Source organism: Vidua chalybeata, chromosome 25, assembly GCF_026979565.1.
Source record: "Vidua chalybeata isolate OUT-0048 chromosome 25, bVidCha1 merged haplotype, whole genome shotgun sequence".
Classification (NCBI taxonomy): domain Eukaryota; kingdom Metazoa; phylum Chordata; class Aves; order Passeriformes; family Viduidae; genus Vidua; species Vidua chalybeata.
The window spans coordinates 5,781,376-5,883,370 of record NC_071554.1 but is presented as its reverse complement, the minus strand read 5'-3'; the positions used below and the strand labels follow the sequence as shown (position 1 = coordinate 5,883,370).

The 101,995-nt window shown below is 58.7% G+C and overlaps 5 protein-coding genes across 9 annotated transcripts; 1 reads left to right on the top strand and 4 right to left on the bottom strand.

The window, feature by feature from the left end:
• Nucleotides 1-1,952: 1,952 nt before the first annotated feature.
• NKAIN1 (sodium/potassium transporting ATPase interacting 1) lies at nucleotides 1,953-36,093 on the bottom strand. Its single transcript, XM_053964824.1, has 7 exons — nucleotides 35,769-36,093; nucleotides 13,388-13,525; nucleotides 12,381-12,461; nucleotides 10,497-10,694; nucleotides 9,805-9,865; nucleotides 8,040-8,121; nucleotides 1,953-3,727 (listed from the first exon to the last, which is right to left on the bottom strand). The coding sequence occupies exons 1-7, from the start codon at nucleotides 35,820-35,822 to the stop codon at nucleotides 3,718-3,720; spliced, it is 624 nt and encodes a 207-aa protein (XP_053820799.1). The 5' UTR covers nucleotides 35,823-36,093; the 3' UTR covers nucleotides 1,953-3,717.
• A 9,104-nt stretch (nucleotides 36,094-45,197) lies between these two features.
• Nucleotides 45,198-59,920, bottom strand: SNRNP40 (small nuclear ribonucleoprotein U5 subunit 40). Its single transcript, XM_053964808.1, has 10 exons — nucleotides 59,699-59,920; nucleotides 58,495-58,624; nucleotides 57,900-57,993; nucleotides 56,892-57,057; nucleotides 56,021-56,143; nucleotides 53,390-53,510; nucleotides 51,754-51,836; nucleotides 51,297-51,358; nucleotides 49,156-49,259; nucleotides 45,198-45,575 (listed from the first exon to the last, which is right to left on the bottom strand). Exons 1-10 carry the CDS (start codon nucleotides 59,918-59,920, stop codon nucleotides 45,526-45,528), a joined length of 1,155 nt encoding a protein of 384 aa, XP_053820783.1. The 3' UTR covers nucleotides 45,198-45,525.
• A 259-nt stretch (nucleotides 59,921-60,179) lies between these two features.
• Nucleotides 60,180-78,246, top strand: ZCCHC17 (zinc finger CCHC-type containing 17). Of its 4 annotated transcripts, none has more exons than XM_053964809.1 (8): nucleotides 60,180-60,326; nucleotides 60,459-60,567; nucleotides 61,953-62,010; nucleotides 64,512-64,612; nucleotides 66,480-66,571; nucleotides 67,700-67,800; nucleotides 70,184-70,335; nucleotides 77,560-78,246. In XM_053964809.1, the coding sequence occupies exons 2-8, from the start codon at nucleotides 60,526-60,528 to the stop codon at nucleotides 77,731-77,733; spliced, it is 720 nt and encodes a 239-aa protein (XP_053820784.1). In that variant the 5' UTR covers nucleotides 60,180-60,326; nucleotides 60,459-60,525; the 3' UTR covers nucleotides 77,734-78,246. The 4 variants fall into 4 exon arrangements, with proteins under 4 accessions (XP_053820784.1, XP_053820785.1, XP_053820787.1 ...); XM_053964810.1 differs by lacking the exon at nucleotides 77,560-78,246 and adding an exon at nucleotides 77,365-77,552; XM_053964812.1 differs by lacking the exon at nucleotides 77,560-78,246 and adding an exon at nucleotides 71,534-72,157.
• A 679-nt stretch (nucleotides 78,247-78,925) lies between these two features.
• On the bottom strand, nucleotides 78,926-82,505 carry FABP3 (fatty acid binding protein 3). Its single transcript, XM_053964813.1, has 4 exons — nucleotides 82,341-82,505; nucleotides 81,473-81,645; nucleotides 79,360-79,461; nucleotides 78,926-79,220 (listed from the first exon to the last, which is right to left on the bottom strand). The coding sequence occupies exons 1-4, from the start codon at nucleotides 82,411-82,413 to the stop codon at nucleotides 79,167-79,169; spliced, it is 402 nt and encodes a 133-aa protein (XP_053820788.1). The 5' UTR covers nucleotides 82,414-82,505; the 3' UTR covers nucleotides 78,926-79,166.
• Nucleotides 82,506-85,878: 3,373 nt separating this feature from the next.
• On the bottom strand, nucleotides 85,879-98,549 carry LOC128799942 (cAMP-dependent protein kinase inhibitor beta-like). 2 transcript variants are annotated; one of them, XM_053964814.1, is made up of 5 exons: nucleotides 98,212-98,549; nucleotides 89,771-89,944; nucleotides 87,217-87,325; nucleotides 86,808-86,959; nucleotides 85,879-86,279 (listed from the first exon to the last, which is right to left on the bottom strand). In XM_053964814.1, exons 4-5 carry the CDS (start codon nucleotides 86,950-86,952, stop codon nucleotides 86,197-86,199), a joined length of 228 nt encoding a protein of 75 aa, XP_053820789.1. In that variant the 5' UTR covers nucleotides 86,953-86,959; nucleotides 87,217-87,325; nucleotides 89,771-89,944; nucleotides 98,212-98,549; the 3' UTR covers nucleotides 85,879-86,196. The 2 variants fall into 2 exon arrangements, with proteins under 2 accessions (XP_053820789.1, XP_053820790.1); XM_053964815.1 differs by lacking the exon at nucleotides 87,217-87,325.
• Between the last annotated feature and the right edge of the window lie 3,446 nt (nucleotides 98,550-101,995).

Genomic DNA, 101,995 nt, shown 5'->3' with positions numbered 1-101,995 from the left:
GACAGGGTTTGGAGAGGGGACAGGGGATGTGTGAGGGGACAGGGGCTGCGGAGGGGACAGGGTTTGGAGAGGGGACAGGGGATGTGTGAGGGGACAGGGGCTGCGGAGGGGACAGGGGATGCAGGGAAGGGGACCGGGGCAGTGGGGACGGGACCTGGCTGTGCAGATGAACCGGCTGGGGCCAGGGTGGGAGGGGTTCAGAGCGGCCCCCCCAGACCCCCCCGTGTCTGTGAGTATCAATGCAATCCCCACACGCACTGGATTTTAAATCTGGGGTGCCCCGATGGTTTTTTGGGATGCTGCACTCGGCTCCAGGCTCGGGTGGGAGCGCGGTGGGGACATCACATGGCACAAGTGACATTTGGGACAGCTTTTGCCTCGTCCCAAGAATTCCCCCTGCTGCTCTCAAAAGACAATTCTGGCTCTAAAACCCGTGCTTATAAACTCAGAGCTGTGTCCCAAAATTAAAGGTTTTAACGGAAAACCACTTTAAGGAGTCTATTCCAGCCTCCACTTGGATGCTCTACCGCCCTTCCCAGGAGGACGAAGCTGCAGCTCCGCCACCTCTGGAGGATTTCCCGGCGAGCCCGGCCCGGCTGCGGGGCTGGGCTGGGCCGGGCTGGGCCGGGCTGGGCCGGGCTGGGCCGGGCTGGGCCGGGCCGGGCCGGGCCGGGCTGGGCTGGGCTGGGCTGGGCTGGGCCGGGCTGGGCTGGGCCGGGCTGGGCTGGGCTGGGCTGGGCCGGGCTGGGCTGGGCTGGGCTGGGCCGGGCTGGGCCGGGCCGGGCTGGGCCGGGCTGGGCTGGGCTGGGCTGGGCCGGGCTGGGCTGGGCCGGGCTGGGCTGGGCCGGGCTGGGCTGGGCTGGGCTGGGCCGGGCTGGGCTGGGCCGGGCTGGGCTGGGCTGGGCCGGGCTGGGCTGGGCCGGGCTGGGCTGGGCTGGGCCGGGCTGGGCCGGGCTGGGCTGGGCCGGGCTGGGCCGGGCCGGGCTGGGCTGGGCTGGGCTGGGCTGGGCCGGGCTGGGCCGGGCTGGGCCGGGCCGGGCTGGGCCGGGCTGGGCTGGGCTGGGCTGGGCTGGGCTGGGCTGGGCTGAGCCGGGCTGGGCTGGGCCGGGCTGGGCTGGGCTGGGCCGGGCTGGGCTGGGAGGTTGTTGGGAAGAGGCAGATCCGTGGGGAGGGCAGGGGAAGGGTTCGCTCCTCCCGCCCGCCTGGGGAGGAGCGCGGCGGGATGGACGCTGCGGCTGGAGGTCTGTGGGATGCTGGAGCGCTGTGGCCATGAGATGAACCCGGCTGAAGAGCTGTCCCCAGCCCTGGAGCCACCGAAATCAAGGATGTGGAGCTGCTGGAAAGGGCCCAGAGGAATCCACGGAGCTGCTCCAGGGCTGGAGCCCCTCTGGAGCCAGGCTGGGAGAGCTGGGGGTGCTCCCCTGGAGAGGAGAAGGCTCCAGGGAGAGCTCAGAGCCCCTGCAGGGCCTGAAGGGGCTCCAGGAGAGCTGCAGAGGGACTGGGGACAAGGCCTGCAGGGACAGGAGCCAGGGAATGGCTCCCAGTGCCAGAGGGCAGGGCTGGATGGGATCTTGGGAATTGGGAATTGTTCCCTGGCAGGGTGGGAGGGGCTGGGCTGGAATTGCCAGAGCAGCTGGGGCTGCCCCTGGATCCCTGGCAGTGCCCAAGGCCAGGCTGGACACTGGGGCTGGGAGCACCTGGCACAGTGGGAGGTGTCCCTGCCATGGCAGGGGTGGCACTGGGTGGGATTTAAGGTCTCTTCCCAATCCAAACCATTCCATGATATAAGATGGGGAAATCTGGGGCATTCAGAGCCCTGAGGAGCGAGGTGGCAGTATTAAGGAAGGGGAAAAAAGGGAAAAAAATTAAAAAAAAAAATTAAAAACCACCCTCACCTTAATCACCTGAACTGCCTGGGGAAGGGAGGTGCCCCAAAGCAGAACAGCACCAGCTGAAACTTTCCTTTGACTTTTATAATTACAGAATAGAAAAGAAATCCTCGATTCACGTTACAAAGACGGGCTCATAGAAAACCAAGCCAACGGAACAGAAACACCCAAGGTCCCGGAGCGCCGTGCCCAGCTCCTGTGGAGCCCAGCGGGGGAGGCTCTTCCCAAGAGCTTTAATGCCAGCGAGCTCTGCCTGCTGCTTCCTGCTGGCTTTGGGAAGGGTTGGGAGCGGGGGAGTGTCTGCCTGTCCATCCCATCCCATCCCAGAGCAGGTCAGTGGAGCATCCTTGGTCCTGGAATGGAAAATAAACCCCAGAGATGCTGCTGGCCCCAGGGCTTGGGGATGGGGATATGTTCTGGAGGATGAGGGGGATCACTGCCTGAAAAAAACCACGATTTTCCATGGAAAAAAGAAGGGCAAAGGGTGGAAAAGTTATTGCCTGTAGAGTTCGCAGCTTGGCTGGAGGTGGCGGGGGGCTGTGGGGGGCTCAGCCCATCCCAGCTCCGGGCCCTGGCACTTCCAGGGCTCCCTCTTGGGAAGGGACAAAAAAACCACCCCAGGGTGTAAAAACTGCCCTGGCACTGGAGGAGAAACAGCTGGGAGTGAAATCCACCCAAACCCCCCAGCTCCCAGGGGTGCAGGGCGGCCTTCGGAGCAGATCCAGGGATCCTGGGGGAGATCCCACGGAAAGGAGAGCGAGGAGCTTCCGGGGAGCTGGGACACTCCAGGAAACTCCTTTTTTTTTCCTTCCAGTTCCTTCCAAGGCTTTTCCTTCCCAGCCGATCCTCCTCCTGCAAAGCAATCCCTGCCCAACCCATCTCCCACCCCCAAAAATCCTTCCCCCCGTGCCGGTGTCCCTGACGGATGAGTTTGGCACCGAGCCCCCCCCGGATGAAGGGACCAGGGAGGGACCCCCGGCCCTGGGCGAGGTTTGGGATGGCCCTGGGGGGGTCCCAGCGATGCTGAAGGCACGGTGTCAGCCTTGGGGGGGGGGCCCGGCTCAGCCAGAGTCTACTCAGGCACTTTAAATTAAATAAAAACCCAAAGAAATGATTGGGGCGGGGGGAAAAAATAAAATCCCAAAGCAACCCAAAACATTCATCAGATCCGTTCGGACGGCTGGGAGGGGGCGGTGCCGCAGCAGCGTCGCTGTTCCCAGCTCGGAGCAAGGCCCCCAAAATGTGGGAGGGTGCAGGGGGATTTCGGGGTCCTGGGTGCCCCCCCATGTCCCCAAATCTGGGCGTCGAGGCGATGCTGATGGGCAGATCCGGCTCCTCGGAGCGTCCCAGAGCGAGCCCCTTCAATGCTGCTTCATCCCAGTGTGGGGGGCTGGAGAATTCCCGCTGGGAGCAAAATCCCCGTTTTTGGGGCCAGTCTGAGCCCAGATGCGGCGTTTTCAGGAAATTGTCCCAAGCCCGCCTGTCCCCAGGGCGGTGCCGGTGCCTGTCCCTGTCCCAAACCCGTCCCGCTCCGCTGCTCCAAGGAAAAGCCAGGCTGGGAGAAACTGAGGCCGGCGGTGTCCTGTGAGCGCTGCCACCTCCCCGCTGTCGCCGTGTCCCCATCGCGGGCAGGCTGCGAGCCCCGGGGGTGGCACAGCCCGGCGGGTTCGGGCTCCGTGGGGCGGACGAGCGGCTCCCGGCGCTGGCTTTGGGATGTCCCGGGGGGGCAGGAGGGGACGGGCGGCTCGCCGTGGTGGCCCCGTCGCACCGGGGGTGGTGGCAGCAGGGGGTGGTGGCTCCGCGGGGTCCTGGCGCCGCTGGCTCCCGGTTATCCCGAGCTGGAAAAGAGGGGACAGGAGGGGTGGGGAGAGAGCCCACGGCGTGTCCCCACGTGGGGACATAGAGGTGCAAAGCGACAAAAAGGGGACAGGAGGGACTGGGAGAGATCCTGTGTCCCCACGTGGGGACATAGAGGCGCAAAGGGACAAAAAGGGGACAGGAGGGGTTGGGAGAGAGCCCGTGACGTGACCCCACGTGGGGACAAAGGGACAAAAAGGGGACAGGAGGGGATGGGAGAGATCCTGTGTCCCCACGTGGGGACAAAGGCACACTAAGTGACAAAAAGGGGACAGGAGGGGATGGGAGAGATCCTGTGTCCCCACGTGGGGACAAAGGCACAAAGGGACAAAAAGGGGACAGGAGGGAGAGATCCTGTGTCCCCACGTGGGCACAAAGGCACACTAAGTGACAAAAAGGGGACAGGAGGGGATGGGAGAGATCCTGTGTCCCCACGTGGGCACAAAGGCACGCAAAGTGACAAAAAGGGGACAGGAGGGAGAGATCCTGTGTCCCCACGTGGGCACAAAGGCACACAAAGTGACAAAAAGGGGACAGGAGGGAGAGATCCTGTGTCCCCACGTGGGCACAAAGGCACACAAAGTGACAAAAAGGGGACAGGAGGGGATGGGAGAGATCCTGTGTCCCCACGTGGGCACAAAGGCACAAAGTGACAAAAAGGGGACAGGAGGGGATGGGAGAGATCCTGTGTCCCCACGTGGGGACAAAGGCACACAAAGTGACAAAAAGGGGACAGGAGGGAGAGATCCTGTGTCCCCACGTGGCGACATAGAGGCACACAAAGTGACAAAGAGGGGACAGTTGGGAGAGATCCTGAGTCCCCACGTGGGGACATAGAGGCACACAAAGGGACAAAAAGGGGACAGGAGGGGATGGGAGAGATCCTGTGTCCCCACGTGGGCACAAAGGCACAAAGGGACAAAAAGGGGACAGTTGGGAGAGATCCTGTGTCCCCACGTGGGCACAAAGGCACAAAGTGACAAAAAGGGGACAGTTGGGAGAGATCCTGTGTCCCCACGTGGGCACAAAGGCACAAAGGGACAAAAAGGGGACAGTTGGGAGAGATCCTGTGTCCCCACGTGGGCACAAAGAGCCGTGGCCAGAGCGGGGCAGGGACCTCTCATGGGGTCACTGCTCTCCTTCCAGCCCCAGAACTGTCAGAGGGCGGCTGGGGAGCGGGGCTGGTGTCCCCTCCCGTGGGGACACGGTTTTTTGGGGTTCATTCCTCTTCTTCTTCTTGTGCCTGTTATAATTTTATTGTTATTTTTGGTTCTTATTTTTATTTTTATTATTGTTGTTATCATAATCAGCATTGTTGTCGTTGTTATTATTAATAATTTTGTTGTTTTTATTATCAATAATAATGACAATACAGTTGCTACTGCTACTATTGCCAGCTATTATTCTTCTTGTTATCTTTTGCTTAATTTCAGTTATTAAACTGTTGTTACCCCACAGATTTTCCCTATTATTGTTATTTTTTTATTAGTAATAATAATAATGCAGCTCCTCATCCTCCTATTATTATTATTATTATTATTATTATTATTATAATATTTTTCTTCATTTCAATTATTAAACAGTTGCTACCCCACAAGTCCTCCCCATTACTGTCGTTTTTATTTTTATTAATAACAATAATACACTTGCTACTACAACTATTACCACTATTACTACTACTATTATTCTTGTTATTATATTTTACTTCATTTCCATTATTAAGCCGTTGTTATATCACAGGTTTTCCTTATTATTGTTGTTGCTTTTGTTATCACCACAATGATAATAATAATAATAATAATAATAATAATAATAATAATAATAATAATAATAATAATGCTATTTCTATTATTCTTGTAATTATTCCCAGACCTCCCCGTGTCGCCGTTAATTCAATCACAGCTAATTAGAAACTGCAAAATGAGCTGTAATTGCTGTGGCTGCAGCCTGGCTGGCCCTGGGGACACGAGTGACACTGGGGACACGAGTGACACTGGGGACACGAGTGATGCTGGGGACATGAGTGACACTGGGGACACGAGTGACACTGGGGACACGAGTGGCCCTGGGGACACGAGTGGCCCTGGGGACACGAGTGACACTGGGGACATGAGTGACACTGGGGACATGAGTGACACTGGGGACACGAGTGACACTGGGGACACGAGTGATCTTGGGGACATGAGTGATCCTGGGAACACGAGTGACACTGGGGACACGAGTGACATTGGGGACACAGCTGGCCCTGGGGACACGAGTGACACTGGGGACACGAGTGGCCCTGGGGACACGAGTGACACTGGGGACACGAGTGGCCCTGGGGACACGAGTGACACTGGGGACATGAGTGACACTGGGGACACGAGTGACACTGGGGACACGAGTGATCTTGGGGACATGAGTGATCCTGGGAACACGAGTGACACTGGGGACACGAGTGACATTGGGGACACAGCTGGCCCTGGGGACACGAGTGACACTGGGGACACGAGTGGCCCTGGGGACACGAGTGACACTGGGGACAAGAGTGATCCTGGGGACACGAGTGACACTGGGGACACGAGTGACCCTGGGGACACGAGTGACACTGGGGACAAGAGTGATCCTGGGGACACGAGTGACATTGGGGACACAGCTGGCCCTGGGGACACGAGTGACACTGGGGACACGAGTGACCCTGGGGACAAGAGTGATCCTGGGGACACGAGTGACACTGGGGACACGAGTGACACTGGGGACACGAGTGACACTGGGGACACAGCTGGCCCCGGGGACACGAGTGACACTGGGGACACGAGTGACACTGGGGACACGAGTGACGCTGGGGACACAGCTGGCCCTGGGGACACGAGTGACACTGGGGACAAGAGTGATCCTGGGGACACGAGTGACACTGGGGACACGAGTGACACTGGGGACACGAGTGACACTGGGGACACGAGTGACCCCCCCCCAGAGCCAGGCCAGCCCTTGTTTGTCCCCTCGCTGCTGAGAGGAGCAGCGGGACCCCGGTGTCCCCTCCCTGTCCCTGTCCCCTCCATGAGCCACCCCGTGTCCCCCACTTTGGGGACAGGGGCGCCCCCGCGTCCCGGAGCAGAGGGGGATGGAGGGGACATGGAAATGACAGCTGCATTAATGAATCAGTGGGTCGTTAATGAGCTGCTGGGGACAGGGGCGAGCTGGCAGGGCGGTGGCAGTGTCCTGGTGTCACCCCACAGCCCAAGCTGGGTCCCCGGCAGTGGGGCAGTGCCAGGGGGACGCTGGATTGGCAGAGGGCACAGGGAGGGTACGATCTCCCGGGATTGGGGACAGGGACCCGCCCGGGACCCGAGGTGTCCCCACCTGGGGACAGCCCCAGCCTCCTCTGCCGGCAGCCTTTGTGTCCCCTGTGTCCCCAAAACTGCTGTTCCCAGCACTTCAAATGGATTTTTCAGCTGATTTCCCCAAATCCTGCAGCTTTCAGCACTGACCCCGCAGCCGCCGGGGCGTGCTGGGCCTGCAGCACCCCCTGGCACCCCCTGTGCCCCTGGGGGGTGACACGGGGGGCAGGGCGGGCTCCCCTGTCCCTCTGCCCGTGGTGGCTTTGCCCAGTGCCACCCAGGCAGGGCTGAAGGGACACAGGGGACGTGTCCCATCCATGGGACAGCACTCCTGGGTCCCCCCAACAGGCAGGAGGACACCCCAGTAACCCCCAGGATGTGGCTGCTGGCACCGGGGGGTGCCAATGCCACCAGCCGTGTCCCCAGCTGTGTCCCACCCACGCCCAGGGGCTGGCGGCTCTCAGGGAAGGACCAGCCCCGTGCGGGGGGGGGGGGCACAGCACCCATGGGTGCTCCCCTCCACCCCATCAGTGTCCCCAGGGAGGGCCCGGCAGTGCCACAGATGGATTTGTCCCCTCCCAGCCCCTCTTTCCCTCCCTAATGGCATCGCCTACCCTTGAATTTGCATACAAGGCTTAAAATATAATTAATTTTTGGCAGCGGGCAGAGCCTGCTCGAGGTTAATCCCTTTAGATTTGCGAGCCTTATCTCGCTGGAGTGTTTATCGAGCTCGGCTTAATGGGGAAGGGAGGGCGAGGAGGAGGAGGAGGAGGAGGCGGCCGCGCTTATCTGGAGAGCCGCTGCTCCCGCGGGCACGGCGAGGGGGGCTCGGCGAGCACAACCCGGCGAGCACAACCCGCGGCCGGGATCCTCCGCAGAGGATGGGGATGGGGATGCACAGCCCCAAAAGTGAGCTGGGACAGCGCCTGGGCTCCCCGAGGGGTCCTGCAGCCCTGAGCACCCCGGGACTCACGTGTAGAGCGGCTGTAGCTGCAGGTGCGACGTCTTCTGGGGCGCCTGGTAGCCGTAGGAGTCAAAGCCGCCGATGAAATCAACTGGGGAGAAGCGGGAGAGCAGCGGGGTGAGCCGGGAGGGGCAGCAGGGAGATTCCCGGCATCGCGTGGGATGGGGAACAGCCCGAGCTGCAGCTGCATCCCAGCAAAATGCGACACCCCAGGGAAATGCGACTTCTCAGTGGGCAATCGGGAGGTCCTCAGAGCCCCTGCAGGGCCTGAAGGGGCTCCAGGAGAGCTGCAGAGGGACTGGGGACAAGGCCTGCAGGGACAGGAGCCAGGGAATGGCTCCCACTGCCAGAGGGCAGGGCTGGATGGGATCTTGGGAATTGGGAATTGTTCCCTGGCAGGGTGGGGAGGGGCTGGGCTGGAATTGCCCGAGCAGCTGGGGCTGCCCCTGGATCCCTGGCAGTGCCCAAGGCCAGGTTGGAGCACCTGGGACAGTGGGAGGTGTCCCTGCCATGGCAAGGGTGGGATGGGATGGAATTTCAGGTCCTTTCCCACCCAAACCATCCCGTGATTCGGTGATCCTGATCCACCACAGCATCCCAGGGAATCCCGGTGCTGCGTCCCCAGGGGAATAAATCAGAACCACAAACTGGATCAGAGCAGAAGGGACCGCTGCTGGTCACCCAGCCCTGGGCGGGTGGCCATGCCCTGGGTGGCTGCGGGTACCCAGCTTCTCCCAGATCACCCCGTGTTTCCCCAGACCTGACCCCTCTCCCCGGCACAGCCAGCACAGGGATGGACTCCGGGTGCAGCCAGGCTGGGAAATCCAACCTTTGCAGGATCCCCAGCGCCCCAAATCCCACATTGGGGTGGGTTATCCATGGCTGTCCAAGAGCTGAGAGCTCCAGGGGAGATCCCCCCCTCTCCCGGAATATTTCCCTTCCTGACTCAATATTCCGCCAGCTCTCGATTTTGACGCCATCCATCCATTTCCAAATCTAATAAGATATTCCATTAAAAAGATGCATTTGCATCCCGGGCTGAGGCAGCATTAATATTAAAATTGTGTTGGATGCGGGAGTTTGTGGGAGAGCAAATGCGCTCCAGAGCCGCCAGCGCCGGATAAATCCTTTTGGAAAGGAGTTGTTCCCGCAGGCAGAGGCCAATTCCCCACGGAGATGTTTTATTTCCATGGGAAAGGAGGGAAAACACGGGGGCTGGGCTGGGACCACCTGTGGGTCCGTGGCATGGGTGGGGTGCTGATCCCGGTGCTGATCCCGGTGCTGATCCCGGTGCTGATCCCGGGAAGGAGCGAATCCGGGTGGTTGTGGCCCAGCCCAGCTGGTGGGAATTAATTAAGGGCAGATGAGCTTTCAATGCACTGGGACAGCCACAGCCCCGAGCACCTGGCTCACCGGGGCCGGGGTGGGAGCAGAAGAGCAGAACAGACTGGATAGAAGTTAGCCTTCCCTTTGCCCAAAGTGCTGTTTTGCCCCTGTTTTGGGGTGAAAGCCTGGCAGTGGGGACACAGCCCAGGGACACAGTGTCCCCAGGTTGCTGTGGCTGTCAAGGGGGGTGACAGCTGCCCTGTCACACCCCAGCAGCTCTGCCTCACCAGGGATGGGAAAATGGGGCAAAAACACAACTAAAGGGAATTCCTCAGCTGCCTGGGACCCGGGCACTGCTTCCCCAGACCCCGCTGGGAGCTGCCATCCTGCTCAGGGTGGCACCAGCCAAGGACACTGTGCCCCTGTCCCCCCCAGCCAAGGCACTTACAGCTGTCCTCCTCCTCCAGGAACACTTTGCTGACGTAGCAGGCGTAGACGAAGCCGAAGAGCTGCGGAAAAACAGGGGGCAGGGAGAGGCTGGTTATGGGGTCATGGGCAGCACAGCGGGCACGGTGCCAGTGGGGGCACAGCTGGCAGTGACCTGGGGGCACTGGGGGTGACCTGGGGGGCACTGGGACCATCCAGAGCCCATCCCGGTGCCGTTTGGGGTGCAGCAGGGTTGGATGGATTCAGCTGCACAAGGAGGGGGCCCCTGAAGGGGCTGGAGCTGGCACCCCACAGAGGGTGCTGAGCCCCCCACAGTGCTGGGAGCCCCTTTGGGGACTCTGCTTCCCCTTCAAGCTCTATTTCAGGGAGCTCTGCCTCCAGGTGCGACCCACTGCCACCTCCCCACAGGGGGTGACAGTCACCGGGAGGGGGGACCCTCCCTCCCAGCAGGCAGCACATTCCAGCAGCTCGTTCCCAGGGAGTGATTCCTCCATCCCTGCAGCATCCAGCCCTCAAGCTGACAAGTTCTGGGCTGGTTCGCACCCCCGGGGTGCTGGCAGGGCTCTGTGTGCTCCTCTCCGGGTGACAGAAATGCGTGATGGGGGCGCCAGGGCGCCTCTGCTCAGCCCAGTGCCATCCTCCCGCCTGCCCCATTCCCGGCTGGGCACGGAGGGTGAGGAGGGGCGCGCTTACCGCCAGGAAGATCTGCGTGGCGCTGCTCACCACCTCGATGTACTGGTAGTCGAGCAGGCAGCCGCTGACGGTGATGACGTGGTGGTCCTCGGGCGCCAGGTTGGAGTTCAGCACCGGCGTCACCAGGCAGCCCGGGCCGTTCTCCATCCACCACGAGCGGTGCAGCGAGGTGTTGAAGGTCATGATGAAGTCTCGGTCCTGCGGGAGGAGGAGGAGGGGCAGGAGGAGGAGGGGAATGGCGGATCCGAGGCTCTTTGCGGGAGGGTTGCACGGGAAATGGGTTTTCCCAAGGCAGGGATGCTCCCTGAGATCAGAGCAGGGCATCTCCCTGACGCCCGGCTCCGGGGCTCGGGGCTTCCTCCGGTGCTGGCACCGTGGACATCTGCCCAGGCAGCACCCGGGTGACGCCCAGGTGACAGGATGGGTGTCACAGGGCGGGCACCAGAGCGGCAGGGAAGGTGTTTGTGATGCTGCCTCCTGCCACCGCAGGGATGGGAGCATGGCAGCGCCCCATCAGCGTGTCCAGGCACTGCTGCTTCCCCCGGGCTTTTGGGGTGCCACGAACTCATCCCACTCCCAGGGAGCCTTGCAGGGTCCCCCTGGAGCATGTCCCCTCCTCGTCAGCCCCTCACAAGCTTTGGGGCTCTGCCTGGGTCCTCTCCAGCAGCTGTGGGGTGGCCTTGGGCGGGCAGCAGCCCCCTGCAAGGGGGAGAATCCTCAGCCCCTGGCTGCCCCTTTCCACCCCATGAGAGACCCCTGGTACCCCTGGGGAGCTCCCATCCCACAGAGAGCCGCCCCAGCCCCTCTCTGCCCCCCCCCCCCAGCTCTCGGCTGTGCTGGGGCTGAGCATCCCCCGCAGGAAATCACCGATCTGGGATTAAAAGGTTTTCGCTGCTGGGGGCGGCAAAAAACCCCGAAAGGGAGCGCGTGGGTTTGGGTTTGCGGAGCTGGAGGATGTGGCTGAGGCGCAGGGAAGCGGGCGAGGGGGAGCTGGGACGGGCACCGGGGATTTCCACAAAAACCCGCGGTGGGAGGGAATGCTCCCGCTCTCCCCATCCTGCTGCGCACCCAGCGCTCCGGGACAGCCTCAAATGCCCTGGAGCTGCTCGGGGAGATGTTCCCAGCCGTGGAACACCCCCAGGAGGCTTCGCCCTGCTTGGGGCAGCACGGAGAGAGCGGAGCTGGCTGTCCCCAGCCCTCCGCGATGTCCCCGCAGCCCCAGAGCCGGGGAGGGACGCACAGGGACCCCCGCCCTGGGGCCAAAGGTTCCCTCAGAGCAGCCGGTGCTGCCCCATCCCCGCGGGAAGTTTTGCTTTTTTTTTTCGTGTAAAAGCGAAATTTAACAGCGCAGGGTGTGGTGAAGGCACAGCCCCGCTCACATCCTCACCCCGTGGCCGAAGGGTGACGTCCCAAAGCCGGGAATGCCGTCCAGCCATGGCTGGGAGCCCCAGAAATCCGGGGAAAATTGGGATTATACAGCAGGGGGGTGTCCTCCTCCCACCCACTGCCCTCCCCATCACTGCCAGAGACTCTGCCCCGAACTTTTCTGCCGCTGCTCATCCCGTTCCTGGTGTTCCGCCTCTCCTTGATCCCCTCAGCGGAGATAAAGGAAATTCAGTTTGGGTTCGGGAACGGCCGCTCTGCCTCTCTGAACTGTCCACTTGTCCATCCCATCCCGTGGGAATTCCGTGCTCCGGGGAGGCGCCCCCGGCATCCGCTGTGCTGCGGGGCTGGGGGCACCCCCGGCTCTGGGGGGGCACTTTTGGGGGAGCAGGAAGGCGAGGAGGAGGAGGAGGAGGAGCGCAAGGGCGGGCCAGCAGGAAGGACGGAAGGACGGGGGGAAGGAGGATGCAGGGAGGAAGAGGAGGAAGGTGCGGGCGTTACCTGTGACAAGCGCCCGACCTCCAGGTAGAAGCAGATGATGAAGGCGTTCCAGCCGACCCACAGCACCAACCACACGGCGTACTGCGGGAGGAGACGGGTCAGGGCACGGGCACCCCTCCGGACCCGCTGTACCCCCTCCGGACCCGCTGCACCCCCTCCAACCCCGCTGTACCCCCTCCAATCCCGCTGTACCCCCTCCAATCCCGCTGCACCCCCTCCGGACCCGCTGTACCCCCTCCAATCCCGCTGTACCCCCTCCAATCCCGCTGTACCCCCTCCGGACCCGCTGTACCCCCTCCAGCCCTGCTGCACCCCCTCCAGCCTCTCTGCACCCCCTCCGGACCCGCTGTACCCCCTCCAATCCCGCTGTACCCCCTCCAACCCCGCTGTACCCCCCATCCGGACCCGCTGTACCCCCCTCCAACCCCGCTGTACCCCCTCCGGACCCGCTGCACCCCCTCCGGACCCGCTGCACCCCCTCCGGACCCGCTGCACCCCCTCCAGCCTCTCTGCACCCCCTCCAGCCCCGCCCCACCCGCTGCATCCACGGGGGTGCGGGTTTGGATCATGGAATCACAAAATCACAGCACGGTTTGGGGTGGAAGGGACCTTAAAGTTCATCAGTTAGGGGAGAAGCCATGGGGGCGCCAGGCATCATCCCAGGCTGACTTAGTGAGTCCTAATTACAGGGGAGAATTAATGAGGTGGGGAAAGTGGGGAGAGTGTTTTTTCCCCGAGGATGTGCATCCGCCAGTTGCGCCTCAGTTTCCCCATCCATAAAACTCCAAATTCTCGTTGAATTTCCTTTGTGAGGGCTCCAGTTCCCACCCCTGCCACGGCAGGGACGCCTCCCAAATCCCACTGTGCCCCTCCAAGCCCTGTCCAGCCTGGCCTTGGACACTTGCAGGGACGGAGCAGCCGCAGCTGCTGTTCCCGGGGGTACAGGAGGGAGCTGGGGCCGAGCCCCCCCGGCGCTGACGCTGCTGCACCCCCAGGGTGGTACCTACCATCATGAGGTATCTGGATCTGTACTGGATGGTCCCAAAAATACCCAAAATCACGGCCATGATGTGTAAGAAGTTCGCCAGGATGGGGGCCCACTGGTATCCCAGGAAATCAAAGATCTGCCGCTCCAGCGCCGCGACCTGCAACAGAGCAGGGGAGGGGGCAGGGGTCAGGGCCGGGCACCCCCGGGGGGCTGGAGGCAAGGAGCGGCTGGGAACGGCTGGGAATTCCCTGGATAACGGGTTGGGGTGGGCTGGAATGTCCGTGTGGGGGCACTGGCCAGTAACCGTGGTTTACTGAGGGTATTTGGAGCCTAAAAAAGGGGAACCCAGGGAGATGCAACCCCACAGCCCCCTCTGTGCCTCACTTTCCCATCACTCAGAGCTTGGGCACTGCTGAAAACCCATCCTGGAGGATGGTTTGTGATGGGAAAAGCCTCCGGGTGCCGTATTTCGTTTCCCAGCCCATCCTCCGTGGCTCCGCCGGGCTCTGATGGCCGTTTCCATCTGTAATCCACAAACGGGGCCGTGCTGCGGGCAGGTAAATCCCCCCGGCAGCCGAGGGGATCCATCCCTGACCCCAGCACTTATTTGTGGCTCCACTGCTCCTAATCACAGGATTAGCTCCAAGGAAGGGCTGAGCAAAGGCGAGGTGGGAGCTCTGGAACGTTCAGCGATGGGTTTAACTCAGAAAATGGGGATTTTGGATGAGGCCATGGTTTTTTAGAGAACTTTGGAGGAAGTTTTAGGGAGCTTGAGGGTGCTGGCACACCACAAGGTGCAGGGACAGGTCGGCAGCAGCCTGGAAAACCCAAATTTTTTTCCATTTGTCTTACTCAGCCCTGTCCTGTCACTCTTTGAGGTGGCCCAGATTCTCCCTGAGAGCTTCAGGGCCCTCCATCCACCCCACAGCACCATTGCCCAGTTTTCTGCCTGAAAAAGGGGCAGTTTATCCTGAAAATCACAGGGAAAACAGGGGTTTGCATCCCCCCTCCATCCCCCAGCAGCTCCCAAAGGGATCTGGAATTAGGGGAGAACCCATGGGGGTCCCAGGCATCATCCCAGCCTGACTTAGCGAGTACTAATTACAGGGGAGAATTAATGAGGTGGGGAAAGTCCTTGCCTGAGTTTTTTCCCGAGGATGTGCACACACCAGCCGTGCCTCAGTTTCCCCATCCATAAAACTCCAAATTCCCTTTGTGAGGGCTCTAACTCCCACCGATTTCAGCCCAGCTCCACCCTAGGGCTGTGATATCCCGTCCCCTACCCTACCCCTGGGATAGGATCTGCCGGATCAGCGCCAGCAGGGCCCTGATTTTAATTAAAGGCGGTGCAAACCCGCGGAGCAGCAGCCCCGGGATCTCTGGGGCCGGGACAAAGCTGTTTGCGCTGAAACTGAATTCACTTCCCTGCTTGTTCAACTCTCCGAGGAAACAGCCTCTGGAAATACTCGCAGCCGGGCTGTAAATCTCCTAAATTGAGGAATGTAAATAATGAATGATGCAGGGAGCGCAGTGCTCGGGGTTTTATGGCCACCCATCCGTCTGGGGGCTGTCGGCAGCGCTGCTTAGCGGGAGCTGGATGGGAGCTTTGGATGCTCCAGGCTGAGGGATGGGGCTGGGAAGAGCCTCTGAGGGCATCCCATGGAGCTGGAGTGAAGGGATCACCCCCGTGTGGCTCCTTCATTCCAGCCGGGATGGCCTGGGAGAGGAGGAGCTGGGAAGACCCTGCTTGAAGCAAACCCTTCTCCACGCCAAAGAGGCAGAATTCGGGATAAACACCCCAGTTTCCCCATGGATGAGCTAATTAGGGGCTGCTAATTGCACCACAAAGCTCTGCTGGAGCCTCCAGCGCTGCTCCCTGGGTGTGCTATTCCAGGTTTTTCCCTCCGTGGGAAGAGCAGATCTCGGTTTTTCCATGGGATGCAGCTTCAGGTTAAGAGGCAGAGACTCACAAAGGCAGCGTGGCTGCAGCTCCCCCGCTCTCACCGCCCGCCGGGGGCATCCCAAGGACATCCCAAGGACATCCCAAGGCCAGCCCCACGTGTTTCATGAGTGGGGAAACTGAGGCACAACCTCCAGCGGGAGAGTCCAGGTTTGGTGCCGCTGCCCGGGGAATTGCGGGGCTGAGCGAGCAGCCCCAGCTCAGAGCTGCTGCTCAGGCTGCTCCAGCCCCCGGAGCATCGTCCCCGATCCTGAGGGGGTAAAATGCCCCTGGGAGGGACCTGCAGGACCCCCAGCCCTGCGCTGACAGCAGCCCTGGCCCCGGGGCTCAGCATCACCCCAAGGAACTTCCCAGCAGCATGCAACACTGCCAAAATTGTTCCGTGGGGCTCAGAGCACCCTCCCTGCCCCTGGAATGGGAATTCCCGCTGCTCCCAGCCCCATTCACACGCCTCTCCCCTCTCCGGAGCCGGGATGCAAACGCCATCACACTGCTAATTAAGATAAACCTGCAGCTGATCGATGCAACGAGTTTTAGGGCTCCCTCTTAATTAAACACTCACGAGTTCATCGATCGGCCCCAAAACTTCGCTCGGCAGCAAATCACAGCAATTAGCTGGGGGCGGGCACCGGGTCCCGCTCATCCCAGCCTGCGAGGGCTTTGTTTGCAGCGGGAAGGACCAAACTCCACCAGTGGGTGAGGGGAGGGCACTGCCGGGAGGGGACACCCGTGGGGAGGGCACTGCCGGGAGGGGACACCCGTGGGGAGGGCACTGCCGGGAGGGGACACCCGTGGGGAGGGCACTGCCGGGAGGGGACACCCGTGGGGACACGAGCTCAGCCGCGGCTCAGGGAGATGGCACCAGGGAGGCAGAGCTGGAGGGAAATGGGATTTTCCCAGCGTGCTGGCACCAAATTTAAGAGGGAAGGAGTTCCTCTCTCCCTGAATCAGCCGTCGGTTTTGGCGCCCTCACCTTTTTCAGACCCATCCCATCACTCCAAGTTTTCCCAGTCCTTAATCCCCACGAGGAGCGTGGGAAACCTGGATCCTGCTCTGGCTGTGCCGGGAGCATTGCAGGGTCACCAGAGAGCCCCTTCCCCACCACAGCTGAGAAACCGAGCTTGGAATCCGAGCTTGGAATCCGACTGCAAGGCGGGGAGTGCTGGGTGAACACCCCAGACCCAGCACCCTTGGAAAGCAGGAGCCTTCCTGCCCAGCGGCTCCTCCTGGAACCAGAGAATCCCAGAATGGTTTGCGTTGGAAAGGACCTTAAATGACCTTAAATCCATCCCATTCCACCCCAGGGACACCTCCCACTGTCCCAGGTGCTCCAGCCTGGCCTTGGGCACTGCCAGGGATCCAGGGGCAGCCCCAGCTGCTCTGGCAATTCCAGCCCAGCCCCTCCCCACCCTGCCAGGGAACAATTCCCAATTCCCAAGATCCCATCCAGCCCTGCCCTCTGGCACTGGGAGCCATTCCCTGGCTCCTGTCCCTGCAGGCCTTGTCCCCAGTCCCTCTGCAGCTCTCCTGGAGCCCCTTCAGGCCCTGCAGGGGCTCTGAGCTCTCCCTGGAGCCTTCTCTCTCTCCCTGGATCCTGGAGCTGGCGCCGGGCCGGATCCCGGAGCAGGCAGGACGCTGCTCCTGGCTACCCGCTGCTCTTCAGCCGCCAGCAGCATCTGCAGCTCGGGCTGAGCTCTGAGCCCCCCTCCCCTCCGGGCAGGGCTGCTGACCCCCCGATGGCTCATTATCCTGCAGCCGGCCGATTTCCTGCCGCACACCATATGCCCGAGGCTCGCCAGGGATTTAACTTTTCATTTCGCCGCCTTTTGAGGGGATTTGGCCGTTTTTGATTCCTCGCGTGCCGCGGCCGAAGGGGCAGCGAGAGCCTCGCTCGCCCCGTCCCTGAGCCGCCGCCACCTCTGGGAGTTTTGGCCCCCCAAAAAAACCCTCGGGGTTTGGAGAGAAACCCCCCGGAGCAGCGTTTGGCGGGACGGCAGGAAGGATGCCCGATCCATCGGGAATGTTCTCCACAGCCCCGGGGCTGATGGAGCATCCCTGGAGCTCCGGCCCGGCCCCAGCCGCCCCCGGTCCCACCCCAAAGGGGCTGCAGGACCCCACATCCCCACCCCGACCCCCTAGCAGGCTCACCCCCTTCCCCAGCCCCTCTTTTTGAGGCATTTTGGCTCTGCCAACGCCCTCCCTTGCCCACGAGGAGCCCCGGGAGCCGTGGCGAGCGGCTCCACCCCGCAGCGCCGGCCCCAGGAAGGGGAAAAGCCGCGATTTAAATGAGAGCAGAGCACGGCTGGTTATTAGGGAGGTGCAAAGAGCGCTGTGAACCCCGGGACTTCATTTAATGACTTGGAAACAAGTTCCTGACCTACTTCCATCTGCAAAAACCTTCATAAAATCGCAGACGGAGAGAAATGAAAGGCGCCGATCGCTCTCCAGCACCGGCTGGGGGTGCGCAGGATGCGGCCCCCACTGGAAAAGAGGCCCCGATGCAGGAGAAAACCACGGCAGGAGCAGGAATTGGGGTGAAAGAGGCACAAATCGGGCTTTTCCCCAGCTGGGACAATCCCTGGTGGATGCCGCAGGTTTTGGGGCCCCTTTGAACCCCCCCTCCCAGATGGGAGCTCCCAACGCCTGGCTGGAGCATCCCTGGTGCCCGGGATGTGGCACTGGGGACACTTGGGGTGCTCAGGGCCCCCCCAGCACCCACCCCCCACCCCACGGCTTCCCCTCCTCTCTCCCATTGGATCCCCCCTCCCCTTTCCCAGTTATTTATTTAATTTCCCCGCATCCGGCGGCGTTGCCATGGGAACGCAGCCCCGGCTGGATGCGCCTGTCTGGACGCTGCAGCCCGGGATCCCGATGGAATCTGCCCCATGGGGTGCACCCCTGGGGGCGTCCCCATCCCTGGGACCCCCCGGGAGCCCGGGGTGCCACCCCTTGGGTGCCCTCCAAGCTCTGCTCCCACGTCCGTGCTCCTGGCTCCATCCATCCCTGAGGGTTCCATCAGGGAGGGTTGGGAAATGCACCCTTGGGCTGGTTAACGCTCATAAATTTATTATTATTATTATTAATAATATTATTATTGTTAATATTATTATTATATTTCCCCTAAATGTAGCAGATCAAACCCGGCCCATCCTGTTCTGGCCCCACCACAGGGGAGGGAAACTGAGGCAGGGCATAGAGAGACATCCCCCGCCCCCCTCCAAAGCCTTCACGGTGCTTGAGAGTCTGGGAACGCTGAAATCCAGGGAATTCGGTGCTCCCACATGGAGAGGGGATGCTCCATGACCACCTCCCGATGATTCTCACCCAGGAGGAAGCTCCTCCTCATTTCCACCCCTAAAACAAAGCCCTGAGCCCCGTCAGCTCCCGATCTGTGGGGTTGGCTCCAATATCCCCGGGAATTTTGATTGTGGCTTTTTTTTTTTTTTTTTTCCCCTGGAAACACCACAAATTCCCGATTTCCCCAGGAGCAGGCTGGTCTAACCAATTTACCTCTGATAAAAAATCTCAGATAAAACATCTGATATAAATCGCATTTATATTTTACCGAGCTTTGACAGGACGCCCCAGCTCCTGCTGGCAGCATCCCACAAACGCTGCCCTGAGATCCCTTTCCCCTCCTGCCTCCCAGCCAGGAAATTCTCCTCGCCGAGGGAAAGCCGAGGCGATCGAAGCGGCTCAATTTCCTGCCCGCCCATCACAGCGCTGCCCTCCCGCGCAGCGGGCCGGATATTCCCGCGGGGAATTGCTCCATCCCCTCGGGAATTGCAGCTGCTCCCGCAGGAGGGAGCCGGGATGATCCCGTTCATCCCGGGCTGGTGCTCAGCATCCCCCCCCCCCCCCCCGCAGCGTCACCTTGCAGCGACCTTGGGTGCCCTGGTGGGGGGGGACACGGGGTGGTGGCACTTGTGGGAGGGGTGACAGGGTGCCAGGAGTGTCCCCAGAGAGGGGAATGCAGTGGGAACAGCCCTAAGGGGAAACTGAGGCACAGGGCTGTGACCACAGCTGGACCCAGCGTTCCAGTGAGGCTGAGGTCACTGGTGGTCAGCCTGCCCTGCTGTGCCTCAGTTTCCCTGGAAAACGGCCTGACTCCTGCTCAGCACCACACCAGGAACATCCACTCTCCTGGCCGGGGGGAGCAGCTCCATCGGAGCAGGTCCTCAGGGAAACTGAGGCACTGCAGAGTGCAAGGAAGTGCCAGCCCTGGAGAAAGGCCGTGCCTTGGGAACACCAAGCTGGGAGCTGCTCCAAACCCGTGGGAGCAGGGCTGGGACCTCGGGGGTGGCCAGAGAGCCTGCTGTCCTCTCAGCCATCCCATCCCATCCCATCCCATCCCATCCCATCCCAAATAAATCCCTGTCCCACCCCAGCTCAGCCTTGCAGGAATTTGTTATCCCCAGGGACATCAGCTCCCAAACCCAAGCCCCATAAAGAAAATCTGGATTAATCCAGGACCTCAATCAGGCATCCCCGTGGAGACTCCAGGCAGAAGCCACTGAGAGGTGGAGCGTTAATTAAAATGGAGGAAAAATCCCAAAAAAGAAGCAAATGGGGAATAACTCAGGGCTGAAACCTGGGGGATCTTGGGTTTTAATCTGTGGGTTCGGGGGTGAAATGTAGGGAACGTGGGTTTAGACCTGGCAGATCTTGGGCCTGGGTCTCAGCAAACTAGGGCTTAAATTTGGGAGGTTTTGGGCTTAAATTTGGGGAATCATTGGCTGAGATCTGGAGGAGCTGGGTCTTAATTTTGGGATCTAAGATTTAGGACAGCCTGTGTTTTAATCTGGGTTTAGGGTTTGGGTTTGGGGATCTTGGTCTTAGATTTGGTGGATTTGGGGGATTTTTTGCTTTAATTTGGGAGATCTTGGGTTTAAATTCGGGGAATTTTGTCCTTAAATTTTGGGGATCTTGGGCTTAAATTTGGGATTCTTGGGTTTAACTTCGGCAGATTTTGGCCTTATATTTGGGTGATTTGGGGCTTACATTTGGAGGATTTGGGGCTTAAATATGGGGGATCTTGGGGTCAAATTTAGGAACCCTGGGTTTAACTTTGGGGGATTTTGTGGTTAAATTTGGGAGATTTAGGGCTTAAATATGGGAGATCTTGGGGTCAAATTAAGGAACCCTGGGTTTAACTTTGGGGAATTTTGTGGTTAAATTTGGGAGATTTGGGGCTTAAATATGGGAGATCTTGGGGTCAAATTTAGGAGCCCTGGGTTTAACTTTGGGGCACTGCACAGCCAGAGTGAATAAGATGGGAAACCAGGAGAGATGTGGGGAGCCTGACTCCCAAAATCACAAATTCCGGGAATGAGACACAGACAAAGGCTGGGGCTGGACGTGGGCGGGGAACGGGCAGGGAAAAGCAAAGGAATGGGACAATCTGCTCCAAGAATTTGCCAGAGCCCAGCAGGGTGGGACAGGATGGATGCCGGAGGAGATGCCCCAGCAGCCCGCGGTGGCCACGGATTAAGCCGCGGGCAATTTCCATGCTAATTCTCCCGGTTCTGTTCTTTATCCTGACATCTGGGAGAAGCCAGAGGTATTTTTCCTCAAATCTCAACCGATGCCTCAAAGACACCGTTAATAAAATCCGATAGAGGAGAGGGAAAAAATGAATATATAATATATATATATATACACACACACAAGAAATCCAATTTACTGACTTATTTAGCGCCACTTTCCGTAATCAATTCTCCCAGGGAAGAGCCCTGATTAAAGCCAAGCGCATCGCTATGGAAACCGGCATTCCCTCCTCCCACGGCCCGCGGGCTGCGAAGGAGAAGCTCGGGTGAGGAAATCTGCCTGGTAACAACCCCGTTAATGAGCCGGGGAGCAAAAATAATCCCTGCGAGCGCTGGCGCCGCCAAAGGAGCAGCCGGCGGCAGCCGGTGGGGAGGCGAAACGGCTCCCAAAATATTGATTTTTCTGGGATTGTTTTGGAGGAGGAGGGGACGCTCCCACGTCCCGGAGGGATGAGCGGACATCTGGAGGTGGTTCCCGTGTGCGCCCGCCCAGCCCGGCAGGTGTGGGTGTTCCTTCCAGCGTTTATCCGATTTTTTAGCTTTAAAACCCCGGATCAAACCACGCAGCTCGGAGGGATTCGCCTGCCCGGCGAGGTGGGAGCTGCCGGCGTAAATGGGATTTATGGGATGAGCCCGGTGGGTTTCCCTCTCCTCGGGGTAATTCCACAACCCACGGGCACACGCGGCTCTGGGTGAGGGGCACCACCCCCCACTGCCCCTCCTATCCTGGCCTTAAATCTTGGGGGGGTTGGGGCTGGAATTTGTGGATTTTGGTGTTGGATCTGGTGGATTTTTGTGCTTAAATTTGGGAGGCTTTGGGCTTACATTTGGGGCTTAAATATGGGAGAGTTTGGACTTAAATATGGGACACCTTTGGTTTAAATTTGGTGGATTTGTATTTTAAGTATGGGGTATTTGGAGCTTAAATATGGGAGAGTTTGGGCTTAAATATGGGGAATTTGTATTTTAAAAATGGGGGATCTTGTGCTTAAATATGGGAGCAACCCCCCCATGGGTGAGAATTTCTTGGAGAACTGGAGATTTATTCTTATTTCTCCACTGAATAATGGGACCTGGAGGGTGCGGGGGTCTCCCCCTGGCTGGATGAGCACGCTGTAAGGAGAAGGTGCTGGGATAGAAATTCCCATGGGCTGTAAGGAAATGACAAGGGCGTGGGAGTGGTGAGTGGCTGGGATGTCCCCTGAGCCCTCAAGGAGCTTTTTGGGGTGCAAAAGTCTGCCCAGGACATCTCAGCATCCATTGAGGAATTCAATAACAATCCCACCAACATTCTTCCTAAAATCCCCCATCGCTGTCACTGCTCCCGGGGGGGGAGTGGAGCCCCTCTGGCCTGGCAGTGGGACTGTGCTCCAGGCTGGATCCCAGAGGAGCGAGCATCCCGGCATTCCCACCACCCCTCCAGCCGCAGCCCAGGGCTCCCGGAGCTGGAGATGCTCCCAACGGGAAGCGCCGTCCTAACAAACCCGGAACATTCGGAGGAACCCCTTTGGCGACGTGGTGCTGATCCCCGTGATCCCTTTGCTGCAGATCCCAGGGATTCCTTCACTGACGACCCCAAGGATCCCTCTGCTGTAGATCCCATCATCCCTTCACTGTGGATCCCAGGATCCCTGTGCTTTGGATCCCAAAGATCCCTGTGCTGTGGATCCCAAGATCCCTGTGCTGCGGATCCCAGGATCCCTGGGCTGTGGATCCCAGGATCTCTCTGCTGTAGATCCCAGGATCCCTGTGCTGTGGATCCCAGGATCTCTCTGCTGTAGATCCCAGGATCCCTGTGCTGTGGATCCCAGGATCTCTCTGCTGTAGATCCCGGGATCCCTGTGCTGTGGATCCCAGGATCTCTCTGCTGTAGATCCCAGGATCCCTCTGCTGTGGATCCCAGGATCTCTCTGCTGTAGATCCCAGGATCCCTGTGCTGTGGATCCCAGGATCTCTCTGCTGTAGATCCCAGGATCCCTCTGCTGTGGATCCCAGGATCTCTCTGCTGTGGATCCCAGGATCCCTGGGATGCGGATCCCAGGATCTCTCTGCTGCAGATCCCAGGATCTCTCTGCTGCAGATCCCAGGATCCCTGTGCTGTGGATCCCAGGATCTCTCTGCTGCGGATCCCAGGATCCCTGTGCTGCGGATCCCAGGATCCCTGGGTTGTAGATCCCAGGATCCCTGGGATGCGGATCCCAGGATCTCTCTGCTGTAGATCCCAGGATCTCTCTGCTGTAGATCCCAGGATCCCTCTGCTGTGGATCCCAGGATCCCTGTGCTGCGGATCCCAGGATCTCTCTGCTATGGATCCCAGGATCCCTGGGATGCGGATCCCAGGATCTCTCTGCTGCGGATCCCAGGATCTCTCTGCTGCAGATCCCAGGATCCCTGTGCTGCGGATCCCAGGATCTCTCTGCTGCGGATCCCAGGATCTCTCTGCTGCAGATCCCAGGATCCCTGTGCTGTGGATCCCAGGATCTCTCTGCTGCGGATCCCAGGATCTCTCTGCTGTAGATCCCAGGATCCCTGTGCTGTAGATCCCAGGATCCCTGTGCTGTGGATCCCAGGATCTCTCTGCTGTAGATCCCAGGATCTCTCTGCTGCAGATCCCAGGATCTCTCTGCTGCAGATCCCAGGATCTCTCTGCTGCGTATCCCAGGATCCCGTTCCCGTTTATCCGGGCAGGACGTGCCGGGCTCGTGCCGTGGGCGCGTCTTTAACCGCAGCCATCGGCAGCTCCGGAGCTCATTAGAGACTCCTCAGACAGCCGGAAAAATTGCTTCCATTAATTGCTTCGCCCTCCTTCCATCCCCCCCCCGCGGGAGGGGTTTTGGGATGGGTTTTTCCAGCCCCTTTCTTGCGTGGGGGTCGTGGATGAGCAGCTCTGGGATCTGGATCCATCCAGGGCTCCGCTGCATCCCTTAAGGACAAGACGTGACAGCGGGATGTCGTGACAGGTGACATCCCTGTGATGTGACAGGGATGTGAGCCCATCCCACACTGGGGAAACGGGGATTTTCCCCCCAGAATTGATTTTCCTGCTGTACCCACGCGGCACAGCTCTGCCAGCTGTCCCACCCCATCCCCCTCACGGACACACCCACGCGAGGGATGAGGTTTTCCCTATGAAAATATTTAGGGAAAACCCAGCCCAGCAGCACCAAGGCCTGGGCCCCGCTAACGAGGGGGCGTTAATTGCGAGCCCTCGCCCCATGTATAATTCAAGGGCCTTTGTTAGGGCCGGGTTTGCTTTGTCTGGGAACCCACGAGACCCGACCCTGACACCACACAGCTCCTTCTGGGGGGGGTGGATCAAAAATAATTAGGGCCTGGGGCTGCTGTGAGGGGGGGATGGGGTCGTTAGCAGGGCTGGGGTCATCAGTGGGGTCAGCACCCCCCTCACGGAGGAGAGGATGGGGCAGGGGGGACATGGGGACAGCCCGGAGCACCGGGGGTGGGAAGGAGCCACAGGGAGACCCCAAAAGCTGGTGGCTGCATCAGTCCAGTGTCCAGGCCGTGGGTGCTGCTGGGCTGGGACTTTCCCCCCCATTTTGTGGTGGAAATCCTCGTTCTTGCTGTGAGTGCACCCAAAAGTTTGGGTTTGGGGCCTGTGGGTACCAAAGCTGGGGGCAGCACCCATGTCCCGGATGGATGATGGAGAGGATCTGCACCAATGGGGCATAAACCAGCGTGGCATTCACAAAGCAGCCCCAAATGGGTGAGGGCGTCCCTAAATAGAGCTCCTGCCACCCACCAGAGCCCCAGGCAGACACGCCACAGTCACCCCAAATACCCTCAGCTGCCGGTGGTGCTGGACCAGGATCAGCCCCAGGATCAGCCCCATCCCCAGCCTGGGGATGCAGCCCTGGGAGGGCTGGAAATGGGACAGGGACATCCTTGTCCCCAGAGGGACTCTCCACAGGCCACCACCCCCCAACTGCTGAGCTTTAGGAGGGGGGGAATATCTAAAAAATAGAAATAAAACTTTTAATAACCCACTCCCTGTGGGTGTTTCTTGGTCACAGCAGCACCAGGCTGTGCTGCTAAATGGAATCCCTGGGGGAGGCAGCAAATCCAAGACACGAGGCAAATTCCCAGGAGGGAACAAAACGGGGAATGAAACACAACCCTGAAATTCCCATCGCTCCAGACTGTGCCCGTGTCCCTCCCAGGGGGATGGGGGGACATCCCAGGAGCACAGGGGGACCACGGGCAGTGGCAGGGCTGGGAGCTGGAGGGGATTGAGGCACAGCCAGGGTGGGCACAGGGACCCCCAGCCCCCGGGGACTCCCACGCCCGCTCCCGACCCCAGCATCGTCCCCTGGATGTCCCCACCCGCGCCTGGCAGTGGCACCCACCACCCCAGGGCTGCCCATCACCCACTCAATCACTCAATGGTCATGGGATGCCACCCTCCAGTGCCACCCCCCAGTGCCACCTCCAGCCCCGGGCACCCTCAGACCCCCCCAGCTGCTCTGTGACCACCCCAGCGGTCCCCACACGGCCACGGGGACTCGGTGCCAGCCCTGTGCCACCCCACGGCCGTGCCAGGGCTCCGACTGTGGCCCCGCTGCCCGGGCCCAGGCAGAGCTGTGCCAGCTGCTGCAGAAAAGGGCCCGGGAAGGACGGGGCTGCCCGAGAGCCCCGGCAGCTGCCGCGGGAATTGGCCGGTGACGGGCTGGAAGTGGCAGCGCAGGAGGGGACGGCAGGGGACAGGAGCTGAGGGGGTCCCGCAGGCACAGATGGAGATGCCAGGTGTCCCCAGGGTGGGTGAGAGGGACGGGGCTGGTTCCTGAGCCAAAACAGGGCAGGGAAAAGCAGAGAAAACACAAAGCTGAGCCTGCAAAGGTTTGTGCAAAGCTGCCGAGCCCGGGCCCGGCGGCTGCACCCACGGGTGGGACCTGGGTCCTTGCCCGGGGGTGGGGGACACAAATCAGGGCGGGGGGACCCAGCTGGACCCCACAGCCACGGCTGTCACCGCTCCTGAGATCCAGTGGGGTGGAGAGGAGGGGGAGAGAGCGCAGGAGGATGGGACAAGGACTCTCAGTGTGACACTGGCAGGCAGAGCCTGAGCACCACCATTAATCCCAGCTGTGCCTGCACGGAATCAGAGCACGGGCAGGGCTTCCCTGGGGCTCCCGTGAGCTTCAGCATTCCAAGAACCCTCCAGTCCCACTCTGAGCATGCCCCGTGCTCACCCGGAGCACCCTCCACTCCTCCCAAGTGCCCTCTGCTCCCACTCCGAGCACCCTCCGTGCTCACCCCAGCACCCTCCACTCTGACCCCGAGCACCCTCCATTCCCACCCCAACCACCTCAAGCACCCTCCACTCCCCGAGCACTCTCCATTCCCACCCCAAGAACCCTCCACTCTGACCCCGAGCACCCTCCATTCCCACCCCAGCCACCTCGGGCACCCTGAGCATCCCTGATTCCCACCTGAGCATCCCTGATTCCCACCTGAGCATCCTCCCCCTGACCCAGCACCCTCCACTCCCACGCTCCCACCCCAGGCACCCCCAGCTCCCACCCTGAGCTTCCTCCCCTCCCCTGGGCCATTTCCCACTTGGGCTTTGTACCTGGGAGTCCCTGTGGGGTGGCACGAGTGTCCCCAGGGGGAGTGGCACCTGCGACATTCCCACAGCTCCCTGCAGCCCCAATTCCCAAACTGGGGCAGCCACTGAGGCCACCCGCGGTGGCCCTTTGCTTTCCCAAATCCCATCCAGCAGAGGTTCCACATCCTCCTGCCCCAGCACGGGGCCAGGGGAGGCACATCCGCCTGCTCGAGCTCCTCCTGGCTCCCCGGTGCCACATTCCCGGGGTTCCCAGGACACACCCCCGCGCTGCGAAAGCGCCTCGCTATCGATCCGGCCCTGGGAAGAGACCGAAGTGCCCCAGGGTGCTAATTAGCCCTAATCAAGGTAATTAGCCTGAGAGCCGAGCAGCGGGGCAGCCCCCCCCGAGCGCGGGGCTGTGTCCCCTGTGTGTGACAGCACAGCTGTGACCCCGGCCAGGCAGGGCCGGTGAGGGCAGGGAGGGTGATGAGGGTGACAGGACGCAGCCAGCGCCGGTGGCTCTGCAGTGTCATTGTCACCGCCAGCCCCTGGGTACCCCCAGGACCTCCCCCAGCACCCCCCAGGGCACAGGTGCCCTCTGCCAGGACAGAGGTGGCACCAGGGGGGTGAGAAATCCCCTCTGGGGGATTCCCAGCCCGTCCTGCCGGCCCAGCTCAGCTCAGGGGTCCCAGCCGGGTACCCCAAACCCCCCCGTGCCCTCCTGCATCCCTCCCTGCCAGCTCCTGCTTCCCAAACCCCTGGAACTGCCGGGATTGCTGAGCCCCCGCTCCCTGCAGGCCCCAGAGCGGATCCCTGAGGGTGAGCGGGGAACCAGCACCCGAGGCAGGTCCCACAGCACCTCCCATCTTCCACACCCATTAAATAATGTGACCCCAGGGCGACAGAGGGGGACACAGCTGTCCTGCTGCTCCCAAGCACCACTCGGGCCATCGTTTCTTCCTCCCCAAAATCTCCTTCCACCACAGGTGAGACCCAAAGGAGGGGGAAATTTCCCCCGAGCACATGGGAGCTGTTATTAATCTTATTAAAAACCTCTCGGGGTTTAATGTCCTGGTTGAACACAGCCTGGGCTGCTCTCTGCCCGCTTTGCATTCCCACTTTTCCAGCCCGTTACGTCCATATTTTGGAAATTGAAATAAATAGCTGCTTTCAAACGGGGGGGAAGGGAAAAAAAAAAAAAAAAAAATCAGCACCAAGGGGGCCATTCTGAGCTGCTCCAAGCATCCCCCAGGATTCGGGAAGAATGTTCTCTCCCTGCTCAACCCCCGGTGTTCATCAGTTCCAGCCACACTGGCCGCGGTGGGGACAGGGACATCCCGGGAATTCCAGGGGGAGGCGGGACGGGGACGCAGCCCGGAGCGCCGGGGTGGGGCTGGGAAGGTGCCCTGGCCAGGCAGTGACGGACACACAGCACCCGCACCCCAGAGCGGGCTGTTAAAGCTGCCGGGGCTGAGGGGTTTGTGGGTTTTGCGTCCCTGGCCCTTTCCCAGAGCACGGGATACCCCCAGGCGGTGGCTGCAGCACGCTGAGGGCTCCCGGCCCAGCGGGGGAGGCGATGCCAGCAGGATCCCGTCCCCGCGGCGGGGTGCAGCGGGATGCAGAGCCTTTCCCAGCCCTGGGAACGGGCACGAGGCTGGGAGGATGTCCTGGCACCCGCCCCCAGCATCCTCCAGAACGCCCAAACCAGCCCGTGCCAAGGTTTGTGGGGGCAGGGCTGGGAGCTCCAAGCCGGGTCTGTATCCAGAGGGGGATGGGGGTTTCCCTTTGGCAACTGAATTCCTCCACAGCGAGGTTTGGACTGGTGGAGCCCCAGACCCTCTTCCAGGGCTTCCCTGGGGTTTCCCTCTGGAGGAACTGAGCAGAGAGGAGCCAAGAGCACCGCTGCAGAGGGGAAAAGTGGCGGGAGCTGATGCCTCAGGTTCAGCTTTTATGTTTTTCAGTTCTGTGCTGCTTTGGTGTGTGGGTCTGGAGCTCTGTGCACAGAGCAGGGAGACAAAACAATTCCTGCTCCAGCTGGGCACCAAGGACAAATGATCCAAAGCTCAGGCCCAGGAGCACAAACAGCGTGGGCTGGAGAGAGAAAAACAAGCAGGATGGGAGTGCCTGGGCTAAAGCTGGAATGGGACAATGAACTGCAAGGTGCAAATGGAGCAGAGCTGATCCCAGTGAGAGCCCCCGGGAGCGCTCGTGCATTTTGGGACCATTTTGGTTCCTCTTGGCTGCAGCCCTGGCTGGGCTCTGGTGCTGCCCAAGGTGGATCCATGGAGGAGATCCTTTAATAAATCCCTGCTTTATTCTTCAGCTCTGTTCTAGGTCAGCCTTCCCAAGGCATCAGAGCCATCAGTGCCTGGGGCAGGGAGAGCATTCTGTGAATAAACAACACCATGAGGAGTTCACCTGGATCCTCCAGCGGCAAATCCCCAAACAAACCCAACCTCTCTGCTGGAATAACAACCCAGAGTGCTCAGCACCCCCCAGAGCTGCCAATGTGTGGGGATGGCCCTGTTGTCCTTCCAAACCGTGGCCCAAGCCTGGGGCAAGCGCTGGCCAAAGGCAGCAGGGAAAGGCCAACACACCCAGAGCTCATTTCTGGCTGTGGTTAATCACCTTCAGGGCTGAAAAAAAACCATTTTCTCCCCAGACCCACTTGCTTTGCCTCATTTTTCCTGCATTAAGGGCTGTTGGGACTGGGAATCTCTTCCACCTCCCCATCTTGGTTGGATATCAGGAAAAAGCTTTTCATGGCAAGAGTGATAAAGTTCTGGAATGGCTGCCCGGGGAGGTGGTGGAGTCCCCATCCCTGGGTGTGTTTAAAACAAGCCTGGATGTGGCACTGGGGGCCAGGGTTGAGTTGAGGGGTTGAAGCTCAGTGTTGAGCTCGATGGTCTGGAAGGTCTCTTCCAACCCAGGGATTCTGTGATTCTGTGAATTTGTGAATTCTGTGAATCTTCAAGGGAGGATGGTTTTAAACTAAAAAAGGAGGGATTGAGATGGGATAATGGGAAGGAATTGTTCCCTGGCAGGGTGGGGAGGGGCTGGGCTGGAATTGCCAGAGCAGCTGGGGCTGCCCCTGGATCCCTGGCAGTGCCCAAGGCCAGGCTGGAGCAGCCTGGGGCAGTGGGAGGTGTCCCTGCCATGGCAGGGGTGGCACTGGGTGGGATTTAAGGTCCTTTTCCATCCAGACCATTTCAGGGTTCTGTGATCTTCCCTCAAAGCAGCCACAGACCCTGAGCCTCTCCAGAGGCTGTTTTGCCACATCTCCCATCCTCTGCTTCCTCTTGCCAGCCCCCTCCCGACGGCTTGGCCATGGATTTTGGGATGGGACACGCCCCTGCCCCATGGGCTGCCCGGGATGCATTTCCAGGGGGATTCTCCCGTGCCAGGCTCTGCTCACCACCATCCCCTCATCCCACACCTTTTCTCCAGTGCTGGTATTGTTCCTTCTCTTCCTCCTGCCTAGTCCTGAAATGAGCACCATTGATTTTTCATAGTGCTAATTTTTTTCCTAGCAGAAGCCACCCGGGATTAAATCAAATTCCTCATCAGCATCCAGACCATTGCTGGGGCAGCTCAGCCCCTTCCAGCAGCCAAAGCTGGGAGCTCAAGAAGAAACAAGAGCCAGGTTTGGCTGGGCAAGACACATTTCCCAGCTCTCCACGAGCCCCCTTGCTTTAGGCTTTTCTGCTCACATCAGCCTTTCCTTCCCGGGCTCTGACGGCTCCGCTGTCGGGCCAGGCTGGTTTCAGCCTCATCCTCTTTATTTTCTCTACAGCCCAGCCCTCTGAGACATTTATTCTCCAGTCCCCCTCGCTCCCAGCTCTGTTAAGAACCGCCATGAATGATTTAGGGAGTTCTCCAGGCGGCCTCGTTAATCCTCTGGGGTGCACATTAGCTGGTCCTGCAAATTTAGACGTACGGCACTTTAATCGCGGTTTTAATTGCGAGCTGTGAGGCTCTGCCTTCCCAAACCCACGTCAATAAACCTTTCCAGCCTGCCTGGAATGTGGATGTGCCGGAGGATGCTCACCCACACGGAGGTCTGGGCTGGCTGATGCCTCTCCGCGGCCACCCACAGCCTCGGTCCCTGCGGGGCTCTCGGAGCGCTCACCCGGGGAGGCGACGGGCTGGGCTGGGCTTTTCAGGCTTTTAAAACACATTTCCCACCTCGGGGCGGCCTCTGGACCCTCTGGATCCCTGGAGGATCCTCATCCCTCCATGCCGGCACCTGTGACCCCACAGAGCCGCAGGTATCAGCGTCCCCATCACCCCCGCCCCACGGAGAGGCGACGTGGGGGAGCGAGGGGGCTCGGGGAAGTGAGGGACTCCCCTCGCCATCCCCGCGCTCCTGCCAGCCCCCCATTTCCATGGCAACCATGCAAATGGGAAAGCTTTCCATAATCATTAGGGAGCGGAGCGGAGCAGTACAAACAGTGGCGGCAGTAGATTACAAGCCCATTATGAACAGTCGCACCTTCTGAGCGCTGGTAATTACACCTAATTGTGCATTTAATTGTGTAATTGAAAACCTCCATCCCGAGTTCAGCCCGGGCTCCTTTCCCCCTTTCCGGGCGGGGGGGATGCGGCCCCGCGGTGCCCGGGCCATCCCCGCGCCGAGCACCCGGAGCCGTGCGAGGACAAAAGACGCCGGCAGACGTGGGAGGAGGGTGGCTCCCACCGGTGGTGGCCAAACCCAGGGAAATCAGAGCAGGAAGAGAGGGCGGGAGGGCACGGAGCCGCCAGGGGTGCAGAGGGGTCCCGCTGTCGCACAGGGGTGACACGCAGGGATGAAGGCTCACCCTCTCCCTTCACCCATCCCTCGTCAAGCCGAACTCCTGATCCTTCTCCAGCCCTGGAGCCGGGCTCACATCCCCGGTGCCCTGCGCAGACCCCCGGCTCGGGGAGAAGATGGGACGGACCCGCGGCCCCGCTCCTGCGCCCCGGCCCCGCAGGGACCGGGGATGCCAGCGCCGCTCTGGCGTGGCATGGCACGGCACGGCACGGCACGGCATGGCATGGCACGGCATGGCATGTCACCGCGTGTCACCGCACCGCACCCCGCCAGCCTGGCAGGCTCCGGCAGGCGGGAGGTGCCAACCCAGCTCTGCTTTTCCAGCCAATTAAAGGAGAAGGAGAGAAACAAAGAAGGAAACGAGAGCCCGGTTGGAAGCGGCTCCCGGCTCTGCCAGGCGGAGGTGGGGCCCGGAGCGTCCCTGTGCCCATCCAGCTGCGGGGCTGAGAAGGGGGCGATGGCATCGCCGCTTTGGGGTGGAGAAGGAGCCAGCTGGAGGAAAACCATCCTGCACCCGCGCCTGAGCGCGGCCGGGGGCACAGAGCGGGGTGGCCAAGGGCCATGCGACAGCAGCTGCACAGACCCGGCCTGACAGCTGCCAGCAGTGCATATCCCGATATCCTGGTGTCCCGATATCCTGGTGTCCCAATATCCCGATGTCCCCATATCCCAAAATCTCAATGTCCCCAATATCCTGATGTCCCAATATCCCAATGTCCAATATCTCGATATCCCGATGTCCTGATATCCTGATGTCCCAATATCCTGATGTTCCGATATCCAAATATCCCAATATCCTGATGTCCTGATGTCCTGATATCCCAATATCCTGATGTTCCGATATCCCAATATCCTGATGTTCCGATATCCAAATATCCCAATATCCTGATGTCCCGATATCCCAATGCCCCAATATCCCAATGTCCTGATGTCCCAATATCCCAATGTCCTGATACCCCAATATCCCAATACCCCAATATCCCAATATCCCAATGTCCCGATGTCCCGATATCCCAATGCCCCAATATCCTGATGTCCCAATATCCCGATGTCCTGATATCCTGATATCCCAATATCCTGATGTTCCGATATCCAAATATCCTGATGTTCCGATATCCCAATATCCCAATATCCTGATGTCCCGATGTCCCAATATCCTGATGTCCCGATGTCCCGATATCCCAATATCCTGATGTCCCGATATCCCAATGCCTCAATATCCCGATGTCCCGATGTCCTGATATCCTGATATCCCAATATCCCAATATCCCAATGTCCCGATGTCCCGATATCCCAATGTCCCGATATCCCGATGTCCTCCCACCCCCACGCCCCAGCAGGGCAGTGCCACCGGCGGTCCCTGCCCCATCCACCCCCCTCAGCAGCTCCCATTTCCCATGAAGAGAGGGTGAATCCCAACAGCGGGGCACAGACACGGCTTGGCGTCTCCCAGCTGGGGGGAAAACCAGCAAAACCCCGGAGTTTTGGTTTTATCCCACCTCATTATCACCAACATCAGCTGGTGGCCCCTCCCGGGGCGGGGCACGGCCAGTGCAGGTTTGGCGAGTGGATTTTTTCAGGGAAAAACCATAAATGGAGGCAAAATCTGGCACGTGGGGCTTGTCCCCAGGACTGGGGTCAGCCAGCACCCGCAGCACGGCCTCGCCAGGGGTGAAGGAGCTTGGGGGATGTTTGAATGCTCCAAAGCAGCTCCTGCGGTGTCGTGGCCCAAAAACCAGGTTCCCAAACTAGTTCAGGTGTGGGTTGGAGCGGGCAGGGCTCTGCAGGGCCCCTCTGGATCAGGCTCCTTGTGCCCAGTGGGTGCCAGCTGCACCTGGGGGCATCCAGAGCATCCCTGGGACCAGGGGGGCAAGGGAGCAGGTCATGAATATTGGGAAAGCAGCTGGGGTGTGAAAGGTGCCCACGAGGTGACAGTGGCACCCTGGGAGCCATGGGAAGGTGCCCACGAGGTGACAGTGGCACCCTGGGAGCCATGGGAAGGTGCCCACGAGGTGACAGTGGCACCCTGGGAGCCATGGGCAGGTGCCCACGAGGTGACAGTGGCACCCTGGGAGCCATGGGAAGGTGCCCACGAGGTGACAGTGGCACCCTGGGAGCCATGGGAAGGTGCCCACGAGGTGACAGTGGCACACAGGGAGCCATGGGAAGGTGCCCACGAGGTGACAGTGGCACCCTGGGAGCCATGGGAAGGTGCCCACGAGGTGACAGTGGCACACAGGGAGCCATGGGAAGGTGCCCACGAGGTGACAGTGGCACACAGGGAGCCATGGGAAGGTGCCCACGAGGTGACAGTGGCACCCTGGGAGCCATGGGCAGGTGCCCACGAGGTGACAGTGGCACCCTGGGAGCCATGGGAAGGTGCCTGGGCTGGGCAGGGAGAACCAGGCAGAAATGGTGGCATCACCTCAGGATGTCACCACGCTGCTGTTTAGGGGACAGCAGGGCCCAGGCTGGCCAGGGGGGCTCGGCTAAGCCGTGCCCTCCCCGGGCAGCCCCGCTCGTGGCACCAGCTGGTCCTGCAGCCCCGGGGCAGCCCCACACACACCAGTGCAACCCCAGCCCCTGACTGGGCACACTGGGAGCACGGCTGCCCCCACCCACAGAACAGAGGGCCCAGGACAGGTGTCAGGGCCACCTGGGTGGGGGGGACATGAGCCTGCCGGTGCCATCCCCACGTCAGGGCTGAAGCAGAGGAGGGGAGCGGGGATGGGGTCGGGGATCATCCCCGCTCCCTGAGGCTCCATCCCAAACCGCAGCTCTGCCATGTCACCTCAGGGTGGCCTTGGTCACCCCAGGGGACATCTGGGTGGCACTGCCACCTCCAGTGTTCTGGGGCTGGCTCAGCACAGGGCCACGGGTGGGCACCCAGACCCCTCACCTCGGCATGAGGAGCTGAGGGCTGGGGGCATCTCCCCATGGCGGGGGGGGGGGGGGTGGAAGCTGCTGCCTCCAAAACCAGGAAGGAGCTCTGGAGAGCATCCCAAAGGATGAGCTGGTTCAGGGTGAGCCTGGAGTGGGAAGGGAAGGGTCCCTGGTAAGGGATTGGAGCCTTTGGGGATGCCAACAGCACCAGGACAGGCGGGGGGAAGGTGGAGGGGACAGCCTGACCCCAATTAGCAGCACAAAGTTCCTCCGGGTGTGAGCAGGAGCTGCTCTCCCAGCCCAGGAGCTCGCACCTATTCAGCCTTCCCCCGAAATTAACAGATTAACATCTCTCAGATCTGGGATATCTCGGGGAATAATCACCAACAAACCTGCCTGGGAGCTGAGTGCTGAAAAGGAATGTGACCAAGAGCCAGGAGACTCCTGCCCACCTGGAAAAGCCCCGCTGGATTTATCCTGGATCAGGTGAGCCAAACACCAAGCGAGACTTCACAGCCCAAAGCGAGGGGACAGCTGGGGACACGGAGGCCATTCCCGCTGGGAATGGGGGGACTCCAGCCCGGGAATGATCCCAGTGTGCCTCTGCTGCCCAGGGCTGAGCACTGGCTTCAAAGCTTCCCCATCCCCCCAGCAACACCTCGTGCACCCCCCACCCAAGAGTGGGGACCCCTCCCCACCCGCTGCCTTCTGGAGGATGAAGAATGAGCAGGAGCTGGGAAGAAAGCGCCTGTCAGCAGGATGCCACCATCATCTCCAGAGGGCTCTGGAGCCCGTTTCCATCGCCGCGTCCATCCATCCATCACCTCCCGTCCCCGGGGACACCACGAGCTGACCCCACAGATTTCAGCGGTCCCTCCCTGCTCTCCTCGCCGTGACGAGCCCGGCACGGCCGCGGGGGCAAGTTGGAGGCTGCTGATTCTCCATTAACGCACCACCCTGCCGGGATAATTAATCGCAACCTCGCCGGCGCTGGTTTGAGCAGAAACCCCCCGGATCCCCCCCGCGCTCCCTTCGCCGGCTCCTCGGGCAGAGCCTGATGAAGATTGATTCGCGGGCGGCGGCAAGCGCGGCACCGAATTGTCACGAAAGCCTACAATTGGAACCCTACAACCCCGTGAAAATCAACCCTCTCCTTTCTCCGTGCCACCACAGCCCGGTGTCCCCCCGCCGCGGGCAGTGGGTCCCGCTCAGGAGCAGGAGAGTTTCCAAAGTGCTGCCAGCGGCTCCAAGTTTCCCTCTCGCCCCGACTCAGGGGACCAGCACCCCGAGACGCATCCGTGGAGTCGCCAGAATGGGAAACCGCGGGCGGGAGTGAACTCGGAGGGAAGAGATTGCAGTTGGGAACAAAGCTCACACCTGCTGGAGACGCAACCTCGGGCACTGACAGCGCAGGGAAGGGGTCCCCATCCACCTCCCCGGCCAGCTCGAGGAAGGAGATGAGGGTGGCATTGCCTGTCTTTTAGATCAGCATTTTTTTTCTTTTCTGTGGCTTTTTTTTTGGGGGGGGTGACGGTGAGGCATCCCCGAGCCGGTCCCAACACAAGGTCACCGCCGAGGCGGCGTGGGGAGCGGTGACAGGCAGCATCTCGCACAAAGCACCCCCGGCATGCCGATGAGCCTTACCAGCTGCAGGCAGCAGAATCCCACCAGCGTGCATCGCCCGTTGCATCTCCCCATGGCTCCCCAGCCGGATCCTCGGGGCTCCCTCACCGTGGCCTCGCTCCGCCGCCGCGCTCCGGCTCCTCACCAGCCGCCCCTTGGCCACCCGGGGAGCGTCACGGGGGGCTCCAGCACCATGTCCCTCTCCCCAGCCTCCGGCCAGCCCCGCCGGCTCAGCACAGCGGCGGGCTGGGCTCGGCGCGGGGCATCGCCCCCCTTCTCCCTCCGCCCCCCGCCCCGCTACAGCCCGCTCGGGCGGCGCGGGGGCCGCGGGGCCGCGCAGCCCTGGCCGCCCATGCCCGGCCCGGCGCGGCGCGGAGCCGTCCGCTCCGCTATTGTCTCCCGCACAGCCGCGCTCCGCGCCCCGGGCGGGCGGGCGGGGCCGGGCTGCGCGGCCGGAACAAGGCGGGACGCGGCAGCCGGCGGGGCGCGGCGGGCGGCGCGGCCGGGCGGGGCGGGGGGCGGGCGGGCACGCCGCGCCGCGCCGAGCCCTTGGCGGCCTCCGGGGGCGCGGGCAGCGCGGCCGCTCCGCCGCACCGCGGCCACTCCGCCGCACCGCGGCTCCCGCCTGGCCTTATCCTTGATCATCAGCGTTTGTCTTTTCAATCGCCGATTTTTTTTTTTTGTTGTTATTCTTTTTTTCGCCTCCGGAGCCAGGTGCGGCTGGGTGAGACCCTGGGGAAGGGCTGCGAGGTGCTCCCCCCCACCCCGTTTCCCACCCGCATCCCCCGCATCCCCCGGCCCTGCGGCCCTTGGGCGGCGCCTGGACCCGCAGCACAGGGTCCCCGCCGCCTCCCCTGGGGTGGCCACGCCAGCGCAGCAGCTGGGCTTGCGGGGAGGACAGATGGCCGGGCCCGGCGGGAGCGCCCCACGTCCCCCCGCAGAGCCCCGCTCCGCAGAGCCCCGCTCGGCACACGCGGCCGGGGCCGGGGGCGAGTGCCGGCCGGGGGCAGGGTCTGGGCAGGGAGGTGGGTGCGGACAGGGCGGACACGGCCCCTCACCGCCACCCACCCGCTCGCCTTTGTTCTGTTTTCACAGCACACCTTCGGGGACACCGCAGAGCGCGAGGAATCGCCGGGATGCTGCTTTTCCAGCGCTTTAGAAACCTCTGGCTGAAATGCCGCGGGGCAGAAGCACTTGGAAACAGTTTGCTGCTTTTAATTCCCATGATTTCTTAATCCTCAGCGCCGATGTTCAGAAGGAAGCATCTCCTAAACCCACCTCACACAGCCTTAGGTGTCAGAGCATCCACACGGCATCCGAGGGATGAAGCTGCGTTTGTGTGTGTGGTCCAAACCATCCAAGCTTGCCAGGGCTCGTCCCTGTGCGCTGCTGGGACCAGCCTGCAGCACCTCCCACACCTGGAGCTTCTCCTTCATCCTCCACGATGGGGATTTCTGTCCCCCCCGGGGCTGTTCCGTGCTGCCGGGAGCATTTGGGGAGGCTCGTGCGTGGCCGAAGGACGGGGCTTTGCAGAAAACGCTGGGCTTTTGTGCATTCAGACACACGCAGTGCAAAGATGCAGCGGGTTCCTCAAGGGATGCTCTGAACCGGGCTCCCGGGAGCAGGAGCAGACTCAGACGTGGTTTGTTCCACCCTGGCCAGGCTGAGTGACCTCCACCAGCCCCGAGTATTCCCAAACCTTGCTCTGCGGGCTGCCAAGGATCCCAGTGTGGGGCTGGGCCATCCCTCCCAGCTCTCCTGGCTCCAGGATCCGCAGGCTTTCACCTGGGACAGGTCCCATCACCTTCATCCCGTTCTGTCCCAGGCTCGTGAGGGTTATCCTGGCACAGCCACAACTCCAGGATTCACCTTTCGGGCTCCTCTGGGATTAAACACAGCAGAAACTTGGAGCAGAGGGCTTGGGATCACCTCACAGGTCAGAAATGGCAAGGACCAAAGCACCCCACAGCATCTCCTTGGCCATGGCCAGGCAAATCTGCCCAGCTCAACCCTCCTGCAGCCCCCAAAAACACCAGGGAAAGGCAAAATGCTCTGATGGAAAATCATAAATTCCCATCCAATGGCGCCGAGACCCCGCCTGGCTCCTGACCAGGTGGAGTTTTGCAAAGAATCAATTTTAGATTAAAAAAAGGTCAATAAACCCTGTCATGGAGCTTCCCTAGAAGGAGAGGAGACAACTTCATCCGGGAGAGGCTGGGGAATGAGCCCAGGGCTTTGTTCTGCTCAGAACCTGCCACTCCACACGCCCCACCCTGCGCTTTATGTGCAAAAAAAAGCCCCAATGGCCAAAATTACAGAGAAAATACAGGGAGGAAATCCAAAAAGGGCCATGTAATTAACTGGGAGATGGGAAACGGGTGGGAGTCATCAGGCTCCGTGCTTTGGTCCCAAACTGTGCTTCCACCAAGCCCTGTTGTGCCTCAGTTTCCCCAACACCCCCGGTGGGTCAGAGCCTCATCCCAAATCTCCCGTGGGATGGAGAAGGGAGAGGAACGACCCCCATCAAGGCTGAGACTTCATTTCTCTGCCACCCCACGTGCCTGGTGGGGTGACAGGGATGTCCCCTGTCCCCCATGGCCACCTGGCTCTGGCAGGGGCTGGATCTGACCCAGCTGAGCTCTCCATCCCCAGGGCAGGAGCAGCCAGATGGGATCTCTTCCCCAGGTACACAAAATCCTCTCTTTCCACTAAACCCGAGTGGTTTAAGTCAAAAACCATCTGCATCTTTATGCCAGAGAGAGCTCTGCCTGCCAGGGGTATAAACAGAACACAGAGAAATCAGGTTTTTTCACTAAACTGATATTTTTACACCAAAGCCAGGTTTTTGTCTCTTTGGGCAGGGCTGGAGCAGCCTGGGGACAGGGACATCCCAGTCCCAGGGCCAGGGATGCTCCGGCTTTGGGTCCAGGGATGGTCCAGCCCTGGGGTAAAGGACACCCCAGCCCTGGGGTGGGGCATGCTCCAGCCCTGGGGGCAGTGACTCTCCAGCCCTGGACACCAGGGATGTCCCAGGTTTGGGATCAAGGGTGTCCCAGTCCTGGGGTCACATTGCTCCAGCCCTGACTCCTGGGATGTTCCACAGCCAGGGTCAGCTCAGGATCACCCCATCCCCAGGGTCACAAATGCCCCAGTCCTGGGGTCAAGGATGCTCCAGACCCGGACCCAGGGATGTCCCAGACCCGGGATCAGGAATTCTCCATCCCCGGGGTCATCGAGGCCGTGGCTGTGGGGCCAAGGACGCCCCATCCCTGGGGTCAGTGACACTCCAGCCGTGGCTACCAGGGATGTCCCGGGCTTGGGATCGAGGATGTCCCGGTCCTGTGGTCAAAGATGCTCCAGCCCTGAGTTCAGGGATGTCCCAGACTCAGGATCAGGAATCCCTGGGGTCATGGATGCCCTGGGGTGAGGGATGTTCCATCCCTGGGGTGTAAAGGCCCTGCTTGTGGGGTCAAGGATGCTCCAGCCCTGGGGTCAGGGACATTCTGGCCCCGGGGTCAAGGATTTTCCATCCCTGGGCTAAGGCTGCTCCAGCCCTGACTCCAGGGATGTCCCAGGCCCAGGATCAGGGCTGCCCCATCCCTGGGCTCAGGTCCAGCCCAGCCCCAGGCTGGACAGGGCTTGGAGCAGCCAGGGATAGTGGGCAGGGGTGAAATGGGGTGAGCTTTACATCCCTACAACCAAACCACTCCGGGATTCCATGATTCTGTGACTTCCCCAGCCACCTCCAGGAAGAAACACATTTATTTAAGCCACCTTTCCCCAATTTGGAGATCATTAGCCCCCAGCTGCCAGTCACCATCAGCTCTGTGGATCCCAGGTAATGGATCCGGCTCAGGCGGCTGCTGGAGAATTGATGGATGAGTTAAAATGAGTCCCCACCATTCCTTCCCTGTTGTCATCTTATCTCTGTGCTGGGGAGAAGGGCAGCACATCACAGGATCCATCACCATCATTTCGCCTTTGTAGCTCGCAAAATTCATAATTAACAAAAAATTTCTATTCACTTGCTCATGTAATTTAATTAGCTTTCCATTAAACGCAGACTAAACAGCATCTATTCCCCACCAGAGCAAATAATTGTTTTCCATTCTTTCAGAAATCATCGTTGGAACTCTCTGAATTCATTAGGGAGCAGCAGTGGGAAAAAGGTGGGGAAAGGAAGGGGAAAGCTGCGGGAAGGACACGCAGGGTTGGGGCAGGGCCGGAGCTGCCTTTGGCCGAGCCGGGATGTCCCGGGATGTCCCGGGATGTCCCGGGGTGTCCCCACTGACCCAGAGGGGGGTGCTGGATCCATCCTGCTGCACCCCCGGAGCTCTGGGTGCTGCCTCCACCTCCCCCCGGGAGCTCTTTGGGCTGCCAAAGCGTCAAGGACCGGGATGGGGACGGGGACAGGGATGGGGAGGCTCCCCAGGGCCACCTCGGGGTCACTTCCAGCCCTCCAGTCCCCACTGGAGGCTGGGGATCAGCCCCCCCCTGCCAGCCCAGCTCCGTGGAACTGGGGCTGTTTATCCGGATCCCAGGAAAGATTTAATTTCCAGTGGAAATCTCTCAAGCAAATACCTCCCTCGGAGGAATAAACCTGTTTAAGGAAACAATTTTCTCTGCGCTCAAATGAAGCTCGAATGCTTTGCTGCAGCCATGGCCCAGGGCTGGCTTGGATCACTGTGGGATGGGAGCCAGGAGAGACCTGGGCTGCCCTGGGTGCATCTGAGAACCAGTGGGAACAGAGGACTGGCCCCAAATCCCCCTTAATGCTATTGAGAACCAGTGGAAATGGGGGAAACTGGCCCCAAATCCCCCTGGGTGCAGCTGGGAACCAGCAGGAATGAGGGGGACTGGCCCCAAATCCCTCTGGATTCTCTGCTGCCCAGCACAGGGCATTGTCCTGACCCCAAGGGGTGGTGGCAGCAGTGGCCATGCTGGCCCTGGCACCTCTGGGGTGGTCACTGCCAGCTCTCCATGGTGGGTTCCAGCTCTCCAAGGCGGGTTCCAGCTCTCCATGGTGGGTTCCAGCCCTCCAAGGTGGGTTCCAGCTCTCCATGGTGGGTTCCAGCTCTCCATGGTGGGTTCCAGCCCTCCAAGGTGGGTTCCAGCTCTCCATGGTGAGTTCCAGCTCTCCAAGGTGGGTTCCAGCTCTCCATGGTGGGTTCCAGCCCTCCAAGTTGGGTTCCAGCCCTCCAAGGCGGGTTCCAGCCCTCCAAGGTGGGTTCCAGCCCTCCAAGGTGGGTTCCAGCCCTCCAAGGTGAGTTCCAGCTCTCCATGGTGGGTTCCAGCTCTCCAAGGTGGGTTCCAGCCCTCCAAGTTGGGTTCCAGCCCTCCAAGGCGGGTTCCAGCTCTCCAAGGCAGGTTCCAGCTCTCCAAGGTGGGTTCCAGCTCTCCATGGTGAGTTCCAGCCCTCCAAGGTGGGTTCCAGCCCTCCATGGTGAGTTCCAGCTCTCCATGGTGGGTTCCAGCTCTCCATGGTGGGTTCCAGCCCTCCAAGTTGGGTTCCAGCCCTCCAAGGTGGGTTCCAGCCCTCCAAGGCAGGTTCCAGCTCTCCAAGGCGGGTTCCAGCTCTCCATGGTGGGTTCCAGCTCTCCATGGCAGGTTCCAGCCCTCCAAGGTGGGTTCCAGCTCTCCAAGGCAGGTTCCAGCCCTCCAAGGTGGGTTCCAGCTCTCCATGGTGAGTTCCAGCTCTCCAAGGCGGGTTCCAGCTCTCCATGGTGGGTTCCAGCCCTCCAAGGTGGGTTCCAGCTCTCCAAGGTGAGTTCCAGCCCTCCAAGGTGGGTTCCAGCCCTCCAAGGTGGGTTCCAGCCCTCCAAGGTGGGTTCCAGCTCTCCATGGTGAGTTCCAGCTCTCCAAGGTGGGTTCCAGCCCTCCAAGGCAGGTTCCAGCTCTCCATGGTGGGTTCCAGCCCTCCAAGGTGGGTTCCAGCTCTCCATGGTGGGTTCCAGCTCTCCAAGGTGGGTTCCAGCCCTCCAAGGCGGGTTCCAGCTCTCCAAGGTGAGTTCCAGCTCTCCAAGGTGGGTTCCAGCCCTCCAAGGCAGGTTCCAGCTCTCTAAGGCGGGTTCCAGCTCTCCATGGTGAGTTCCAGCCCTCCAAGGCAGGTTCCAGCTCTCTAAGGTGGGTTCCAGCTCTCCATGGTGGGTTCCAGCTCTCCATGGCAGGTTCCAGCCCTCCAAGGTGAGTTCCAGCCCTCCAAGGTGGGTTCCAGCCCTCCAAGGTGGGTTCCAGCTCTCCATGGTGAGTTCCAGCTCTCCAAGGTGGGTTCCAGCCCTCCAAGGCGGGTTCCAGCTCTCCATGGTGAGTTCCAGCTCTCCAAGGCGGGTTCCAGCTCTCCAAGGCGGGTTCCAGCTTCTCCCAGACCTTCCCTCTCTTCCAGGGGCTGGGAGATGGACACGTGTCCCAAGGGGTGGGCATTGTCCAGCCCTAACTGCAATGAGCAGTGAAACCTTGAGCTGCCCCACCCGTGTGTCCCTCCTCACTGCCCACAAGGAACAAAGGGTTATTTGATCCCCAAATTCCTTGGCACTGGGGAAGGGTCACAGTGCTGGGATGGGCACAGGGGCCTGGGCTGGGTGCTCACTGCTGGGGGGAGTTTGCCACGGGCAGCTGGGCATGGGCAGGGAGTGCCCACAGAGCTGCCCAGCCCTGGCTCTGTCCATGCAGGGCTGGCTCTGCCAGCCTGGTCTGGCTCTGTCCATCCAGCCCTGGCTCTGTCCATCCAGGCTGGGCTCTGTCCATCCAGTTCTGGCTCTGTCCATCCAGCCCTGGCTCTGTCCATCCAGTTCTGGCTCTGTCCATCCAGCCCTGGCTCTGTCCATCCAGGCTGAGCTCTGTCCATCCAGCCCTGGCTCTGTCCATCCAGCCCTGGCTCTGTCCATCCAGGCTGAGCTCTGTCCACCCATCCCTGGCTCTGTCCATCCAGTTCTGGCTCTGTCCATCCAGGCCGGGCTCTGTCCATCCATCCCTGGCTCTGTCCATCCAGCCCTGGCTCTGTCCATCCAGGCCGGGCTCTGTCCATCCATCCCTGGCTCTGTCCATCCAGGCTGAGCTCTGTCCATCCAGCCCTGGCTCTGTCCATCCATCCCTGGCTCTGTCCATCCAGGCTGAGCTCTGTCCATCCATCCCTGGCTCTGTCCATCCATCCCTGGCTCTGTCCATCCCGTTCTGGCTCTGTCCATCCATCCCTGGCTCTGTCCATCCAGGCTGAGCTCTGTCCATCCAGCCCTGGCTCTGTCCATCCCGTTCTGGCTCTGTCCATCCATCCCTGGCTCTGTCCATCCAGGGTGTGGCTCTGTCCATCCAGCCCTTGCTCTGTCCATCCAGGGTGTGGCTCTGTCCATCCAGGCTGAGCTCTGTCCATCCAGCCCCAGCTCTGTCCATCCCATTCTGGCTCTGTCCATCCAGCCCTAGCTCTGTCCATCCATCCCTTGCTCTGTCCATCCAGCCCTGGCTCTGTCCATCCAGCCCTGGCTCTGTCCATCCATCCCTGGCTCTGTCCATCCAGCCCTGGCTCTGTCCATCCAGCCCTGGCTCTGTCCATCCAGGCTGAGCTCTGTCCATCCAGCCCCAGCTCTGTCCATCCCATTCTGGCTCTGTCCATCCCATTCTGGCTCTGTCCATCCATCCCTGGCTCTGTCCATCCAGTTCTGGCTCTGTCCATCCAGCCCTGGCTCTGTCCATCCAGCCCTGGCTCTGTCCATCCAGGCTGGGCTCTGTCCATCCAGCCCTGGCTCTGTCCATCCATCCCTGGCTCTGTCCATCCAGCCCTGGCTCTGTCCATCCAGGCTGAGCTCTGTCCATCCAGCCCCAGCTCTGTCCATCCCATTCTGGCTCTGTCCATCCAGGCCGGGCTCTGTCCATCCAGGCTGAGCTCTGTCCATTCAGGCTGAGCTCTGTCCATCCAGCCCTGGCTCTGTCCATCCAGGCTGAGCTCTGTCCATCCAGCCCTGGCTCTGTCCATCCAGCCCTTGCTCTGTCCATCCAGGCCGGGCTCTGTCCATCCAGGCTGAGCTCTGTCCATTCAGGCTGAGCTCTGTCCATCCAGCCCTGGCTCTGTCCATCCAGGTCTATCTCTCCATCCCTCTGCTCCCTGGGCTCAGGGATTTACCCTTAATCCGGATCATTTCCCGATCTGGGTCATGGCTCGGTGTCCATGGTGCCCAGGCCATGGGGGGTGTCTGGGCACAGGGGGTGACACCCAGGGTGACACCCAGGGTGACACCCAGGTGCCCCAGGGTGGGGTGTGGATCCATCCAGCCCCCACTGCCCCATCCCAGGAGCCCCAGGACTGCCCAGAACTCAGGGCAGGGGGGGAACGATGCCCCTCCCTCACTTCCCTGCTGGTTCCTGGGGTGGGAATTAGGAACAAAACCCTCCTTTGGTTCCTTTAAAGGAGCAGGACTCGGTGAGGCTCAGGATTGCTGTCACAGATCAGCCCCAAAGGTCTCTCTCCCCTCTGGCACTTGGGTGTAGATCCAAACAAACCCATAAACCCTTGGGATTATAACAGGCTCTAATTAAGCCCTAAATCTGTGGGGCAGAGGAAGGGGCTCAGCCCTGGGCACGAGGCTCCCACTCTGGTGTGCCTGGGGTCCCTCCTATAATAAAAGAAATAATAATAAAGAAATAATAAATAATAAAATAATAAAATAAATAAAAGTAAACAAAATAAAGAAATAAAAGTAAATAATTTTTTTTAAAAAGTAAATAAAATAAGCCTCCCGTGCCCCCAGCCCTGCCTGCCCCTCTCCAGGGACGGCTTTGTCTGCCTGGAGCTGCTCATCCATCGGGATCTGGAGATGGAGCTGCCCTGGCCTGAGCAGCACCTCCCTCAGGGCTCCTGTCACTCATCCACTGAGGCACGGACCATGGGACACCCCAGGGGACCAGGGACGCCTCCAGGGACAGCCCCAGGGCTGCAGCAGCCATTCCCACGGGATCCTGCCTGCCATTCCCACTGGAGTCAGGGGAACGAAGGGAGGTGGACGTGGGCAGCTGCCAGGACCTGGAGAATCCTCCCTGGATTTGGGAGAGGGACTGGGGACAAGGCTTAGAGGGACAGGAGCCAGGGAATGGCTCCCAGTGCCAGAGGGCAGGGCTAGATTTGGATCTTGGGAATTGGGAATTGTTCCCTGGCAGGGTGGGGAGGGGCTGGGCTGGAATTGCCAGAGCAGCTGGGGCTGCCCCTGGATCCCTGGCAGTGCCCAAGGCCAGGCTGGCACTGGGACACTCTGGGACAGTGGGAGGTGTCCCTGCCAGGGCAGGGGTGGCACTGGGTGGGATTTAAGGTCCCTCCCACCCCAAACCATTCCATGAGTTCGGTGATTCCACCAATGATTCCATCATTCCACCTCAATGATTTCCCTGGTTGTCTATGGGTGAGGACCTGGATTTAATTCTGGAGAACAGAAAAGTAACCAGAGCAATGAACCCCAGGCACTGAGCTGTGTAAAAAAGCCATTTATTGCAGTTTTAACTGTATCAAAAAACCCCAAAGCAAACGGGACAGGGAATATACAGGCCACGTGTGGAACTGAACCAAAAGTTCTCAATTTCAAGGGGTCTGGAGAAGGGTTTCATTGTCAGTGGCACAGCCAAAACAAAATTCCTTTCAATTCCAAGTTTTCCTGCCTCCCCAGAGAAAGGGGAGGTGGAGGAAGCTGCACAGTGAGATGTGGAGAGGGGCCAGGCTGCACGGGGGGGCTGTCACCTGCTCCACGGGGAGGTGAATCCACGCAGCTCCCGCAGCCCAGCATCCGGAGCCCCCCGCGGATCACTGGATCTCCCCCATGTACAGCCTTTTGTCACTGGATGCGGAGAGAACTGCACAGAGGGGCAGGGAAAGGAAGGAACAAAGAGATTAAAAGAGAATAGAGAAATTAAAACAGAATATAACAGCTGGAACAGAATGCAGAAATTAGAATATAAAAACTGAAACAGAATGCAGAAATTAGAATATAAAAACTGAAATAGAATACAAAAAATAAAATATAAAAACTGAAACAGAATGCAAAAATTTGAATATAAAAACTGAAATAGAATACAAGAATTAGACTATAAAAACTGAAATAGAATACAAGAATTAGAATATAAAAACTGAAACAATACAAAAAATTGAATATAAAAACTGAAATAGAATGCAGAACTTAAAACATAAAAACTGAAATAGAATACCAAAATTAAATATAAAAATTGAAATAGAAGAAAAAAATTGAATATAAAAACTGAAATACAAGAATTAGAATATAAAAACTGGAATAGAATACAAAAATTAAAACATAAAAATGGAAATAGAATGCAAAAATTAGAATATAAAAACTGAAACAGAATGCAGAAATTAGAATATAAAAACAGAAATAGAATACAAAAATAAAATATAAAAACTGAAACAGAATGCAAAAATTTGAATATAAAAACTGAAATAGAATGCAAAAAATAAAATATAAAAACTGAAACAGAATGCAAAAAATTGAATATAAAAACTGAAATAGAATACAAAAATTAGAATATAAAAACTGAAATAGAATACAAAAAATGAATATAAAAACTGAAACAAATGCAAAAATTAAAATATAAAACCTGAAACGGAGTACAAAAATCACCCCAGTGGTCTGAGACCTCCCAAGGCCACAGCCCAGACTCCAGGTTGCAGTTGCTTCCCAGAACTCCTGTCCCCGAGCCGCAGGGAACGGCAGAGCTGGGGAGTGCAGGGAGGTGCACGGACACCTCGGGAAGGCTCCCGAGCGGGGATTGTCACCCGGGGAGTGCTGAGCTCCAGCCCGGGCTCTGCCAGCGCCACCAGAGGGCACATCTGGCCAGGAAAGTGTCCCCAGGGCAGCGTTCCCAGCTGGCTCCCAGCTCCCACCGGCCCTGTGACACATAAACTTTAAGAGATTCAGAGATCTTGGAGGAGCTAAGATTTTAGTTAGAGACAAGCCTTACTGGAGTTAATTAAAATAAAAAGATTCTGTAAGTAGGCCTTGATGAAGTTAAGAGTTAGTAGTTAACTAAGAATTGATTGCTTGTCAACACCATGTTTAGTTAGCTGGGTTTGTAATGGAGAATGTAGAAACTGACAAATAGCTTTTAGGAACATGAGACAATTGTGGGCCTCCTCTGCTCTGAAACCAATTGAAGACAGGGAATGGGAGTTCTACCAAGGTTCATTTGTCATATTTGCATTGAAAAGGCAGAAAGGTCAGAATGAGGAAGACTTCATTTACTTCCTCATTTTGGGACCCCTCCCCACGAAAGGGACCACCGACCCATTTCAAGGAACAAACTGCGCATGCTTAATAGCTTTGGGAATGATTAGCATAGGAAGCGAGGAATGGGATGGACCAAAATGATGAATATGTGTTTGTATTTTGGGTATTCAATTCTGGTGTGGATAAAAGGCCTCTGCAATCATTGGAAAGGTGCAGTGTGTATTTGGGAGCTGTCCCGCACGCTGCCCGGCGCCGCAATGAACATACACTGTCTAACTTTAAACTGTTAGAGAGCTTTTGTCCGTCACAGTCGGATATTGGTGCTAGATCAATATCCGTATTTCTTTAATAAATCACCTGAGCCACACAAGCAGCATCCCTGAGCCTGGGGAACATCCCTGAGGCCACCAAAGGCGGCTGGCAGCACGCCCAGGGTCACCCCTGCCCGCCAGTGCCACATCCCCAGGCTCTCTGAACACCTCCAGGGAAGGGACTCCACCACCAGGGCTGGACACGGGTCAGAAGGGCCAGATTCTGATGTCTTTATGGAATTATAAAATCACCCAGGCTGGAAAAGCCCCCTGAGATCATCGAGTCCAACCTTTAACCCAGCCCTGCCAAGGCCAGCACTGCCCATGTCCCCAAGTGCCACATCCACAGGGCTGTTAAATCCCTCCAGGGATGGGGATCCACCACTGAGTGCCCTGGGCAGCTGTGCCAGACTGGACAGCCCTTTCCATGGAGAATTCTTCCCAAATATCCACCCTGAGCCTGCCCTGGCCCAGCCTGAGGCCGTTCCCTCTCCTCCTGTCCCTGTTCCCTGGAGCAGAGCCCGACCCCCCCAGCTGTCCCCTCCTGTCAGGAGCTGTGCAGAGCCACAAGGTCCCCCCCTGAGCCTCCTTTTCTCCAGGCTGAGCCCCTTCCCAGCTCCCTCAGCCTCTCCTGGGGCTCCAGCCCCTTCCCCTCTTCAGGGAATTCACAAGAATGACCCAAAAGACACCAGCAGTGGTTTAACCCCTGTCCAGGAGAGCTCTGGGGGTTTCTGCACCAATTCCCAGCCCGGTTTTTGTCACCCTGGCACAGCCTGGCTGCCCCCCAGGTGAGAGCCCTGCAGTGATTTCTGGATTAACACCCCAGGAGTGCCCAGCCAGCAGCTGCACGACTCACTAGGTTTTTAGTAATGTTTTTTTTGTCAAGAGGAGCTGAGCACAGGATCCCACACCCAGAGAGGAGCTGGCTCTGCTCCTCCAGCACAGCCCCAGCCCCAGGCAGAGCTGTGGACACCCAGGAACAAATCCAGAGCTCCCTGCCCCTTGCCTTGCCTCTGGGGTTGACTGCTGGTAATTTTTGGCTGCTGACCAGGCCAAGGTGAGTGTTTCCATGGAAACACAGCATCCTGCAGTCCTGCCCAGCCCATGCTGGACCAGGAAAGGGGAATGGGGCCTGGTCCCAGCTTCAAATGGCTCTGAAAAGCCACCACGAGCTTTGCATCACCCAGCTCCGAGTGTGGTACCACGTGTGAGACACCTCCAGAACAGGGCCCAAACCCACTGCACCAAGAGCTTCCTTTGGGTGGGATTTTCAGAAGGAATTGTTCCCTGGGAGGGTGGGGAGAGGCTGGGCTGGAATTGCCAGAGCAGCTGGGGCTGCCCCTGGATCCCTGGCAGTGCCCAAGGCCAGGCTGGACACTGGGGCTGGGAGCACCTGGGACAGTGAAGTGTCCCTGCCATGGCAGGGGTGGCACTGGAGGAGCTTTAAGATCCCTTCCAACCCAAACCATTCTGGGATTGTGATTTTGTGATTCTCTGATTTGCTTCCTACAGCTTTTGGGGAAGTTAGGACCCCTCAGGCTCCCAGGTGATCCATGTCCTCATGGAATCCCCAAACATGGTTATACCTCTGGCATCCCAGCTATTCCAAACCCTTTCCTCATGGCCCCTGGGCAGTGGCAGTCACCCCCAGCCCACAGCAAGTGCCACCCTGCTGCCCTCTGGGTGTCCCCAGCCCAGTCCCAGAGTCCCCGTGCTCACCCCAGGGTGTCCCCACCCAACTGGAGATGAGCCAACAAGGCTCTGCCAGCCCTAAATCTGATACTGGATAATCTGAGCCACTCTGGCAATTTTGAGGTCACTTCCCAGAGGATGAGCACTCCGTCAGCCCCGGAGCTGCTGCCCTGGGAGGTGGGGAGCACTTACTGATGGGTTCCTCGGGGTGGAAGGCCAGCTCATTGACAGAGCCAGCATGGCCAGGCAGCTTGTACAGGATCCTCCTGGAGGTGGTGTCCCACACGTACACAAACCTGCAACAGAGTCCTGGTGAGGGCAGGCACGGGCCAAGCAAAAGACCTGTGCCCCCAGGTGGTTCTGCAGCCCGCTGGAATCATCTTTGTGAGGATGAACAGCAACTTCCAGGAGAAAAATGCTGCTCTGACAGGCCCAGGAGAGCAGAGGCATGAGCAGGGAGGAGACAAGAGTGGCAAAAACCTCACTGCCAACAGTGCACCTCACCCCTCAGGGCACAGAGATGGATTTGAAAGCTGTGAGGCCAAAGAAATGCTTGATAGTGCAGGGACGGGGGGCAAATCAGCACTGGGAGTGGGGAGGAGGGGTCTCACCCTCCCAAACACCCCCCAACACTCTGTGCATGTCCAGGCACCCCCTTGGGCTGGCAGTGAGGAGCCCAGAGCCCCCCAGCCCCTGCTGCACTGCAACCCCTCCCAGCCAGCAGCTCTCAAGATGGGATTTCTTCCTGCTCTGCCACACGAGCCACTTGCCAGCATTCATGAGGGAGTGATGGGATCACACTGAGCCCTTTGATCACCCTCTGCCAGGCCTCACCCACTGCTGGCTCCTGCCTGAGCCCCAGGCTGAGCTGAGAACCCCCCAGGATCCTTCCCTGGGGGCACCAGGCACAGCTCAGCTTTCACACTTCTCTTAAAAACAGCCTCAGAGTCAGGGAAACCGAGCCCAAAATCCCTGTGGGAATTCCCAGCTGTGGGAAGCTCTGCTGGGACCTGCCCCAGGAGCTCTCAGAGCCCTGAGCTCCACCAGCACCTGCAGAATGAAGCAAGTGACCCAAACTCCAGGCACACCTGCCTAGAGCAGGGCTCAGCCTGCCCACGGGGACCCAGGCAGGAGCTGCTCTCCCCAGGGCAGGAATTCCTGCTCTCTCTCCCCATGGCAGGAATTCCTGCTCTCCCCAGGGCAGGAGCTGCTCTCTCCCCCCAGGGCAGGAATTCCTGCTCTCTCCCCAGGGCAGGAGCTGCTCTCTCTCCCCAGGGCAGGAGCTGCTCTCTCTCCCCAGGGCAGGAATTCCTGCTCTCCCCAGGGCAGGAGCTGCTCTCTCTCCTCAGGGCAGGAATTCCTGCTCTCTCTCCCCATGGCAGGAATTCCTGCTCTCCCCAGGGCAGGAGCTGCTCTCTCCCCCCAGGGCAGGAATTCCTGCTCTCCCCAGGGCAGGAGCTGCTCTCTCTCCCCAGGGCAGGAATTCCTGCTCTCCCCAGGGCAGGAGCTGCTCTCTCCCCCCAGGGCAGGAATTCCTGCTCTCCCCAGGGCAGGAATCCTCCCTCCCCACTCAGAGCCCAGCAGGGCTGGGGGCAATCACAGCCCCAGCTCATGCTGGGACAGCTGCCCCACTAAATCTGGACAGGGAGAGCTCAAGTTCTGCCTCTCTGCTATCAGAAGCTCATTAATCTGGTGATTACTGCTGCTCCATGCCCTGGCATGCCTGTAGGAATTCCTGTCTGCCTGGCACTGGATTTGGGCCTGGATTTGCTCCAGGGGACACTGGTGTCCTTCACAGGGACCTTCAGACCCTTGTCTGCTTCCTCCCTCTGCCCTTTCCTCTCCTCAGCTCACTTTACAGAATCTTTAATTTACAAGTCTGAGATGTGCCAATTGATTTTTTTCTCCTTAATTAAAGGAGGAGTCATTAATGATCCCTGGAATCCCACCATGCAGGGATTTAATTGGGATTTCTGCTCCTCATCCTCCAACCCCACGCACAGACCCTGCTCTCAAAGACCCCCCCCAAACTTCTGCCAGGACATCAGGGGTCCAAGCCAGTGGCAAAGGTGTCCCTGTCACCTGCTGGGGGTGGGACAGGGCAGAGCCTCAGCCAGCTTTTGACAATAATAACCAGGTTTTACAACAGGCAGATGCTCCTCCACAGAGCCCAAAGCAGCAGAAGCACATCCCTGTGGAAATCAGGGAAACTCCCTGAGGGCTGTTTGGGATTTCACACTCTACACACGACCCTGAGCCTGGAGATTCTGATCCAGGAACGCTGCAAATCCATCTGGGGTGCCTGGGGACAGAGGAATGCAGTGGCAACTCACCTGTCAGCAGAGCCCCCTGCAATTTTACTGCCATCTGGGGACCAGGAGCACCTCAGAAGGTTCTAAAACAAAAGAACATGCACAGACCTATTTAGTTCCCCCCTTTTCCTTGCACTCAAATCACCACGAGACTTTAACCAGCACCACTTTAATGATCTCCCTTGGAAGATGAGATAGTAATTACAGATTTTATTTTATTGCTGGAAACAGCCAGTGCCTTGTTATTTCACACAAAGTAGATGGTAAGTGTAGAAAATACTTAATTTACAGCTAATTACAAATGAACTGAGCAAAGAAATCTTGTTACTGAGGCTTTAATTGGAACCCACTTTGTGGATTCATCTTCCTTTGAGTTCTTATTAAAGCCTTTCTGGCCTAAGCTTGCATTGAAAAAAAAAAACAATTTAGAGAAAAGTTAATAGCAGAGGGAATTGAACAAGGAGTGGAGCACACTCACCTTTTCAAAATTATGGACATTTCCCTGGAAAATCTTCACACATCTCTCCTTGGGGGCGAAGGGCCTGATGTCCCAGATCCGAACTGCAACAGAAGCAGAGCCAGCAGCTGAGGGGGACAGGGACAGGGACAGGCAGCCCTGGCAGAGCCCCTGTGCCCAGGACAGGCTCCCTGACCCCATTCCCCAAAGGCCAGGGGGAACCAGCAGCTTTCCCTGCAGGAGGCTTTGCTCTGGCACAAACAGCAGCAAGGTGGAATCACAAAAAATTCCCAACCTGCCATGCCAGAGGCATGCCTCTCTCCTTAGAGAGGCTTTTCCTCATCCTGACACATCCCATGGGCACGGGCCTGATGGGCTCAGCCTCACTGAGGGACAGTGGGACAGGCAGGGGGGCAGCTGGGCTGTCACTCCTGCTGAGGGGACACAGCCAAGCCACCTGGACACGAGCCAGGCCCAGAGTGCACAGATCACCTGTGCCATGGCTCTTGTCCCCAGGCCCGGCAGGAGCTGGGCTGTCACTCCGGCTGAGGGGACAAACCTGTGCCATGGCTCTTGTCCCCAGTGTCCTGAAGGATAACCTGTGCCATGGCTCTTGTCCCAAACCCCTGCAGGATAACCTGTGCCATGGCTCTTGTCCCAAACCCCTGTAGGATAACCTGTGCCATGGCTCTTGTCCCCAGTGTCCTGCAGGATAACCTGTGCCATGGCTCTTGTCCCCAATGCCCTGCAGGATAACCTGTGCCATGGCTCTTGTCCCAAACCCCTGAAGGATAACCTGTGCCATGGCTCTTGTCCCCAGTGTCCTGCAGGATAACCTGTGCCATGGCTCTTGTCCCAAACCCCTGCAGGATAACCTGTGCCATGGCTCTTGTCCCTAACCCCTGCAGGATAACCTGTGCCATGGCTCTTGTCCCCAATGTCCTGCAGGATAACCTGTGCCATGGCTCTTGTCCCCAATGTCCTGCAGGATAACCTGTGCCATGGCTCTTGTCCCCAGGCCCTGCAGGATAACCTGTGCCATGGCTCTTGTCCCCAATGTCCTGCAGGATAACCTGTGCCATGGCTCTTGTCCCCAGTGTCCTGCAGGATAACCTGTGCCATGGCTCTTGTCCCAAACCCCTGAAGGATAACCTGTGCCATGGCTCTTGTCCCAAACCCCTGCAGGATAACCTGTGCCATGGCTCTTGTCCCTAACCCCTGCAGGATAACCTGTGCCATGGCTCTTGTCCCCAGTGTCCTGCAGGATAACCTGTGCCATGGCTCTTGTCCCAAACCCCTGCAGGATAACCTGTGCCATGGCTCTTCTCCCAAACCCCTGCAGGATAACCTGTGCCATGGCTCTTGTCCCCAATGTCCTGCAGGATAACCTGTGCCATGGCTCTTGTCCCCAGGCCCTGCAGGATAACCTGTGCCATGGCTCTTGTCCCCAGGCCCTGCAGGATAACCTGTGCCATGGCTCTTGTCCCCAGGTCCCTCCCAGCTGGGACAAACCCCCCTGAGGCAGCTGCTCTCCCCGTCAAGGACCCAACTTCACGGTTCAGCCCTGGAGCCCAGCTCCCTGCAGCCCAGGCCAGCTCAGTGCTGTTCTCCCAGGAGGAGCAGCCAGAGGTGTCCCTGGGGGCCCAGCAGGGTGTACCTGTGTTGTCCATGGCGTTGGAGAGCAGGTAGGAGCCCTCAGAGCTGAGGCTCAGGCCCGTCACCGAGTCGGCGTGGCCCCGCATGGTGTAGGTGAGCTTGTTCTGCCGCAGGTCCCACACCTGGGGACAGAAACACAGCCAGGAGTGCTGGAGCTGCAGCTGCCAGAGCCCCCCACAGCACCCCACAGCATCCCACAGCACCCCACAGCATCCCACAGCACCCCACAGCATCCCACAGCACCCCACAGAACCCCACAGCATCCCACAGAACCCCAGAGCATCCCACAGAACCCCACAGCACCCCACAACATCCCACAGCACCCCACAACATCCCACAGCACCCCACAGAACCCCAGAGCATCCCACAGCACCCCACAGAACCCCACAGCATCCCACAGCATCCCACAGAACCCCAGAGCATCCCACAGCATCCCACAGCACCCCATAGCATCCCACAGCACCCCACAACATCCCACAGCACCCCACAACATCCCACAGAACCCCACTGCATCCCACAGAACCCCACTGCACCCCACAACATCCCACAGCACCCCACAGCATCCCACAGAACCCCACAGCATCCCACAGAACCCCACAGCACCCCACAACATCCCACTGCATCCCACAGAACCCCAGAGCATCCCACAGCACCCCACAACATCCCACTGCATCCCACAGAACCCCAGAGCATCCCACAGAACCCCACAGCACCCCACAACATCCCACTGCATCCCACAGAACCCCAGAGCATCCCACAGAACCCCACAGCATCCCACAGAACCCCACAGCACCCCACAGCACCCCACACAGGCACTGCTGGCACACAGCTGCCATCAGCTGTGAGCTCCAGCTGCTGGAGCTCGATGGCAGTTGTAGGAAAATGGGATTTGTGCCTCAGATTTGTACCCGGAGGTGTTCAAGCCCCAAGGAGTTACACGGCAGCAGCCCCACACACACAGGACCCAGGGAATGGCTCCCAGTGCCAGAGGGCAGGGCTGGATGGGATACTGGGAATTGGGAATTGTTCCCTGGCAGGGTGGGCAGGGGCTGGGCTGGAATTGCCAGAGCAGCTGGGGCTGCCCCTGGATCCCTGGCAGTGCCCAAGGCCAGGCTGGACACTGGGGCTGGGAGCACCTGGCACAGTGGGAGGTGTCCCTGCCAGGGCAGGGGTGGCACTGGGTGGGATTTCATCCTTTCCTTCCAAACCACTCCATGATTCTATGAAAACACGAGGCTGGAAGTTTATGGGTTTCTAGAAAGCCAGAATTTGCCTTTTAAAATATTTCTAAGTGAATACATTCAAATTCCAAAGATTCAATATCAGCAGCCCCAAGCCTGCAGAATTCCTCTTGGACTGGCCCCAGAATCCCCCAAATCCCCTGGCACAGAGCAGGAGCTCCCCAGTTCCCACAGTTCCAGGCTTTTCTTCCCAAAGAGGGGCAGTGGGAGCAGCCCTGGTGGCAGTGCCACACCGAGCACTGCCTGTGACAGGCTGGGGACAGCTCTGCCAGGCTGGGGACAGCCCTGGTGGCAGTGCCACACCGAGCACTGGCTGTGACAGGCTGGGGACAGCTCTGCCAGGCTGGGGACAGCCCTGGTGGCAGTGCCACACTGAGCACTGGCTGTGACAGGCTGGGGACAGCCCTGGTGGCAGTGCCACACCGAGCACTGCCTGTGACAGGCTGGGGACAGCTCTGGTGGCAGTGCCACACCGAGCTCTGGCTGTGACAGGCTGGGGACAGCCCTGGTGGCAGTGCCACACCGAGCTCTGGCTGTGACAGGCTGGGGACAGCTCTGGTGGCAGTGCCACACTGAGCTCTGCCTGTGACAGGCTGGGGACAGCTCTGCCAGGCTGGGGACAGCCCTGGTGGCAGTGCCACACTAAGCACTGCCTGTGACAGGCTGGGGACAGCTCTGGTGGCAGTGCCACACTGAACTCTGGCTGTGACAGGTTGGGGACAGCTCTGGTGGCAGTGCCACACTGAGCACTGGCTGTGACAGGCTGGGGACAGCTCTGGTGGCAGTGCCACACTGAGCTCTGCCTGTGACAGGCTGGGGACAGCTCTGGTGGCAGTGCCACACTGAACTCTGCCTGTGACAGGCTGGGGACAGCTCTGGTGGCAGTGCCACACTGAGCTCTGCCTGTGACAGGCTGGGGACAGGCTGTGACCGGGCTGAGGGCACGGGGACATCGTGAGCCCTGCAGCCCCCAGGGCAATCAGCTGGACGAAACGCTGAGCTCACTGGTAAAAAAGAACTTTCCACAGCAGCAGGTGCCAGGGGGAGCTGCAAACTGGGGCAGAGGGCACAGAGGGGACGTGTCACCACGCTCTCTTCAGCTTACCTCACACGTGGCACTGTCCCAGGCTGCCAGCACAGCCAGCATTCCACGCTGGCTCCAGCAAGTGACAGCAGTGCAGGGACACCCGAATGCCACGCTGTCACTGCCAGCCTGTCACTGCTCCATGGCACTTTATTGGCCCTGTACCACCAGCAGAGATGGACACAGCAGGTCCAGGGGGGTTGGGATGTAAAATTCAGCAGGTGGCACCCACGGCTGTCCTTGAGCAACACAAGGTGTGACAGGATGGAAAAGGTGGGCACAGTGGGAAAGGGACACAGGGTCCTACCTTGATGTCATTGTCGATGCCTCCAGAGATGATCTGGTCACTGGTGTCATTGAAAGTGACAGCCAGGACCTGGTAGGTGTTCTGGAATGTCTGGACAGCAGCTTTTTTCCTGATATCCCACAGCTGGAAAGAAATGTGGCACAGATATTTAACAACAAAATCACTGCAGAGATATTGGCAGGGACTCAGCCTGTTCTCTGGAAATCCCTTTGTAGGTCTCATAAAAAACATCAGATCTGGAGATCTTCATAAAAAACATTGAATCTGCTGTGTCTGGAGCACAGGAATGAAGGCAGGGAAGAAGAGACCAGCACAGATTTCAGGAGAGGGAAAAAGGAGCCAGGACAGGAGAAACAAGAAGGGGCCAGCCCAGATTTCAGGAATAGTTTTCTCATGCTTTGCTAATCCAGAAATAAACTCTGATTTCTGATTTTCTGTCTCTTTGCACACCTCCAGGGATGGGTACTCCAAACCTCCCTGGGCAGTTCCAAGGCCTGAGCCCCCTTTCCATGGGGAAATTCCTGCTGATTCCACCCTGAGCCTGCCCTGGCCCAGCCTGAGGCCGTTCCCTCTCCTCCTGTCCCTGTTCCCTGGAGCAGAGCCCGACCCCCCTGGCTGTCCCCTCCTGGCAGGAGCTGTGCAGATCCAGAGCAGCACAAAAATCCCAGCTGAGCAGCTCAACCTTCCCAATCCCCCTGAGAAGTACAGAAAAAACGGAGCAGTGAAATTTGCTGTCACACTTTTGACTCTGAACTCAGGGCGACGACAAAACGAGTACCAAAAGGCTGACTCCTGCCCAGTTAAAGGGGAAGATCCTAAAAAGCTCCTCCACCTTTTTTCCCCCCAGGCTTTGCCCAGGGCACACACTGACCTTGACAGTGCCATCGTCGCTGCCGGTGCACACGAGCTGGGGTCCCCTCCGGGCAGGGTAGCAGGAGTTGACAAAGGACGTGTGGCCCTTGAGCCTCTTGACCCTCTCCCCCGTCTCGCTGTCCCACACAGCCACGGTTTTGTCCGTGGATGCTGAGAAGAGCATGCTGCAGGCAACACCCACTGTGAGGGCTCAGCTCCCTTCCTGTTTCCTTTCAGGAATAACCAGAGGGAGAAGAACCTCCCCCGTTGGTGTTTTGGAGGAGCCTGAAACACTGCCTGACACCGGAACAGCTGCATGGATAAACTCCCCTTAATGCCTGCTGTAAATTGTTTTTCTGCCTCCTCAAGCAGCATCTGGGATGAGCACAGCTCAGCAAAGCTCAGCAGCAATGGTGGAACAGCCTCTTAAATTAACCAGTGTCTCACTTGTTCCCTCTCCCCCTCCCCAGTGACTCCCAGGCACCCAACACGAACTTCCCCCTGTGCCCCAAAACTGCATCAATGGCACTGGGGGGGGTCACAGGTGCCCCCAGATCCTTTGCCCACACTACAGGGCCTTGGTGCCCATGGACTGAGCACAGGTGACATTCCCACAATCATTTAGGTGGGAAAAGAGCTCCAAGGACATCGAGTCCCAGCTGATCCCCACCTTGTCCCCAGCCCAGAGCTCTCAGTGCCACCTCCAGGAATTCCTGGGACACCTCCAGGGATGGGCACTCCAAACCTCCCTGGGCAGTTCCAAGGCCTGAGCCCCCTTTCCATGGGGAAATTCCTGCTGCTGCCCACCCTGAGCCTGCCCTGGCCCAGCCTGAGGCCATTCCCTCTCCTCCTGTTCCCTGGAGCAGAGCCCGACCCCCCCGGCTGTCCCCTCCTGGCAGGAGCTGTGCAGAGCCACAAGGTCCCCCCTGAGCCTCCTTTTCTCCAGGCTGAGCCCCTTCCCAGCTCCCCCAGCCTCTCCTGGGGCTGCAGCCCTATTCCCTGAGCAGCACAGAGTCCCTGGGCTCACCTGCCATCTGTGTTGTAGTGCAGCTCCATGACAGCCCCGCTGTGTCCCTTCAGGGTGGCAAAGTTGTCACAGTCCCCGTAGACGTTCCAGAGCACTGGGGGACAGCAAGGGACAGCTGAGCACAGGAAAAGCTCAGGAACAGCCCCTGCTGTGCATGGAGCTGCTCTTGGGGGTCTCAGCAAAGTGGAGGGTGGACCATCCCCACTGCTGAGTCCCAGCTGGGACAATTCACAGCAGTGACAAAGCATCGTGTAAGCCCCAGGGCACAGGAGCTTTAGGGATCTTCCTTGAGGTGAATTTATTAAGAAAAATTGTCATCTTTGCTTCAGCAAGCCTAAGCATTAAAAGCTGCATTTCTGCAGACCTCTGGGACCCACGTGACGGGGACACAGGGCTGTCACAGCTGGCAGCCAGGCAGGCACCTTTCCAGCACCACCAGCACGGCACCTGCCCGAGGAGCTGGGAAAAGCTTCCTGCACCCCCAGGGGGAAGCAATTCCCACCCAGCCAGCTGAGGGCTGAGCTGAAACCCCTCAGCAGCAGGGCCTGAGCCCGGGGGACAGCAGGGGACAGCAGGGGACAGCAGTGCCACTCACAGATGAGCCTGTCGAAGCCAGCCGAGGCCAGGGTGTTGCCGTTGGGGTGGAACTTGCAGCAGTAAACCTCCCCCTCGTGTCCTGAGAGCAGCATGATGGGGGCCTGCAGCGAGGAGCAGCGTGGGGGGCCCTGCGGGACACAGGGGACACCGTGAGGGGACAAGGACAAGGCCGGGGGGGGCCAGCCTGCCACCCCTGCCGAGCATCGTCACCTTCCCACAGCACATCCCACCTTGCTGAAATTCCAGCATCCCAGCATTGCTGAGGCTGGAAAAGAGCTCCAAGGTGCCCGAGGCAATCTGATCCCCACCCTGTCCCCAGCCCAGAGCTCTGAGTGCCACCTCCAGGAATTCCTTGGGCACCTCCAGGGATGGGCACTCCAAACCTCCCTGGGCAGTTCCAAGGCCTGACCACCCTTTCCATGGGGAAATTTCCCCCCAATATGCAAGAATGGGATTTTAAGGACTTTTCTGCTGTTGGGGTGAGGGGTTTGGAGCTGGGGGGAACAGGAAATGTTCCCTGCCAGACAGGGCTGGGTAGGGACACCTCTGCTGCTGGGGCCTGGCTTGGATGGATATTCCCTTCTGGGAAAAGCCTTTGGGATTCTGGTGTTCAGCATCCCAGAAATGAGGTGGGAAAAGAGCTCCAAGGACATCGAGTCCCAGCTGATCCCCACCTTGTCCCCAGCCCAGAGCTCTGAGTGCCACCTCCAGGAATTCCTTGGGCACCTCCAGGGATGAGCACTCCAAACCCCCCTGGGCAGTTCCAAGGCCTGAGCCCCCTTTCCATGGGGAAATTCCTGCTGATTGCACCCTGAGCCTGCCCTGGCCCAGCCTGAGGCCGTTCCCTCTCCTCCTGTCCCTGTTCCCTGGAGCAGAGCCCGACCCCCCCGGCTGTCCCCTCCTGGCAGGAGCTGTGCAGAGCCACAAGGGCCCCCCTGAGCCTCCTTTTCTCCAGGCTGAGCCCCTTCCCAGCTCCCTCAGCCTCTCCCGGGGTTCCAGCCCCTTCCCAGCTCCGTTCCCTGGACGCCGCCCTGAACCGAGGGGCCCAGAACCGAACGCAGCACTGCAGGTGCCCCAGCAGCGCCCAGCCCCAGCACGCTCGTAGCCCTTCCCTCCTACTGGAACCACCCCCGGCCCTCTCCCCTCACCTCTCCATCCCACCCGCATCTCCTCCCGCCCTCCCCTCACGCTCCCCCCGTTACCGCCTGCAGCAGAGCTCCGGCCGCAGGCTGTCCCCCCGCGCCGCCCGTGCCCGGCGCTCCCGGCAGGTCATGGCGGGGCCGCTTGGCGGGCGCGGGGACGAGCGGGAGGTCGGGGCCGGGCGCGGGGGCGGCGCCGGGGGCGGCGGGGCCCGGGGGGGCCCCGGGAGCGGGGCCGGGGCCGGGGCCGGGGCCCGGGACCTTCCGCTTCTGCTGCTCGATCATGGCGGGCGCCGGGCCCCGCCCCCCAGCGCCCCATTGGCTGCCGGCGCCGCGCCCGCCGCGCTGATTGGCGGAGCGCCGGGGATGTCCCGCCCCCCCGTCGCCGTGCCGGCGCGCCGAGGATCCAGCGGGGAGCGCGGCGACTTCTGGCGCGCCTCGCTCTGATTGGAGGAGGGCGGGAGCTGGGGAGCATGGGTAACGCTGATTGGCTGTGGGCCGCCACCCAGCAACATTGCGCGCTGTGATTGGCGGGGAGCGCGGCCTCTCATCGTGAGGGGGCAATGGCGGCGGCGGCCGGGGGAGGCTGAGGCGGCGGCGGCGCGTTGGAGTTGCTGCCGCGGGCGCTGACGAGCCCCCGCCGCCCCGCGGGCTCCGGGAGGAGCCGTCTTGTCCCGCCGCGCCGGTCCGGGTCAGTTCTGCACCGGAGCACTGCGGGTTCCGTTCGGGTCCGTCCCCGCGGCCCTCAAGCCGCTGAGCCCCGAGGGCTCCGTGAGGGCTCTCCGGGGGTTTTCGGGCGTTCATGAAATGTTTCTTTCCTCAGCATCCCGCGGAGGAGATGCGGTAGCGAGGGGTGACTCCGGCTGGCTGTCACGGCACCTTGGGAGGCGATGGAGCCGCTGCCCGAGCTCTACTCCATCTTCCAGGGCGAGGTGCGGGGAGCGGCTGCCGCGGCCCGGGCCGTGCTCGGGGGGAATTTGTTCTGTCCGTTCGCTCGGGGCTTAGCGCGGGGTGGCGGAGGGCTCTGAGCAGCTGCACACGCCTGTGCCCGTGGAGCCGTACATGTGCAGCTCTGGGGGCAGCAGGGGAGAGGCGGCTCTGCCCTCTTCTGTCCCCCGATCCCCCACGGGCAGAGCTCGGAATTCCAACAGCAGCGGCACCTGGAGCTGCCGGAGAGAGCCCAGAGGAACCCACGGAGCTGCTCCAGGGCTGGAGCCAGGCTGGGAGAGCTGGGGGTGCTGCCCTGGAGAGGAGAAGGCTCCAGGGAGAGCTCAGAGCCCCTGCAGGGCCTGAAGGGGCTCCAGGAGAGCTGCAGAGGGACTGGGGACAAGGCCTGCAGGGACAGGAGCCAGGGAATGGCTCCCAGTGCCAGAGGGCAGGGCTGGATGGGATCTTGGTGTGAAAAACGCCAATCACTTGGTTTTTAAAATTTTAAAAGTTTAATAATAATAGAATGGTTATAAAAATAGTAATACAATTAGACAATTACAAGACAATAAAAAGCAAAGAATTATGGACGTCCAGATGCTCTTGGGCACTTAAGCCACGACAAGCATGCCTCGTGAACAAAGGAATCACCTTAAAAGCAATAGCCTGTTGCATATGCAAAACACTTCATGATTATGCATATATTTTATTTAAAACAAGAAATTCGTCTGGTACTTGTCAAAAAGTTTCTGTTAATCCCCACGCGCCTTCGAGTCTAAGTCAGGCTTGAAGAAGTTCATTTCTGTTGATAAGGAAAGCCATAAATTCCTCTCCTCTGGAAAGTTTAGGGGTTTCTGTAATTGTTATCTTTGTGCGAAGAATTTCTTGATTATCCCATCTCTTTCTTGAGCTGGTTAAAAAGTATCTTACATAGTATAGTTTCTATTTTAACATTGTGTTATAACCTAAAAATACATTCAGCACACTACTTGAAAGAATTAATACAGCACAACTTCCCAACGTTACACATATAACATTCATTGTAACATTTGCGTAAAGCCGATCATAAAATATGCATTTTTCACACTGGGAATTGGGAATTGTTCCCTGGCAGGGTGGGGAGGGGCTGGGCTGGAATTGCCAGAGCAGCTGGGGTTGCCCCTGGATCCCTGGCAGTGCCCAGGGCCAGGCTGGCACTGGGACACTCTGGGACACTGTGGGACACTCTGGGACACTGTGGGACAGAGGGAGGTGTCCCTGAGGGTGGCACCAGGTGGGGTTTGATGTCCCCCCAGCCCAGGCCATGCCTCTCTGGCAGTCCCAGATCGGGTGGGCTGTGCCCCGTTTGGGAAGGGCTGTCCCTCAGCTCTGCTGTGGATTTGCTCCCCAGGTCGCTGCAGTGACAGATTATGGAGCCTTTATCAAAATCCCAGGCTGCAGGAAACAAGGTTGGTGTCTCTGCAGTGGTTTCATTTGGTGTGGCCAAGGCAAGCAGCCTTGAGTTAGAATTAAATTAAATTAGCGTTAAATTAATTAATCAGAATAAAAAACTTTCCAAAATTTATTAATTTTCTTTTATTTATTAATTTAATCAATTCTGTTATTTTATTTTATTCGTTTGTTAATGGTATTGCTAATTTTATTATGAATTTTATTATTTTATGTAATAAAACCAATAATAAAATTAGTAACAAAATGATTATTAAGCAATAATAAATTCATATTATTTATAGTAAAAGAAATTTAATAATGTTATTAATTTTTATTATGAAATATATTAATTTATTTCATTTATTTTATTTGTCAATTTTATTATAATTATTTTATTATTTTATTGATTTATTATTAATTTGATTTATTAATTGTATTAATGTTGTCATTCTATATTTATTCCATTAATTCATTATTTATTTATTACTTTATAGATAATTTATTAATTTGATTTATTAATTTATTAATCTGATTTATTAATTTTATTAATGTTATAATTCAAATTTTGTTTAATTAATTTATTATTAATTTGATTTATTAATTTTATTAATGTTATAATTTTTATTTCATTAATTATTAATTTATTAATTTTATTACTGTTCTAATTATATTTTTATTTTGTTACTTTATTATTTTCTTTATTAATTTTCTTAATGACATATTTTTATTACATTAATCATTAATTTTATTTATGAACCTATAGACAATTCTTCAATTTTATTTGTTAATTCTTTTCTCTATTAATTTTCTTCATGTTCTAATTCTATTTTTATTTGGTTAATTTATTATTAAATTTTCTTTATTCATTTTCTTCATGTTTGAATTCTCTTTTTATTTTGTTAAATTATTATTAATTTTCTTTATTAATTTTCTTCCTGTTCGAATTCTACTTTTATTTTGTTAATTTATTACTAAATTTTCTTTATTACTTTTCTTTGTGTTCGAATTCTACTTTTATTTTGTTAATTTATTACTAAATTTTCTTTATTCGTTTTCTTCATTTTTGAATTCTACTTTTATTTTGTTAATTTATTATTTTCTTTATTCATTTTATTAATGATATATTTTTATAGCATTAATTAATTATTAATTTTATTTATTAATTTATAGACAATTTATTAATTTATTATTTTCTTTATTCATTTTCTTCATGTTCGAATTCTGTTTTTATTTTGTTAATTTATTATTTTCTTTATTAATTGTCTTCCTGTTCAAATTCTACTTTTATTTTGTTAATTTATTATTAATTTTCTTTATTCCTTTCCTTCCTGTTCTAATTCTCTTTTCATTCCTAATTCTAATGTTATTTTCCTTGTCTAAGTTCCCATTAATCCCATTTGCTGACTCACAATGTACCGGTGTGTACTCACTGCTGAGTGGCACCCGGTCCGTGCCCCCGCGTGGGGCGCCCATTGCCCCCATGTGGGGCGCCCATTGCCCCCGCGTGGGGCGCCCATTGCCGGGCGTGGGGCGCCCATTGCCCCGGCGTGGGGCGCCCATTGCCCCCGCGTGGGGCGCCCATTGCCCCCGCGTGGGGCACCCATTGCCCTGCGTGGGGCACCCATTGCCCCGGCGTGGGGCGCCCATTGCCTGGCGTGGGGCGCCCATTGCCTGGCGTGGGGCGCCCATTGCTCGGCGTGGGGCGCCCATTGCTCGGCGTGGGGCGCCCATTGCCTGGCGTGGGGCGCCCATTGCCCGGCATGGGGCACCCATTGCCCCCGCATGGGGCACCCATTGCCCCTGCGTGGGGCGCCCGTTGCCCGGCGTGGGGCACCCATTGCCCCCGCGTGTGGTGCCCATTGCCCCGCGTAGGGCGCCCATTGCCCGGCGTGGGGTGCCCATTGCCCGGCGTGGGGCGCCCATTGCCCCGGCGTGGGGCGCCCATTGCCCGGCATGGGGCACCCATTGCCCCGTGTGGGGCGCCCATTGCCCAGCGTGGGGCGCCCATTGCCCGGCGTGGGGCGCCCATTGCCCCCACGTGGGGCGCCCATTACCCGGCGTGGGACGCCCATTGCCCCCGCGTGGGGCACCCATTGCCCCGGCGTGGGGCACCCATTGCCCCGGCGTGGGGCGCCCATTGCCTGGCGTGGGGTGCCCATTGCCTGGCGTGGGGCACCCATTGCTCGGCGTGGGGCGCCCATTGCCTGGCGTGGGGCACCCATTGCTCCGGCGTGGGGCACCCATTGCCCCGGCGTGGGGCGCCCATTGCCTGGCGTGGGGCACCCATTGCTCGGCGTGGGGCGCCCATTAGCCCCACGTGGGGCGCCCATTGCCCCCGCGTGGGGCGCCCATTGCCCGGTGTGGGGCGCCCATTGCCAACATGTGGGGCGCCCATTGCCCGGCGTGGGGCGCCCATTGCCACCGCGTGGGGCGCCCATTGCCCAGCATGGGGCGCCCATTGCCCGGCGCAGGGCGGCTGGGAGCGCCGCTCATGTCCCTGTGTCCTTGCCCGCTGCAGGCCTCGTGCACAGGACTCAGCTGTCCTCGTGCCCTGTGGACAGCCCCGCAGAGGTGCTCGCCGTGGGGGACACGGTCTGGGTGAAGCTCGTCGGCAGAGAGGTGAGCCCAGCGAGAATCCGTGTCCTGGCTGCTCCTCACCGCCGGCGACGGACGGACACGGGGCATCTCTGCGGCCAGGCCTTGGAACTTGGGTGTTGGGGAAGATGAAACAGGCAAGCCTTATAAATATGAGTTAGAAAATGCAGATATTGAGATGGGAACAAGCTTTGAGATACCAAACCTTGGTTACTGAGCAACTAGAAAACAACAGTATAGCCAGACTGAAAGCAGTCCCTCTGATTAAACAATGCCCTGCACCTACAGACAGGCCCCAGGGTCAGAGGGAATGCTCTGTGTATGGTTCATCCCACACCTGTAACCCTCCCTGAAGCATCAGGTGTCTGTGATCCCACTGGCCCAAGTCCTGTTCCAGCCCACCTTGAAGCCCTGATAAGGTATGGCCGAGGGACTGGACGCTCTCTTGGGATCCTCACCTGGAACCCTCTCTCCCTCCTCTCCCTGGGCCTGCCGCGAGCTGTGGCTGGCAGCTCCAAGCAGGGCCCTTCACCCTTTATAATACACCACAACTTCTAGGACCTGACTTCAGAGATCCCTCGTCTCCATCCATCCAAACCGTCCTGGAGCCCAGCACTCTCTACACTTGTGCTTTATTGCCAAGGGCGAGGGTGCAGGGCCCTGCTTGGGGCTGCCAGCCACAGCTCTGAGCAGGCCCCAGAGAGCAAGAGAGGGCAAGAGTAGGGGCAGGCCCCAAAGAGTAAGAGAGAGAGCAAGAAACGGCAAGAGTAGGAGCAGGCCCAAGAGAGAGGTGAGAGCAAGAGTAGGAGCAGGCCCAAAAGAGCAAGAGAGGGCAAGAGTAGGAGCAAGAGTATGAATAAGTGTGAGTGAAGTTCCCATTACAATACAATAAATCTCCTTCTGTGCTGAATATTCTAATTTTCACTAACCGATCTAGTACAAGATACAAATCCTACAGCATTTACAAATAGCTATGCAGCAATATACAGCTAGCTATATATAGCAAGATACAAATCTTACAGCATTTAGCCTATAAGAATCATGACATTACCACACTGTCACATTTTAAACCCTAAAAACTACTTGTATAAATCTTATAGGTAAATATATATCCTGTAGGTAAACCCTACAGCGTATAAGAATCATGACATTACCCTACTGTGTTTCATTTTAAACCCTAAAAACTACTCTTTGGGCCAAGCTGGCAGCAGGGTCTGCTCTGACCCTTGGAGCTGTCTGCAAGCAGAGGGTGTTGTTTCATCAAAAGGGGATTGCCTTCAGCCAGCCATGCCATTGTTTTCCAGTTGTTCAGTGACCAAGGCTTGGTGTCTCAAAGCTTGCTTTCATTTCAATCTCACTTGTAGTTTCTATATTCTCAAAATCTTTTGCCAGGCAATCATATTTGTAAGGCTTTCCTGTTTCATCTCCCCCAACATTCATTAACGTTTTTGGGTCATTTATTGTGGCATTCACATATCCTCTGAACACAGAGAGACTTAACTTTCTCAGGATTTCTCCTGAGAGAAGCAGAGAAAAGAGAATCAAAGCAATTCTTGGCTCATTTGCTGCTCCCTGTTTGTGCCCACGTGGAATGTGGTCTGGGGATTGTTTACCCAAGGTGATGGCTTGGTTGGATTCTGGTGATGGTGTTTTGGATTCATTGACCAGTTGGATCCACAGCTGTGTCAGGACTCTCAGCAGAGAGTCTTTTCATTAATGATACAGTTAGATAGTGATAGTTCTTATTAGTGTAATATAGTTCTAGTATAATACAGTTTAATAAAGTAATTAATTAGCCTTCTGAAATCATTAGAGTCCTACACATCATTCTTCCCGCGCGTCGGGCGTCCCAGCACCGATAATTCATCCTGCTAATTTGTGTGTTTTCCAGATGAAGGATGACAAACTGAAGCTCTCCCTCTCCATGAAGGTTGTTCACCAAGGCACGGGGAAGGACCTGGATCCCAACAACGTTTCCCTTGAGTGGGTAAATCTGAGCAGAACAGAGGGGATGGCTTCCCACAGGGAAGGACACAGGGAATGGTTTCCACTGCCAGAGGGCAGGGCTGTGTGGCAGCAGCTCTGTGGCCACAGAGAGAAACACAACCTTCCCAGGCATCGTGCTGGGGAAGGCTGTGAGAAGATCAGAGAAACAATTCTTATCTTCACTTGCTGCACCTGTTGTTGTGAACATGTGGAATGTGTTACAGAGATTTGTTTACCAAAGGGTGGTTTCTTAATTAGCCAGTGGTGATAGTGTTTTGATTAGAGGACCAATTAAGTCTACCTTAATTGTAACTGTCTATAAAAGCAATGGGTTTCTTAAAAAAGATAGATATTGATCAACCTTCTGGGAATCATGGAATCAATGTTGATTATTACCTGGCCAGGGGCTCGTTCCCAAGACAGGGATGGATGGGATGTTGGGAAGGAATTGTTCCCTGGCAGGGGCTGGGCTGGAATTGCCAGAGCAGCTGTGGCTGCCCCTGGGTCCCTGGCAGTGCCCAAGGCCAGGTCAGCTCTGCTCTTTGGGTTTAGAAAGTTTTACTTTGCAAGTATCCAGGTTTTGCATGGGGGACTGTTGTGGGAAATCCAGGACTCCTGCACAACTGAGCAGTATGATCCAGCAGAAGCCTTTATTGTTTACATTACACACACTTTTACAGATTCTACAAACTACTCAGATCACACTTCTTGATTGGTGCCTTTGTCTTGCTGCCTCGTTCTCTGCCTGCATTTCTCTCAGTATGTGATTGGTTACATCCAGGTGTTTCACAGCCCTCTCTTATCCAGTTCTTGTGCTCTTGGTATTCGTTTTCTCAGCCTCTCCTTTCTTAATTTAGCACAATTTATGTTCCAATAGCCTTGACGAATTCCTGAGGCTTTGATAACAGACTCAGAAGCAGGCTGGCTGGTGCACACTATGGCCTTACCCCTGCAAACACACTGCAACAGGAGACATTTACAGATGTGATCTCAAAATCAGTGAAATCTCCAATCAGCAATCCAAAACCACCACAACACTTAACCTCTAAAAGCCTTGCGGTCGTACAAAAATGAGGGATTAAAGATGAGAATGGATTGAAAATGGAACTGTTCTTGTCCTCCCAGTCAGGAGGAGAGGAGGAAACGCACCTTCAGGGACTACACGAGCCAGAAGATCACCCTGGAGGCTGTGCTGAACACGGTGTGCAAGAAATGTGGCTGCAAAGGTGGGTCTGGGCTGCTTCTTCATTTCTCTGTCCAGCCAGGCAGTGACCCTTGCTGGGGTTGTATCAGTGTCTCCCTCGTAGTTAGAATTCCAGAGTGGTTTGAGTTGGGAGGGACCTTAAATCCCACCTGATTCCAGTCCCCAGGGACACTTTCCACCATCCCAGGCTGCTCCAAACCCCAGTGTCCAACCTGACCTTGGACACTTCAGGGATTCAGGGGCAGCCACAGTTGCTGACATGGTTACATGTGGTTGTAAGGACTGAATTTTGGTTCCATGTTTGTCCTTTAGAGGAGGGAGTTTTTTATGTCTTGCTACAAACCCAAAATATTTAGTTCAAGTCCTTTTAAAAAAAAAGTTTATTTCTTAAAATCACACCCCTTTGGGCTACTGGTGAGGGGCCAGTGGAGGCCACAAAGATGATGAAGGACTGGAGAGATGAGGAGAGACTGAGGGAGCTGGGCTTGATTGTTGTAGAGAAGAAAACTGAGAGGGAATCCATCAATCCACACAAATATCTCCAGGGGGTGTCAGAGGATGGTGCAGACTCTGCTCAAGGAGTGATGGCCAGAAACTGAAACACAATGAGCTCCACCTTGCTGTGAGGAAGAGCTGCTGTCCATGGGGAGTGGCAGAGCTCTGGAACAGGGAGGGAGGCAAGTCTGCCTCTCTGGAGCCATCCCAGCCCCCTGGATGTGTCCTTGTGTCACCTCTTCCAGGGGATCTCCAGAGCTCCCTTCAACCCCAACCATTCTGTGCTTCCTGCTGGGAGGCAGAATCATTTAGGTTGGAAAAGAGCGCCAAGGACATCGAGTCCAAGCTGTGCCTGGTCCCCACCTTGTCCCCAGCCCAGAGCTCTGAGTGCCACCTCCAGGAATTCCTGGGACACCTCCAGGGATGGGCACTCCAAACCCCCCTGGGCAGTTCCAAGGCCTGAGCCCCCTTTCCATGGGGAAATTCCTGCTGATTCCACCCTGAGCCTGCCCTGGCCCAGCCTGAGGCCGTTCCCTCTCCTCCTGTCCCTGTTCCCTGGAGCAGAGCCCGACCCCCCCGGCTGTCCCCTCCAGGCAGGAGCTGTGCAGAGCCACAAGGTCCCCCCTGAGCCTCCTTTTCTCCAGGCTGAGCCCCTTCCCAGCTCCCTCAGCCTCTCCTGGGGCTGCAGCCCTATTCCCTGAGCAGCACAGAGTCCCTGGGCTCACCTGCCATCCGTGTTGTAGTGCAGCTCCATGACAGCCCCGCTGTGTCCCTTCAGGGTGGCAAAGTTGTCACAGTCCCCGTAGACGTTCCAGAGCACTGGGGGACAGCAAGGGACAGCTGAGCACAGGAAAAGCTCGGGAACAGCCCCTGCTGTGCATGGAGCTGCTCTTGGGGCTCTCAGCAAAGTGGAGGGTGGACCATCCCCACTGCTGAGTCCCAGCTGGGACAATTACTTTGAGTTTGGTTTTTAAGAAGCAAACAAACCTTCAGCAGGTGGTCCCAGTGTGAACAACCATCAGTGGAAGCTCCAGCTCAGCTGGTGGCACACTGGAGCTGTGTCTTAGAGCTAACACCAAGTTTGTGGCCTGCTGAAATGATGTCCTGCCTGGTTCAGCAGTGTGAAGACTTTGTGGTGCCCTTCAGTAGATTTATTCAAGTTGCTGAGGTACAAAGTAGTTTCTTGTGCAGGAGTTTTTGCTGTGCCCTACTTGTGTTTCTTAGAGGAAATGGTTAATGGGGCTCGTGCTGTTCTGGAGGAGGTTAACGCTGAGTGTGGGCTCTGTAGTCGTACAGAATTATCCTTAAAACACTATTTTAAAGAATTCTTACTATTTAAAGAACTATTATGTATAAAACACTATTTTAAAGAACCCCAAAACCAGGATTATACCTATTTTCAATCTGCTTTTTAATAATGGTGTCTCCTCCTAACAGCAGGTGCTGGCTCTCCAAATTCCCACTGCAGCTCCTTAGTAGGTCAACTTTGATATCTCCAGAGTAGAAAGAGTAGAACCAGAAGAGCTGAATTTCTCTCTCTTTGTGGCTTTAGCTCATTTTCCAGGTGCCAGTCACACCACTTTACCTTTCCCCCATTCTTTTCTGGGCTGATTAAGCCCCTGCAGAGACAGATTTTTACTTGTTGAGACAAGAATATTTTCCTTTTTTGCCTAACTAATCCCTCCAGAATGACCTGGGTTATTTTGTTCCCTGGCCTGTTTAATCAGGGCATGTTCAACCAGGTGAAATTTCAGGATAAAAAATGTCCAGTGTAGATTTTCTCCTTGCGACTGATAATCAAAAAGAGCCTTGGCAGCACTTCAGGTGTATAAAGTGCATTTGTTAAAAAAAGAACAAAAAAAAAAAGGAAGAGGGGCTGGGTTGTTCCTTCAAACACCTTTTTCTCCTAGGTCACTTTGCCAAGGAGTGTTTCATGCAGCCTGGAGGAACCAAATACAGCCTCATTCCAGAGGAGGAGGAGGAAGAGGAGGGGGCAGCAGCAGGACGTGAAGGAGATAAAAAGATCAGCCAGGCTGAGGAGTCTTCAAAAAAGAGGAAAAAGGTATGAGGTGGCCTCTGGCTGGCCTGGAAAAGGAAATGGGGATTGGGAATTTGCTCTGTAGTTACAGTTGAGTTACTCCAGCAAGGTGGGTGTGAGTAGCCAGCTGTGGCTGAGAAGGTGCCTCAGTTTTGGGCAGGTTCTGTAGCAAAACCAGAATCTCCTCTGCAGATTTCTTACTAATTCTTAGGTTTTCTCCTTTTGTTGTCAAGCTGCCTTCAAGCTGGTTTTGTGCTACAACACACAGCCCTCAAAAGATATTCTTAGAGTGAGAAAAAGATGATTATTGTTTTTCCTGGTCTTTATGAGGCTCTGCAGGCATTGCTTCAGTGTCCTGAATTCCTGTGATTCCTACTTTCCTCCTTTCTCCTGCCCTCACGCTTTCCTTTGATGTGGACTCGGTGCCCTGCTGGCTCCAGGGATATCCTGACCCTGCCAGAGCTGTGGGAGTTGGGTTTATCTGCATACTCTGGGGGAAAATCCCTGGCTGTGTTTGCACAGGGAGCATTCCCAGGCTCCAGAGCATTTTCTGTCCCTGTGAAAATGGCACCAGATCAGAGACATTTCCCAGGCTGTGTTTGACCCCTGGCTGGGAGCAGGATGAGATAAAATAAAACACAGGTGAGACTTGAACCCGAGCCAGGAGCTTTTGGTGCTCAGGTTTATTCAGGGATGAGTATTCACAGAATCCCAGGGGGTTTGGGGTGGAAGGGACATTAAATCCCATCCCACCCCTGCCACGTGCCCAGGTTGCTCCAAGCCCCATCCAGCCTGGCCTGGGACACATCCAGGGACAGCCACAACCCAGTTCAAGACTTCACTAAATAACTTCTTCCATTAGCCCCTTCACAGTCCCACTTTTAATTACTCTTCCAAAGCCCTTTCTCTATTTTTTCCCCTCTTTCCAACTCTATGGCCTCTCTGTATCCCTGGAGAGTGGCAACAGGCAGAAAAGGCTCAAGTTATTTAAAAGTTTTGGGGAAAAAATGCACAACAAAGTGCACAAATAGCACAAACTGCTTGTTATCCTGCCCCTGCCCATCCACCAGCATGGGGATTCCCAGTGGAGTCTTGCCCTGCTGACACTACAGGAAATGTGGGTCACTGTCCTGAATTTGTTCCTGATTTTTTGGGGGGGTTGGTGGATTAATAGCTTTCCTTGAAATCTCACTTGTTCCTTTGATCTCCCTCCCTTCTCAAGGGTGACATCAAAAGTTGTCAGATGTTTTCCAGAGCTGGAATAATAAAACTTTGAGCTTTTTTGGAGGCAGGATGTGGGATCCTGGAGATGAATGGTTCCCTTGTAGTCTGGAGTGCCTGCTGTGATCTTGTCTGGGAGCCATCATGTGCTTCCCTGCTTGCCTGGAGCTCCAGGGATTTACAGCACGTGGAAATAGCTCTGTGGATTCAGGGACAATCTCCTTGCTGACCTGTCCCCTCCCATGTGTGTGACACCAGTGTGGCCCTGGGGTTTTTAAATGAGAGCAGGGAGCTGCCAGCTCCCAAGGGATTCCATCTCCACTGAGTGTCAGAGCAATAAAATTAATATTTGTGATTGTTCAGGATCAGCATTTTGTGCTTTCCTGGATCTGATGTTTCCTTGCAGATTCTGGGGTTTTTCTCCTCTTCCCCGAGATTCCTCCATGGTCCTCACCCCCTTTTTTTTTTCACCTTGACTTCCCAGTGGTTCCCAGCTCCTGTTTTCCCTCCTGCCTGAGCCCCCCAGTATTTCCAGGCTGGAGCTGGATTCAGGTCTCTGTGTGGGAGTGGCACTGGTGTGACAGTGACACATCCTTGGGTGGCAGCACTGAGCCCTGTCCTGTGTGCTGTATAATCCCTGAGAAAATGGGTGATGCAGGGGGAAGGGGAGAGGCTGGAGGGTGTGCAGGGAAGGGAATGGGCTGGAGGATCCTGAGGGAGCTGGGAGAAAAGGAGGCTCAGGGGGGACCTTGTGGCTCTGCACAGTTCCTGCCAGGAGGGGACAGCCGGGGGGATGCTCCCAGGGAATGAGGGGTTGGGGTGAGAGCAAACAGCCTCAGGTTGTGCTCAGGGAGGTTTAGGGTAGCCACTGCTCAGCAAGTTAGAAAAAAGAGACACCTAAAGGTTTTCTCCTTGTGTGCAGCCTGCCAGACCAATAACAGGGCTGTTCTCCCCATCCCTGTACCTTCAACACAAGAGTGTGGCTGCTCCCTTCTCCTCTGTCCCAGAACAGGGCAAGATTGCACTGAAATGCAAAGTAAAAGCCAGCAGACACTGAGCCACTGCTCCAGAATTGCCATGTTTGCTGTCCCTGCACCAGGAGAAGGCAGGGGGATTGCACCTGCTCTGACCCCATCTCTGCTTCAAACCACCCCTGACTTCCATGCCCCCGCAGCAATCTGGATGTTTTGAAGGTTTATGGAGGGGTTCTCCCCCCTGCACCCCTGACTTCTCTTTGAAGTTTTTGCTCCCTTGTCTGCTTTTCCCTTTTTATACCCTGGCTCCCATCCAGATACTTGGGAAAAATCCTTCACAGCAAGGGTTGATAAAACTGTCCTGGCACTGGTGGAGTCCCCATCCCTCCTAAGCCACGTGGATGTGGCACCTGGGGCCGTGCTGGTGGAGCTGGGGCCATGGTTGGACTGGCTTTTTTTGGAGGGCTTTTCCAACCCAAACAGTTCCAGGATTCCATGGTGCTGTGCCAGGGATGAGCCCTGGAGCCTGTCTGGGACAGCTGGGCAGGCCCAGGCCCTGTGTCCCTTCTCCTCCTGGGGTCACAGGGTGAAGGAGCTCCTGTGGGAACAGCAGTGTCCCTGCTGGGACTGCGTGGGAGGCAGGAGGCTGGGAATGGCTGAGCCCTTCTGATCCTGCTGCCTTTGTCTTCCAAGAAAAAAACCTGCAGTGCTGGCTGAGGGATAACCCCTTGCATTGAAATTCTCCAAGTTTATCCCATCTTCTGCTCACACAACCTCAAATTTGGGGGTTTAGATCCATTTCAAAGTTCCTTATGAGCTTTATTCCACATGGAGCAGCTCATCCCTGAGGTGGTTTTGGATGGCCTTTGGGACTGGGGCTTTTTGATGCCTTTACTGCTCTTTTCCCCACCTCGTGGAAGATTTCCAGATCTTCCTGCAGATCTTCATGTTAAAACCACACCTAAGTCTGTTCTTTGACCTGTGGCTCATCCAACCTTGGTCCATCCTTAGTTTCACTGGTTTTACTGGTTCCTCCATGGCATTAAGAGGGCACAGCCCTTCACACATTGTCTTAATTGAAATTTTTCTGAATCTGGCTGTCTTTATTTACTGCCTCTAGGCTGGGTTCTTCTCCTCAGCTTCATTCTGACTGCTCCTCCAACAAAGGATGCAAAAACACCTTTAGATTGGTGTAATGAATCTTGTTTGGAATGAAATTGGCTGGTGGAATGAGGATAAAGAACAAAATTAAGAAGCCTAGAAGGATTCCTGGCACACCCCAGGGGATGCAGACATTAGGAATCCATTCGAGTTTTTCACAAGGACAAGACACAGATTGTTGGAATGGGATCTTAACTCCTCAGAAAGGTCTGGTGAAAAATATTTCAACTTCTTGGACAGTTCTGGGCACTCCCCTCTTATCTCAACCCCAAATACCTTTCGGAGGAATGAGCTGTTCTGAGAGCACAGCCTGGAGCAGTTTCCTCACAAAGGACAGGAGGGAGCCTGGAGTGCTGGAGGGGCCCCTCTTGGAGGGCTTTCTGGAGCAGTAGGAAAGGAATTCCATGAAAAGCAGCTCTCAGGCTCCAGCCCAGCCTGCTGGCAGCTCCAACAGGGGCTTGGAGAGAGGTTTTGGAGCACTTTTTGTTGGGTTCTGATGTGATAATTGCATAGGTGGGGCAGGACGTGCAAGGAACCGTGAAGTGCAGCTCTGTGTGCTGGGAGCCCTCTGCACTGAGAGCTGCTTGGGCCAAATCCTCTCCAAATATTGCCCCAAAATGCTGGGTGTGCCCAGAGCTGAGCTGAGCTGGGTGTGCCCAGAGCTGAGCTGAGCTGGGTGTGCCAGAGCTGAGCTGAGCTGAGCTGAGCTGGGTGTGCCAGAGCTGAGCTGAGCTGAGCTGGGTGTGCCAGAGCTGAGCTGAGCTGAGCCCCATCCAGCACGGCTGGAGGGCATTGGGCAGCTCAGCGTGTCCCTGCTGGCACAAAGCTGGGCTTTGCTGGGCAGTCCCTGAGCTGGGAACACCCCCTGCACACTGAGTTCCTGGTGACCTCAGTGCTGAGCTCCCAGGCCTGGGATGCTGGAGTGAAGGGAAGGTCTGGAGCAGGATGATTTTGCAACTCCTGCTACTGAAAATCATAAAATCCTGGAATGGGTTGGGTTGGAAGGACCTTAAATCCCATCCAGTGCCATGGGCAGGGACACCTCCCGCTGTCCCCGGGTGTTCCAAAGCCCTTCCAGCCACGGAACAGCCACATTTATTCCTCTGGGAATGCTCAGCTCTCCTTGTGTCCAGCTGCACTTCCAGCCCAGGCTGTGCTGATTTGCTGCACTGGATGAATCAGAGAATCATGGAATATCCAGGGCTGGAAAAGACACACACAAGGATCACTTAGTTCAGCTCCTGACCCTGCACAGGACATCCCAAGAACCCCACTGTGTGCCAGAAAAGGGATTTGTTTCTCTTGGAGTGATTTTGGCTGTTAGAAGCCCCCAAAAAGGGGAGAGTGAGGGTTTGTTGATTTTTTTCCAGCCAGCACAATGCTCATGTGTGCTTTTTTGTCCCCTGCTCCATCCCCAGGAGCATCCTGTGTGTGACATCCTGTCCTGCCTTCAGCCCTCACATCCTGAGAAAGTTTCCCAAGCTCTGGAATGAAACTCTTGGTTGTGAAGGTCTTGTCAAACTTTCTCACCATGTGCACAAGCTGGAAAAGCTTGAGAAAATTCTCCTTGCTGCATCCCCTTCTCTGGAGGATTTAACTCCTTCCCATCCTCTTAGGGCTGGGAGGATTTGTTTTCTGCCTTTCCTCCTTGGGTCAGGGACTTTGCAGTGAGTCTGTTGTTACCCCACAGGAAAACAGACTCAGTTTTGGGTGACATTATTTGCTGTTATGGAGCTAAAATGTACCAAGGGTCTGGTGGGTGTGGAGCCACTCCATCCTCTGCTCCCTTCCCTGGAATCCCAGAGGACTCTGCTGGATGCTCAGCCCTGGGTGTTGTCTTTGCTCTTCCAGCTCCCTAAAAGAGTTGTTCTGTTTGATTAAAAATAAGCTGCCAGCTCCTTTCTTTTTTCCCCAGCTGGCAGCCTGGGCCTGGTGCTCGGACACCCAATCCAATTTGGGCACAGGTGCTTAAAAGCTGGGTTAGTCAGAGCCCTGAGCTGAGCTTGCCGGGCCACATTCCTCACTGGGGCTGTCCAAGCCTGTCCCAGGGCTTTGGTCACCTCAGTGGCCATCTCTGCTCCCTGAAACCCTCCTTGGCTTCTTTGCTTGAGTCCTCAAATAGGGCAAAAATTCCTGATCAGCCCCTCTGGAGCCAGGCTGGGAGAGCTGGGGGTGCTGCCCTGGAGAGGAGAAGGCTCCAGGGAGAGCTCAGAGCCCCTGCAGGGCCTGAAGGGGCTCCAGGAGAGCTGCAGAGGGACTGGGGACAAGGCCTGCAGGGACAGGAGCCAGGGAATGGCTCCCAGTGCCAGAGGGCAGGGCTGGATGGGATCTTGGGAATTGGGAATTGTTCCCTGGCAGGGTGGGGAGGGGCTGGGCTGGAATTGCCAGAGCAGCTGGGGCTGCCCCTGGATCCCTGGCAGTGCCCAAGGCCAGGCTGGACACTGGGGCTGGGAGCACTGGGACAGTGGGAGGTGTCCCTGCCATGGCAGGGGTGGAACTGGGTGGTTTCTCAGGTCCCTTCGACCCAAACCACTCCGTGGTGCTCAGACCTTTTGCCAGGAAAGGCTCTCACTGCCATGGCTGCAGCTGGTGCTGCTGTGCTGGCACAGAAAGCTGCAGCTGTGCACTGACCACGTGCAGGGTGCAGTTCCTTTAGGGGCCCATCCAGCTGCTTTCCCTTCACTTCCCAGAGCCAAGGGGAGGGAACACCTGAGTTTTTGCAGGATGGGTGTGTCAGGCCCTTGGGAGCTGCTGGCAGCATTCCTGCTCCCCGCTGGAAGGGGATGCAGGGGATGAACCCTGGCATCAGTCAGATCCTCTCCCCAGGCCTGTGTCCTGATTAAATATCCCCAAATTGCCATGCTGCATCATTAAACACTGCTGGTCTGCCTTGGGGTGATCCCAGTGCCCCCCAGGCCCGATCTCAGGGTAATCTCTGCCTGCTGCTTTGTCACACACCTCAAATTGGAGGGTTTAGATCCATTTCAGAGCTCCTCATGGGCTTTATTCCAACACCAGCTCTTCTCGTGCTGCAGTCTGGAGCTTCTGGTTCAGGGCTTTGCAGAAGCACAGCATGGGGGCAGTGCAGGGGGAGAGAGCAGCAGAGGCTGCAGGGGAGGGTGGAAGAGAAGTTTGGGAACAGGAGGGCGTGCAAGGAAAATTGGGAAGGGGGAGAGTGTATGAAGGAGTCAGCAGGATGGGGTGCAGGGGGAAGTTGGGGAGCAGAAGGGGTGCACAGGAAATTGGGGAGCAGGACAAGGTGCAATGGGAAGATGAGCAGGATGGGGTTCAGGAGAAATTGGGGAGCAGGAAGGGGTGCAGTGGGAAGTTGGGGTGCAGAGGAAATTGAGGAGCAGGAAGGGGCACAAAGGAAGTTGGGAAAGAGGAGGGGGTGGTGAAATCTTCAGGGAGGTTGTGCAAAGGGCCACATCTTGCAAGAGGGCACTGACCTCGTCCTGCTGCTCCACTGGGCTCTCCTGCCTGGAGCTGGGAGTGTTTGGGTGCTCCAGTGCTCCCGTCCTGGCAGGCTGGGGGCTGGTGGTGGGCTGGGGCTGCAGGGATGGTGCTCATGGCTGGTTTAGAAACCCAATTTTTGGGCAAAAAAGCTTCATCCTTCCAACTTTCACTAATAAAGAACAATGAAATAATGGAATGAGAGCAAGAACTCTCCTTCCATGAATTATCCCATGTTTTCCAGCCCTGGATTGCCACATTGTTGCCCTTCTGCTCCAATTCCTGCCCTGCTCTGAGGGCTGTCAGTGGTGATCAACTCCTGCCTCCTGGGGCACCGTGCCCTTTCCATGCGGGAGCAGGCCCAGAAGGGCTCGTGCTGCCCTGGTGAGCACCAGGGAGAGCACTCCCACATTCCCAGGCTTTTCCCGTGGTTTCCTAGGAGAAGAAGAAGAGGAAGAAGCACAAGGCCAAGCAGTCCTCGGAGTCGGACTCGGACAGCTCGGCCTCGGACAGCGACGGAGCTCAGCCCTCCAGTAAGAGGCCCAAGCACTCCGGGAAAGCCAGCAAGGCTCCCAAGAAGAAGAAGAAGAAGAAGAAGAAGCACAAGAAGTAGCCCTGGGGTGAGCAGGGCAGGCTGGGCTGCTGCCACGGCCATTCCCTGGTGCAGCCAGCGGGGATCAGCAGCTCTCCTGCTCCAGGGACAAGGAGTTTCCTTCTCAAAGTAATGTGGTGTTACGGGTGTTGACCTGGCTACGAGCTGTCCTCTGTCACCTTGGGCACAGGCTGTCCCTTTGTCCCACAGCTGCTGCCAGCACAGGCTCATGACACCCTGCAGGGCACCCCTGGTGTCCCGCTGGCAGCTGGGGGACAGCAGCCCTGCAGAGGTTGGGGTGACACAGCCAGGCCCACACCGTGGTGGGGACAGGGTTTGGTGGGACCACAACCCCCTGGCACAGAGCTCTGGGCTGCAAACCTGCCCCGGCTCCCTCGGTCTCTCCGCAAACACCAGGAGTGGAGGAGCAAGGAGCGAGTGGGGGAGTGCAGATACTGGGAGTAAACATGGACTGTGGAGTGTTTGCTGCCTTGGAAAGGGATGGAAAATAAATCTCTGCTCTCTCCAGCTGAACTTTGTACCAACTCTTTTCCTCTGTACCCTCCACACTTCATCTTGGGCAGGGGGAGAGCAGCGCTGGCTGCGTGGAGGAGATGGGAAAGGATTTTTTTGGGAAGTTCTGGCTGCTTCCCGAGGTTCCCTGGGGTGGGAAGGGGGTGTGTGGTGAGGTAACCCATAGGAGAAGCCTTCTGGAGGGAGCATAAATCTTGTAACTGGAGCTGAAGGTCAGGGGAAGGCATGGCAGGGGGAGGGTGCCAGGAGCAGCTCGGCCCTGCTGGGACAGATGTGAACGGGGGAAGGAGCCGCCCCTGCGGCCTCTGCCTCTGCAGGGAGCTGGGACTGCTGATGCAGCCTCCCCTTAGCCCTTCTCCTTCCCTGTGCTTCCCGCCCCGCTCCCCATGGCTGCATCCCCCTCTGGGGCCATTTCCCTTCCCAAATCCAGACACCAAGAGCTCGGGACCTTTGTTCCAGGGGAGCCTGCCCCTCTGGCCGGGGCTGTGGGGCTCCCTGCTGCCCCGGGGGAGCGGCCTGGCTGGGAGGGGCATTCCCGGAGCCAGCCAGAGCCGATCCCCGCAGCGTGGAGAGGCTGGCATGGGCTACTGGGACCACCGGCCATTAACCCCATCCCTGCCACCCCTGTGGGTGGGCACGTGCCAAAAACGCCTTTTCCCGAGAAAACCGAGCACAGAGCTGTAACAACACCTTTATTGTTTTTCCATGTGACTTTTCCCACTAGCAATTAAAAAAGAACCCAACAAACAAACCAGGAAACCACCACCCGAGCCCCTGGAGCCCCTGCAGGCGCCGGGCGGGGGCAGGGGCGGCCCCGGTGGGGCAGCGGCTCCGAGCCCACGGGAAGCCGTGCCTGGCACGGGGCCAGCAGGTGGGGACGATGTGGCACCGGGTGACAGGCAGGGGACCTGGGACAGCGCCTATGTCTCCTTCTCGTAGGTGCGGGTGGAGACGACGTTGCCCATGGTGAGAGTCTGGGGGCAGAGAGGTGGCAGGAGTTAGTGCTGCCTTGCCCCGCTCCGAGCTGACCCACTTCAAACCATTTCTGAGGCAGGAACCTCAGAATAAAACCAGTTCCGAGGTGGGAACGTCCGAATAAAACCAGCTCCTTACCAAAATTAACTTCCCATCCTTCAGCTCTCGGACCAGCGTTGTCTCCTTCCCGTCCCACTTCTGCACGTGGACGAGTTTGCCTCCATCCAGTGTGACCAAGGACTGCAGGGAGGGATTCAGACCCACAGTTACTTTCCTCTCCGGGGTTCCTGGGCTCGGAGGGGGTTTATCCCTCAGACGGGACCCTGGAGCCCCGCAGGGCTCGGGATCAGCCTGGCGTGCCACTGTGGGGATGCCCACCTGGCACCATCCCCGCCTGGCTGCGTCAGCCCGGCCGGGATCCTGCGCTGGGTCAGAGCCTCGGCTGCTCCCCTGTGACCCCAGGTGCCACCGGCACGGTCACCCTGCCCTCCGTGCCCCGGGGCCACGTCCCGCTCCGGGGCCACCCGGACCTGTCCCGGCCGCCCTCCCAAGCGCGGATCGCCGGCTCCGGCCGGGACCGGAGAGGCGGGGCAGGGATCGGGGCTTGGAACCGAGGCTTCCCTGCCCTGCAGGGCCCGCCGAGGGGTTTTGGAGCGGCTGATGCGGCAAACGCGCCTCTGCTCGCCGCGCTGCTGTTTGCACAGCGCCGCTGCTGACTCAGCCCCGAGAGCCCGGCCCGTGCCAAGGTTACTGTGACAGCGCCGGCCACGGCACGCACAGCGGGGTTGTGCCGGGACAGGCGCTGGCACCAGCGCTGGCACCGCTTGCCTGTCCCCATCCTGCCCCGTGTCCCCCACCCAGCCCCTCCAGAGCCGGGCGCTGCCCCTCGCGTGCCCCCATGCCTTGGGTCTGTCCAGAGCTCAGGTGTGCCCCAGCCCCAGATCCCCACAAGGCTCTGGGTGCTCCCTCAGGCCCCAATTCCCCCCACAGCTGGGTCCCCCCACTGCTCAACTGTCCAAAACTTTGGGTACCTGCAGGGTTTGCGTGCCCCACAGCCAGAGGGCAGGGATGGATGGAGCACGGGGGAGAAATTCCTCCCTGGGAAGGGGTGAGGCCCTGGCACAGGGTGCTCAGAGCAGCTGGGGCTGCCCCTGGATCCCTGGCAGTGCCCAAGGCCAGGCTGGACACTGGGGCTGGGAGCAGCTGGGACAGCGGGAGGGAGGCTGGGCTGGCACTGGATGGGATTTCAGGTCCATTCCAACCCAAACCATTCCATGCTATCCTGGGTGCCCCACAACTCCCCGCACCCCATGGCTGACCCCACCTGCCCCATCCTGTCCAGCCCCGTGCCTCGGGCAGCCGTCCTGGCCCCGCTGACCCATCACGTGCCCTCTGGCCCGGCCGAGGGACACCCCAAGGGCACGTCCCGGGCTGTGGCAGCAGCTCCGGGCCGGTCACACGTTCCTGCTGCTTGAACAGCTTCCAGGAGCAGGGAGGGACCTCACACTCAGCCCCTTCCCCCAGCCTCACTCGAGCCCAGCCCTTTGTGCTTCCTGCTCTGGGGCCAGGAAAGGGTTTTGTGGCCGAAGAGCCCCCAGGTTCCTCCTGAGGTGGCTCCCGGGCTGGGTGTGGGGCACAGAGCTGCCAGCTGCTCCGTGCAGCTGGAATCTAGGAAAAATCAGGAGCTGGGCCACTCCTTCGAGGGAAAATGTCCCTGCAGGGTGGGAGAAGCCAGGAAAGTCACTGCTCTCTCTCAGGTGATTTTTTTTTCCTTGCTCTTACAGGGGGGAGCAGCCTGGCCTGGGATGAGCCCTTGGAGAGGCACCGAGCAGCTGGGATTGTCCCGGTGCTGCATCCCTGCAGCGCTGCCTGCCTGGGAGGGCAGGCACAGAGGGGAGTGGGCTCAAAAGAAAGGGGTCGTGCCCCTCTTCCCCCGGAGCACGGACACTTCCCACCACCCCACCACGGCCGCCGGCCTCCTCTTGAGCAAGCTGGCACTCGCCAGCCCGGCTCTTGCACAACCTTCCCGGCAGCTCCGTCCTGCCCCGGGAGAGCCCAGCTGCAAAACGGATCCCGGGGGGGCTGCCTGGCCGGGAGCGGGCTCGAGCAGCGGCCCCGGCGGGCACAGAGGAGTTCCCCTTGCACAGGCAGCCAGGATGGAGCCCCGGAGGCACGGGCTGTCGGAGCGATCCCCCGGAGCCCGCAGAGCCTTTCGGGGGTGCCGCGGGGCGGGGCGGGGCTGGGCGCTCACCTTGACGTGCCTGTCGTCCGCCGTGGTCTCGTCGAACTCCTCGCCCAGCTTGAAGGTGATCTCGGTGTTCTTGAAGGTGCTCTGGGTCTTCACGGTGACCTTGTCGCCGTTCAGCTCGATGACGGTGGTGGGCTTGGTGAAGCCGGCCACTTGCCGCGTGGCGAAGCCCACGCCTGGGGACCGAGGGGTGAGGCCGTGTGGAGGGGCACGATGCAGCCACCCAGCCCCGGCATCCCCCCCGAGCTCTTCCTCCCCGTGCTGGCGGAGGGTGAACCCCAAACCCGCTGCCCGCTCATGGTCCTGGGGGGCTCCGTGCGCCCCCGGGGCAGGAGCAGAGAGGGGGGGCCCGGGAGGGATGGATCCGGGAGCAGCACCCAGCAGCCCCTGAGCTGCGTGAGGGGGGGGGCTGCTGTCTGTCCCCCCCCTTCCCTGCCCTGCCCTGGGCTGGGGGACTCCCCCTGACCACGCTGGGGCTGGCTCGTGGGGGGCTCGGGGGCTGGGAAAGGCTGGGGGGGTCCTGAGCGGCCCCCAGCACCCACGGGGGGCATCTCATCCCTCCAGCCTCTGCCAAAGGCTGCCCCCGGGGGGGGGGGGCACGGGAAGGACGCGACCCCTCACCCAGCCCGAGACCCCCTCACCCAGCCCGACATCCCCTCACCAGCCCAGCCCCACGTGCACAAAACCCCAGTGCCCCCCTAAACCAGCCACGGAGGCAGCAGCGACTTCTCCGCCGCCTGCAGCCCCCCCAGGCAGACCCCCGGAGGGAGGCGGGGGTTCACCAGGCAAACTGGGGGGGCACAGAAAAAAAACAAACGGGTGAAAAAGGGGTGATGTGACTCCGAATCCGCTCTCAGCCGCGCCCACTCACCCAGCGCCTTCATGTACTCATCGAAATTGTTGGTGTCCACCAGCTTCCAGGTGCCCACGAAGGCGTCGACCATGGCGAGGGGGCGCGGGGGGGCCGCAGACACGCGGGGGTCCGGCCGGCTGCGAGCGTGGCACCGCCTGCAGCTGCTCCGGCCCCGCAGCCGCCTTAAATAATGTCCTCATCACATGATTGGAAAGAGCACAACGCGCTCCAGAAATACTCCCCGGCAGCGCTGCCAGCGGCCACCCCGGCCCGGCCACCCGCCCCCGGCCACCGCCCCCCGCCCGACCCCCCGGCTGCGGCAGGGATGGGCACAGCGAGAGGGGCACTCGTGTCGTGAGCTGTGCCCGGGCTCTGCGGGGCACGGCGGGCACGGGGGTGAGGGCTGGGGGGGCGCTGAGGTGGGCACGGGGGGTGTGTGCCCAGCCCAGGTGGTCCCGTGGGTGCGTGGGGAGGGGCAGCTGCCGCTCCCGGGCACGGTCAGGGCGTGGGGACAGCGAGAGTGGTGATGCCCTTTAGGGACGCGAGTGGCGGGGACAGGGGAGCCTGAGCTGGGGAAACTGAGGCACGGGGACAGGGGAGCTGAGCTGGGGAAACTGAGGCACGGGGACAGGGGAGCTGAGCTGGGGAAACTGAGGCACGGGGAGCAGGGAGCACCGCGGGGTGTGGGGTGGGTGGGGATACGTGTGGGGACTCCAGGAGAGCGTGGGGACTTGTGAGACACCCCCTCAGTTCCGTGTGTCTGTGGGGACGCGTGAGCCGGTCCCCGCTCGGTGTGCCTGTGTGTGTGGGCACGTGTGTGTGACCCTGTCCCCTCCCTGTGTGCGTGGGGACACACGCGTGTGCCCCCAGTGGTGCTTTGGGTGCCGGGGGGACGCTGGGGACAAGCACGGGCACGGGGCTGTGGGACCCCAGCAGGTGCCCCCCATCTCCCCGTGCTTTGGGCTCCAGCGCATCCCCAGCCCCTTCCCAGCGTGGCTGAGGTCACCCCTGGCCGTGGGATTCGGTGTCCCCTGGACCCCAGGGGACGGTGCCCACTCCTGCCCCCACCCCCGGGTCGCGGAGGGACCCAGCTGGGGGCTCAGGTGTCCCCGAGCCCCGCGGCTGCAGCGTGTCCCCTTGTCTTGGGGACTTGGGGGTCAAAGGCAGCAGGGCCATGAGGGACCGGGGACACTTTCTCCCTGTCCCTGGCCTCTGGGTGACACCGCAGACACCCAAAAATAGCCGGAGCTCGTGTTCAGCGTCCTCCTGCTGACACTGCCACCGAGCGGGACCCCTCACCTCGTGCCCTGGGGGCACAGGAGCCGTCCCGTGGGATGGGTGTCCCCTGTCCCGCCTGGGACACTGGGACACTCTGCTTGCCAGGGTCACAAGGACAATTCATTCCCCAGGGAGACAGAGCCCCCATGGCCTGGGGGGACACAGAGGGCACGGACTGTCCTCTGTCCCCTCACCTGCGTGTCCCAAACCCGCACAGTCCTGTCCCCTTTCCACAACGGCACCGTGAGACGGGGGCTTGGACAGGAACAGCTGCCCTGGCACAGGGACACCCCAGCACAGGGACACCCCAATATAGGGGCACCCCAATATAGGGACACCCACTGACAGAGACACCCCAGCACAGGGACACCCCAGTATAGGGACACCCACTGACAGGGACACCCCAATATAGGGACACCCCAATATAGGGACACCCACTGACAGGGACACCCCAATATAGGGGCACCCCAATATAGGGACACCCCAATATAGGGACACCCACTGACAGAGACACCCCAGCACAGGGACACCCCAATATAGGGACACCCCAATATAGGGACACCCACTGACAGGGACACCCCAGCACAGGGACACCCCAATATAGGGACACCCACTGACAGGGACACCCACTGACAGGGACACCCCAGCACAGGGACACCCCAGTATAGGGACACCCCAATATAGGGACACCCACTGACAGGGACACCCCAGCACAGGGACACCCCAATATAGGGACACCCACTGACAGGGACACCCCAATATAGAGGCACCCCAATATAGGGACTCCCACTGACAGGGACACCCCAGCATATGCACATGGATGCACACACACACACACACACACACACATGGATGCACACACACACACAGATGTGTCCCTGCATACACACACAAATGGATGCACACACACACACATGGATGCACACACACACACACGGATGCACACACACACGGATGCACACACACACACGGATGTGTCCCTGCACACACACACACACACGGATGCACACACACACACACGGATGCACACACACACACACGGATGCACACACACACACACGGATGCACACACACACGGATGCACACACACACACGGATGCCCGTGCACATGGGTGCCCGTGGATGCCCCCACACACGGGACTCCATGCCCGTGAATGCCCACATAAACGAGTGCCCATGAGCACACAGGTGCCCCCACACAGCGATGCCAGTGTGTGGGGGTGCCCATGGCCCTGCACATGGATGCACGCACGCATGGGAGCCCATGACAACGTAAATGACACGCACAGGGGTGCCCGTGCACACGGGCTGCCATGCCCACGAATGCCCGTGTAAGTGGGTGCCCACGCCCGCAGGTGCCCATGCACACGGATGCCCACACACGGGGGTGCTCCTGCACGGGTCCACTCACACCCTCCCCTCCAGGACTGCCCTCCACGCCGAGGTGCCAGCGCCATGGGGTGCTGGGGACGGTGGCCCCGCCTGTGGCCCCGCACGGCTCTCCTGGTCCGCGGGCGGTGGCCAGAGGGGACCTGGGCTGCGGGATTCCTTTGCTGGTCCCACAGCGACAGCTATAGGTGACGGTCCGGGACGGGATGGGATGGAGGGATGGGGTGGGATGGGATGGGATGGGATGGGATGGGATGGGATGGGATGGGGATGGGATGGGATGGGATGGGATGAGTCCAGCTCCACGCCCGATCATCCTGCCCGGCTCCGGCCAGTGGCCAGCGACGCCCAGAGCCGGCAGAGGAGCCTCCAGTGCCCGGGCAGGAGGGTCCCATCCCGCCCTCTGGCAGAAGCAGAGGATTTGAGGAGCACGGCCAGAGCCTGGGAAAGCCCCACTCCGTGTCCCCCGCATCCCCAAACGCCGCAGGACCCGGCTGGCCCCGCCCGGGGCTGCGGGAGAGGATCCGGCGTGGGGACAGTGGGTGACCTGGCTCGGGGGGCTGGGGGTGCTCCAAAGAGCATCGCCCTGCTCCCCACCCCCAAACTCACCAGCACCCCCATCCCCGGGAGCGGGGACCACGCTGGGGTGCTCTGCTCCTCAGTGGGATCCCTCAGAGACGTGCTGGCAACCCGGGAGCTTTCCTTAAGGGCTGGGGGGCTCTCGGGTTGTGTTTTCCCACCTCACCCCCCCAAAACTTGGGAGTGGCTCCTGAGTCACCCAGAAGAAAGGCCAGGAGACGAGGTGGTACCCAAAAACATCACAGTGAACACCACACTCAGCAAGAAACACCCGTGGCTGCTCCTGCGGCCAGGAGGGCCCCCCCGGGACCCCCCCCGCGCTCGGCTCCGCCAAATGCCCCAGAAGAAAAATATTCCTCCCCCCGGGGAGGCCAAAACATGCCCTCCCCCCGCGAGTCCTGGCCCAGGGCGTGGGTGGGAATCGCCCCTCGGTCACGGCAGGTCCCCTCCATGTCCCCTCCGTGTCCCCGCCACGCACTGCTCCCCCATGGCCGGGGGGACGCTCCAGGGTCTCGCTGCGGCAGCACCGAGGAAATCCCAGCGGACTCCGGCTGTGCCAGGAAAGCTGGGCTGGTCCTCCACAGCCTCCTCCTTCCTCCGCCGGTCACAAATGTCCCCCCGGGCGGGGTTAGGACGTGTCCTTCAGCTCGGGGCTGGGGGGCTGCGGGGAGGGCACCTCCGCTGAGGGCGACTGCATGTCCTGGGCACTGCCTGCCAGGAGAGACGGGGAGAGGGGTCAGAGCATGGAATCACAGAATCACTGAGGCTGGAAAAGTGCTCCAAGAGCATGGAGTCAAACCTGTGCCCGATGCCCGCCTTGTCCCCAGCCCAGTGACCAGGCCCCATCCAGGGATGGGCACTCCAAACCTCCCTGGGCAGTTCCAATGCCTGAGCACCCTTTCCATGGGGAAATTTTCCCCCATATCCAACCTGGACCTCCCATGGCCGTTCCCTCTCCTCCTGTCCCTGTTCCCTGGAGCAGAGCCCGACCCCCCCGGCTGTCCCCTCCTGGCAGGAGCTGTGCACAGCCACAAGGTCCCCCCTGAGGCTCCTTTTCTCCAGGCTGAGCCCCTTCCCAGCTCCCTCAGCCCCTCCTGGGGCTCCAGACCCTTCCCAGCTCTGTTCCCTTCCCTGGACTCGCTCCAGCCCCTCAGGGTCCTTGTCCCTAAGCAGGGGATGAACACGGGACCCCCTGTCCCTGCTCTCTCCACATCCTCCCCCCTCCTCCGGGTCACCCACCTGCGCTCAGGGACATCTCGGCCAGTTTGAGGGGCAGGTCGGCGGGGCTGACGCCGGCGGGCGAGCCCAGGATGTCGGGCAGGGCATTGCGCCGGCCCGTCCTGCCGGAGGATGCGAAGTCCAGCACGGGTTCCACCTCGGTCATGCTAACCCTGGGGAGAGATGTCCCCTCTGTCACCCCCGGAGCACAGCGAGCTAAAGGGCCCCGGCTCTGCTCGGGGCTGGGCGCTCTGGTGCCCTCTTCTCCCCCCTGCACTCCCTCTGCTGACAGGAGCAAAGGCAGGGCCACCCCGCTGCCCCTGGACTCGCCACGGCCACCCGGGCACCTCCGGGTGCTCTGGTCTCTGCTGGTCACTGCAGCCTGGAGGGAGGGGAGTCCCACCGACCCCCCCACCCCCGGCAGCCTTACCGGGCACCCTCCAGCCTGGCCTGGCACCGCGTCTGCCCCGTGCCCAGGTGAGGGACGGACACCACGGGGGACAGGGATCCCTCCTGGCTGGGTCCCCTCGGGCTCTGACCTGGGGGAGGCAGAGCAGGGGGTCAGCAATGGGCCCGGGGGAAAGGGAGGGGAGAGAGTCTGGGGGGACAACAGACTGTGTCCACATGGGAGCACCCAGAGCACCCTGAGCCGCGTCATGGGATGGGTGGATGACGGATGGATGGATGGGGGTGGATGGATGAATGATGGATGGATGGATGGATGATGGATGGATGGATGGATGGATGGATGGATGATGGATGGATGGATTGATGGATGATGGATGGATGGATGATGGATGGATGGATGATGATGGATGGATGGATGGATGGATGGATGGATGGATGGATTGATGGATGGATGGATGGATGGATGGATGATGGATGGATGGATGATGGATGGACGGACAGATGATGGATGATGGATGGATGGATGGATGGATTGATGGATGGATGGATGGATGGATGATGGATGGATGGATGATGGATGGATGATGGATGGATGATGATGGATGGATGGATGGATGGATGGATGATGGATGGATGATGGATGGATGATGGATGATGGATGGATGGATGATGGATGGATGATGGATGGATGATGGATGGATGGATGATGGATGGATGATGGATGGATGGATGATGGATGGATGGATGGATGGATGGATGGATGGATGGATGATGGATGGATGGATGGATGGATGATGGATGGATGGGGGTGGATGGATGAATGATTGATGGATGGATGATGGATGGATGGATGGATGATGGATGGATGATGGATGATGGATGGATGGATGATGGATGGATGGATGATGGATGGATGATGGATGATGGATGGATGGATGATGGATGGATGGATGATGATGGATGGATGATGGATGGATGGATGATGGATGGATGGATGATGGATGGATGATGGATGGATGATGATGGATGGATGGATGGATGGATGGATGATGGATGGATGATGGATGCATGATGGATGGATGGATGGATGATGGATGGATGATGATGGATGATGGATGATGGATGATGGATGGATGATGGATGATGGATGGATGGATGGATGGATGATGGATGGATGGATGGATGATGGATGGATGATGGATGGATGGATGGATGGATGGATGGATGGATGGATGGATGGATGATGGATGGATGGATGGATCGATGGATGGATGGATGGATGATGGATGGATGGATGGATCGATGGATGGATGGATGGATGATGGATGGATGGATGGATGGATGGATGATGGATGGATGATGGATGATGGATGGATGGATGGATGGATGGATGGATGGATGGATGGATGGATGATGGATGATGGATGGATGGATGATGGATGGATGGATGGATGGATGGATGGATCGATGGATGGATGGATGGATGATGGATGGATGGATGGATGAATGGATGGATGGATGGATGGATGGATGGATGGATGATGATGGATGGATGGATGGATGGATGGATGGATGGATGGATGATGGATGATGGATGATGGATGGATGGATGGATGGATGGATGGATGGATGGATGGATGGATGGATGATGGATGATGATGGATGGATGGATGAATGGATGGATGATGGATGGATGGATGGATGGATGGATGGATGGATGGATGATGATGGATGGATGGATGATGGATGGATGATGGATGGATGATGGATGATGGATGGATGGATGGATGGATGGATGGATGATGGATGGATGGATGGATGATGGATGGATGGATGATGGATGGATGATGGATGGATGGATGGATGGATGGATGGATGGATGGATGGATGGATGGATGGATGATGATGGATGGATGGATGGATGATGGATGGATGGATGGATGGATGGATGGATGGATGGATGGATGGAAGGATGGATGATGGATGGATGGATGGATGGATGGATGGAAGGATGGATTGGTGGATGGATGGATGGATGAGGGATGGATGATGGATGGATGCAGGGATGGGGATGCAGAGGTAACAGGGAGGGAGGCTGAGCCAGCACTGCCAGGGAACCGCGTGGAGTCCCCAACCTGGGGACATCACTGTGTCCCTTGGAGAGTGGCTCTTGCTGAGCCAGGCAGGCAGCAGCAGTGCTGGGGTGCCCTGGGTGTGTGGGGACACTCCTGGGAAGCCGCCGGAACCAGGAAAATCCAACTGGCATGGAGCCATCCAGTTGCCCTGGATGTGCTGCTGGGACCTTCTCGAGGTGTTTGCTCAGCTCTGGAAACACTTCGGGCTTTTGCCATGGGAGGTGGGAGTGGCACAGGGGTGGCACAAGGGTGACAAAGGGGTGGCACAGGGGTGGCACATGTTGGCAGGGACAAGGGGCCCTCCACCCCCCAAATCCCCTCCACCCCCCACAGAGCACAGGGACCTCAGACCACCGCCCCAGCAGCCCCATCGCCTCTGGGCCACACGTTGGTGGCAACGCTGGGACTGGTGTCCCCAAGGTGGTGGCAGTGTGAACTCACCGGTGTCCCGCTGGGAATTCCTGCTGGCAATCAGTGCTGGGAGTCACTGGGAGTCACTGGGAATCCCTGGGAGTCACTGGGAGTCACTGGGAATCCCTGCTGGGAATCACTGCAGGGAGGACGAGCCAAGGTCCTTGGGCGCAGGCTCTGTGTGCACGGGAGGGGTGAGCACAGCTGCGGGGAGGGGGAGAAATAAATGATTAACCCGGGAGGTGATTAGTGATTCGTTAATTAGTGATCAGTGCTGGGGTGGCTGTACCATGAGGGGCAGGACCTGGGTGCTGCTCAGGGGGGAAACTGAGGCACGGGGCCGGGCTGGTGGTGACAAAGGCAGGGGTGGGGACAAAGGTTCCCCGTACACCTGCATGGCCATTGCCCTCCGGAGCCACCTGCACTGCTCCAGCACCGGTGTGGGCAGTGCCACAGGTGTGAACGGTCACAGGTGTGTGCAGTGCCACAGGTGTGAACTGTCACATATGTGTGTGCAGTGTCACAGGTGTGTGCAGTGCCACAGGTGTGAACTGTCACATATGTGTGTGCAGTGTCACAGGTGTGTGCAGTGCCACAGGTGTGAACTGTCACATATGTGTGTGCAGTGTCACAGGTGTGTGCAGTGTCACAGGTGTGTGCAGTGCCACAGGTGTGAACTGTCACAGGTGTGTGCAGTGTCACAGGTGTGTGCAGTGTCACAGGTGTGTGCATTGTCACAGGTGTGTGCAGTGTCACACATTGTGCAGTGTCACACGTTGTGCAGTGTCACATGTGTGTGCAGTGTCACAGGTGTGTGCATTGTCACAGGTGTGTGCAGTGTCACACGTTGTGCAGTGTCACACGTTGTGCAGTGTCACATGTGTGTGCAGTGTCACAGGTGTGTGCACTGTCACATGTGTGTGCAGTGTCACAGGTGTGTGCAGTGTCACACATTGTGCAGTGTCACAGGTGTGTGCATTGTCACAGGTGTGTGCAGTGTTACACGTTGTGCAGTGTCACAGGTGTGGGCAGTGTCACAGGTGTGTGCAGTGTCACAGGTGTGTGCATTGTCACATGTGTGTGCACTGCCACATGTGTGTGCACTGCCACAGGTGTGTGCATTGTCACAGGTGTGTGCATTGTCTCGGGTGTGTGCAGTGTCACAGGTGCGTGCAGTGTCACAGGTGTGTGCAGTGTCACAAGTGTGTGCAGTGTCACGGGTGTGTGCACTGTCACAGGTGTGTGCAGTGTCACAGGTGTGTGCAGTGTCACAGGTGTGTGCATTGTCACAGGTGTGTGCAGTGTTACACCTTGTGCATTGTCACACGTTGTGCAGTGTCACACATTGTGCACTGTCACAGGTGTGTGCATTGTCTCGGGTGTGTGCAGTGTCACAGGTGTGTGCAGTGTCACAGGTGTGTGCATTGTCACAGGTGTGTGCCAGGAGCCCATCATGCTGTCCCTGCACCCCCGGGGACAATGTCCAAGCCACCAACACCTGCCCCATGCCAGCACCTCCAGGTCCCACAGGCAGTTCCAGCCCAAACGGGGCAAATCCCACCGGATAAACGCGGTGAGCGAGGATTTTCCCCTCTAAGCAGGGACAGTTTTGGTGGCTTAACGTGGTCTCAGCCTAAAAAAGCTCCTGGAGTCACATGGGAGGTCCTCGGGGCCGCTGGCTCCTGCTTTAATGCCCCTAATGGGATAGAGGAGGGAAGGGCAGAAATAAACCTTAATCCCTGCTGGAGATGGGCAGGGAAGGTGCTGGGAGAGGTGGAGGGAGGAGATGGACTGGGATGTGTTCCTTGGCCAGGTTCCCTGGGAATAGCAGAGCCCTGGAGGAGGGGAGCAAGGTGCTGAAGAGGCAGAGAAAGGTGAGACCCACCTGGGGGTGGGGCAGTCAAAGGAACCCAGGTCAGGGTCAAACACATCCGTGATGCCCTCAGCATCGGCGTGTCCCCTCCGACACAACTTTCTGGGGTTGCTGGGGGTGGCAGGGACCCCAAACTGCACCTGGAGCCCGGGAACCACCACGGACACACCACAGCTTTGCCAAACACATTCCCCCCACCTGAGACAACAAATCAGGAATGCTCCAGGAATGTAGGACCTGGGAAGTGTTACAGGAATCTTGAGGATTCATTTAACCACAAGGATTTGCTTCTCCAGCTTCTGAGCTGTTAGGGGTCATGAGCTCCTCTGGAAGGGGGTTTGGGGCATTTAATGATCTTGGCTTTCTCTCTCTGGGGGCTCCTCCTGCTCGTTTAATTCAACATTTTATGGGAATGCTGCAGCTTGGAACCAACCCTCCAAAAATCCACCAGCAGCCCTTCAACGCTGATGAACACGATGAAAAATGGGAAGGATTTAGCGAGATGAAACTGTAAAATGGAGTGGAATGGGAAGGAAAGTGATGCCCCAGGTCAGAAGGGAACGGGAGCATCACCCAGGAAAATGAGCCAGGAGTCCACACGGGAGGGAAATCCAATGGGGTTGGCTTAACCAGAGCCCGACAGCCACCAGACAGCCTGAGCAGCCCGGGAGCCGGGAGCAGCAGATGGCAATAATTAAACACAGGATAAAATCTGGAGAGCCGGGAGCTCTCCTGGGGAGGCAGCAGGTTCCGCTCCTCTCCAGGGGAGTGGCTGCTGGAGCCCCGGGGATGCTGAGCCAGGTGGGAACAGTCTGTGTCACCTGCCCAGGGACAGCTCCAGGATCCCAGGGAGAGGGAAGGAGGGGGATAAATACTGTCCTGAACTGCTGGGAAAGGGGGAAAAAGCTGCAGGAATGTGGGCTGGGGCAGGAATATTGAGCATGGAGGTGCAGAATGACTTTTGGAACAGGTTTTTTTTCCACACGAGGAAGTGTCTGCAGAGGATGATCCCTCCTGGTAGGGATGCAGCTTCCAGGACCCATTCCCATGGGATGCTGGCACCCCCCTGCCTGCCCTGGGTAGCAGAACTTCTCCAACCATGGCCTGGCATTTTCATCCCTAAATCCCCAGGATTCCAGGTGGGCCAGGCAGGAATTTGGGCCAGCTCGGATCTTGCTGGGCACCTTTGGAGTGATGGGCCAGGGTCAAGTGAGTGCAGGGATGCAAGTGAACCTGCATCCTGCTTGGAGCACCAGCAAGCTCTCCCACTGGTTTTTCCCCAATTTTCCTCTGGCTCTTTTCCTCCCTGGCTCTTTCCCAAAGCTCTGGGGAATTCTTCCAGTGGGATTTCTAAGCAGCTCCCCAAAGCTCTGGCACCTCTCGGTACCCACAGGGTTGGCTCTTCCCTAGGATTCCCTTCCCAGCAAAGCCCCTGTTCCAAAGGCTTCGGACAAGTGGCTCCCACTCCTTCCCTCTCTGTGGAGCAGCAGATCCTCCTTGCTGGGATAATTCCACTTCCAGAGGAATCCCCATCACCCTCTAAGCCCCTTCCCGTCGTGTCCTGCCTTGAGCTCTGACCTTCCTCCTGCTCTTGCACACTCATCCTCACATCCAGACCAGCTTTCCCTCTTCTCCACCACTCCTGTTTGTGCTTGGATTGTCTCACCCATGGATTTGGGAAATGCTGAAGGGTTTCTTTGTCCCCTCCATCACCCTCACATCCCTTCCCCTGCTTCCTGCCTGGTCCCCATCGCTGCCCTGCAGATGGGCAGGACCAGCTTTAGGCTCAGTCTCATCCTTGCTCACACTCAAATCCTGAATTATTCCACCCAGACATCTCCCTGGATCCCAGGGATCCTTTTAAAGATCAGCCTTCATCCTCTGCTTCCTTTTGCACAATTTAGGGTCTCACTGCCCAGAGCAGCCGGGGCTGCCCCTGCATCCCTGGCAGTGCCCAAGGCCAGGCTGGAATTGGGGCTGGGAGCACCTGGGACAGTGGGAGGTGTCCCTGCCATGGCAGGGTGGCACTGGATGAGCTTTAAGGTCCTTTCCAACCAGGGATTCTTTGACTCACTTTTTTAGTGTGGTTTTTTTTTTTTTTTTTTTCAGCTGTAGGACTCAGAATTTTTATTTCCACACAAAACCTGAGCTGCGTCCCAGCTAATACCAGCCCAGGCAGAGCATAAACCCTTCTCTTCACGGGCTCAGCTGGGCTTGTGGGACGCTGAGACCCAAATTCCTGTTGAAGGCAAGGAGAAGGAAGGGCTCTGAAATGGGACACTGGCAATCTCCATTGCCTGCAATTCCCGGCTTCCAGCAGGGCGATGTGCACGGGAGGAGGGGTTTGCTGCTGCCATCCGCGGAATGGAGCCGCGGCAGGAGCAGAGGCTCTGTTATTTCTCTGTCACTCAGGGAGATGATGGCAGAGTTCAGCTGTGCCTAAAATCCAAGCTGAGTCTGTCCAGAAGGGATTTCAGGCTCTTTGTAGAAACTGTCCCTTTGGTTTTTAACGCTGGAAACACAAGTCCTGCTTGCAGTGAACCCAGCTCTTGTGCTCCCAGACATCCAATCCTAAATTTCCCTGAGCAAACCCAAATTGTGCCAACCCAAACCCAGGTGCTTCCAGACCTGGGGGTGCTCACACCACATCCCACATCAGGGCTTGGCTTGCCCATGGGGCAGTGACCCCAGAGAAAATCCCCTCTGGATCCCGCAGGCCTGGATTGGGCCGGGGGGCAGCGCTCCAGAGGACTCAGCAGTTTAATCCTGGCACAACCCTGCTGAGCTCAGCATCTCCTACGAGTCCACACTGGGATAAAATCGAGGTGTTTTTCCCCTGGGAGCAGTGCGTGGTGCATCCTGGAAAGATGCTGAAAGCACCGGGCAAACCTGGGTGTGTGATTCCCTCTGGAGCACCCGGATTCCAGCCCTGGACAGGCCTGAGCTGCTCTAATTAGAGAGCAAAGCACCAAAGGCTCAGCGGGCAGAGGCACGAGGACATGGGCTGACACTGCAGGGCTTCATCCTGCATCCCAAACCTCCAGGAGAGGGCATGGAAAACCTGGAGAACCTCAGCTGTGCTGCCCACGGCGCCCAGAGAGGGAATGGCCAAATCCCAGCTGCTCTTCCCCATCCTCTGAGGCTCCCAGCCCAGCACACATCCCTGCTTCCCACCCCTCCTGCTCTCCCCTGGGATCCCAGCTCTCCCCTGGGGAACGTTTCCATCACTTTGTGCCCATAACGAGGATTGCTGGCTTTTCCCAGCACGTGGAGCAGGGTTTGTGGAGGCTGCGAGGGGCGAGCTCCCTCTGCCAGGAGGCACTCGGGGCTCTGGGAATGCTGCTGCTGGCAGGGATGGAGCTGCCTGGCAGGAGGGCATCCCTGGGGCAGGGATCAGCTCCCTGGCCAGCTCTGATCCGTGTGCTGGGTAAAGCACGGGCGGGACAGCGGCTCAGGGACAGCAGGAGGGTCCCCTCTGCAGCACCAGGGGTGTGAAAAGCACCCAGAAACCGCCAGCCATGGCTATTCCCTGTGGGAACACGGCTAATCCCCAGGGCTGGCAGCCCTGACTTCCCAGTGCCAGGGGAAGGGGACAGCTCTGGGATCCAACCTGGCACCAGCAGGGAGAGACACTCACCCCACAGTGGCTTGGGAGGGGAGGGGAAGGGAAGGGAAGGGAAGGGAAGGGAAGGGAAGGGAAGGGAAGGGAAGGGAAGGGAAGGGAAGGGAAGGGAAGGGAAGGGAAGGGAAGGGAAGGGAAGGGAAGGGAAGGGAAGGGAAGGACCCCACCCCATCCCAGGGAGGAATGGAAGCTGCTCCAGCCACCCCAGCCAGGTGTTCTCCAGCCTGTAGGCCGTGACCTGTTCCAGAGCTATTCCTATTCCATCCTCCACCCACATCAGTTAATTCCCTTTAATTAACTGATTAAAGGTAATCAGCTGGAGTGGTGGGAGGAGCACAGGAATTCCTACTGGGGAGTTTGGGTGCCCATCAGGGACCCTACAAAGGAGCTGGGTGAGCCTCCCTTCCCCACATTCCTCAGCCCCATCGGCTGCATCCGGGTCCTTTTTGAGTCCAAGGGGGAAACACCACGGCCCCTTTGGCATGAGGGGGATGGGAGCCACCCCCAGCCCCACGAGATGGAGCTGGCACCTGGATAGCCCAGCCTGGATAGCCTGGATAACCCAGCCTGGATAGCCCAGCCTGGATAACCTGGATAACCCAGCCTGGATAGCCCAGCCTGGATAGCCCAGCTCCGTTCTGGGAGTCAGGGGAGTCAACAGCAGCTCCGTGGGGAAGGAAGGGATCTAATGAGGGTAATTAGGGTGATTGAGCCCTAGGTAATGGAGCTCCCAGCAGAACCCTCAGTTCCCTGCTCCGACACGCCACAAACTGTAATTTTGCATAATAAAACCAGGTAATTTTGCATAATGAACGTGTCACCCACATCCACAGAAGTTCCATTCCTCGCCAGGTTCAGGCTCCCTCCTCCCCAAAGGGTTTTCTACCTCTGCTCCAGCCTGAGCATCCCGGGTGGGGCTGACTGACACGACCCAGGGACGGGGACACCCTCGGTTCTCCTGGCTGTGGAGCCGTGGGTGGCACCGGGGATTGGTGCCAGGGGAAACCCAGGGAGCTGTGGGCTGCCACGGGGTGCCAGCTGGGTGCCACCAAGCACATCCCAGGGAGTGCCACGGGCTGGGTGACACCGGAGCTCGTGCACCACGGGAGCCTCATCTCCCTGCACGAGCTCCTTCTCCTCCATCTGCCACTGGAGAGGACCCTGGTGCAGCTGGGAATGGGAGTGGAGGGGGCTCCCAGCCCGGCCAGAGCACTGGGATAAGTGCAGGCACCCAGAATTCCGGGGAGCAGAGGCAGATGAGGCTTCCCTGGGAGCTCTGGCTCTCCGGGGAGCCCCGGGCATGGCTTCCCCCAGCCCCGGGGTGCCGGCGGATCCTTCCCACTGCAGCTCAGCCGAGGGGGAGCTGGAAAACTTCCAGGACACCCAGCCCTGAGGCAGCAGCCCCCACCGGGCAGTGAGGCCTTGCGTGGAGGTGATCCAGATGTTTCCATCTGGTGGGAGCACCATCAGGATCCTCCAGCTGTCACCACCAGCCTGTGACAAACCCCCAGCCCCTGGGAAGCCGGCAGGGAGGGGACCAACAGCCAAGGAGGGAAGAAATCCGTGCAGGTGCTCTGGGATCAGGGGCACGGCTGGAAATCCGGGATGGAGCAGAGCCGCTTCCAATGGCCCAGGGCTGAGCCAGGAGCTGGAATTGTTCATTGCAAGAGCCAAGGGAGCTGGAATTGGCTGTTCCAGGAGCTGGAATTGCCCGTTCCAGGAGCCAAGGGAGCTGGAATTGCCCATTCCAGGTGCCAAAGGCAGAGCAGGGCCAGGGTCCCCATCCTGTTCATGGTGCCAGGTCCCCCAAGGTCTGGAGCACCCAGCAGAGCTCCTCCAGCTGCCCCAGGAGCTGAAGCCCAAGGTCTCCTCAGAACCAAACCCCAGGGCCTCCCCAAGAGCACCCCCACTCTGCCTCCCAGCATGCCAGTCCGGGGAGAAATGCTGGGATCCCCTCAATTTAAAGAAGTGAGAATCTGGCTCTGCCACCACCCCTCCCCTTCCCATCTCCTGCTTTCTGGGGGGAGATGGTGCTGAGCAGGTGAAGGGTGAGGACAGGGGGACAGTGGCAGGGCTGTGTCCTTTTGTGACAGCGAGGACTGAGGTGTCCCTTGGTGGACACCCCAAGGTCACGGGCTGGGAGCTTTCGGGGTGAGCACGGGACATCCTGCCTCTGCCACCTCCGCGGTGGCACTGCCACCCAGCCAGGGGACAGCAGCCAGCTCCGGGGACCAAAGGGACGCGATCCAAGCATCTGCAGGGGCAATCTGCCAAAACGATGCCCCGAAGGCAGGGAGGAGGGGCTGTCCCTGGGGGAAGCCCTTTCCTCCCGGGAGGAAACACCGCGGGAGCGTGTCCCCTGCACGGGGGGTGCTCAGCCCTGGGGGGACTCCCCGTGCCTGGGGACCCCCGCAGCTCCCCGGGCCCAAACCGTCTGGGAAGCTCCAACCCGGGAAGCGGAGGGCTGGAGCTGGGGGTGGGGGTAGAAGCGGTAGCTGGGAGGAGGACGGGGCAGGGGGAAATGTGGAGGGGGCAGCGGTGACCCGGGACATGCAGGGGGTGGGTGCCAGGGCGCGCCAGGGGTGCCGCCATGGGGGTTGATCTGAATGCCCACCTTGCTCGGTGCCTCAGCACTGCTCCCCCACATCCTCCCCTGAGCCCCCTGCCCCTGGGGAGGGTGGGCACAGACACCCCAAGCCTTCGAGAGGCACCCCACCGCAGCTGCTGCCAACTTTCGCCCCCCCAAAAACCCATCTGTCCCCGAGGCCACCACCATCCCCTGACCCCCGGCCTCTCCACCTTCCCAGGGAGGTGCCCGGGGTGGGCACCTCCTTCCCAGGGTGGGCACCCAGTCCAGGGTGGGCACCAATCCCCGGGGCGGGCGCCTGGTCCCTCGCCCCGGTGAGCCCGGGGCACCCTCCGCGGTGGCCCAGGGCCTCGGTGCCACCGCGTCACCTGCGCCCAGCAGCCGCTCACCTGGTGCCAGCAGCGATCCCGGTACCGGTGCCGAGGCCGCTGGTGATGGTGACACCGAAGGTGATGCTGCTGCCGGGGCCGGGGGCGATGGGATGTCGGTGCCGGGGGCGATGGGATGTCGGTGCCGGGGGCGATGCCGGTGCCGCTGTTGATGCTGATTCCGGTGTCAGCGCCGGTGCCGACGGTGATGCCGGTGCCGGTGCCGGTGCCGGTGCCAGCCCCGCTGCCGGGGGAAGGATGCTCCGCGCTCGGCAGGAGCCGCGGGGAAGCCTCCGGCTCCAGGCGGCCCTGGGGCACCCGGGGCCGAGCCGCCGCCGCCGCCGCCCGCCCAGCGCCGCCGCTCCCGCCCGGCCCGGCCCCCGCTCGGCGCGGGGGGGACCCAGCGCCGGCCCCGCCCGCCGCCCCCCCTCTCCCCCCGCCGCCGGGGCCGCCCCTCGGCCCCCCCCCCTCCCCCCCCCCCGGGCTGCTGTGTCCCCGCGTCCCCCCGCGCTGGCACGAGGGGAGGGAGTGCTGTGACATTGTGACATCCCCCCGGGTCCCAAGCTCCGGGTGACTCTGCCCCGCTTGGACCCCCCAGCCCGGGCGGGGGCTCGCAGCCCGGCGTGGCCACCAGCCCTGCTCGGGGAAATGGGTAAATTTCCCTCCGATTTCCTCTGGATTCGGCTCCCCGGCTGCAGAGCTCCCCAGGGGGGGTTGGGTTGAGGGTGCTCTGCTCCCCCACCGGGACAATTTGACCCCGACCCACACAGCTCCATTTAGTGCAGCCAAAATCAACGACAGGCTCCCAATCTTTGGGAAAAAAAAAAAAGAAAAAAAGATTTAAAAAATCCGTGGCTGCACCCGTGTGGCATGTGGTGGGTGGGGGAGGGGGCGGGGGGCTGGGAGACCCTGACTGCGGCTGGCGAATCCAGCGGATCACGGCACAGCCCCGCGCTGTGCCCTGCACGGGGGCTGTGCCCGCTGGAAGGACGCTGGGCACAGCCTGGGCGCGCAGCAGATGCCACCAAGCTGCTCCTGGCCTGACACCGGTGTCACCTTGAGGGGGGGACACGGCCAACGCCGAGGGTGTGAGATGGGGTTCTCACCGCCACCCCCAGGCTGGGTCAGGGCAGCGAGGTGGGGGAGGCAGAGCGGGAATTAAAACCGACAGGAATTCCACCCAGGAGCAGTAACCACCTCCCAACGCTTCCATCGGCATCCCTGCCACTGGGAGACCCGTGGGGCTGGTGAGAGGCTCCAAAATGTCCCTCCTGGCCCTGAAGGCGGCTGTCCCCAGGGCTGGGGGAGCGGGGTGTACTTTGGGAGGGTCCCCCCGCGGGTGACGGGGCCCCCATCCCTGCAGGGGAACGCTGCTCCCAGCAGGAGCGGGGCTGGGGCGTGATCCCAAATTCCCGGCTCTGGCCAAGCTCCTCTCGCCGCCGATGGCCACGGGCGATGCTCAGCACCTGGAGCGCGGTGTCCAATCCCGTCCCTTGTTGCCCTGGAGCCCGCGGGCCACGGGGACACCGCGCTGGCTGCTCCGGGCACGGCCGGTGCTGCCGGCCCGCGACGGGCGATGCTTCCCCGAGCGCCGCACCCACCCAGCGGGACAGCCCCGGCCGTGCCGGGGGACAGCGACACGGACAGGCGCCACCAGGACGCGGCCGGTGCTCGAGTCTGGTAGCCCCGTACCCCAAAATCTCGGCAGGGGCTGCGGCCGCCGCCCCCGGCAGCCAGGGGAGGGACGCTGGTGGCGCTGGCCGCTCACGCGTGGTGACGGGCGAGTGGCAGCTCCCGCGCGGCCGGCGGGGAGCGGAGCCTTCGCCAGCCGCTATTTTTAGCTGCTCACGCTCCGCTTTCTCCTTGACTGTCTCCCCTCTCCGGAGCAGTCTCGGGCCGAGCAGCGGCGATGTTTATCCTGCCTGGCACCCGAGCGGATGTGACACCGCTGTCGCGGGCCGAGGGGACGGCTGGGAGCGAGGGAGGGGATGCTGCGGGCATGGGAAGGGACGGGAGGAGAGCCCGCTGTGATTCGGAGCACCTTGGAGAGTTCTCCCTCTCTCCTGCTCCCGAGCGGCCCCGGCGGATGCTCTGCCCTGGGACAGCTGAAGGGCAGCCACACCGCATCCATTTCCTCCAAGGCTGAACAGTTCCCTCCCCGGTGTGATCCTTTGGGATGGCTGGGCTGGGGGAGCTGGGGAAACTGAGGCACACCAGAGGGTGTGTGAGTCCCCCCATATCCTGCCAGCGAGGTGCTGACACGGAATAACCTCTCCCAACCCGCCCGCATCCAGGGCGCGCTGAGCAGCAGCAGCAGCCCAGAGCCCCAGCTGGAGCTCCCAGAACTCTTGGGCACAAACCCCAGGGATTCAGGACAGCAGCTGGGAAGGGAAAATGATTCCAAAATTATTCCCTGCTCAGGCAGCTCCCGCTGGGAGCTGGTCCAGGGCAGGGCTGTGGTGCTTGGTGCTGCCCCAGCGTGGGGGCAAAGGCTGCTCTGAGCTCCCTCTGCTCTGCCAGCTGCTGCTCTGGGGCTTTGCAGACCTTGGGATCCTCTTCCCAGGATGCTCCCAGCAGGATGAGCTTTCCTGCTGATGAGGGGCCTAAAATATATCATTGCTGCCCTCCCGAGCTCTGGGAGAGCCCCTGCTTGACCCATCAGGGGTGTGAAGCCAGCGAGGATAGGCTCAGACTGCTCCCTGCTCTGCTCTGCTCTGCTCTAAATCCTATTTTCCCCTAAAAACCCAGGATCCAGAACTGGGAGAAAATCGGTCTGGAAGAATCTATTCTCCTCCTGCTGCTGCTGCTGCCCAGCTGCTTTATCCCCCTGTGGCAGGAGGGGCAATAAACCCCACGGAGCCGCAGGTCCGGGGCAGCTCCTGGTGTTCCTGGAGGCAGCAGGGAGGGAGCAGAGCTGTTTTCCTCTCGCCTGCCCAGCACTGCGGGCTCTGATCTGGGCTAAAAGTCACTGCTGGGGGAGAGCAGCCCTTTGCTGTTCCTCTTTTAGACGCATCTTTCCGCTTTCCCGGCCGGCTGAGCCCCTGCTTGACTGCTGGGGACACAGGTGACGTGCAGGGAAGGTTATTCCTGAGCCCGGGGGCTGCGTCAGTGCCTCGGTTAAGGTGCTATTTTGGGACATGGGTCACAGGGTTTGGGGACCTGCAAGTTGTTCCCTGGCTGAGGGCTTGGACTTCCCATGAGCTCCAGCAGGGCACGGCCTCGGGGCCACCCTGGAGTGATGGAGGTGGCTCCTGAGGGATGGATCTGCAGGAAACACCCTCGGGGAAAACCTCCCTGCCTGTGAGACCTCAGGGCCCAAAGGCAGCGAGAGCATTTCCCTGCCTGCAGGATTTCAAAGCAGAGGGAAAATGCCGGCAAACATCTCCCAGGGAGAAGATTTGTCACCAGGCAGGCTGGGGCGTCACACTGAGCAGAGAGTCTGGACATCTCGGAGCTGCAGCAGTGCCCTTCCCAGGCACCCTCCGTGCTCCAGGACTCTGCCATCTGCATCCCAGTGTGCTGCTCCGCCCTGTCCTTCGCAGGGCACAAGGATTCTGCAGCTCCATCTGCCCCCAGGACATCAGGGAGCTTTTGGAGATGCTCCCCCCGCGGCGTGTGCCCGGCCCAGAGCATCCTGCCCTGGTGGGGGACAGCACACGAGCTGCTTTTCCTGATTTTATTCCCTAGTTCAGGCTGTCAGGGCAGCTGGAATATCTGCAGTGAGTTGCACAGGTCTTTGCAACTCATCTGCAGCCTCGCTGTCCCCGGCAGAATGGAAAATTTCAACCAAAAGAATGATTTGTTG

Excerpts from the sequence above, each read along its gene's own strand:
- NKAIN1 (XM_053964824.1), bottom strand. The coding sequence starts at position 35,822 with ATGGGGAGATGCAACGGGCGATGCACGCTGGTGGGATTCTGCTGCCTG. Across the intron at positions 12,462-13,387 it reads GATCCAGATACCTCATGATG|TACGCCGTGTGGTTGGTGCT; the intron begins GTAGGTACCACC and ends CTCCTCCCGCAG. Across the intron at positions 9,866-10,496 it reads CCACGCAGATCTTCCTGGCG|CTCTTCGGCTTCGTCTACGC; the intron begins GTAAGCGCGCCC and ends GTTTTTCCGCAG.
- SNRNP40 (XM_053964808.1), bottom strand. The coding sequence starts at position 59,920 with ATGATCGAGCAGCAGAAGCGGAAGGTCCCGGGCCCCGGCCCCGGCCCC. Across the intron at positions 49,260-51,296 it reads GCAGGGGGCTCTGCTGACAG|GTTTGTGTACGTGTGGGACA; the intron begins GTGAGTTGCCAC and ends ACTCTGTTGCAG. Across the intron at positions 45,576-49,155 it reads CCACCCCGAGGAACCCATCA|TTCTCTCCGCATCCAGTGAC; the intron begins GTAAGTGCTCCC and ends CCCTCTGTGCAG.
- ZCCHC17 (XM_053964809.1), top strand. The coding sequence starts at position 60,526 with ATGGAGCCGCTGCCCGAGCTCTACTCCATCTTCCAGGGCGAG. Across the intron at positions 60,568-61,952 it reads ACTCCATCTTCCAGGGCGAG|GTCGCTGCAGTGACAGATTA; the intron begins GTGCGGGGAGCG and ends TTTGCTCCCCAG. Across the intron at positions 70,336-77,559 it reads CTTCAAAAAAGAGGAAAAAG|GAGAAGAAGAAGAGGAAGAA; the intron begins GTATGAGGTGGC and ends GTGGTTTCCTAG.
- FABP3 (XM_053964813.1), bottom strand. The coding sequence starts at position 82,413 with ATGGTCGACGCCTTCGTGGGCACCTGGAAGCTGGTGGACACCAACAAT. Across the intron at positions 79,462-81,472 it reads CGGACGACAGGCACGTCAAG|TCCTTGGTCACACTGGATGG; the intron begins GTGAGCGCCCAG and ends CCCTCCCTGCAG. Across the intron at positions 79,221-79,359 it reads AGGATGGGAAGTTAATTTTG|ACTCTCACCATGGGCAACGT; the intron begins GTAAGGAGCTGG and ends CTCTGCCCCCAG.
- LOC128799942 (XM_053964814.1), bottom strand. The coding sequence starts at position 86,952 with ATGACCGAGGTGGAACCCGTGCTGGACTTCGCATCCTCCGGCAGGACG. Across the intron at positions 86,280-86,807 it reads CGAGATGTCCCTGAGCGCAG|GCAGTGCCCAGGACATGCAG; the intron begins GTGGGTGACCCG and ends CTCTCCTGGCAG.